This window comes from Stylophora pistillata, chromosome 14 (genome assembly GCF_964205215.1).
Source record: "Stylophora pistillata chromosome 14, jaStyPist1.2, whole genome shotgun sequence".
Lineage (NCBI taxonomy): Eukaryota > Metazoa > Cnidaria > Anthozoa > Scleractinia > Pocilloporidae > Stylophora > Stylophora pistillata.
In genome coordinates, this window is record NC_142532.1 from 7,051,707 (window position 1) to 7,172,908 (window position 121,202).

Genomic DNA, 121,202 nt, shown 5'->3' on the forward strand with positions numbered 1-121,202 from the left:
TTCTGTCGTATCGAAGCCGCCCACTTTGTAGACAAGGCAATCATTCTGCTCAACGAAAAAAATCATTTGTAAAGGGCATTAGGATATGATTTACATTTTCATTACTTAGTCAAATATGTGTTACGAAGTAGCCAGAGGGAAAGATATTTATAAACAACGACTTAATACAAAGAAAAGCCTTTTTCGGGGAAGAAAAAATTGTATTTCTAGCTGTCGTTGTTGAACTATCTTAGTGTGTTTCTCTTGACACAGAGGAAATATTTCCGCAAAACTGTCTGTTTCATTACTGAAGAAACGTTTAGACGTTGGTTTTACCACATGGTCAGGAATGAAATTTTGGTCTTCCATTAGAAACTGATGATATAAATTAATGCTTTGATCGTTATCGCAATTTTGGCCAAGAGACAGTTTCTTTCACAAATAGACAGAAACTATTATAGGTTAGGCTTAACAAAATCTACTACAATTCTAAGACAAAAAATAGAATGTAGTTGTCTAAGAGTTTATATTAATTTTTCCTCAAGAATGTTGAAAGAAAATTTTATATCAGATCGGGGGAAAATCAATAAACTCCTCTGGGCCTTTTTAAAACTGTTCGTACCTAGCACAGGAAGGTAGGAGTGAAAAAAAGAGATAGAATTGTCGGCCTCAAAACAGAACAACGGTGTTGAGATCAATGCACTTGAATCTAGGCTAAATTTTATCTTTCATTATCAAGATAACATAGTCGTTAAGCGTATGGGTCATCCTTTCAAAACCCCCTCCAGCACTTATTGGTGAACATGATTCTCCTCTTCAACTAACCACAGGGCTTGGCGATCACCCTTTAATCGCAGTTTTCGTGTCGAGATGGAATTGAAATGAAGAAACATCATGAAGAAACAGAGGCAAACTCCCAAACTGAAACCCATTTTTAATTTTTTTCGTTTTTCATTTATTTTACGAGATTATGGTGGATAGTGGATCATTATTGCAACAAAATAACAATTTAGGTTTATGTTTTCGGAAAATGTACTTTTTTCTTTCATTTCGTCGACTTCCTTTCTGTTTCTTAGCCGACCTCTCTCTTAAAAGTTATTCTCTATCCTTGGCCTTTCATTTTGATTAGAGAAATAGTACTGCTCACACAGTATTGAAACAAAAACTTCACTGAAGTACATTGTAGGGAGTTAATCATCGAGAAAATGATTGCTGCTCGGCTATTTAGAGTCTTGAAAAACCTTTTAAAGATAAGAAAAACACCTCACATTGATCATCCCTTAATTAATCACATTACTATGTTATGGCTTTGAAAACGTTTTATAAACTCTGTTCACTTTTTCAATTAATCTGACCCACGTAAAGATATACTAAAAGATTTGCGTATCAGGCTGTTTGTGTAGGAGGTAACTGTAGCCTTGCCAGTATTTCAGCACGTACTAGTCTTGATGACCCAGTAGAAAGGGTACGAAGTCCCTTTTTTTCTCTATTTGGAATATATGGTTTGCGATTTTAGAGTCCGTAATATTTTCAGCGTCATCTTCACATCAGGTATAATTTTTGTTCTTCTTGCAAGACAAGTGATTAATGTGTTGCTGTTGTGCACCTTCACTACAAAAAAAATACCCTTTACTTTGATTCTGGAACAATTAGATAAATCTAAACTTTTGGCAGACGTAGTTCTGGACAGCTTCCTCCCAAAAGTCAAGACTGCTAATGCCGTTTCATCTTAAAAACCAGACAACGATTAAGATCCATTGTTAAATTTCAGTCCCAATCTCCGTGGCCCATTCATTTTTATTTCTTTTACAGAAACATGAAGTCGAAGACGCTTCCCCTCCAAGCTATCCTTATATTAGTCTTGGTCACTAGTCATGTGTGGGCTGTAAATTTCAAAGTTAGCACACAAAGAGTCACACAAAGAGTTCATCACAAAGAGGTGTGCAAACCATGGTCGGTCAAAGTGGCTGTTAGAGTCGTCGACTGCCAAACTAGGATGGTTTCTCTGAACCAATGTGCGGGAACCTGTCTCTCTGAGCATTCATTAAATGAGGAAAGCTGTAAATGCTGCAAACCTGTAAAGAAAAGCGTTGTAAATGTTCCACTGCACTGCCAGGACAGTTCTGGAAACCCTTCCCATTATACTCATCAAATGGAACAACACGAAGAGTGCAGTTGTTTACCATGTTCAACATAAGATAAATGATAGAACATAATAACAATATACGTTTTGTCTTGAAACCCTCTTATTGAGTCGATGAAACATTATTGCTTGCTGCTTAACTTTATAATAATAATAATACTATTAATAATTATAATCATGATAATAATGATATAATAATAACAATAGCTTTATATTTACATTGCACAAATTAACATTTGGATATGATCAAATGCGCATAACAATTTTTTTTCTGTAAACAGGCCAGACCACAACACCAGGAGCTACGTTCCCTACTCTTTGCGATAAGTGTGTGGGTTCTTTAAACTTCCCCTGCTAACCAAAACAGAGAAGATGCAGGAGACGGGGCCTATGGTTTTTCGTCCTTATCCAGTTATCATAACAAAGGCAGCACATTCTCCTCAGTTATTTTACTGGGTTACCGTGCACCTTCATGGGTGTCTCGCGTGCAAGCGATGTAGCGCGTTCGGTTTAAACTGTAGATATCTCAACTCCTATATCAAATTAAAGCTTATAGGACTGGCTATCAGGCTATACCAAAAATTTTGAAAAAAAATGAATTGTCGATTTTTTCACGACTTCTAAATGCGAGTGCCCGAATCACCTTTTGAACGTTACATGTCAAAGCGAATTTAATTTTGTTTTTCGCTTATTAATGTGTTCCTCCGTTTCCAGGGCCAAAGCGCTGAAAAAACGTGTCTGCGATTTGCCATAATCAATTTCAGTGACAAGTTACAGAACATTTTTGAGATAGGATTAAAAAAATGTGGAGTGATCGTACAAAAATCGCTCTTGAAAAAAAAGTATTTCGAATTAAAAAATTCGGAGACACTTTCTTGTTGTTCATACGTAAAACTAGCTACTGTCAAAATTTGAGAGCAATCGAACAAATTCCCTTTGACTTGTAGCTCTTAAAAGGCGATTCGGGCGCTCGCATTTAGAAGTCGTGAAAAATTCGACAATTAATTTTTTTTTCAAAATTTTTGGTATAGTCTGATAGTCCGTCCTATAAGCTTTCATTTGATATAGGGGTTTAAATATCTACAGTTTAAACCGGACGCGCTACATCGCTTGCACGCGAGACACCCCAGAAAGTGCACGGTGACCTTAAGACCCGGGGTGTTGGTCCGGGACTCGAACCCTCGACCTTCCGTACGCCAATCCGGCGCTCTACTACTTGAGATAACTAGGCGGCAGTTTTTAATAATAATTATATAGTAATAATAATATTAATAATAGAGCATTTTTCGATGTGTCGTAAAACCAAACCAGAAGTTATCAAAAGGGCCAACCAGAAGAGAAGAAGTTTAAGAGCCTACGAGAACTCAAAGTAAAAACAAGCACATTGCCTAAAGCGCGGTAAAAAACGCGGGCGACCAAGTCGCGATTAGTTTTGTATCAATTGGTTGAGAGAGTGGCGTGTGTTTTTTGGACCAATCACAGAGCGAAGTAATGCAATTTCGAGTTACTTTCGACATGCACACAATTGAAAATTTCTCTGATAATAATAACAATAAGAATGGGAATACAGCAGTCGGACGACGTGGTTCCTTTTGACCACTGTTTCCAGGTTGAATTTGGATTTGGAATCTTGCTTTTTGTTTTTATTGGTTGATTTGCTTTTAGTTGTGACCAATTGGTTATTTTTCCTCACAATGTTTTCTTTCCAAGGGTAAAGATAACTATCTATTACAAACTGGGATAAACTTTGATCTGAGACCAGATTTTCAAGAAGTGTCATTAATGACTGTCCAAAGAACTTATTTTGGGATCCAGGGACTTAATGAGTTGAGCAATTCTAGGATGAAAAAAAAAACAAACAAACAAACAAACCCCATATAAACCATGTAAATGAAAAAAACACTCCAACTAACTTCTACTTTCAACACACTACCCCGAAAACTTCAAAACTAGTTTCGTCTACGACCTCGTCAGTTGACATGGTTTATATGGCGTTAAGTAATACTTTCTTGGCCTCGATCAGTATAATTTCACAAAAACAAACCCAAAGTAAACCAAAACAGTTTCAAGTAACAAAAATTGCGGTGGTAATCAGAAAATCAAGACCACAATGTTCGATTAAAATATATTAATTGGCAATCATGTGCAAGATACGACTCAAAAGTTTCAGAAAATTAGAAATTAGGCCGAGGTTTGTAAATCTTATGGAAATCATCTCAAACCTGCTGGCTGTAAAATAAATTTGAACTTATTTCTTCAACGCTGGCTGCGTTAAATGCAATATTTGGATTTCACGTTTCACTCAGAGTTAGTGTTTATCTGGAATACATTGAGTGACAAACAACCGCGGCAGGTCTGTGCACCTGGTTCGAAAAACATGTCGATATGATCCATTTTTTTGAAGTGACCATCATGCAAATTAAAACCAGTTAAAATTTGTGCAAGGTGTTGCGCGGACAAAACTCTGTGGCTGAAACAAAGCTCTTCACAAAATTTCCCATGTCACCCGGTTCGAATTGTCGCTGCAATTTAACCCCGCGAAGTGTATTTATCCAACAGCTAAGAAGGATGACTGAGATGCAGATGTCCAAGAAATGTGGCGATACGTTGTTAAAAAATATAGGATTGATTATGTTATTATTATTATCTATTGCAACGAAGCATTTGTGTTACTCGAGCACTTTCTTTTATCGATAACAGGTTTAAAAGAAATTTTGAAGTCAAGAACTATTCAGATGGTTTTCTGTTAGTCACTTTGTGCACTTTTCATGTAGAATGGCGATGAAAAGTTCACTGTGTATGATGGGAAAAGACACAAGTCGTCCTATCACTCCTTGCGCAACTCTTTTGACCAGCACCAGGCCTCCCCAGTGCGATGGTAAGGAAAAAGGAATGCGACCAAAGGTTCAAACGGTTCGACAAACAAATGTTTTCCAACACTTTCCGGAGCATTCCGATCTCTGTTAAGTTTGGTTTTCGACGGTTAACAGTATCACCACAGAAATTTGCGGAGTTAGTAATCTTTTGTTCCAAATGATTTTTTGTTTTGTTGCCTAAAATTCAAGATTGCTTGAAAAAGGAAAAATATCGGATTAAATAACCTCTTTCCCGTCGATGATTTGAACCGATATAATTGAAGAGTAAACATTTATATTCAGTAAAAGTTCAGTAAAATTTGCTAAAACTATAAACTACAATGTCTAGTTTGACTTGAATTTAATCAGTCAGTTCTCGTTGCCGTTCTCTAATGCAACCGATCATACTAAAAGCTTCCACACCAAATTAACAAGAAATGTAAATGCAATACGCTGTTCTCTTGATCATAACCTCAACCGCCGACCTCCGAAAAACAAATCTATTCTTGGCCCATTATCCAACGCGCAACCGCAAAGTACCATTTTTGCACGGACGTCTAACGAAGAGATCTCTCTTCTAGCAAACACCGCCCAAGAAATAGCAAATCCCCGAGAATAAACATGGCTGTAAAATTACGCAGGCCATTTCCTCGCATTTCCAACAGCACCCGTTGTGTAAGTTACGTTCAGTGGACAATTACATCACAGATTTGGCCTATAAATAAAATATTACCAGCAGTTTCGCTACACACCTCTGAGGTCACAGAATTTAATAAGAGTCTGAAGTCTTTTCTACGAAAAATTCAAGTTTCTTGAAGATTTTTTCTTGTGAAGTAGTCGCAGTTTTTTCTGTCGACATAAAAGAAAAAGGTGAGTAAAATCTGTTCTATTCAGCAGAATTTATGTGGGTTTGTATCCGTGCGGAATGGATAACAAGTACCTCATGATCGCAAAGGATTTTGCCGGCAGTTTAAAAATATTGTCCTTAAGTGTAATTTGAATTGAATTCCCTCAGATTATCCATATTTTGTGAAAAGATGGTGAAAATATTTTTTTTAATTCAACTTTTAACCCGGACTGCTTAGCGGTAAAGATTTCGAGGGTTTTCCTATGCTGGTGGCAGAATTGTTTACCAAATTGGCAGATCAAAACAAGGAAGGACAGGACAGGGGCAAAATCAAGGCTGGCGGATGTAGTGAAAACATAAACCTAAACCAAGTTAATCAAATGAAAGATTTTTTAGTATCAGTAATTTTTGTCATCATCTGAATACTTCACGAAAACGACAGGCTGTCTCAGCGAATGTCTTCATTCATCAGAAAAGCAATGTCAACTTCTATCTCTTAGGTGGTCAATGAGCGTTCGAACTGTCTCTCTCCATACTCTAAGCCAGGAATATTTAAGTTAGTTTTGATATTTTGATAGCAAAACTTTTACCAAGAATAGTACGAAGGCCTCCATGATCTAGCCGTACATTAACTTGAAGAAGGGATGTATACTTGGCAAAAAACAGCGCACCATTTTACCAAATTTAAATTGCCATCATCCAACTCTATGGAATTGTGAAGGAGAAAAAAATGTTCAAACTCTCACGAAAGTGGCAAGGTTACAACGTTTAAGTAAATGGTTAAGCTGCGCTCTGTATTTTTTAAGAGCAAAGATCACTGATTGCCAAAGTTGTAGCAAAATCGTTAACGAGCGAGGTTGTTGGGACGTGTCATTTATATCAATAAACAGATGTATTCGTTTTGTAAATTTCGTGCCCGAATAACTTAAAGCAGAATCCATCTCGTCTCCGGCTTATTTCAAAAAGACTTTTTGTTCTAGTAGATGGATTTCTGGCTCTTTCCCGATTACACATGGCCTTACAGCAAGACTGTCTGAAAATGGTTGCCATGCTGAAAACTCTTATACGATACTTTCACATATATAAACCAAGATCAGCATTCGTAACGAAAATTTTGAGTTTTCGTTTTTTTTTCTATATCCAGGGATGCGTTTGGGTTTCCCGTTCTTTCTGTGCGCTATTTTCGCCTCTTTGCATTACAGCACAGAGGCTGAGCGATTCTCCAACTCCAGATACCTTCTGGGTAAAGCTCTTCTTAGAAGGGCTCGGGAGATCAATGAAACTAGAAACAATAGTGACGAGTTAGAGGACGAGATGTCGGAGGAAGAAAGAGAAAGAATTCTGCAAACAGAAGCTTCGGAAGACATATTCGTTGGCTCCGGAAATCACGTGTATGAGAGTCAGGGGAAATCGGAGACTTCTGGTTCTAAGCGAGATGAAACTTCCGGAGATGAAGGCAAACGGGGCGAGGAATCGGGAAGTGATGATGATGCTCCCAATTCCGGTGACAGCGGCGAGGGTGATAGGAGTGACGATGATGAAAGTGACGACGACGATGACGAGGAGAAAAGCGAAGATGACGATGACGACGATGGTACAGAGACAAAAAAAGAACAAGAAAGTTCAAGTGATGAGGCTACCAGTGGTTCAGGGCTGATCGAAAATGAGAACGCTGCAAGGCGTAGCGAGGTCGTTTCCGGTTCCGGTTCCGGAAGTGCGCAACAAGATGATAACTCTGACCAATCAGGGTCGGCTGGTAGCAGTGTTGAGGCGTTGACACCCACATCAGCATCAGGAGATGAGGCCAGCGGAGTTGCAGGGCAGAGCAGTGCGAGCAACGAGGAGGAAACTGCCTCCAGAAAATCAGAAATTGCTACAGTTTTTGGGGAAAGCGAGGACGAAGAAGATGATAGCGGAAGTGCTGAGGTCATCAAAAAGGGGATCGAGAGCTTGAGCCGACTTTTAACGCCAGTAGCCAGCGGTTATGACTTTGAGTTGTACAGCGGCAGTGCAACAAAGCAAGACAAAGAAGAGGATAGCCAATCTGAAGGGGAAAGCGAAAAAGGAGTTAGTTCTGATGCAGAAGAAGTCCATGTCAAACAGTGTAAAAGAGTTTGTGAAGACCCCATGACATACGAGCAGTGTGCAGTTCCTCGATGCGACTACAAGATGGGAACCATCAAGGATTTGTGTATCTACTTATGCAAGCATCAGACTCCTGTGTGTAGACAAGAATGTGAGTAAGGTATCCCTAAACAAACTCATTTTGCAATGTGAATTATTCATTACGTTTTGTCTCGGTTTCATAACGAGGCTCTAAATATAAAAGCTTGTGGAATTTGGCCTTTCTAGGCTTTAGGCCCAATGGTAATTTATTAGTAAAATTCTTCATTGAGGGCCTAAGGCCTAAGATGGTATAAATCTAATGTAATGATAGTATCATATCGCTGGTGTATAGCCTGTTAATCCAGCATTTACGAAATTTATCTTATGACTGAATTAGTACCCACAGGCGTATAAAATAGACTTGTATGTAGGACCGTTTGGACAAAAGACAACAGGTACTAGTAAACAGAACCAGAAAAAGTATTAGTTCTTGAGGCTATGCGCTTAAAATTAAAGAAAAAAAATTAATCTCATCGGTATCAACCGTACCGGGCTTTGGGTCATACATGAAACCCACGATTGTTCAATTTTAAAGGTATTACATCCGACAACCACCCGTTGATTTTATACAGGTGGTCTAAAATATATTTAACCGTCGCCTATGGTGGCTGTCTGTGGTAATTGAACGATGTGGGTACAAAACTTTAAAGTGATTTGTCATTATTCGTATGCGAAATATGAAATAGCAACATAAATGAAAAACATTAAGGTTTTCACACTTAGATTTCTCGCGAATAAAGAGCTAAGGAGTTGTCGTTATAATGACTTGAGGACCCTGTGCCGATTTGGCGGGAATACAAACATGGCGGGAAAAAGGAAATGCCGACAAACGAACAAATTCTCGTCCCCATATCCCTCGTTCCTTTGATAGAATGAGTCGATCTGGGGACAAGAATGACTAAATAACGGCTAAGGTCTAGGTCCCTTCGATAAATAGCTAGACTTAATTTAAAACATAATCTTTGTTAAAGTTAATTACAAAAGAGTTTTTAGAAATGTTCTTGGAAATAACATAGTATAGTTTTAGATGCAAGCTATCATTGTGGCATTTAGGGTTCTTTAGTTCCTTTTCCAGCAAGAGAAAATAATGGTTTTCATTTGAAAAACATATTTGTATAAAATTCCCTCCCCCCCTCTCCCATCGTACATGTGTTTCGGATACAAACCAAAGGAAGTGAGTCAAGTTCATCAAATCGAAGCTTGCTGAAAGTTTTCTGCTAAAAAAAATTGTGGCTCGACTTGCATCGTTTGGCTTGTTGCAGTTTCGGAAAAGCTACCTAGTTATGCGATATGGGAAGCCAAGAAGGGCGCGAGCTTGTTGCTTTACAGTTTTTCTCGTGTGAAGTTTACCTATCAGCCTCAACCTTGAAAACTCAACCAAGTCATTTTATCCCACGTCCATAGATGAGTAATGGAAAATTGGAACATTAGTAGTAAGACCAAGGTTATCAATAGCTTTCAGGGCTGTAACTAGAGTAAGAAACTGTAATAGATCTCCATGTTCAATAAAATATATCATTCAATATTATACGGTGTGCGTGTTATGGAATGGCTCCTGATTTTTGAGACAAGCAGCCAAGAGATGGAAGAAAGAGAGGTGGGACTTTGTTTTGTCACAAGAAAGCGCTAGGTTGCCTAGCAAGTTTCAAACTGTTAGAGTCCGCAGTCGAAAAACAGTTTTTGCATTAGGTTAGGCCACACTTCGGAATCTTAAAACTTCCGTGGTCACTGTCATATGGTTTCTGCGGCATACCTCTCATTAGCCGATCTCGTTCCCAGGGTCTCTCGTCTTCCCGCCCCCCTCTCGCTCCAGTAGGAAGGGCAGATGAGAGACCCTGGGAACGAGGGTACTCATTCCCCTCTCGACCAGAAATCATAAGGTAGCTATATTAGAGGCAATCCACGGCTCATTTAAATATTTGTCCCAATAAGTTCAATATTCACGCTACAGAAATAGTTTCCCTCACAAAAAATGTGCTTAAGGTGTAAATTTATCTGATGTGAGAAAAAAAATACAATTAAAAAAAAACAACAACAACAAATTGAAATGCCACATTTTTGTGTTAAATTTATTAAATCGACATTTAATAAATTTACATTCTCCAAGTAGTTTACAGCTTAACATAGACAAGGTTTGTTCAGGATCTAGTTGTTCAATACAAGAACCTCTTAAAGTAGCGCAAAGAAAAAAAAGATCGGTTTTCATACATTACGAAAAACTTAGAATAAATTCTGCAATGAGTTAGTCTCAATTTTTTTAATCGAAAAATGTCCTTTATCTTAATTTTTCAGAAATTTCTGTCACACATGGACAAATTCTTTAGAAAATTTAGTACCGTTTGAAACTACTTTCTCATCATTTACTAGTCCTCGATTGAATAGCAAGGGATTATCATCCAAATACATTTCGCTGTTTCCTCTTGACATCATAGATTTTGAAACTGGGACAAAAGGTTTCACAGCCAATTCCTTCGGAATTGCGTTCACTGTGAAAGTTTGCCAGCACGAGCCTGTTGTCTCAGCGGGCTCCTTCATTATGGCATGCACGCTTCCTTGGGCCGAAATGGAATTAGTCACTGTAGAAGCCACAAACTTTGTATCGATATCGCGTTTGGTATGTTCTTGATCTCGAGTTAATGTAGCAGTTTCCCTACATTTAGTTATCGGTGTTTGGATGATAGTATCCGTCGTTGAAACTGGGATAGCTATAGCCATTGATTTTTTCACTGTAGGAGAAAGAGGAATATCTTGACCTAGATGGAGGGAACAAAACTCATCAATAATCGATGTTTTATTTACAGAATTGTGCAAAAGTGATGCAAACGAAATGCGCGAATTTCGCTTTTTTCTTTTCGAGAAGTTCTCTTGGAAGTTCGTGCGAAAATTCGCGCGGAGATTCGTGGGCTTATAAATGACATTTCCTAGAGCAAATTCTTCCAGTTCTCGTTACAAAATGACAAAACGAAAGTTTGCCCTTGCTCGAAAGTTCACTTAAGAATGACAACAGGATTCTTCGCGCGATATTATGATCACTTTCAGAGTCCAAACTGGACTGAACTACAAAATTGATAGAAGGGCAACTACTTACTTTTAACAGCTTCAGGTGGCAAAGTTTCTCGAAAAGATACGATCCCAGCATTGCTGGCCTCGCTTTGCATTGGTACAAAAGAAGAAACAGGTTTCAGATTTTCTTCGCGATGTCCCAGATTCTGAGCCCACGACAAAGTGGGGCTTGGAGGGCTTTGCGGAAATTGTCCCGGCAATCCGTGGCCTTGAGCATTCGATAGACCCACCACTGGTCCCTGCTGCATTTGAGCCAACTGATAAGCGTTGTAAAAGGGTGCGTACAGAGTGAAGGGCATGTGAAGTGAAGTTTGCAAAGGGACAAATGGCATTGGTGTATACAGCGTAGAGTTCCAAGAACTACTGACTGAAGTGGAAGCAGTTGGTTGATTGAGCTCCGGTTTTGTTGAGGATGGAATATGGTTATTTGCCTGACGCTTGTTGTCTGGTTTCTTGGAGGAGTACTGCTGTCTTTTGACATGAACTAACAGGTCTAAGAATTAAGGAAGATAAGGTAAAAAAAAAAACATGAGCTATACAATTTTCTATGAAGGGAAGATCCAATTTAAAAAAAGATGAGTTTTTTTTAAAATTCTCCCTTAAACCCTTTTAGCGACAACTGATCCCCCCCGCCGCCGTTCCCCCTGAAAACATGGCCAAACGATCGCCCCAAAAATCCTCCACTCCTCCTCCCCCCCCCTCCGGCGATAAACAACGATTGGTCCCTTACAAAACATTTTTCTACAGAAGAGAGATGATGTCTAAGAGAAGAAAAGTAGAACTTACCTTGTCTTCCCTTCCGAAAATAGGGATGTTTAAATTCGCATTTAGAATGCACCGAAAACGGAGGCGATATCGTCCGTTTCCCATATTCCGTGACTTTTCGAAACCCATACAAGTTCAACTGACGGACAAAACTCGCAAAATGTTTTGTCTTGAAAAGTCCGTTAGATGGATTGTTTAGAACCTCAGAAATAAACCTCTGAGTGTTCGGAATAACAATGCATGTTCCAAGGACATTCCAATGAATTTCGTCGCGTTTAGGATTATTTACGATCCACCATAACTTCTCTGGAAAGGCCAACAGGGCATAATCCGATTGCCTGTCTGGTATTAAGTACGAAGAAACTCGTGCCATTGAGAAATTTTTGTGAAGTGAAACTTAGCTGCGGGTTTTCTAAACTGTTGTTTTCGTGTTTCCATGGAATTCTCAGGATTCTAACATGACGCGTGAATGGCTCCGCGGAGCAACTTCTGATTGGATAAAACCGTGCGCGTGCGTTGTGATCAATGTTGATGTGTTCGAAAAACCTGTCTTTTGAAATGAATGAACGAGATCAAACATTGAATTAATCACTTTTTCAATTTGATTCTGGACACCTCATCTAGTTACCTTTGGATAACTTTCAATATTCGTAGAATGGCCTATTATATTATTCGTATTTGCGAGATTTTTTATTTAGATTTAACAAGTTATGCTTCGAGCATATGTGTGTTTACTTATAGATCATAGTAGATGTCAACAAGTACAGGTGTCAACTTGAACACCGATGGAACTCTGGAGCAGTGCCCTTAAGTCTCACGTATTGAGCGTGAGACGGCACGCAAACAATTTCAATCTCACGCTCTCACGCCGAAACTATTATTTCTCACGTATTTGAGATTACTTGCTCCTTTAGTGAAGCTCCTTCATAATAAACTATATTTTATGATATAATTTGGAACATTGTGTTGTGTTCTTAGGCAAGACACTTTACTCTCACAGTGCCTCTCTTCACCCAGGTGTATAAATGGGTACCGGCAATTTAATGCTGGGTGTAACCCTGCGATGGACTAGCATTCCATCCAGGGGGGAGTAGAAATACTCCTAGTCGCTTCATGCTACAGAAATCGGAGTTAAGCACCGGCCTAATGGGCCACTCGGCTCGTCTCGTAAACAGACTTTACTTTGGTTTGTACTCGCTTCGAACACTTTATTCTTGTACATGCAGAGCCAGCGTTTCTCTGGCCAGTGGGTTTAATGACTATTGCACATTTTCACTTGCTGACCCGGTAACGTGGACCGTATAAAATGGCGGATTCCAGTTCAGAGTCGGACTATGACTCTCCTGTCGTGATGAAGGCCAAATATGCGGGAGCAGCAAAATAAAAAAGCAAGTTCAAAAAAGACTGGATAGTGAAGTACCCTTTTTGTTTCTTCTGTTACTTCAGACAAATCTTTATTCCACTGTAATGTTTGCAATCGTACTTTGCCAAGTGCCGATCAAAGGAGAAGCAGATCTTAAGCGCCATATTGCTAGCGATGGGCACACTGCACTCGCCAAGGAACAGGCAAAAAACCGGCGATCACAAGCTTTCTGAGACATTCAAACTCCAACATGCAAGAGAAAGTAAGGACCTAGTCTTACCAATGAAATACACATTGTATTAATGCTATTTGTTCGACTTTGTGTTTGGCAAATTGCAAGGCTTCAAATGTTCTTGCTCAATGCTGAGGTGCAGTAAGGTTATTTATACAAGATTTTAGGCTGGAATAAGCTTCACATACGTACTTTGACATCTCTTTTCAAGTTTAATTTTGTCAACAGATATTTACAACATTAGTAAAATATGAAATAATTTGGCCTTTGGTTTTACACTTTAAGCAAGGATCTTATTGTTATTTCAGGTTACCAGAGCTGAGGTAAAAAATAGCAGTTCTGATGGCTGAGAATAATATTCCCCTGGCATTTTCTAACAACCTAAGTCAAATACTCCCAAAACTATTTCCAGACTCAAAGATAGTACAAAAGTATTCCGCTGCAGCTACAAAGACCACATGTATGATTAATGGAGCAATAACACCACATTTCTTAAGGGAGACGGTGAATATCATGAAGTGTAGTCCATTCTCCTTATTAACTGACGGCTCAAACGATACTAGCTTGGAAAAAATGAATCCTTTGACTGTGAAGATGATCACACTGACAGCATGTAGAGCAAACGTTATAACATGTTAATTTGACTTCTACATACATGTACTGTAAGTCAGAATGTTAAGAAAGAGTTGATATTGGTCCAATAAAAAGAAAATTCTGGGATCTAAATACCTTCTTTTAAAGCATGACATTTCTGCTCAGAATGAAGGAAAACACGTCTTAGCTTCTTCTATTTTTCAAAATTTCCTGGGGGAGCATGCACCCAGACCCCCCTAGTGGGGTGACGCCTTTGGGCGTCACAAACAACGGCTGTGCCGTCGCAGATCTCACTCTTTGCCAACAAATCAACTTGAGAGCTCTGCTGGAGGGTCCTAGTGGGTTGATGGATTTTACAGCTAACGGTGAAAACAGTTTTTGTCATTTTACGGCTGACAGTTAACTTCTTTTGTTGAAGTTATAGATAACGGTTGAAAGTTTTTACAAATAACAGTTGAAATTCTTCAATTTTTACGCCTAACACCTAATTTTTTTGCTGTTTGACGTCTAAGGGCTAACCCCATTGAGATCCCCACTATGCTTACAGCTTTTGTGTCACTGCCTTGTATTTGCCAAATTTTGAAAGCTAATAGCCATAACTTGAACATTGACCTGGCAAAATAGAATATTCCTGCCAATTTGACAACACCAAGTCAAACTGCAAGGTAATTCTCGTAGCCGATTACCATTTTTTACAAAATTAACATCTACTTGAATGTGGCCGATGTAGTTTGTTTTTTGCCCTACCTCAATGAGATCTGGATATATCTAGTACTTAGAACTAAGAAATTTTCGGAAGCCGCTCGTATAATGGCAGCTTATGTTCGGATCTCCTGACGGAATGTTCAGCAACAGGAATGACTCTTATTTCGATACCTCACTACCCCTGAATAAAGCGAAAAATGTGATTTTAGCTTTCAATTCTTTTGTAAATTCTAATTGAAAGCAAGAGGCGTTTCTTTGAGAGAATATGTTTTCTTCCCTTCACAACAACTTTTCATGCAACTATTTCGAAAACCGTGAAGCCCTGAGCACGAATGGAATAAATACCTTCGTTTTCCCGCCAATTTCACTATTGAGCTGTGCAAGGCTTTGTGGGTAGTATCACCGTCTGTGCGCTGCTTGCCGGGAAATCAATGTATCCGCCATCATGCCACCGAAGAAAAAAGGGGCGAACGAACCAACGAAAAAAACCGAACAGAAAAAGAAAGAAAAGATAATTGAGGTATTCGGAAATCTAATCATCTTCTTGGATAATACAGCTAGCCATCTGTCAACTTATAATTGGGATTCTCACCTTTTTTAGGATAAAACTTTTGGCTTGAAAAACAAGAAAGGCAAGAAGCAACAGACCTTCGTAAAACATGTGACTCAACAGGTTTGCGAATTTCTTTCTGAAGTTTAATGTTTCCCGTTTATTTTTTTGTATTATTATCTTAAGGTAACGCTCAATCTTTTTTTGATAAGGTGAAATACGGTGGAAATCCTAGTGCAAGGAAGGTACGTGTGAAACACTCAAAGAGAAGGCTTTTACATATATTTTTGAAATATAACACGTCTCATGTACTGTACTAAAATTTAATTTGTGTGCTCAACTGTGTCTTCACCTTAGGAAAGCTATGAATGCTTCTACAAGTAATATTACCTAGCTATGATAATATTAGTTGACATATAGGTGGAATCGACATAATAGTCGAAATATTGTTATTGTAAGTATCGAATAGGTTACTGTGTTTCATACCACACTGATCTGAAAGTATGGTCAAACGTCCTAAAGAAAAAGAAAATTTTTAAAATAAAGTTTTTTTCCAGAAAATTGTTGCTGCTTGAAACGTTTTGAGAATTTGAGAGAAAGTTTGTACACTGTTATAAAATAGCAAAATGGAGTTGTAATCTTGTAACTTCCTTGATGCTCCGGTTATAAACCCTTTCTTTCACAAGATCTCAGTAGTAATTGTCCCTACACATTTCTTCTGATGTTAGTTTAGAGAATTTGGTATTGAATCAACAAATCCCCATTGGAAAATTTTCTTATTCTGATCACTTGTTTGCTTGATATTGTACTGATATTGTGTAGAGAAATTCTGCCTCGGTCACTCATGGGAGTTTAAGGTTTTGGCATAATTAAGCTTTAATGTTGCACAGACATTTTTGTGATAAACTGCCCAAACACACTTTCATATATTGGTACACTGTCTCAAAAAAAAAAGAAGCTTTTACTCAACTCAATAACAAGTGTGGAAACACATTAGTTATTCTACGTAACCACTATTAATTTTTTGTCACACTTAATTTTGAACCCTTCAACTCCTAATATATGTTTGTTAATTCTCCCCTTCCGCTGTTAAATATTTCCTTTTAAATTATCTATAAGAATTTGGCGTTAGATCAAGATAAAAACGTCTACCTGCTAAGTTTGAGTATTCTCATTACCCGTTTGCTGGATAATGTAGGGAGATTATAAGGAGAATTTACATGTTAATCACTTTTGGGAGTTAAAGGGCTAATTTGGCTGGACAATAATATTTGTATTCATGTACAGGAAGCTAAAAGCTGAAAACACCTCAGGTTGCTAATTTGGCTGGACAATAATATTTGTATTCATGTACAGGAAGCTAAAAGCTTCCTGTACATGAATACAAAACACCTCATGTTGAAGACATTTTGTTGAAAACATTTTGTTGAAAACACCTTTTGTTGAAGACACCTTTTGTTGAAGACATTTTGTTGAAAACACCTTTCGTTGTTGAAGACATTTTGTTGAAAACACCCATTTTGTTGAAAACACCTTTTGTTGAAGACATTTTGTTGAAAACACCATGTTGCAGACATTTTGTTTATGTTATTTTATATGTTTGTCTTTAGTTGGTAATTTTTTTCTTGCTATATTTTTTTAAATGTGAAGCTTGCTCAGGAGCAGGACAGTAAGGTAAGTTTTTCTTTGAAAAATTGTGTTAAATACAGAATGTAGCACATAAATGTAGCACATAAATGTAGCACTTAACACATTTGCGCCTTTTTTAGTGAAGCAGTAAGCCTCAATATAGCATGCTATTGGCATAGAGGGAGTCATGGTAACACTTGTGAGTGTTTCATATATAAAGTATAGCATACAAATATATCAGACAATTTATGGGCAACAAGTACTGCCTTTACAAGAAAATCGTTGTTTCTCTTAATAACAATCACCTGGAGACATCCATGACCAGAAAAGGTGTCCTTACAATGAAATTCCTGGATTCAAAGGATAAACAAACTTTTTTTTAACAAAGGACTACTGTTAGGGATCTCATATGTAGAGGTTTCTCAAAAGAGAGGCTCTTCTGTCAGTGGTATCCTGCAACTATGGAAACAACTTTTTAAAAATGATTGTTGTTATTTCAGAAAAAGCTAACAGAACAGAAAAAGAAGGAACAAGAAGATTTAAATCAGCTATTCAAGCCTGTTATTGGGCAAAAGGTGTCTGCAGGTGGGTTTACCAAGATGAAGGCATTAGAAACACAGTAATGTTACAAAAAAAGTCACAGAAGATAGCGATCATTCTTTTTCAATTGGCTGCTAATCTATCAAATTGTGTGTACAGTGGAAGGCACAGGAGCCTAATGATTTGTGCTCTGGACTTCGAGTGGAGAGGTCTGGGTGCAATACCTGGCTAGGTCAATGCGTTATGCTTTTGGGACTTTATTTGGTGTAATTTTTCAGCCCCAAGGCACAAAGGAAATGTGACTTCTCACGCGAAAACATTCCTAACGGTAGCTGTTTGAACAGTGAATGGAACGGCAAGTGAACGGGTGACAAACGGCTAGGAAAGCCGTTTGAAACGGATACTGTGAACGGATGAACGGCTAATTAAAATTTTCGAACGGATTAGGTCGAACAGATGAACGGGTAATTAAAATTTTCGAACGGATTAGGTCGAATGGATGAACGGCTACTGAAAATTATCGAATGGATGAACAGCTAATTTTTTGAACAGATGAGTCTCACAGATGAGATCGAATGGATAAACGGCTAAGCAGTCAAACAAGTGATCGCCTGTAGAAATTATTTGAACAGATGGTTTCGTCAAAATGAATGCCAACCCAGGCATCCCAAGCTCTCGTCTTGAGCCAAAGCGAAGGATTATTTCATGAAAGCGTCACACATTGGGTGATGTGGTGTTAAGTTACGCGAGGTATTTGACACGATCTGTGAAAAGATCACTTGAAACAAGTCGAAACTAGCCTGCGTCGCAGACAGTCTAAACCACCGACTCTACCGGGGATTGTGACACGTCCGGCTGCAATGCAGGCTAGTCGAAACTTGATCGTTTGAATAACTTGACTTCACTTTCGGCGCATTCAAATGGACTATGATTAATATATTTATTATTGAATTCAACCGATTAAGATAAGGTACAACCAAGGAACTTGCATGCGAAAAGCATACAATTCGGTAGTTCTCAACTTCAATTCAGGATTAAATTTCCATAATCCCAGCTTCCCTGTCAATCCATCAAAAATGCATTGCCTTAGTAGCTGCTAACAACTTGTGTCAATTACCGCCATTTCACACTATCACAAAATGGAGGTAATTTGGATATATCAACAAAGTTGAAATGGTAAATTGGCCACCATAACGATTACAAAAGCTGACGGTGGCCAATTTACCATTTCAACTTTGTTGATATATCCAAATTATTTCGTTACCCCCACCGATGCAGCCCCTAACAGTTTCTTTAGAAACTATCAGCCTTTATACAAAATGGAGAATTCAACGAGAGTAGATATGGATTTTGATCAACCAAAAATGTCTCTACCATTGTTACCAAAGTGCCAAGTGAACGACTGATGAATTTTCTTGAACGGATAGCTCGAACCGTTCGAACGGATGATGAATATTCAAGAACGGATAGCTGGAGGCATTTGAATGGATTATGAATATTCAAGAACGGATAGTTAGAGGTGTTCGAACAGGTGATGAAGTTTCTTGAACTGATAGCTCAAACGGTTTGAACGGATGATGAATATTCAAGAACGGATAGCTTGAGGCGTTCAAACAGCATGCGAATCCATTCGAATAGCTGATGAACGGCTAACCGTTCGGAACGTTTTCTCGTGAGAGGTCACAAATGATTGGTTTTTATTTTGCAAAGTGAAAGATAAATTTCTTCCAGATAGATGTTAAATCAGATAAGTTTTGGTCATTCTTCTGAAAGAGGACCTGCACTGAGATTATCAGAAACCAGGAGTGATCAAAATGGAAATTATCCCTACAATTTCAGTGCCTTCTCAAGCAGAAAGGTAATGAGAAGGCAGAAAAAAACATCCCGTAGGGCAGGGTTGGACACTAACAGTAACCAACTAGCCACAGACTAGTAGAAATTTAGTTTTGGCTTGTGGTTTTTGATTTCCACATTTCCACTAGCCAGTTTGGCTAGTAAACAAACTGAAATTGTTATAACATGTAAGATGTCACCAGCCACTTGGCTAGTGAGTTGAAAAGTTAGTGTGGAGTCCTGTAGGCGGAATTTTTTTTATACTTAACACTCAATTCTCAATCAAAGCCTCTTAGGATAGCAATCATTCACCTTATTTTCTTTATCTTGATGAATGATTCAGCTGTATTAATGTAAGGAGAAATGAGATGCTGTTCACAAAACCAAGAAACTTTGAATGCACAACGCAATGATGAGGAATGACTGCAAACCAATGACAGTTGCAAGTACAGTCGAACCTCAATTATCTGGACCTTGATTATCCAGACTATTCGACCATCTGGACTTTTTTCTCTGGTCCCAATTTTTTTCGTGAATATTAATTAGTTGTGATCTTGAAAACTCAGTCGCAAAAAGCCCAATAATCCTTTCAAATGACTGTTGAAACAGCGTATTATCCTGAGCGCTTTTCAAAATTTGCAAGTGCAATGAGACAAAGAAATGTTCTGGTGCGTTAGTTGTGAATACATACAGGCTGTGTAGATGTCACAATTAAAGTGATGTTTTCTTTGCTGTATACCTTTTGTTTACATTTCTATCTCATTAATATTCATATTTTCGATTATCTGGACTCTTGATTATCCGGACTATTTACCGAGGTCCCAACGAGTCTGGATAATCGAGGTTCGACTGTAATCTGACTTCTCGTGTTTTATGTTACAACAACAGGTGCTGATCCCAAGTCAGTAGTGTGTGCATTTTACAAACAAGGCCAATGCTCCAAAGGTGACAAGTGTAAATTCTCTCATGATATCACCTTGGACAGAAAGGGGGAGAAGAGGAGTCTATATGTCGATGCCAGGGATGTTGAGGAGGAGGAGCTCAAAAATGGTAAGGAATCTCAACAGTAGGCAGTTTCAAATGTGCCAGAGCTGACAACTTTTTTTGCCTGGAGCCATTTGTCCTTTAACCTACAAGATAATGAATAATACTTCAAAGGGTTAAACTTGATATCTGTTCTCAAATGATAATTTTTTTTCAAAGTGCAGATTGAGGTATGGATTAAGTTGAGCAGGAGAGAGAGCTCTAACATTCACTCTTATTAAAGGATAATCTAACCCAAGTTTGTGTCAATTGATCCTGTACTATGGCTAACTGGTTTTGAGCAATGGCCCCATGGTATTTATGCTCTTAGAGTCTGTTGTAGTTAGATAACTCTTATGTAAGGTTTTAACCCTTAGCTGGTATAATGGTTCCTTTTTTCAGATACAATGGACAAGTGGGACCAAAGCAAATTGGAGGAAGTTATTGAGAAAAAGCACGGTGAAAAGGAAAAGTCAATGCCCAAAACAGAAATTGTGAGTTCAAATATCTAATGATTAATAAATAGTAAATTTGTTTAAAATATACTTGGGGCAGGAGAAGGAGGATGGCTTATGTAGGTTTCAAAGCATGAGTTTCAAGTCCTGCTCCGACTGGACTGGTTGAATTTGTTTTTCTTGGTAGCTCTAAGTCTAGCTCCTCACGCACAGTTGTACTTGTAAATTAACTGCTAACAGTTGTGGGTCAAGCACTCCGGAGTTTAAAGTTATGTTTTGTCTTAAGGACTTCTCAGCTGGAATAGCTTAGTTTCTTTTTATGTTTAAGAGATTAATTACTTGCTACCAGAATCTGTCTGCCTTCATGATAATTTTTCAAACCTGTATAGACTGACTTACTCTGCAAACATTTCAGTTGAGGTGCTGTCTTTGAAAAAATGCATATCTAGTATGAATATTAACGTTACTAATTTCAGTGGGTCCTTTTTTTATATTTTATTACTTATATAAATTTTTTAAACAAAATTCTCTTTGACCTGTTGCTGTTGACCTCATGGTTATTATTATTATTATTATTATTATTATTATTATTATTATTATTATCATTATTATTATTATTAAAAATTAATTTGCTAGTAGTAGGAATTCTTGTATTGAGTATTAAAATTTTCATTGATGTCTTGGATTTGTATAAGGTATTTTGATTTTAATTTTTTGTTCAGGTTTGTAAATATTTTCTGGAAGCTGTTGAGAAAGGACTCTATGGTTGGTTCTGGAGTTGTCCTAATGGACCCAAATGTATCTATAGACATGCACTGCCACCAGGTTTTGTGTTAAAAAAGAAACAGGAAAAGGAGATCAAAGAAGAGATATCATTTGAAGAATTTATAGAAACAGAGGTGAGCTGAATGACCTGATTTCAGTTTTATTTCTTTCATTTTCAGAGAACAGTCTCTGGAATGAAATTCTCAGAGAGGATAAGGTATATTTTTAGCAACAGGTATGCAGAGCATACAAAGTGGCAAAGTTTTGTATTAAAATAAATTTGATGCACATTTATTACTTGTGTCTATTCTATTAATTTCCTGCCCTGTTCCCAACCTCCTTTTGTCACATGTTTGGCATCAACAAGAGCTGTTCATTAACCCTTCTGCATTTACACCACATTGCTTTTTTACTGCGATACTCTATAACAGTAGTTACATGCAGTCATTTTAGTAATTGTTTTTGGTTTTGTTTTGGCCCAAAGAGAGCAAAACTTGGTGGAAACCTGACAAAGTTAACATTAGAAACATTTCTGGAATGGAAGAAAAGAAAGGTAAGTCTTCAATCTTGAATTTTGCCTCGAGTTGCAAATGCACATTTAGAAGGTACAGTGTGTGTATTAAGAGAGGAAAAAATCTTCCCTAAGAATGACATTTCATTCCCTTTTTTTTTTTTTCAGTTAAAAGAAAAGAAGGAAAAATTTGAAAAGGAACAAGCAAAGAAAAAGGATGACTTTAAGTCTGGTAGAATTGTTGGAAAGGTAAGAACTACAGATTATTTTTGGACATGCAGTTGACAATTGTTGTTGTTGTTGTTGTTGTTGTTGTTGTTGTTGTTGTTGTTGTTGTTGTTGTTGTGAGTGTCCACCTTTTCACTCCCAAGATCTTGTTTGTAATTTTTCTCGCTTTCTACCATACAGTTCCTGTGATGTCAGTTGGGGGACTTTGGAATTGTATCGACTAATAATCTAACTGGATTTTTTTTTTCTATTTTTTTATTCTCGTAACTTGTTTGCTTCATTTTGTACTGTTATTGTAATGGGAAACTTTATCTTGGTCACTCCTAGGAGTTCAAGGGCTGAGGAGTGATCACCTATGTTTTTGCTCCGGTAGGTTAGTGGTCGTGAAGTTTTCTTGTTCAAACCTGAGCTGGTGGAGGCTGATGCCGATGATGGTGAGACTACAGAAGATATCAGCATTTATAGACGAGCAGAAGATGAGGAGGATGGGGTGAGTACCCTCTTGCGATAAGTCATTCACATTGACGGAAGTAACGTTTGCAAAAGAAACTGAAATTGAATTAAGAGGGGTAAATTTCTAAAGAACCTGTGGTGTTGTGTCTACGAGAGGTATTAATTAACTCAGTTGTTAATATAAAATAGCCATTTGACCTTTCGAGCGTTACCTCTTCGTGAGAGCTCTGACAAAGGGGCTAACGCTCAATACGTCAACTTTAGTAACTCTTTACGGTGGCCAACTTACATTATCAACTCGGTTGATAAAACCAAAGTATCTTGGAATACCCCCCTCCACCGACGCAGCACCACCGTTTCTTCAGAAACGTACCCCCCTCCCCCCCCGTAATACTTGACCCCGCGTTGTGCTCAAGTGGGCGTTTGGTATTGACGGCACTCGTTCCTTCATAAAATCTCCATTTCTGTTTTTAGGACGAAAATGGTGAGGGTACATCAGCCAGGGAAATAACGCTAGAAGAAATGAGCAGTGCTGCAAAGGAAGTCGATGGCACTGGTACAGTAGATGTGTCAAGTAGCGCTGCTGAGAGATTAAAGACTAATCAAGCCACCAGTGCAACTCTTAACGAAAATTCTGCACAACAGGTAACTGTAGTTCTTCTTTGCTCTCTCTTAGATCCAAAGGTAATAGCTCAATTTCGTAACACCGATGTAGCCGTAATATATCTGACGCTAATTCTCAAACGTTGTCCAATATTTCGCCCTTATTCAATGTTTTCAGGGCCCCCCATGACCTCCAGTTCTTTTCACCCTTATTACAGTATTAACGCATTCAGGTCTCATCTCATAATTCGAAAAGACCTTTACTCTACTCTTATACGCAACTTTCCTTTCCTATTTTCACTCTCTTTGTATGAGTTTTTTTTTTTCTGTAGGAGCCACTCTCCCTCCCGGCACCTAGACAATCCCGTTGCTTGTTTGACAAAGTTAATTTAGATCAGTGACTTGTCTACTTTCGTGCGAGCTTCATTCACGCTTGAATTGTACGGCATGATTTGAATCGCGGCCTAAGTTAGATGGCGTTTCCCATGTATATCTGTTCTTTTTTTTTTTGTTTTTTTTGTTTTTGTTATCCGTTTTCTTTTATTTACGCGTCAGACACCCGATACAAGTAACGCCGATGAAAACGGTCTCGACGAAGCTTGCGGCGGAGTAGATATATCTGACGGAGACGTGGACGCTTCCCTCGTTAATGGAGTACCTTTTGAAGAAAGTTTGTTCGAGGAGGACGATATTGACGACTTAGAACTTGAAGACCTCGAAATTGTCGATTGACGACTACATAAAACTGTTCAAACTTCGAAATCGCTGGGAACCATCACTGTGGATCCGGAAAATGTATAGAATCTCCATGAAGGCATTATCTGGCAGCTTTCATATCATGGTCAACAGTCCCTGGCAGAAATGAATTGTTTCAATGAAACCTAGCATTTGGGGAACGGAATCTGTATCAGAATTAGCGACATGGTTTTTGAAACCAGTGCTTTTCCCTTTGGAACAAATAGGTCTGGGAACTAACAGGGCATAACTTGTGTCCAGACTTCAAGTTTCAAAGATAAAGGTTTTGGAAGACCGCTACCTTGAAAACGGGCCAGTAGAATGGCTGTAGCCAGTTACACTGAATCAGTTGATGTATATTTCATCACCCAAACCAGTCTCAAAAATGCCTTTATAGATATTCTCAAATTTAATGAATCACGTGCTAAATAAATAACTAACATACTTTTACACCAACGGCTCAAGCCTGGAACGCGTTTGAAACGCGTGCAGTTGCGAGGTGATTATGACGAATACTGTTATTTTTGTAGCCGAGAAGAGAAAAATGCAGTCGATGATGATAATTTCATGAACTGCGTTCCTCCAGTGAAACCGAAAAGAATATTAAAGGCCTCTCCCCCTTATGAAATTCTTGCATTAAACTTTCTCCAAGCAGAATTAAAGTGTTTTTTTTTTCTCTTTTTAAATAATCTGGAACAATCACTTCTTTCATTTCTCGTTTTTGTTCATTGTAATTCATCAGGATGTGGTATAATCAAGAGAAGTTTTGTTAAAAATACACTGTTTTCCTTTAAACATCGGATGCTTTCCTGTAATCAGGGGCGGCTTGTGTTAAATTTTTAATAATTTCAGCTTTTTTTCGATAAATGTTTCCCCCCCCCCCCCCCCACCCTATTTCTTTGTTACACCAGACTGGTAAATGCATGGGGAAGAGAACTGCTGCACTGAAATATTTACGAAAGATCTCGTGGACTGAATTTGACAATAATTACCTCCTTTTTCTTTAATCTATTTTGGGAGTGGAGGACAACTGACTAAAATTGTGATAAGCAAAGAAAGGTTTTCTTTTTTCCCTACCCCGGAGATTTTCCATTCACCGCTAATAGAAGTCAACTACTGCTCACCGCAATGGAGGGTTTATTTTAAATTTTTATGAATTTAAACTTTCTACTCTACAACTATTTTTTCCAAAGAATTGTTTTTCGGAGTCGTTTCAGCCGACGGTAGAGAACGCGGGATAATCTTTTCTGATGTTATAAATGTTTTCTATGCCAATGAGTGTTTGGAATATTCAGTGAAAGTGGAGAATTTGTGCCACCGGCATCTCCACGGTGTTCTCAGGGATGGCAAGAGAAGAACCTTGGAACGTGGATTACACTATCATCTACAGCCTTCAGTCCCAACTGGAAAACATAAAGAAGGTCCTATCTTTGAAGGGAACTCTATTTCTATTCTTGAGAGCGTCCCTGAATTGAACTTTAACTGTATCACTATCATAGACAATGCTAGCAGGTTGTCACCAAGACAATTGGAACCAGCAAGTTTAGGCTGTCCTTTGTGTCTTCTGTGTTTTTATTAACATCGCCTGTATCAGACTTGAGAGGCATCAGCGCTTCTGTTTCATCGCTATCTCTGCTCCTACGCGCCGCTCCATTCAAACAGGCAATCTGCCCATCCACAACAACTTCTTTGGCGGACTGTCTTCGCGCGGAAACCTTATCAAGTTCAGAATTGGAGCTTAGCGACTGGGAGGAAGTCATTTTGATTTCATTGTTCTTCATATTGATACTTGACCTGGAGTCTTCTATCTCTTTATCTCTGTCCAGGTCAAAGCTTTTTCTATGAATCAATGGGATGGTTAAAAAATTACACGTTGAACAAGATTGGCTCTCTCTCGATGAATTGGAGCAGAAATTGCTATTGTTACTCCTCGTACTCCCGTTGCGGCTTCTATAAGAGCTATGGCGGTTCTCGCTACGAAAACTGCTTTTTGGTGATACTCTAGGCGAATGGTGCGGTGACCGAGAAGAACTGAGACTAATCTTACTTCCGCTAACCCCTCGGGACGAGTTCGGTAAAGTCTCGAGTTGATCCTGTAACTTGTTACTCAATTTTTCTACAGCTGACTTACAAATACCCAGACGGTTTATTATTTCTAGTGCGTCCAACTGAAAGTGTTTCGTACCTATGGCGTACAGATAAGGATTTGTGAAGGAGTTAATTGGGTAAACAAAGATCAAGAAAAACTGCGCAGTTTTCAAATCTATTAGAGTTGTTCCGTAAACAGCTACAAGACTGACAAACGCAATCGGAAACCAGCATGCGAAGTTTGTAATCACAAGCATCGCCATTCGTCGTGCCACACGACTCTCCACTCGGTTCACGCATGCGCCAGGCACAGATCCTCCGAGACTGCAGTACATCCTACCGTAACAAAATAACACAAAGAAAAACGCCATTCCATTCGATGCCAGGACAAACGTTACGTAAGCTTTTGACAGAGTGTTTTTCACATCGAATGGAAGACATATTGCCACCTCTTGGTAACTACTCACCCCCACCAGGGGCAGGGTGGCCATTGTCAAAGAAAACGTCCACCCCACCCCTATGAGTACAATAATCTGCTTCGTATTCAAATGTTTGTTAAGCTTCAGAGGATGGACAATGGTGAAGTATCTCTCTACAGTGATGATCGTCAACACAAAGACGGAAAGCTCCGTGGAGAAAATCGATATAAATCCGACAATTTTGCATCCAGTTACGAACTGCCATCGCATGGCGAAGTTTTGGTATTCGCCCAACGAATACATATCGGCGCTCACGATCATTAACAAAAAAATACCCATGCAAAGGTTTGCAAAAGCCAGGTTACACATCAGTATCTTGGTGATGGAGATTTTGCGTTTACTCAGCAACAGGACAAATAGTTTGAACGAGTTCCCGAACAGCGCTAAGACCAACACAACCCAGGAACAAACGCGTAACGCTGTCGAGGCCAGCAAATTGCCGCACGGGTTGAATGTGTCATTTTTTTGCACTGAAGAGCAATTAAACGCTACATCGGTCTGTTCTGTGGGGGGAGTGTTATGAGGTTTGTTTGCATCGTAGCATGGTTCAGTTGGGATTTCCGTGTTGTTGCGTTTTGGTCCGACTATTTCGAAGGGATTTGTAGTTGTTGGGCGTGCTGTGGTCGTTGTTCTAGTAGCTGTCACATTACACGGTTTGGGAGTGCCGGAAGTTGACGTAAAACTTTTTCGAGTAGCGATCAGGCTACTCGAGTCATATTTAGTCTTAATGAGACAGCAGTGAAAGGCGTATTCTACACTTGCCAATGTTAGCCCTTCAAAACTGACGATCGGTATTTCCCATAGCTTCAATGCTCCTTTGATTATGAGATGCTTTAAGTATTCAAGGCCATCACCTGGCAGAAATTCGATATTAGTGTCTTGCAAATTTCTGCAAAAGATCCAAGATCAGATGTTAACTTTTCCAGTGTGGGCTTTAGTTTATTGTTGCTGCAACGGCGTCGAGAGAAACAACTTACACCGTGGTATACGAAAATTTCGTCATGCGAACTTTCTCACAACTACACTTCCAGACATAAATACTTTGGACACTTCTCTAGAAAAACGTTGCCTCTTCCCCTATCCAATAGGGACTTTAAGCAAACCACGACGGCTACGGCAACGAGAACATGGAAAAACAGTAGATCTAATTGGGAGAACAATAGCCCAGAACGTGCGTTATAAAACTTTTTACATTTCTTAGCCGTCCTTTCAAAACAACAATATGAAATCACCAAAATTTGCGTCGTCTGCGAAGCGAAACCGCGGCGGCAAATTATTTTAATTTACATTTGGAACTCGACGCTACTTTTATGCGTTATGTTGAGTTCGAGGTCTGGCGCCCTCGAGACGGTAAACACATGCAGCCATTTTCGAAATTCCAACAAAAAGTAGAAGCTCATTTTTTAATCGACGTCTTTCATGGCGTTGCCTTCCTGACTGCTTAAAGTCCCTAATGTTGCTGGGGAGGCTGTTGGTGTCCCAACAAATGTGTCTGTTAGTCTACATTATTTCCAACAAAACAACTTCGACCAATTTTAGGAAAGGAATACATACTAATTTCTCATATCATTTAGTTTTCTTGGTTGATTTGTTATGTTGTCCTTTGTATGTGCCTGTTCCAAACGGATTGTTTCGTTGTCCCAAGAGGTCCACCCGAGGGAACTTACACAACGCAAATCACATTTAGTTTCTTTCCCAGATATAATTAAATTTTATGTATCACATCTAAACTTACAACTTTGTAATCCGAGGTCCTTTGAAAGCTTCCCGACGTATTTCTTTCAGATTTCCTGCCCTAAACGATCTGTTAACATAAACAGAATAAGGATCCGTCCTTTTCCACTCACTCTCAGCAAATCTCAACCATAATACATATGAGGAAACTAATTCTGCCGAAGACAGAATTATCAATGTACTCTTAAATTAGAATCATCGAAGGAGTTCACTGAATATGCCTTGTTGGATTCCATAGCATTCCTCTTTTTTTCCAACCTTTCTTCAGTGAAATAATGGGTTTTTTTTTAATTGTACGGGCAAGATAAATTAACTTTCTTTGAATACTTTCCTCCTGTTCCTCAGGAATTCTAAAACCCATGAGTGGCGTTATTTTTATTTACGGGTTTTTAAAATTTGTTTGAAAAAAAGATAAAAATGAAGATTTATTCAGTTATATATATCATGGCTGTGAAACTGTTAGATTCTACCACAGGTTTAATTTCCAGGGCCATGACTAAACTCTTAAAGGAGCTGTTTTTTTCATTTTTATTTTTTTTTCGCATGAAACGTTGTAAACGAGTCTTACAACGATTCTTTTTTAACCGCTGATAGAACGCTTTTTGACGGGTAACGAAAAACCAAATCAAAGTTATCACGACGGCCAATCAAAAGAAAGGAGCCAATGAGCATCTGATTGGTTGGGAGAGTGGTGTGAGAGTGGTGTGAGATTTCTGAACCAATCAGAGCGAAATAAAGCGAAACTAAAGCAATCGAAACTCAATTGAAATTGCTTCAGTAAAACTGTTCAGTACTTACAAGGTATGAAGTCGGGTGTTATTGACAAACACTCTGTTCTCGAGGGTAGTAATCTCTGTATGACGCAAATGTCTGAAAGGAAAGTAAGTCAGCGGTAAGAATCCTCTTTTTAACCAGGCGGGGGGAGAAGGGGGGAGGTTTCCGAGGAATTCTGAAATTATCAACTTGGCTTCTAGTATGAATTTTCCTCTATTATACCAAGATCTTCCGCATTCACATCAAAATGGTGTTGTTTTATCACAGCAGGTATTGCTAACTAGGAGGTCTTTTTAAAAAAAATTTCACAATATGGTCAACTTACAGTTCTTCAAGGTCATGATGTTTTCCCAGCGCTTTGGCATCAAGCTTCGTTATTGGGTTTGAAGACAAATCTCTGCAAGAGAGTATTAGTGACTTAGAACTTGGTAAGAGAAAAAAGAGAATGATTAACCAAAAACGCACAAAGATGGTTTAAGATGCAACGGTGATATCGATCAGCACAAGGCGCATCATGACCTAATTCAAAACGGTCACCTTAAAATAGTTTGCCTAGCTACTAAAATATGTGACGTCGTTTTTTCCTCCAACAGACCCAATAGGGTGTGATATTCCACTGTAGCTAGGAAGTGACTATTGTTAACTTGTATGCACAAAGTTACCTTTAGATTATGATCAAATTACTAACGTACGGTCACGTACTGTAGGATTCACTCATGAAAAAAAAAAACAAAATAACACGTACAGGTAGGCAATTTTTGAGGGCTTCCTAAACACAGGCATCTCCTCAAGTTTGTTATCTTTTAGGTGCCTGTGAAATTAAATAAAGAGTTTGAGTAATGCATAAAGGCCCTTAGGGCTACCACGATCTAGAAGGGCCACATAGGCGTGCAAAGCTCCTCATATGATGGGTAGCTATCTTAGAAATGCGTGTCGTTAAACTAATACCAATGAGTCTAAACCAGTAACGAGACGAATCAACTCGAATTAAAAAAAGTACATTATTAAGGGGTCAAGTTGTCCTATAGAAAGTTTTTTTACGAGCCAAGTGGTCCATTCAGGCCGGCTCTTAACTCCGGTTTTCGCAGCAGGAAGCGACTAGGAGCATTTTTACTCCCCCCTGGATGGGATGCTAGTCAATTGCAGGGTTACCCCCCCCTAGCAGGGTAAAGAGAGGCCCTGTGAGAGTAAAGTGTCTTGCTCAAGAACACAACACAACACAATGTCCCCGACCAGGGCTCGAACCAGGACCACTCGATTCAGAGTCGATCGCACTAACAATGAGGCAAACGCGCATCCTTTAGTTTCCCTGTAGCGTGCATTTGTTTTTCACTAATAACATAAATCACAATTCAAGACTTGCTTCTACGAAACTTGCGAAAACCGCTGTAACGATAGCAACAGTGCAGCTTAGCTGGGAAGAAAACTTCAACAAAAGTTATACTCACAAAACATTTATATTAAGCTCATCCAAGGCACCAGGAGCAATGTCTTTCAAGCCATTGTTCTCCAAAGATCTATTTGAAACAACAAACATAGCTTTCATGGTCGAGGAATAAAACGTCACGGTCGTTTTCAATAAATTTGTACTCACAACTCCGTCAGTTTCTTGAGTCCGGTAAAGGAGTTCTTTTCAATTTTCGTGATGTGATTATAGTTCAAGTATCTGCGGTTATTAATAGATTACTATTAATTACTATTACAATTGATTACCAATATTAAGACAGCTGAACGTTAATGATTGAGTTTGTTTCAATATTTTGGACCTCCTAAGGTACCAGGGGAAAATCATTTAAAGCCCCATCGTTGTTCATAAATCTATTTTAAACAAGAGAACAAACACTTCTTAGTCATAAAAACTTTATGAATAGTTTTCATAAATTTGTACTCACAATCTCTTCAGCATCTTGATTCCGGATAACGAGGTCTTTTCAATCCTCTGGATTAAATTATTGCTTAAATATCTGCAATTGTTAATGGTCAGTTTTTCTAGTTGTACAAAACTTTTTTAAAAAATTCAGCCAGCTGAACGTGAATGATTAGCTTTACTTTGATATTTTGGAGCTCCCAAGATCTGACTGCTTGTGCAAGTTCTGCTCAAACTGGTCAAAAATAAAAAAGCTTTTTTTTATCGAGTTTTGAAACTAATCCGAGAAAGCATTTGTTTTTCTCTATTTCATTATGTGATTGGTCGAAAACTTAAACAATCCCCTCCCACACCTACCCTCCCCTCCCTTCACCTCCCCTCCTCTCACCTCCCCTCCCGCCACCAATTAGAAGCAAAACTGAAAGGCAATCGGGCACGGTCACGCTGGTTTTCCCGCGCTTTCAGCTTTCCCGCGCTTCAGTTTACCAACACACCTTTTACCGATGGTTACTTGGTTCTTTTAAGCTATTACAATCTCTTTGGTTTTTTTTCTACGTCATCTGATCGAAAAGTGCTAACAAAAAAGATGAATAAAAGAGACTTACAAATGTTTCAGTGAATGAAGTCCTTTGAAAGCTCCTGGAAAAATACTGCTTATTTTGTTGTGTTCAAGATTCCTGAATTACAAAATAATTTCAAGTTTATATAATAATCCATATTGGTATATACAACACAGGTGAATAGTTCCTCTCGTGCTGACTAATTGCTAGTTCGGAAGTGATCAGACTGTTCACCCCCGAAAAGCCGGAAAGACAAACTAGCTCGTCAAGAGTTAATTGCTGGATATTTTTCGGTATCCTGTCAGAAAGAAACTAATTCTTTGGTTTTCGTGTGGTATAAACTGAAACAAATATTCACCTCAGTTTCAGTGGAAATTGTGGATATAAGGTGTTTCAGTCATAAAACAAAAGAAAAAGTTATCATTTGAGAAAAAAATAAAAAACAACTTACAAATCTTCTAAAGCGGCAAGAGTGGAAAATTAACAAATGGTAAACACCACAGCGTACACTATTGAGTTATGGATGCACGCGGGAGGTTGCTAAGCACGAAAGAAGCGTAAGAGTCGCTCGAGGCGATAGCCGAGAGCGACTCTAGCTTCTTGAGTGCTTAGCAAACCTCCCAAGTGCATCCATAACTCAATAGTGTACGCTGTGGTGTTTACCATTTGTTTTATAACATAACATTGATACATTGTAGCTAAAGAGTTCCCGTTTATTTAACAAATCTTACGCGACCAGAAAAAACAAGCGCGCGCGGAAAAATAGTCTTTGCATTTGCTCACGTCAGCAGCGTACACCCATGGGCAAATGGGGAACGCTAAATTGACCAATCAGAGCGCGCGCTTTACTTTGGTTATGTTATAATGTTTCTTGGGGAATAGTTGAGATGAGATTTCTGTCGAGAACTCTGCGGTAAGAAATTGTAGAGTTTTCGAGTTGTATTTTTACTTTTTATTATATGAACCCTTTCAACTTGGGAAGATCTGGCCCCCCAAGAGCCGATTCGCACGTGAAGAAATCTCATTAACTTGAAAAGTAAATTATTGTGGAATCTCTGATGATAAATCAAATTTTAGAAAAAGACTACACATTCCTCAAATATCGAATGGATACCTCATACATGTCTCCTAAATTTTCTGTCCTGACCTCACTAAATCTATCCAAAGATCATTTTCATAGTACTGCTATGAAACTAGTTTAAATTTAAATGTTTGTTTGTTAAAGATTTTATTGTTCAAAACTCTAGAGGAAAATGAAAAACTGCTGAAATTATATTCTCTTGTAGGGTTTACCCTTAAACTCCCAAAAGTGATTAACATGTAACTTCTCCCTACAAGATCCATACATTATCCAGCAAACAGGTAATGAGAATACTCAAACTTATCAGCTAGAAGTTGTTATTCTGATCTAACACTAAATTTTCTTAATCAATTTACAAGGAAATAAATAAATAATTAAATTATTAACTTATATTGCGCTAACATTAAAATACATTTTCATCAGCGCAGAAACTACCCATCCAACCCCAGGAGAGGACATCCACCACACAGTAATGTCGTGCGTGGGAAATTAACGTCTCCTACCCCTAACCCTGCAGGAGACGGGGCCTACAGTTCTATTCGTCCTTATCCGAGAAGACTAGAATATCTATCCATTTCTTGATATTATAGAAAGGTAGCAAATTCTCCTCAGTTATTTAAGACCACGAGTATTGGTCCGGCCGGGTCTCGAACCCTCGACCTCCCGCACAACACAATCCGGCGCTCTAACCAATTGAGCTAACCGGGCATAGCAGCTAGAGGAGAGAATTGATAATCAGATCTTGGGAGATAAAGGGTTAGCTGCACTGAAAAAAAAACCTTGTGACAATAATTAACAACATCACGCCATCAATAAAGAAAATAGTAATCATAAGCACTTACAATTCCTTGAGATTCTCCAAACAAGCAAACATGCTTTCATTTAAATCTGCAATTCTGTTATTCGAAAGACGCCTGTGAAATGAAAATAATTATAAACACCTGATCTATTTATAGCATCCTGAAGAGATGATAATCTTATAGAACGAATCTGTTTTATCCCTAATGCGTCGATTGATTCGAAGCTTCAACATCCCCCAACCGGGCAAACCCCCGGGGCATTTGAACTTTTCAAGATTGCTTTGTTCACATTTCCACCCCTTCGGAGCATATTTTGTATTGAAATGCCCTACTGAAGTGCCGGATTTGAGGTTCAATTTTTTTCTGTAAAAGTCAAAATTAGCGACCGCAACTTTCTAGACATTAGAGACCTTACGCAACCACGATGGCGACGGCAACGAGAACGTGGAAAAAACAAGAGATCTAATTGGCAGAACAATAGCTCAGGACGTGCGTTTTGAAACTTTGTACATTTCTTAGCCGTCCTATGCAAAACAACAACGTGTAATCGCCAAAATTTGCGTCGTCAGCGAACCGAAACCGCGACGGCAAATTATTTTAATTTCCATTTGGAACTCAACGCTACTTTTATACGTCATGCTGAAGTTGAGCTGTAGCGCCGTATAAGACAGTAAGCTCCTGCAACCATTTTTGAAATTCTAACTAAGAGTAGAAATTCATTTTTTAATCGAAGTCTTCCTTGGCGTTGCAGTCCTGATTGCGTAAGGTCCCTATTGACAAAGCTTTAAAACCTAGACCTAGTGGACCTTTTTTTCTGAGCCAGTCGCCCGCGAAAGTGAACTCTTTACCTTTACACACCTCCAAAATCGAAAATATAACGGTTGGATTCCGCTGGAAAAACTTGACACTTCCGGGTCGAATTCCTCACCTTATCCAGGCAAAGTTCAAGTTTCCCGTCATCCGGGCACTGACGACAGTCAAATGCCCGTGGCTCGCCCGGAAGGGGATGGGGGTCATGTTGAAAGTTCGAATTGATCAGAGCCCAAACTAGAAGCTAAAATTCTTTAGCTCATAATCTTATTGTAACAAATAAGTATGCAAGAATAAAATTTACTCACAAGATAGTTATATGTTCTGTTGCATGTTCTGTTGCGTTGTCACATGAAATCGTAGTGCAACCTTGATTGCTTCTGTCGCTGAAATCAGATTAAAAGGTAAAAAAATAATAGCAACTCTATGAGTATAATAAAAGCAGTTTCCGTTATTCTGAATCTTGATTAGAATACGTCGTAGCTTGGCTTAAACGTAAGTAAATTCAGCAGAAAGAGAGCTCTGAAAAAATTTAGTTTCAACGACGCCCGTTTCCACACCTCACCTCCCAGGTAGGGACTGGGTCCTACAGGTACCTGCGTTCGAACCTTGGAAGCCACGCGTTAGAAGCGTTGTAGGATGTCGGTTTTTTTTTCTTTTTGAATCATCTTAAAAACTGTTTAAGAAGCTTCAGTGCATTCACAGTCTAATGTAAATAATTTCACTAAATTGTACAATACATTTTCGTCATTTTGTTGTTAAAAATTGCAATTCAAACAGCATTACCCTTTGATCGCATTTCCATATCTAGTTCTTCATTTTAGCGATTGCTCGTTACTGTCTCTTAAAATTCACGTTTATTTTCCGGATTTTCGATTTGATCTAGATTTTGCTCTGCAAGAAAGCTGGTACCGACTACGATGTTTTGAAGTTTCAAGTGTATACGATAATCTAGATTAAGAAAGGAACAACTGAGCTTATCACTTCTTGCACGCAATTGAGGCTTGACGTTACAATTCTTTTCAGTGCCCACATTTCTGGTAAAATTCCAGTTTATTTTCCGTCTTTTTAAATGCTGATTTACACTTTCTTGTTCAAGTGAACTGTTTTGAGCGTAAGTGTTTTTAAAGGGTTTGAAAACTTCCACGAGTGATCAAGACAGAATTTCTCCTTTCTATATCCATACTATATCAAGCTGACAAGTGATGAGCTTTGAGGCAAAAAATATCAACTACGGGTTTATGAGTTGGTCCAATACTGACCAAATTCTCCAGCTTATGTTATGAAAATCCTTTAATCTGGCCATGCACGAAATGTAAATGTGCCGTTAGTTGTATGAAAAGTGTTAAATAGGGCGAAATTTCTTTTTAATAATTCCTTATTCTCAAAGCCATAAAGGTTCCTTATCTGATAAAGGTTTTTCATTAGAAAAAAAAAAGAAAAAAGGAATAAACAGCAGCATAGAATGATAACAATGAAGTTGGAAGGAACTCGAGAATATGAAACATTTAACCAACCAACCTATTAGCTTTGCCATGCTGTTTTTTTTTCATGTCGTTTAAGTTTCCAAAATAAAATGGGTTTTCCTCTCGAATTCCCTTTATATTTGGATGTAAAATCATAAAGAAACCTAACAAACGTTCCCTTCCGCGTCAATATTGGGCCGCACAGTATTTTTCTGTTCAAAGAGTTCCTGCCTTGTAAATGGCGCTCATGGCGAATTTACCCTTCAGTTATACGACGCTGTTTGAACTTCGAAGGTGTTCCTTACCAAACACACGAAACATGCACCTTAGATAAATAATCCGTTTGCTTTTGGTTTACAGGAACGAATTTGAAATATTCTCGCTTGAGAAATTCATGACTGTTGACGCGTATTCAGTTAAGTTGTGGATACGCATATTTAACTCACACAGTTGTTGAATTCCCTTCAGGCCGAATTTCGCAGATTTTCTCTTCTTTGGTTACGGAGACGCTAAGCAAACACAGCAGCAATACGAAGTACAGTGTCATTTTCTTCTTTGTTATAACCTTGAATCCCTGCTGAGGGCGGGACACCTAAAAGTAAATAAGATTTTTCAGAAATTGTTAAGCGCTTCACAAAAACGAATTCAACATTTATGAAGTACTTGAGTGTAATACTCACCAACAAGCAATTCTCGCTTAGAGTAATAATAAGATCTAGGAACATTTCATTTTCTTTGGAAGACAACTGACTAAATGTTAAAGCAAACGAAAACAGCGCGATCTGAAGCGGGGAGAACTCGACTGAACTATTCCCCGCTAGCATTATTTGAGTGTAAGAGGGTTTTCTTGAATTTTATTATTATGACCTTAATACATGCAAGACCAGAACGACTCTTGTTAGCACAAAAGCAATTTCCTTAGCGCGTCAAATGTTGAATTAAGGTACAAAAATGGCTATGATGATAAATGGACCCGCTTTGCGTGAGATAATTTCCGTGCGAGAGTTCCTAATCAAGATTATTATCAAAAGATAAGATCGAGTTTAAGAACGTCCGTGCATTACGGGGAATATTTCCTCCAGTGCATATGCGTTGGAGTCAGTATTCTATGGTTTCTTTGTTCTTTATATTAATATGCAAATTTGGTGCGTGAATCTAAACAACAAGTACATGATTATAAGGTGTTAAATTATATGATAGATTTATTTTTCGTTTTGTTTCCCACAACTTAGTCTTTGTGGGCGCGCAATGGAATCTTCAGAAATTACCAGCATAAAGTGCATCTGCTCTCATCCAACTGGGGAAAAGAAAATCTAATTCAGAAAGCTACACGAAAAAGCAAAATTTTCGTTTTTTGATGTTACACGATTTTTCTTTTTTATTTGGTACATAATTGTAAAAAAATGTGTCAAAGATTCATCAAAGCATCTTATGTAGGATCAACATGGAAATACTGGTAATCCTTTAACTTCGAGTATAGATTAACATTTAATTTCTTCTTACGACATTGATACCTTATTATCTGCCTAGAGCGGTTCGCGCCGACCTATAAAATCAACCAATCAAATCGCGGTATTACCTGACCGCGCGGGGCCCTATATTATTTTGTTACTTTCGGACTGGAGGCCCGCTTCTCGAAAGTCCCGGTAACTTAGCGAGCCCGAAGCCATGTTTTAAAATCAAAATTTAAAGGATAGGTAAGCGCTTTATGGCTCTCAAACCAGTCCTTTTTGTTTCTTTGGCTGATAGTTTTTATTGCATCATTTTCAAAACTTTTGAAATCCCCATCTTGAATGAAAAACAGAACAGCTCTACGAGCCTGTTAAGTTACCTGGAGAAACAATCCCCGGGTAGTCTCCCGAATTATCCCGCGCGAAAAAGGTTTTTTTTTTTTCGTATCAAATCAAGATGACGGTTCAAGTGAAAGCTCTTCCTTACAGGAATACAAGAATGATCACATAGATTTGTCGCCTCCTTATCAGTTTCGAATGAGAAAAAAATCCGACCAGGAAGATCACCCTTCCGAACAAATATTCTGGTAGCAGATAAACCTTTCCAGTTATTGCCCTGACGAAGGGAAATAGCTCGAAACGTCAGTTTGAGAAATTCTTTACGATGGACTTTTTACGTTTATCAACTCCGTCAGTTGATAAACCAAATTATAAAGCAGAATCTGTTGACTTCCAAGCCAAGTTTTACGTAATTTGGAGACTGCCTAAACCGGTAAATATCATTATTTAATTTACGGTGCAATTTTTAACTATAGCTACGATAAGACTTGACAATGATTCAAATATCTTTCGTAATTTTGCAAGGAAATCTGCAAAATTATCTGTCTGGTAAATGAATTGAGGCCCGAGGCCGTTTTCTTTCCATGGGTATGGCCTTCGTTTTTTTTTTTTTTTTTTTTACACCCAAGAAAATCGATCTTGTTTCGCTTCCATCGGCTTCTTGTTTGGATAAAGCAGTGGCCTTTTACTAAAACGTTTAGAGCAGGAAGCAACTTCTGGGTAAATTTTCCAATGTTTTTAGATCAGTAAGAGAAAGGTGCAAAAAAAATTACCTATATAAATTCAATCTTGATGTCTGAAAAAGTTCTTGATAAGAAAATAACATTGTTTTCTGAAGGAGTGCTTTGGGGTATGATTGTCATTGAGTCCTTATTGTTCTAGGAAGACACAGATCTGAGTTGATTTCACTTTTTCAAATTGAGATCTCATTTTAGATGTAGTGAAAATTTGTCAGCCCTAGAAAGTAATTACATTTGCCACTTTTGCAAAGCATTACTTAGCACGCGCTGCTTGCCTGTCAAGCCTTCCCATGACAACTTCTCAAACGCTGTCCTCACTGAAGGAAAAATTCTTAAGAAAAACATTAATTACTTTCATGTATTTGACATATGACTGAATACATGAGTAGCACTGGTAAATAAAAAACTCAGTATTATTGATTGTGTTCATGAAAACAGTAATGTTTTCGCCTGTACAAAATTGCAATATCGAAAATGTGTCATTGAGACAGGTAAATGAAGTTATGCTTGACGATTAGAAAGTTTCTCTCTTTACAATACAGATTAAATTCAGGATTCTTGATCAAACTTGACTGAAGCGTGTCCGGTAAGAAATAATTAAGACGTACTCCGATTCAACCTTTGGTTAATTGCACCGTTCTAACTTGAGTAGCACTTCCCTTTGGATATGGAACGCCAAACTTGCAAAACAGAATGGACGATACGCGATATGTATTGAATGCATTTGACGAAACCAAGAGTGGACTTTACAGCCTGCTACGAATTAAATTCGATATGACACTGTAATGAATTGTGTACAAATCTACAGATAGCTTGGCTTTAAATTGCTTCTCGCAAAAAAGACCCTTCCGAATGGAGCGCACATGTAAAGACAACCGTTTTTGAAAGCGGAACCTAATACCTTTCACAAATTTAAAACTTCGTTATAATCCGGTTTTGAAATAAATTATGTTCAAATTACAGATGACCTTGTAGAAATATATATGAATAGACAGAGAAAAGCCGACATACAGAGTTGAGTATTCGTATACAGCAGCAAGGTAAATTTGTAATTGTTCCGTTTTGTATCGTGTTATGCAACATTTACAGACAATTTTCCATTAAAACAAATTGAAATTGCTCTGTGCAAAAAAAAAACTCATTATTTCCGCGAACTGAGCCGACAGTCATGCAAAAGCATCCTTGAGAAGCATGATTTAGACTCTTCTTAAGAACAGATTCGTTGTTGATGGTTTTTTGTAACGGGTCATTTCAAATCAAAGACGGCTTCCTATAAAAACATATTAATGAAACTAACTATATTGAGTAAAAAAGAAAATCCTTATGGTAAAATTAGTCCAAATTTTATACAGCAGTTTTCACGGCCGACGCTTTCCAAAAGTGTGCTTTGTTGCATATTAGTACAACCACCTATTTGGGTTGAAAATTTAAAGCTGAGAAGAAAATGAAATAGGCGTATTTTAGGGCGTAATCTTGGACAACCACTGCTATATGGAACATTAGTCAGATATTGCAATATGTGCGATTTTTGCCCTTCGTTTGGACAGGAAAATAGCACGACATTTATTGCGCGTAGAACTAAATGGCTTTTGCGTTTCGTAAATTATGCAAAATTGCGCATCTTTTGATTACAAATAATTCCTTGTATAATATCTATGCCAGAATAGGAAAGAAAATGTGAAACGATTACCTGGTATGGAAAGACGATTTAGCCAACAAAAGGATGGAATTAGGATTTTTGTCGCGGACTCAATTAATTCAAGCGAACAATTCATCCAAGTTGGTCCATGTACTCAACGCAGCTCTGCAACTAAAGTCGTCAAACTTGGTAGTTTGGTAAAAATGATCGCATTGTCGCTATAGAATTTGATTGGTGGAGCAGTTTGCGTAGATTCTAACGCATGTGTCAGCGTGTAAATTATAAATCAAATAAACTGCAGCTGGATAAACGAGTTTGGTCCAAGTAAAATAACCATGTTTCTAAGAGAAATATCATGAATTGCCTAAACGTGACAAGCGCTTCGCAAACTTCATTTTACAGCTAATCGAGACGTGACTAATTTAGGTATTCCTTAAGAGGTTCTCAAATAATACGGCAGGAATCGAAATGTTCAAATTGGACTCAAAAGTGAAGTTTTGTTGCGCAGAATTTTCACCGTTATGTGAGATCAGACAAAACATTGACACCTTTATGTTGCGGATCATTAAAGCGGACTCATTTTACAAATGGTCCAGGAAAACAAACCTTTAAAACCATTTTCAAGTGTAACACCTTGCAGTCATGATATCCCGCCTCCAAGTTTTAGTTGTCGGGTTCTCGGACGCCTTAGGAAGTTATAGCAAATAGACTTGGCCAAGGGTTTCACGGAAAATGAAAACCCGGAAATTGTGAATGGCAACTTTGTCTTCCGCAATATTGGATATTAGACGTTTGGCCTACAAGTGCGGTAGTATTTGTTCAATTTTGTTTACTCGCGACAGGTTTGGTTGAAGAAAATTTGAGATGTGAGAAGTTTAATCCGATTCGTGCTACTACAGTCGTCAGGCAAACAATTAATCAATTGTAGCAAAGAAGTTTCAAATTGAAACTTTAGACAAGCTTTTAAAAGTACGCTTATTATTTTTGGAGTGCAATTTGCTAAAAGAAGCGCAACGGCCAATCGAAAGGGTAATAATTATCTCAAGGAGGGAAATAAGAACTCCGAGTACGGTAGCAGGCATGGGGGTGATCAGACCGACCAATTATAAGGTGCGATAAGTATATATATATCACTCTGTACCTGATTGGTAGAGTGGATGACGCCAATTTACTGGACCAATCATAGAGTTTACTCCCGGCTGCTCCCTCCGGCACAATTCAGAAGAACTTTATGCTCTAGATAATTCCATATCACAATATTCTGAGGGTTAAACTTTTTCACTTTATATGAAGAAAGTTCTGTTTGTTCTAAGCTAGAAACCACAGGAATTATTTATTGCATTCAGTACAGCTTTTGAACTTAGTAGGTACCAAAAGAATCCCGAGAAGGAAAGACTGCATGTATATTCAAGGATGACTTGGTCTTATCAACTGAGTTGATAGGGAATTTAAGCAGCCATGACGGCAACGGCAACGAGAACGTGGAAAAACAATAGATCTAATTGGCAGAACAATAGCCTAGCACGTGCATTTTTAAACTTTAATTTGCACATTTCTTAGCCGTCCTTTGCAAAACAACAACGTGAAATCACCAAAATTCGCGTCGTCTGCGAACCGAAACCGCGGCGGAAAATTATTTTACTTCACATTTGGAACTCAACGCTACTTTTATGCGTTATGTTGAGTTTGAGGTCTGGCGCCCTATGAGACGGTAAACACATGCAGCCATTTTCGAAATTCTAACTAAAAGTAGAAACTCATTTTTTAATCAACGTCTTCCGTGGCGTTGCAGTCGTGACTGCTTAAGTTCCCTGATGATGTGAAGTGGCCGCCGGCAAGATGTTTTTCAAAGCTGATGTTTCGAGCGTTACCCCTTCGTCATTCACTCCAACGAAGGGCTAAAGCTCGGAACGCTAGGATCTCCTTCAGTACATTATTGATTTAGTTGATCAAACCAACTTATCTTGTAATACTCCCTTCCCCCTCGAATTCTCGCAAAAGCCACAAGCACGAAAAACAATAAGCTACTATCATTAATTAAATTGCGTTTAAATATGTATGTAAATTTACAACGTATTTCAATACATCGAATTTGCTCTCGATCAAAGAACCGTCCGCCTATGGGCACCTCTTCAAATGTAAAATTTTGTAAACTTGTAAGTTTTTATTGTTTGTTGGCGATTTCAAAAGAACCACGGTACATTTGTTATTTTAACACGAAGCCTACTCCAGCCCGGCCTCCCTAGAAGAAAAATATATGATAATTGCACCTTGATAAGTCATGATGGTGACTTTTTAGTCTCTAGGATGATCAGCAATACTGTGCTATATACGCGGCACCGTAACTGTTAAGTACCGGTGTGGACCCCTTAGAAGAGAACAATGTTTCGATTATGTTACAAAAGAACGTAACTAACCGAGAAATATTTGAACAAACAATTTTTGTACGATTTAGGCTACAGAATTGCAACCTAAGTTCGTTTACGGAACTAACTCAAAACTTCATATTTTTGTTTTGTTTTGTTTTTTTCTCGCTATTCAATTTTTGTTTCTATAGATATCAAGCAGCATTTAAGTTTAATGTCGCAAGTCTTTTATGTATGTACCCCACGCTTCTGATTTTGAAACAAAGCTAACACAAACCATAATAAGGAAAACATTTTGCATCTTCAATAATTGAAACAGTTTAGCGGGCTCATTATTAATTTATGTCAATTTTTTCAATGTTGGAAGAATCACCATGCATTTAGAATATATGTTTTCTCTTTGCAATATTAATGATAAGGTGTTTACCAAAAATTTACCAGCCACCTCTAAGTCTTACCGAGACAATTTGTTAGTTTTAACTTTAATTTTCATTTTAAGAGAACCTGGGTCCTTAAAATTCTGTTTGTTTTTTAGCAGGTAGTCATGGCAAAATTGCTAGTTGACAGGCCAAGAAGGTTGATTTTTTTCACTCAGTAACATAAAAGGAAGGTGTTCACCGTATTGTGGAAACAAAAAGTGATTAACCAAACTAATCATGCATTGATCACTGACACCTCTCTTTAACAACCCAAACTAAAAATAGTTTTAAAAGTCTTTTTAAGAAAATATGTTATTCGCATCATTTCAGGAAGCAGGTGTTTCTTCTAAGTGTTCAAAATTGTTCTCAGTCAGCTTTGGTATCATAATTTTTATCATTTCACTTCTTTGTACAAGCAGCCTAAGATTGCGAAATGAATCTGGCAAAATAAAATCATGTTATCTAACATTTTTTGAGACTTGTTTTTATGTCATTGTGCCCATTTATATATGCGCACTATCGGCGCGCATCATTTGTTCGCCATACTATTCTTCATGGCACTTCCTATATATTGCACTGACAAGAAGAAGCTATATCAAGAACTCCTTAGGTGACATCATTTCTTTTAATCTCGTGACCTTATTGTTCCATTCAACGCTGACACTGCAAGGAGAAATCATTTTAAAAAGTTAGGGTTTAAAAGGTTCAAGTTAAGTGAAGCATTCATCCGAGATATTTCATGATCAAGCTCGATATTTGCAATTCGTTTCAATCTTTTCCAGCCAACATCCTTGTTCTTTCTTAGTTCCAAAACATATTGTGGTTTTTCTTTAAGTCAGAGGTCGGTTTTCCAATCCCCCTCAGTAAAGGACAAATTCAACTTCAAATATCCCAGTACATGAAGTCATAACTGATGTTTTAAAAAAAGCGATTTGGATCATAAATGAGCGAAAAGTAGCCTCGATGACCCGTTTTGATCGTAGTCACGAAATTCACGAGCAATTCAACGCGTTTTTTTTTTTTTACGCTCGCAACGAAAAGCTTTAGATACACTTTGAGTATAAACACTCTCCAATGACTTGTAAACTGGTCGTCTATTAGATCTAAAATGTCATTGAGATCTTATTGTGAATATTGCTAGCCGCTAAGGTAGCTAAGTTTGGTGTGCCTTCGATAGCTGTTTTACACTAGAAACACTAAACAACGATTCCAAAATGTTCACCGACATTAGTCATATGTGAACCGCATTCACCAAATGGAAGCGGTATATTTCTTGCAGCATGAATGTAATTTTATAAGCAAAATCCAGTCTGGGCTGCTAGCGGCCTTTCTTTTACGATGTATTCTGTCTGTTCATACCACCTGTCGCGAGAACAAAGCCTTTTAAAACATTAAAAGATATTAATGCGAGCGCCCTTTCTGGAAAACTTATCAAAAGAGTCTTCGAATTTAACGCAAAGTGGCTTCTTCTCGAGCTATGCTGACCTGAAGTGACATCAGAAACTCCTTAAATTACATTATCTCTTACGAGAGATACATTTTCTCCTGTGGTAGATCCACGAATAAAATGCATTTTATGCAAGCATAAGTGCTCTACGGATCTATGGCGCCATTGAACATTTGCATTGAATACCTTGGATGTTACTTTGCATGCGAATTTGTCACCCCAACTAGTCATTGCGATCCTCGCAGCTTTTATCTCGTTCTTTCAATTTGTGTTTTAAATCTTGGTATATACTCACATTATCTCAAAGCTTCCTTTAATTGCAAAGTAATTTCGAGGAACGCGATATATATTCAAACTTCAAAATAAACACCAGGTTTCCTAGGCTTTTGCACACTCAATGGATCAGCTATAATTGCCATCTCCCATTAAAACTAAAGAAAATCAATATTACGTCTAAAGATCTGAAGACTTCCTTCACAAGAGGCTTACAAAGAAACTACATAACTTAAAACAGCGTTTTAAACTTCTCTACGGATGTAATGATAGCTTCTTTTTTTTTCATTTTCCTCACAAAACATCTTTGAACGTAATCGAACTTGGGGGCTAAGTAAGATATCTCACCAACGAAATGCCAAGAATCTTAAGAACATCGGTAGAAAGTTTTTTCAATTTTGGCGAATTCTTTGCACACATAACAGATACTGTCTGAAAATATATAAAATATCTACGAAATGTCGATAGATTTCTAATCTTTACCTGGATATATGTAGACAAATTGTGCCTGAGTTTTTTAGTTGAGCGTATAGAGAACTTTTCCTGTTTAATGGCTCGAGAGAGACTGTCTACGATATTATAGCCTAATGGTCATATTAATTCTGCAATTAAAAAGCCGCATTTAATTTTGAGTTTCAGAAGTTTTCCCCCGCTTTTCAAGTTCAATCACAATGTTTTTGTTCAATGTTCAATGTTTTTGAAAAATTTAATTTTTTTTTTTTTGTGTGGCCAACCGTTTTTCGAAAAATATACTTTGCTTTGATCGAGGTTGTCGAATTATCACAAAATGTGATACGTCTCGGCGATAGCGGTTTCCTTTTAACAAAACCAAAAAACAGCTGCCACCGCAACTTCAGAATGATTAGCGAAATACGGACGCAAAACAACTCTTAAGTGGTCGGAAAAATATTCTCTCACATTTTTTAGATCTTGCAAGTAAGTAAACAAGTCAAAGCTAAATCATACATTTGAGTTTGTAGTTTTCCGCTTCTTCGGCGTCAGAATTTCTTATATATCCATGGCATGATCAATGATTCTGAAAAATAATTGAAAATCGAAGAGAGGCCTATTGAATTCTGAGCAGCTTTTATTGCGATTGCTAATTCATACAGAACTTTCTGAATAGCTTGATTCAAGTATTTTAAAAATATTTTGCGAATGGTGGGTTCAGTAATTACTCCTTATTCTTGCTTAATTCTAAACCTATTCAGTGACTGCTTTTTCAATTGAAGACTAACTTGAAGACATTAAAGTCAGCTTTGTAAACGTATCACTCAAAACGAGTTGGTAATTATTTAGGTCGCGATGTTACCGATCACGCATGCGTAAAATCCTGTGTAGGTGTAAAGAGTATTGGTTTGAATCTAAAACTATCGAGGAAGAAATACAGAATGGCGCCACCATGTAGAACCCAATCAATTGACCCCAATTCTCGGAGATATACTGCAGTCAGTGATCATCGAATCAAGTTACTTACTTATATGGTTCCACAGTCGTTTCTTTCTTGCCTATCTTGGAAAGCAAAAAAGACACTGTAATGCCAAGAGGTACCCGTGAGTATCTCTTAAAGATTGCCACTGTCTCTTTATTTTTCATAAATTGAGGATCGTGACTGTTTCCAAATCATTTTGGCTTCGCTATGTTCTCTTCTAGCCAAGGTAAACAAACAGTAGAAAAACAAAGGAGAAAACGAAAAAACTTGTTAACAGATGAAAGGTAATTTACATAAGTTTTCTGCTAAGAAGTGACTTTGATATATACCTAGTTGGTTCCACATGACACTCGCATTTAGCGCAGAAAAATATCAAAGAACTAAACGCTTCAACACGATACGAGTTGAAATTTTAAGGGTAGTCTCTGAAATTACAGTAAGCAAATTCTAATTATAAAAACAGTTTCTCGAAAACGAAGTCACGCAGTGCTAATTAGTTCTGCCGCAATAGCGCCGTTTCTGGATTTTCTATAAGGCTTGGTTACAAAGGCTTTTAGTGTGCTTTTAGTGCGAAAACTGCAGTTAAGTGGTGAATTCAATCAAGAACCTTTTAGAATTTTCTTTTGGTAGGTGTAAGTGCAGTATAAGGGAGAACTTTTTAATTTTCTTTTTGAGTAGCGCTGTAAAGTTGGATCGAGTCTATATTCAGTTGAAAATCGAAGTGTTCTGCGAATGACACCAATCTTTTTCACTTCAACCGAATATTTCATAGGGTACGAAAATTCAGCTGCTTGCACTAATCGATCTCTTACGAAACGTTAAGTAACAGAACTTTTCTTAGTTTAGATTCGATAGAGCTTTTTTTCAGGCCTAACCAAACAGAAAATGTTCTTTAGGTAAACAATCCAATTTCGCATAAATTTACTTGAATTTGCAACCGAGTTTTAGGCTCATAAAACCCACGTAAATGACTCCACTCGAGGTTTAAAGGATCTGCTTTATTCCAACCGATCTATTCAAGATAGCATGTCCATCGACATCTGTAAAATATATTTCCTTCCGCTAAGAATTTTCTTGTACTTGTGTGTCTCACTCATGGTCGTCTTATCACATGAAGTATCTGATACATATTGCGCATCCCGCATAGCATTTTACGTTGTATCAAATCACGCGGAAAAGATCACGTTGTTCCTAAATTTGCGATAGTTAGGGTATTCAGGAACTTCTGGTGGCTTAACGCATCGTAACGCAAATGGACGAAAATCTCTAGCATGCACAATGATATGTGGTTTGTATGTTTCGATATCACTGATTACTCTTCAACTCGAAACATTTGTAACATAGGTACTCCGGATCAGGCGATACCCTCGAAATTTTTAACGATATTTTGTAAGATTCAGGTAACGTTAGACCGAAAACGCAAGTGTATAAAATCACGATTGAAAACGATCGAAGAAAGTTCCTGACTGGATACATGATTTTTCTCCACAAACTTCAAAGCGAATATGTAAGTAACATGATCAATATTTTTAACCACAACATTTATTTTCATGTCAGTTTTCTGATATTAATCTTAAAAATAAAATAGCTGACATCAATAACTAATGTCGCAGACTAGAAGGTGAATTGGCTTACGTCGAGAATCTAACTTGTCAGCTTATGACAACACACAAAAATAAACGGTGGTTGATTTTTAGGGAAAACTATATAATTCTGTCATTATGCCATTTCGCTTTAAGACAGAATTTACCAACCGATTGTTCAACGCAAATTCAGAACATCGTTCGGTTTCGAAAAATTTTTTCGTGATAACATGACTTACTGAACAACAGAAAACTTTTTTTCAAAGGCAAGACGAAGAAAAACTCGGTAGCAAAATGGCTGAACACTCTTAAGTCAAAAAAGTGTCATTTTGCTTACTACGACCAATAACCTGGTGTTCTGTCTTTTTGCCGCGGAAACAAGATGAGATCATCATAATATTCGTTTGGATACAACGCAAAGCTAACTTACCTTCTGTTTTGGTAGCTTAGCTTTCAGAAACGAACCATTTCAAACCCGAAGTGAAACCACGTGCAATCTGGTTTTCGTTTCGATAACACCGCTTTTAACAAGGAAATGTCTACGTGCAATCTGGTTTTCGTTTCGACAACAACGCTTTTAACAAGGAAATGTCTTCCAGTTTTGCCACAGAAGTTTGAATTAACACCGTTTATAAGACAGATTTGTACTGCGACTGGCTGTCTGCCCGAAGCACTAATAATAAGCTGAATAAATAACGCGATACATTGTTATTTCTTTCCCAACAACGCATAACGACCGCAGGATACAGGTGTTTTTTAAGGTCTGACACGCTAAATTATCTAGTGATCACAGATATGGCCATGAAATACCCTTCTTCTTTACAAATAATACAAACCTCCATTTGTGCTAAGTCCCTAGAAAAAACAATTTGACAAGAAACTGTAATGGATTTAATTTAGATGTTTTTCGGGGGCTCAATCCAAAATTAGCATATTATATAATTGATTATGGTTGTATCTGATTTCAGAAATTACCAATGTTTTACAAGAGACGCTTATTTTCTTTGCTGACATATTTAATGGAGCAAAATAAAGCGAATGTAGGTATTTCGGCAACGATTCTTCTTAAAACTGAAAAACATATTCCAGCACAATTTCGCAAAAACTTTCATTATCGACAAATCTTTGTAGGCGTTATGTTTGTTTCAGCTCTAATTAGTTTCACAAGTGTATTTCAGGAAGCATTTACACCTCTAGAGCTGGCAAGAATATTGTTTCATTCGTTTGTTTAACTGACCTCCCCGGTTCACCGACGTGGGGATCGAAAACGGCATGTTTCAAACACATTTCGATTCCATTCAAATGATTACAATTGCAAACTAGACACAAAAATGTTTGTCTACATGTCAAATTTCCTTGTTAATTACTAAGCCAGATCAAAATTATGATATGGCTTCCATGTGGATACCGTTGCCTTATCAAGGCGTGTCAGTTCATTGAATTAGGTTTGTATTTGCCCGTTGTGAGGCCTGTCACGGCGTTTCCATATATTTTTGAAATGAAAAGAAAATTTGAAGTTTGAGCTGGTCTCCTGCTGCCAAAATAAGCAAATATCTTGTAAACATAGCATCTGTTACCTATCAGCTGGTTTTGAAAAATTTCATTTGTTCCAAATCGAGCTGGGATGAAAATTAATTTTTCGATTCTATCAGGTTTTGACATGTACTTGGTTAATTGATTACTATGCCCAGCCAAATTGGGAAGTGAGTGTAACTTGTTTTCACGATAACCCTAATTACCTAAATCTCATTTGTAGGAATAAAAAGGGTGCTTTTTCTTTTCTTTTCTTTTTTTTTTTTTTTTTTTAGGTAACTCTTGCTGACAGTGGCAGATGGATAATAATGTACAAGAAGCGCATATGGGTTGAAATCCTACATACAAGAAAATAAATGAGTCTGCATTATTGAAGCTGAAAATCTAAACTGCTAGAGGATATTTACGAGCATTTTGAAATTCATATTCTAAATTTTACAATCTTTGTCTCCCCAAGAGGAGAACGAATCAAAAAAACTTAGTCTGATGAAATTGGTTGATTCATCGTATGTTGACCAAATTGCAAAAAAAAAACATTTAAATTTATAAAATTTGCTCCTTTTGAATAATTATCCGCCCTTTGTCTTACCTCTATGACACAAGAAAGCGTTGAGTTTCTGTTTCGAGTTCTACTGACACTGCAGTTAGTAAATCTTCGTTAAGAAAATCGTTACTAGCAAATTCTGAAACATATGACGACAACGATCAGAGAGATTATCGAACACTCAAAAGCCATCCGAAATAGTTTCGGAAAACAGCCGTCTCAGCGAGATGAATACGCGGTAAGTTATCTTTTTATGCGACTTTATTGACGCAACTCGCGGGCTCAAGAACTCAGTGTAATAGACAAAAGCTGAGCTGGAATCATCTTAAGTCTGGGCTTTTAGAGATCTTGTGATTTCGGGGAACCGCAAAAAGCACCTGGTCTTCTAGGGATTTGCAATTCCTTCGACCCCTAAGTGTGATTAGCATCTAATTTCTCCTTACAAGATCATCTTTGAATCTGAAACATTAAGGCCCTGTTTACAAGCAGGTAGGGTAACCCTAGTGCCAGGGTTACCTTGGCAGGAGGGTTACCCTAACGCTCCCACATTTCTTCTTTTTTCATCGACGTGTTTACAAGGCAGCTAGGGTTACCCTTGCACTAGGGTAACCCTAGCTGAGCGCTAGGGTTACCCTAGCGCCAGGGTAACCCTAGCTGCCTTGTAAACGCTCTGCTGGGGATAACTCGCCTACCCGGGACAGCTTTTTACTTGTTTCCAGACCCTTTGAACATTGATAACAATGTGTGCGGTTACCAAGCATAGGTAAGTTGTCCCGGGTGGTAGGGTACCCCTACCTGTGAAATTTTGCTTATAAACCCGGGCTATCTTTGACCCGCCTGCTAGGGTAACCCTAGCACAAGGGTTACCCTCCTTGCTCGTAAACAGGGCCTAAGGTCTCGAAAATAAAGGGAAGGATCACCAACTAAAAAAAACTCTTGATTGCTAAACAAATTCTCCTCGTCAGCACCGCTGGAAATATATAGAGATCAGTATGGAGAATATGCACACTGATGATAGGGTTTAAGGGTTAAAAAAAAAAAAAAACTTTTTACTGCAGGGACTGACCAGTTAAAGAGTTGATCTTCCAAGGTCTCGTCGAAGGTACTCCTTCGGGAATTGTCGAAGAAACTCGTTCCTCCAAGAATGGCTGGAGGTTGCTCGGGTCTAAGGGCACTTCTAACAGGGGCTAGACGGGGGTCTAGACCCTCCAGTTAGATGCTACCCCAAGGAATTGAATCTTTTTTCTTTTCAGCAAGAACTATTACGAAATAACGAAAGAAGAAGCACCAAGGTCCTCTCCGATATTTTAATGATGAATGGAACATTCCAAATACCTAATTAGTTCCGTTTTGTCGTTGGAAAATGTATACCTCGAATTTTTTTACGACAGTCACTTTTATGTAAAAAAATAAAGGGACGACAAAAATTCACGACGTAAATTAGTTATCCAAATCGTTCACACAATTCCGTGGGTTTAAGGAGAATTACGCATAATTAAAATAAAAAGAAATGAATATTCGATCCGTTGTAAATTAAACCTCATGAGTAGCCCGATTAGTATAGAACTCATTTTGGTGCGGATTCTTCCCTTCATTCATGAGGCAACTGATTAAAGCTAATTTGGTAAACCAATTTTCATGGATTAAAACATAGAACCAGTTGTCGACGAACAAGAAGCGGCTGCTCAAGAAGAGCAATTCAGAGCTCGAGAAGAAGAGAAAGAAGAATATCTGTGGAGCAGATTTTCTGGAATGGATCATCGGACAATTTATAGCATTCTTCTCCTAACAAGTCCAAAATAGTTCTCAAAAAATGGCGTATGCGCTATTGACCAAGCGTTAGGTCAAGATATATATCTTATTAACCAAGCGCGAGGGCCGCAAGGTATTATATTGAGTACCGAAGCCGTTCCGAAGAATTTCGAGATAAATTTAAATCCGATCGGATGGATCTCAAAATCAGTTTAGTATTTATCTTTTTGGTGTTTCGTCCGACCAGTCAACATCCAGCCATCTTGACCTCACCCTTGGTCAGTAACGGCTATGCCATGCAGAAGATACAGGCATGCAAGATGATGCAAGCCATGTTAAAATATAAAAAAGTTAATGTAATACCTAAAAGCACCTCCTTAAGTCATTCGAACCGTTCTAGTATGAGGAATAGGCACAATATCATTGCGGTTTCAGGGGAATAGATGTAAGTGCGAGCACTAAGCGCCATTCCCGCTCGAGGGGGGTGGGGTTTGCTATAGAATCTCATTTCTTTTTCCGCGCTTATCCCCTCCCCTCTCCGTACAAACAAGAGTCTTCACTCACCAATGTGCATTTTAGAGGATATATTCCAGGCGATCAGAAATGGAGGAACGAAAGAAACGAGGGAGGCTTTGGCCGAGTCGACCCAAACCTCTCACCGCTATTTCACTGCGCCGCTGCCATCGTACCGTTTGTCATTTCACTCCGTTTTACTGAATGAGCACATGAAACAGGCTGGCAGTGCATGGATGTGAAGTTCATCTTCGAGTGTCTATAGAATATCCCAGACTTTTCGGACTTTTTTTTAAGTTGGCTGAGGGCCCTTACGCACTAAGCAGATGTTTGTTTATTTTGCAAGGATATCAATCATCAGATCCGTTAGACAAGTAACCACAAGTGCTCTCAGTCTTCAAAGGCACCGTCGTCCTGTCTTGGACGAGGATGAATTTTTCAGTCAGATGTGAATCCGACAGATTTTTCAATTTATATGCCATGATCTGAAGGATAGCGTCAATCAAGAAAATTTGATCTCGCACTTAAAAAGCGAAATCAGATGTTAATTCTAAGTAGAGTTTAATTTGTACATCCCTGTAATTAACACTTCGTGGTTAACAAAGATGTTGATGCTTTAAGTGCGCGACTGACAAATAACGGAGCACGTATTGTCGAGATTTCTGGCAGAGCCAAACAAATTTTTTCAGCCCAGTGCGTTCGGGCCCTGATATAGCCATAATCGATTTTATTATGAAAGCTCGTATGTTACTAGAATCATAAATAAAATTACTGTAACATAAACAAACCAAACACGTAAACCTACTTACTCATCGACGAGATTACGCTGAGCACGGTAAAGAACTGAATATGGTAGAATTCCTCGTCTAAACGATCCACGAACACAGTTGTCTCAGAGCAGTCCTCCAAAAAGTGTTGTGGACTCACGAAAACGTACGCTAGGTTGAAATTCGAATCCCCTTTTCTTGATCAGACTTCAATTACCGATGGGACAGCAGTTTTGTTTGGACGATTGCTGCACTCATACGCAGACTTTCTGTCAGTTTATGGTGATAAAAGTTGAACAGCTGTACGAATGGACTCGAAAACTCTGTTATTACCTTGTTATACTTTTAGCCGTGTGAATTTTCCACGTTGGGCCTCGACGTCACTTCCTTTAAAACACACCCAGCCTTCAGATTAGCTTTCGGAGCAAGGCCAAAGAAGAGCGGCCTTGAAATATCGAATAAAACAGTGCAAAACAATTGACATGTAACGCTCGTAATAATGGATGAAATTCGGTGGGGATAGTGAAAGAGTAATACCGTACTTGGAAATGTAAAAAGTGAATTGATAAAATTTGATCTGTGGGGCACTAATGACTTTAGATGATATCACGAAAAATACTAATTTAAAATGATGTTTTCCGTCCTTCTCGACATGTGGGTAATATAGAAGCATTGTATGATATGAAACTTGAAACACGGCTAGCAGAAAAAAAACAAGTGTTTCGTATTTGACCAGCACAATCGACCTATGACCTATTTACTAAGGACATAAAACAATGTCTTGAATTTCTTTTAATCTTTAAAGGAAGCTATCAATGGGGTTAAACCTTAAGCCGTAAAATGGCAAAATTTTTAGAAGTTAGGCGCAAAAATTCACAAATTTTAACTGTAACTCGTAAAAAGGTCAACTGCTAAGATTTTTCAAATCTACGAAGTGCTTGTGTGTCAAAATATTGTTTGTTATGTGCCTTGTCCTATGGGTAATGCAGAAAAACAGGAAATTACTCTAGCACATAAGTGGTGTAATGTGTCCTCTGAAAGGATGGCTCGGGTTAATTAATTATTGAGGCACTCTTCCAAATCATGATGGGCAAGCGCCAAGTGCACTGACCTTCCAAACACGATTCTCCTTAGTTGTGTAATGTGTCGTCTGAAAGGATATTTTGGGTTAATATAACTCTTGAGACACTCTTCTAGAGTCATCGGTTGGGCAAGTGGCTGGTGACGTAAATGTGACGAAGAAAGCTATTTAGAGGCAAACGAAAGGCGGCCATACCTATAATGGTCTATAGTGATTTATTATTTTTGTTCTCATTCTCGGTCTTTTGTTTAGTATTCCTCCATAAAAATTTTGAATTTCCTTTGTACTCAATCAAGTTATAGAAGAAAGAAAAAGTATAACAAGAGACCTTTCAACCGCGTATTCTATGTGTTGTTAGTTTTGCAAACTAAATCATCGCGCATAAAGGCGTGCCGAATTTTTACCAAAGTGAAAACTTGCTGAAGCTCATAGACTACAAGCAGTTCCTGCTTTTCGGCCAATTTCGTCGAGCGGGTAAATAAATTTTAAAAAAAAGTGTAAAAAAGGTGAAACTCTGGGAGTGAGACGCATTCCCACAGCGCTAAAAAAAATTTTTTTTTTTTTACCCACGCGTCGGACTTTGCCGAAACTGTGAGGGAATGCTCGCAACCTATAAATTCCATTGAAAACTGAATAGAAAAGATACATTATTTAAAACTGAGTTCATTCACTATATCTTTAGCGAGCCGATGCATTAAGGAAAGAGTTTACTTGTGCCGTGGAATTCCTCGTAGAAATTGGGGACCATGGGTATTCAGCTGCATTTTCAGTGTCCCTGAGATTTTTCATTCCCGGCTGCACTTTTGCGCGCATTGTGACTGTCTCAATTACGCTGCCAAATTTCAATTCGTACGTTTGAGCTTAAGAGCGACTTCTGTGACAAAGGTTCTTCGATCCATAAGTCACTAGACTGGAATTAAAACCCCGCTGCTTTACAATGGCAGCGGTGCTATGGCTGTTATGTTTACCTTGATCCGCTTGTGACAAGAAGACGTTTTTCACCTCAGCCTGAATGAGGCCAAAATTTTCTTTTTACCTCTGTACACAGTGTTTTGATTATTCCATGAGGTTGGATGTTTAAAACTAGTTTGGATTTCGTCGTAACCGGGAAAAAAAACGTCAAATAATTTCTGAAGTACGGTAATTATGTCAACTCATTACAGAATATCTCTATCATTTTGTTTAGAATATAAATTATTACAGTATGAAGTGGCAAAGTACGTCACATTAGTCCTCTGCTAATGATTATCAAGCAATCAGCACTGCCGACATGACTCGTCAAGACTCCATTTCCGGCATCATAAGATAATTAATCAAGATTCGTGTCAGAAGTAGTCAGTGTACAGCCACCCTCCGAAAGAAAATTAAAATCGTAATTGATATTACGCCCCCTTCTCTTGACGGGTCATACATTATGCGACTTCAACATTTGGATCACAGACGCTAGGTGGATCTGCCAAAACATCAACGGGTGATCAGATATTAGTCCATTAGAACATTTTGATGAAATCTGCTGAGGAAAAAAAGAGTGATGATCAGTGAAGCGCACTAACGACGAATGTTAGAGTATTTAACAATTATTCCACGAGTGCGCGTTGGATATGAGATGATAGATAGCCAACGAAGCGCTACGCGCTACGCGCCTCTTTGGCTATAATAATCCATATCCAACAAGCTAGCGCGAGTGGAATAATTGTTTTATTAAGAATGTTAAGCTGACTGGAACCAGTTTTCATCTTTTTGATGGTTTGTAAATACAACAAAAAGACTGACCAAGGCCGGTTGAACACTTTTACAGGGTTGAATTATATAATCACTGGCTATCCAAAAATAGATGTCATTTCGTCATTAGCAGTTTCCATGGCAATGCTTTCAAAGGATTACTCAGACGCATTTTTTAGCTTATGGCTCAAATAATTTGAAAACTAACCCGGTGACCTCGTGATTTTTCTTAGTGATTGCTTTCGGCACTTTAAAGGAAAATGCACAAAGATTTTAAAAAACTTCTTACGGAGCGGAATTTCAGGAAATCTAGAAAAAGGCAATTTTCACGCATCGCGAATATCCCTCCGTAAATTTTTCTGTTTTGTTTTTTTCTGACGATTCCTTTCAAAGTTATTATCATATTGGAACGATAAAAAGAAGGAGTCACCGGACTTGTTTTCATGCAATAGTTTTCGTGAGTTTAGCAATTCCCACGCGCGTTCTCGCATTTAAAAATCTGGATTCTATAAGATCGACATTTGCTCATGATCTGTTATAGCTACCGCTGACTTTCGCGTGTGTTCGCGCGAACACCTACGACCTGATGTTTACAGACGTTTGCTGGTTAGAAAATCATTCAATAGCCGTCAAACACAGCCTCCCGGGCTCATCTTAAAGGACCTGCTCACAACTCCTGGCCATATTATATTATTTTCCTTGAAGCTTCACACTCTTCTTCCACTTCAGGCAGATTATCCTTCACTTGAGCTCTCCTTTTTTTGCCGTCGCAAGATTTCAGATCGGTTGATATTTCATTTAAATGTGAAACAACCTTATGTCTCCGAGAATCGTCTTTTTTATCTTCGTTTCTGTCTCCTGCATACGCAGAGGCCGTTCAGCACATCAAATACACGCTGTTAGGTAAACTTTTCACAAAAGTAGAAAAAAAAGCCTCGCGCCGCCATCTTTGTTTTGAATTTTCTTCTTTTAATCCTGCGCTTCTTTCGCATCTTTCTCTCGCGCGTGACGCAAGAGTGGCCTGTTCCCCGCGCGAGGAAACCAGTACTAACCACCTTAAATTATTAGATTTTATTAAATTGTTTAGCTCCCTTTTAATTTTAAGCTGACGCGTGCGCTTACCATATTTGTAGATTATGGTATATTGGCTCATATATCATAATGGCAAAGCCAATAATAAGTCTTGCATTTTATTATCCATATCCAATGATCCAGTTTTTAATAAAACCGAATAGCTTTATAGCTTCCACAAGACCTCTCCATCGAAATAAGACCGCGAGCCAACCAATGTGGTGTTTTTATATCACTTGCTGCACTCAAAGAGGGTTCCAGGTCCAAATCTTATTAATGTTCAAAATGACTCTCACTCCATCTGCTCGGCTTCCCGTGTAATCTCTGAGATCCAACCTCGTTCTCAGGGTCTCTCATCTTCCCGCTCCCTGGAGTGGGAGAAGGGGGCGAGAAGATGAGAGACCCTGGGAACGAGGTTGTCTGAGATCCAGTCTCGCCCGGAAGATTCTGGTGGTTTAGAAAATTTCATATCCCGCTGATTATGAACATAATTACTGTCAGAGACGTTACTGCCGCTTCAACTGTGAGCTTGGAGTAGAAATATGAACTCCACCTGGACACACAATAATTAAAAAAGTTATTTCCTTCAGCGTTTGTCGGCCTCGTCAGGACGGGCTTTTGAAAGGAAAGTTTAGAAAAGTTTGGGCTAAATGAAGCTTGTAGGCTCTTAGCACTGCAGCAAGAGCGACGATGGCTACAAGATTCGAACCAAAGAGTGGGGGGAGGTATTCGAGGTCTGGCACGGCTGGAACCCTGGCGGACCTCTCGCACGCTTGCGAGCTCGAACACGCGGGCCTCGGCGCTGGCGTCCAGCAGTGATCGCATTATCTTTGGTGCGAATTTTTCAGGAATTTTCCATCTTAACCGGTGGCATTGCGTTTTTTACGCTGCGCTGTTTGCAGATTTTACAAATTTTATGCTGCATTAATGGGATCAATGCTACAATAAGTAGTGTCGGCCGACATGGCGACCAACATGGCGACCGACATGTCGACAGTCGGTCGACAGTCGGTCAATAGTCGGTCGACAGTCGGTCGATAGTGGGTGGATAGTCGGTCGATAGTCGGAAAATAGTCGGAAAATAGTCGGTCGACATGTCGGTCGATATGTCGACTGATATATGTCGGCCGATAGTCGGTCGACATATCGGTAGACAGTCGGTCGATATTTGACCGACACTTGGCCGACACTCGGCCGATGCTTCACCGATACTTCACTGACACTTAACCACTGAAAGTTTATGCCTTCAAATCGAATTTTTCTTCAAATCAAATTTTACAATACCGACACTGCAACAATACACAACCACACGAGCGACGTTCAAACTATATTTACCGATAAAGTTCAGACACTTGACCGATAGACTACCGACACTCGGCCGATAGACCACTGACACTTGACCGATATTCCACCGACACTTGACCGGTATTCCACCGAGACGCGACACTCCATCTGTCGGTCGACAGTCGGTCGACATATCGAGCGACATGTCGACCGACTATCTTCCGACTATCGACCGACTATCGACCGAATATCGACCGACTGTCGACCGACCTGTCAGTCGCCATGTCGGCCGACACTACCTATGGTAAAATTGATCCCATTAATGGGGGAAAATGTGATAACGGTTTAGTCTTGTTTGGACCTGTTTCGCTTTCATTCGAAATTTCCAACCTTGCTTCAATGGTCTCTACTTTTCCCTTCTTACCCCACCTTCCTGGGGCAGCGGTGTTAAATGTCTTTATTATTCCAGTGTTACATCATTTCGGCATATTAAGGAATAAGGCGCGCAAAGTTTTTGACAGTACTTTACACTGTGTGAGAAGAAAAAAAAATACGGACGGAGAGCACAGCAACAAATTGGAAGAACTAAGCGATCTAAACTTTGATTTGTCTATGTTCTTTAGGCTTCAATTTTTGGTCAACAAAAAATTTCGGTAAAAAAAAGATTGAGTTTTTTCTTGGGTTATATCAAGGCAAGTCTGTGTTGTTTCGTCTTCAGCGCGTGTCTGATACGATCCATAAGAATCTTTGATGAAGCCGAAAAATTTTTAAAAAATTGCTAATATGGTAATAATAAATCCTATATTCAATGTTTTGAAATATAATACAAGCGAATATTATCCTAATTGCTCAATTTTTGCTCGCCCCGTTACCATGATGACACTATAAAATTCGCATATATATTCGCGCTTTTTTTATCATTTATTTAATCATCCAATGATAATAGGATGTATTTATAGACTTGAAGGAATACATTCTTAACAGATGGCGACTAATCACTGTAGTTAAGGATGGTTACTCTTAAAACTTAAAAAGGGTGTAGAATTTGGCGTTCAGCAAAGAGAATATCATCTTTGTCTGGAAGATTCAGCTACTAATATACAGTGGAATCCCGATTTCTCGAACCTCCAGGGGAAACGCAAATTCGTTCGAGAAATCGGGAGTTCGAGAGATCGGGGGTGAAATTACAAGTGAAGCAAATCCAAGGGAAACAAGGTTTGGTTCGAGATATCGGGAGGTTCGAGAAACCGAGGGTTCGAGAAATCGGGATTCCACTGTATCATATTTCCCAAATATTATTCTTCGTAACCACATGACTCCTTCCGGCGGAAATGGAAAATAGTTAGTGCCATATACACGTGTTGCATGTGCATATTCAAATCTTAAAAAGTCATTTTATTACTCCAACCGTTTGACTAAAACTGGCAATTTTATTTTCCTTCATACTAAGTAATTTAGACCTGTTATTCGATATTATACCCAATGATTCTGAGAGGCTGTTATTTTAATAGTGAAACTATGTTTAGGCAGGCCGTGATAAATCGTATTTATTTTCAAAACTGTTCCACTCGCATGAATTAAATGATCTTCAAAAAATAATCAAACAAAGGGAATTTTGGGTGAGTAGTCTTCCAAACTTACTTTAGAATGATGAGGTCCAAGAAATAGCTCTTTCACATCATTCAATTTAAGCCATTCATTGTCTTCATAAAGCGCCTTTTCAAAAGGGAAAGATAAATGTATCGTTGTCATAAATTATCATACAAATCTGCTTTCTTAATCTTTGCGCTTACATCATGCAGCATTAAAATTATTTAGCAGATTTTTGATCGGGGTATGAAATCAAACCTAAATGCGTGAAGGAAAAAATTCAGATAGCTATGCTCGTTATATTTCTGTCTGCCACAATTGCGAAGAAAGTTCTTCCGTCGACATCCCGCGGTCGGTTTTGAATCGAAATCCCTCATGCATTCGAAAAGCAAAAGAGCGTCACGTTCTTAACACTCACTTATGCAAATATAAGCGCTGAATCACTCAACCATAAGTAATGCGGTAGAAATTGCGCCTTTTGCATTTGTTTAACAGTATTGGAGCGTTGTTTGGAGTGGACAGCCAACATTTCTAAGTCGGTGTGAGAAAACATGAAGAGAACGGCTTGTTTGCGCTGAAATTCATTCGAAGAAAAAAGAGAGAGGAAATATTACGAGGAGAGCATTTTTTATCTCTTCCCGCCAAGAATATAGACAGAATGAAAGGGATAAAAATCATATTGTTGCTCGCGTTGGTTGAATTGTACCATGGCAGTGAGATTCCTTGGCGTAAACACAACCACAGATATGATTACGCTTTGGACGACCAAGCTTGCTCTCAAAATCAACCAAGTTGCCAGGAATGTTTGTCTAAAGAAGGAAGTTGTGAATGGTGCAGTGATGGATCACTTACAAGCCAGTGTGTGTCGCAAGGAAGCGAAACTTGTCCGCGCAAATACAGACAGACAGTATGCAATGCTCAAACAGCGGACAGCAGTAAAAGAGGGTCAGTTATGACGTACTATGATAAATCTCTGGATGAACTCAGTGTCGTAGACACTGTTCTGGCAGATGATTCGGCAGCCGGGAATAGCAGTGTGGTGACAATTAACGCCACCGCGCTCTGCGGCAGCCTTGGAGGTTGTGGGAACTGTACTGCGAAGGAGTTTTGCGTCTGGTGCCAGTCTAAACAAACCTGCCAAGTGTATTACAATTCTTCAACAGCAGAGCAGTCTTGCCCCAAGGAGAAAACAGCGTACAAAGGCCAATGTATTTATCCAAGTAAGTTTGTATATGAGGTATCGCCCTATAAGTAAGTAGATATCTATCGTGTTACATGGTTGGGTGACTTCCAAAGGAATTCCTCGCCTTTTTTCGATGGGATATTCAAGGGAGTATTTCATAACGTAAGATGGTCTTTTTGACTCAGAGTAGCTAAGTGAAGAGTTTCTTAGGAAAGATAAACATTTCTTTAAGAAGATAGCTTAAACTGTACTTTTACAGCGACATTTCTCATATTCATTTATGCATGAAAGGTAACTAGAACTACCAAAGTGACAATTATGCAAAAACAAGGAAAGCGCTTTGTGTCGTCAAACCAAAAAGAAAGATATGCCCATGGAAAAGTATCTAACGCCTGTTCCATACTACCTTGAATGCCAAGGAATGTTTTCGGGCAGTGATAAACTTAACGCGCAACTTGTGTGTTACATGTACTGAATTTTCGCAGCTAAGCAACTATGGAGATGAACAAGAGGCAATGAAACTTGCATAATTAGAAACTTCGTGTGAAATTTGCCTTTACATTCGACAACTGCTTCAATAGAAATCGAAGCGTTTTTATAGCATCTATGGCACAACACAACCTCTAGACATTTCTAGACATCGCCGCAACGTTAAAATATTGAACAAGAAGGGCAACAGGGCTTATATTTTGCTATAAAAGAAACAAAGCCCTTGTAGTTGGTATTTAAATTGATGAATATTCCATGCGCCAAAGGATTAATTACTTTTCAAGTCCTTTAAACATTTTTCATGAGGTGTTGGAAGTTTCGAGAAAACTACCAACCAAAACAGAAAACCTATCGATTATCCTCCACGAACTGAAAACTATATCATTTTATCGAAATTCGACCCGAAGACACTGTTATTCACATGCAAATATTCTGAAAGTTTTTACCATAACCTTTCAAAATAACATTCAAGCGGTGCTTGTTAAGAGCCGCCTACTGTTCGAAAAAGCTCTTCGTGGGTATAATCTACTCAATTGAGAGCTTCAGGCTCTTCAAACTTATTCCATGTATTAAAAATCAAACCATTTTATCTTTGGTCATCAAGCTCTTCGCAAGTTAAATTTGCCCTAAATGTTTTTTCAATATTCCCTTGGGAAACCTAATTGAGTAACTGGAATACTGGAATTCATTTTGTACCGTTGGTTTAGTGCACCGCTTCAAAATTAGCATGCCTTATTGAACATAAAATATTTTCATAATATGTGCGTTGGGGAAATTGCTTTACATTTCTTTTACAAGTTGATTTTTTATTTGAAAATGTTCTCTGTTGGTATTTGCGAACTGAGTACCCATTCGCTCTGACGTAATGCTAACGCTTAAGCCGTCAGCTTTAGAAGCTTTTTACGATAGGCTCTGGCGAAGATGTCAGAGCTCTGACGAAGGGCCAACGCTCGAAACCGCGTCAGCTTTTTAACTCTTTACGGTGGCCAATTTACGATTTCAACTTAGTTGATATAACCAAATCAACTATAGGGATAATTTACTTAATTTTGGAGACGGGCTCAAATAGCGCTATGAATCTTCTTCATAATTACTTACAGGAGAAGAATTCCACGCAAATAGAGCGCACAACTCATGATATCAAATAAGAGCGATGTCACTTATGATGGAATGTTCACGATGAAGGGCCCATCGTTTGTCTCGGCTTAATTATCTCGTTATCGGAAATTTGGGGCAACCCTCCCATTTCCAGAATGGTAGAATAGAACAAAAAAGAGACAAACTTCTAAGAATTCAATCTAATCTTGTTAGTATACGTGACAAAGCCAATAGGTTAATATTTTTTAATTCTTTCGAAGATTCAGTTGCACTTAAAAAAATTAACAGCTCAATGCTAGATGACCTTGCTACTGAAAAGCCTTACAGTAAATCACATCGATGGCCGTGAGAAATCAAGAAGGAACGAGAAGGGGGCGTGAGGCGTGAGTAGTCCAGTGGTCAGTGCGCTGGACTCTGGGTTAAACGGCCCGGGTTCAAGTCCTGGCTGGGGCTTAACGTTGAGTCCTTAAGCAAGACACTTCACTCACATTGTTTCGTCTTCTCGGCTAGGACGTAAAGCCGGAGGTCCCGTCTCTTAAAGGGTAAGGGGTAAGAGACGTTAATTTCCCACGCACGAGATTACTGTGTGCTGGATGTCCTCCCCTGGGGTGGGTTGGGTGGGAAAACAGCAGGTCCACATCAGCTTATACAGTTGCCAATAAATTCAACCTGCTTGAACAAATAAACATGATGATGATGATGAAGGCCTTAGAGAATTGGTTCAATAAGATGTCGCTGTTCCTTGTGCTTATTAATATTCAGTTAAGAAGAATAAGAAGGAAGAGAATAGAAAAATAGCTGGGTGCGATTTGTATATAAACAAAATCAAAAAACCCACACACCTATGAGCTCTTAACTCCTTTACTATCAGAAGTGATTAACATGTAACTTCTCCCTATAATATCCATACATTATCCCGCAAACAGGTAATGAGAATACTTAAACATATCAGGTGGAGGATATCTCGGTCTAACAAAAAATTCTCATAACTAATTTACATGGAAGTATGTAGCAATTAGAGGGGAGAGTTAACAATCAGATCTCGGCAGTTAAAGACTTAAAGGGAAGAGTAGTTACAAATATCCTATCTCTTTTCTTTTCTCTCTTTCAGTTGGTGTAATTCCCTGCCACGAACGGAGAGGATCATGTAAAAGATGTCTTAATCAAGATGCCTTGTGCTACTGGTGCTCCTCAACGGAAAAATGTGCACGGTTTCCCTCGGTTAGTTTTGAACCAGACGATTGTCCCAAAGAAGATTGGCACAACAATAAATGCCCGACAGCAAATGATCTTTTATGGGTTCTTCTTCCGATAATGGCCATAATTCTCATACCGATCATTGTTTACCTCATAATATGGTTGATATGTTGCTGTATGCGAGCGGCCGGATACGAGCCCCTGGAGCCCACGGAACCGTCCAAGAAGAAACACCCCAAAGGTATACGACTGAAGCCCGGGTCCCCTTCCAACAAAACAGACGAACTGAGAAGGAAATATGATCTCAGTAATCCATAGATCTATGTTTTAACCCTTGACACGCTAACATCAGTATCAATTTTATCCGCATTTCATTTTTGTACTGACAAGAAGAATTCGTTTAACAATCAAAGCTTCTGAGGTTGGTGATCTTTTCCTTTATTCTGATGATCCTAATGAATGATTTCGCAGTATTACTGTAAAGATAAATGAAATAATGATAACCCTTAGGGTTTGGAGGGTTGAATAAGCGCCTTTTAAAAGTTCCCGTACTTACTAACGATTCTAGAAACAGCTATGACCAGTGGGAAATGTTTCCATGGGGGGTTTATTAAGAAAAGCTCAGCGACTGAGTCGACTGCGAAAGTGGCAGGTTTATCATAGGGTTGTTTTGGTCTAGTTTCATATCAAGTCGTTCTTACGGTGAAAATTGAGTAGCACGAGGCGTGCGAGGTCCTTACCTCACACTTAACAAACAAAAAGATAAACCTCGGTAATTTGCAAGCTTCGAATTGAACTCAAATCCAGACAAATAAATTCACTTTTATGTTGACTGGTTGGTTAAACAACTTCAAAATGTCATGCAATCCACGTACTATTCCAAAAACAACTCCTGTTTAATTCACGAAAGATCAACGCACAGCTCGTTGTTAATGCAAAAAGCGAAAGTATCAAAGGCAACCATATCTTACAATTTGTAAGTAAAGCCGGGCGTTATTGCAGAGGGCTACATCTGACAGTAGTAAAAACACTGATTTTCTTGTGGCCCTGTGACTGCGTTAGAATGATAGAGTGTAGTTTTGCAATAATCATTTTTTACAGTAATTTTTATGGGAAGTTTTTTTTTTGGGGGGGGGGGTTGGGCACATCATTTGTAATAATGATTGGTTGGTTACATAGCAATTTATACTGTTTCCTCTCCACCATTAAGGCCGTTGTCGGCCGGCCTTCACCGTAAATTTACTTCGTTGACGTTCAAGTTAGAGTGTCTCGCGACCAATCGGAACTAGATAACCGTGGCGAAACATGGAAGCTTTGGACTAAATCAAGTTCTAAGAAAAACCCGTTGTAAAGCTTCGATAACTCATGTTAGGCACTCGGATATACCTGTTGTACTTTACTGTGCATTTATAATAAAAAAGTACGTCTGCAATTATATAATTATAGTAAAGAATTTAAATTTAATGAGAAAAAGAAGGAAGCAGCTATTAGTTTTTTTCGATTCGTTGAACTCATGTCTCATGCTAGCTGAATCAACTTCTTCGAGAGAAGCGCAATGCTTAACGAGGCTCTTGAGTAAAGGTTTTTACATCATTTGGTAAACGCGAAAACAAATTTAGTTACAGTAGTATTATAGTCGATACGTAGACAAGTTGAAAAACATAAGAGGGAGCAGTGGAATTTCCCTCTGCTGTAATCGAGTTTACCACAACTGCCCTGCGTTCTCTCAATTTTCTTATCATCATAGATGTTATAGTCACAAACAGTTTTGCTTCAAAATGGCTTTTCACCAAAGCCAGATTGGATTTTTTTGCGATAAAAATGGATTATTGTAATTGAAATCTCTCGGGTAACTCATTTATCAATCATTTCGGCAGCGTTATCACGCTAACGGAGCAAGAGGGTCGGTTTTCAATTTGGGAAATGATAAGTACTTGTTGACTGAATGGAAGGGCCGGACGAGAAAATATTTGGCTTGAGGTCAGGAAGCAGAGACTCAACACAGCGTCGTGTTAAACTCTTTGGAAATTATTTGAAACTAAATGACACATGGTGATGAACGTGCGGAAAAAAACAAGAAGAACAACACCCACGAGATGCCCATGATCCTTTAGAAAATGATTGGTATTGAAGCAAAAGGTATATCAGTGGAACCATGTATTTTATTCTGCGGTACACAACTTCTCAAAAGGTCGCCATTTCGTCCTAATGAATCGCCAATGCGTTAAATTATGAAGATTTTATTCTTATTAACATCTCACATTTTAGTCCACTGTTAGAAGCCATGCTCCATTTTTTGTAAACAACGAAAAAAGGAAAATATGACGTCTTGACACGATCGAACTACTCTTTATTCTACTCCTTCTTTATCGCTGTTTGGAAGAAACACTAACGAAAATAAAGAAAAGAGGGAAATTGAATTAACAAATGTAATCCACAAAACACCTAAACCTGCCTTCTCTTAACAACTAGGCGCAATCACAAGCCGCCATTCGGAAAATTATCCCGCACTTCCTCTTTGGGGAGGGGAGGGAGGGGGGATAAAAGACCGAACCCTTGAAAACAGCAAAAATCAATCCTACTTGTCCACTAGTGCAATAGAGTACGAGGGTTCCCGTTAATCTTTTAACCAATCAGATTCTAACTTAAAGCGAAGCGCGACTTGGTCCACCCGCGTTTTCCCGCGCTTTATGTACCCTGCTCTGTTTCACTGAGTTCTCACTGGATCCTTATGATTTTTCTCTGTGCTGATTGGTCGTCATAATTACTCGCGTGCCTTGCCACACTCATACTCATTCTTATCATATCACATACCTACAACACACTAAGAATGCTGTTAGCCAGACTGCAACTCAGTCCGGTTCCATCAGGCTCCACGTTCAGCGCTGTCACCATTCCATCTTCAATCACCATCACATATCTCTTTGATCGAACACTTCCAAGAAATGGCCTCGCGTCAAGTTCCATATCAACAGCCTACAGTAATTGAAGGGAAATCACGAGATGAGTAGTTTTGTAAGTATTCTTTTTTTTTTTTTTTTCATTTTAAAACTTCAAAGAGTGGAAAATGTTCCAGCCTGCTGAACTTTAAACCTAAAGCTCCAGGAATAGAACACAGGTCACAGCGGTGGGAGGTGAGGGCCCTCAGCACCACAGCATCCCCACTCCGTCTTATATGAGCAGTTGATGATTAATCAATTCTCCGAATCCTTACACGCGACCTTTGACCCTGAGCCTGTTGTTGAACTTCACGACGAAGTGAACAATAGCATAAAAAGAAGAAAGAGCCTTCAAGAACACAACCAACTGAACTTTCTCAAACGGTTTGACTGACAAAAATCAAAAAAAAAAAAAAAAAATCGCACCTTTGTGAATTCCCCTTGCGTGTCGGCCAACATTCGGATCTGAAAACAAAAAAAAAAACCACCCAGCCGTGGAAGAACTTATAAACAATGGCATACATGAAGGATTAAAGACACAAGGAATTACAAAATGGCAAAAATAAGCAATACAATACAATACAAGGAAACCAATCTGTTCCATCATTAATAAACTTTCAAAACTTCTTCATGAGAAACACCCACTGGAGGACACAGATCTTGAGGTCACACAAATCCTGAGAGGTAAGGATCCTCCACACTCACAAGTGAAAAGGATGTTGACATCAATGTCTTAGTTCTACAGTATAAGGTGGGTCCAAGAGAGGGTCCACCACTGATTTGCTCTTTGTCCATTATGGTTACAGTGTATTCACCGACACTATCTGTGCATGTACCTTGCCTTCACATTTGTGTGCTTCTCCCCAAGCTGCCATCACAAATGGATCATTTACTGAGATACAAGCAACAACTTCCACTCCCTTTTCCTACAAGAAAAAAGCCTTCTTAGACTCAGACACTTTAGTTGAAAATTCCTGTACAGGAAAGAAGAACCCTCTAAAAATTTACTTGGCTCCCAACCTGTGGCTCTGAAGCTCAGTTAGGAGGCCCACATTAGAATCCTGTTGAAGCCTTATTTTTTTCTCTGCAATTGTTAAAATTGCAGTTCTTCTGGGAGGATCATTTCTTCGTTTGACATTAACTTGACACTGTGTAGTAAAACATTATGTACAATGGCTCTATGTATGAAAATCAGGTTGTCAGTTAAATAATTTACCTCAAAAAAGGGATAACAAATAAAAAATACAAAAACAGCCAATGTTTGGCTGTGTAGTCGCGTGATGCGGTTCCAGTCAATACCCACTAATTGACCCTTGCTCACCATAGAGTCTCCTGTAGCTGAGTGGTTAGAGCATCCGACTAGATTACGGAGGGTCGTGGATTCAAATCCCATCTGGAAACTCGATTTTTCTCTTATATTAAAATTGTTTATTTCATCTTTGCAAGAACAGCCAAGGTCAAAAATATATCCAATCTATCTCTGAGAATTTATCTGTTTGTTTATTTATTTATCAAATTACTTCAAGTTCATAACCTAAAATATTAACCGACTGTTTCAGATACCAACGTTGCACAGATTGTAACTTAGAGTGAGTTGTTGCAATTTCAGACTGTAAATTTGCATTTTCATCATGACCATTTTTTCCCTGTCTGTTAATAACAATTCTTGTCTATTTCAGTTTATGGAGAAACTAATAAAAAAACAAAAACTAAAAATCTTGCTAGCACTTGCTAGGGGTTCAATCTTCATGGCAGACTCAGATGGTGTCCTTGTTCTTGGTAAAATGACTTGTTAAACTCTCTTTCCAGTGTCTTTTTTCTATCAATTTTCAAATTTCAAATGCAAAGGCCTGTCCATTGTTACTAAGATTCTTAGATTCACGATTTAAGCAAAGTTGGACAGGAGACCATATACTATTTTATTACACGACTCGGGCAGTCAGCGGGCCAATAACTAAAATCAACCAATCAAAATGCTCTATTGCCGGTCAATATTCTCTCAGTATTGGACCGGGCACTCTCCCGAATGATACTGCACTTGTGTCCCTTTGAACTTCAGTCGTATAATAAATCTCTTATTAACCAAGCTTGCTCGGGACCGTACTGGAAGAATATCGGCCCTCGGTCTTTTTTGTACGGACCTCGCTGCGCTCGGTCGGTACTGTCAAGACCTCGGGCCAATATTCTCCCAGTACGGCCCTCGTGCTTGGTTAATAAGATATATTTCTCATATTTTCCACCTTACCTTAAATTTTTCAAAATCTTCAACATATCCTGGAAGATGAGTCTGGGCATTGGAAAAAAAGTCCAACATTATGATAAATAATTTCTTACTTGAGCACAGTCTTTCAATAATTATCAATAAGATTTGTCATCTTTAACCTAGCATTTTTAAATTTCTAATCGTAATTCTGAAACTTTCACCTCTCATCTTTGTAAAATCTAAAATTTTTTTGAATCATTTCTGGGATTTTCCGAGGTTAAAATATCTTTAAAACCGACGTTTCGACCAGTTTTACTGGTCATCCTCAGGTTGTTTAAACCAGTAAAACTGGGTTTCGACCAGTTTCGACCAGTTTTACTGGTCATCCTCAGGTTGTTTAAATGTTGTCAATATGGCGAATTGTTTAGTCTCTCAGCTTGGTGACCGCACATGTTGTCAATATGGCGGATCGTTTAGTTTTTCAGCTTGGTGACCGCACATGTTGTCAATATGGCGGATTGGTTAGTCTTTCAAAATAAACAATCCGCCATATTGACAACATTTAAACAACCTGAGGATGACCAGTAAAACTGGTCGAAACGTTGGTTTTAAAGATATTTTAACCTCGGAAAATCCCAGAAATGATTAAAAAAAATTTAGTTTTTACATGTAATTTCTCCTAACAACATCACCCCTTATTGACTTGAAAAACTCTTGATTGTTAAACAAATTTTTCTTGTCAGCACCTTAGGAAATGTATAGAGAAAAGTGTGGAGAACAGGTAAAGGTAAAGAATGCGACCCTACCGACATGTCAGCTGACGCATTGGCCGACACACTAGCGATGCGTTGGTAAGATTGACCAATGCCTGGGCCAACATGTTGGCCGACACACTACTTTCATGTTGGTATGATCGACTGGATAAGAAAAGGAACTCTAAGACTAGGTTTACACTAGAGGAGAGTTTTCCGGATTCGTAAATGTTTCCCGATTCATCAATTTTGGAGTATTCGGATTCGTAGGCGTTTACACTGAAAGGATATTCGGAATCCTGACCGTTTACACACAACGACAACTCCGGGAACATTCGAAATGGAATGGTTACCAAGCCCAGTGTTGTTTCGTCGTTCGATCGACAAAGTGAAAATGCCTCCCCCAAAAAAGGCTAGAGTAGATCCAGATGCCATGAGGCAAATTTGAGTTGTACAGATGCCAAGCAGTCTACGTCGTCGGCGATTAAGTGTGGTTGACGTTAAACTTCCTTGCAATAATAATTTGCGTTTATTCGGAAATACTGTGGTACACATGATAACATTTATCGCCTGAACCTGCAACAAGATTAGGCAACCGGAGACCGCCAGCAATGTTAGCACTAGATCCATTTTGGTTTCACCGCAAACTCAAAATATTGCAGGTGGAAATAATATCCGGATTCGAGAAAGAAAGCGGTTACACGACAAAACTTTCCGGATTCAAAAGTTATCGGATTCAAAGTTCCCACTTTAAATTCCGGATTCAAAATCTCCGGAGACACGACCAAACTGGGAAGTTTTTATTTCGGATTCGTCCACTTTCGTGTAAACGGCAGAATGAATCCGGTACTAAAACGTTTCGGATTCATCACGAATCCGGAACAATTTCCTCTAGTGTAAACCTAGTCTAAATCACCACCATTTTGAGAATAAAACACTAATATGTATGCCTTCTCCTAGTTTTTTTTTTCTTTTTTTTTAAGGGTTGGATACCACATTACCAATGCGTCGGTAAGATTGTCCGCATTAGAAACAGAACTCTAAATTGCCACAATTTGAGGAAGAAACACTACTAAACAAGCCCAAACAAAGTCACCAAGACACTACCAAAAAGGCCCAAACAAAGTCACCGACACACCACCGACACATTATTCTTGTAGGTTAGGGGATAAACATTGGCTTATGCATTGGTAGGATCGGATTCTTTACCTTTACCGGAAAATATGCATACTGAAGTTACGACGTAAATCACTACATAAATCAATGTATTTTCAGCAATAGACTGTACTTTCGAAATTGAGAAAAAGATCTTACCCCAGCTGGTTAGTTAACAATCATTCAATCATAATTCTTATAAACACCACAGGATGCTGAGAAAACACCGGAAATTTTTTTTACATCGTCTGCGGACTCTGATTCATTTACAAACTTTAAAAGAATGCCGCCAACATCCCACATGACTCATAACACCAATTGAATTAATACAGGGGTTTCATTAATGTTTTCAGCGGGAGAACAAATGGTTTTTACGGGCAGGAAAAACTTTTTGAACTGAACTTCTTTATGCAGTAAACGGTTTGAACCCGGGGTAACGTGAAAGTGTAGTGTGATTGTCTGGGTGAGTGTAGTCCTGAGAAGGACTGTTGTCGGTGGTAGTGACTGACGTTTCAACAACCTGTGCGGAAGTCATCAACAGAGTCAAGACACTTGACTCTGTTGATGACTTCCGCACAGGTTGTTGAAACGTCAGTCACTACCACCGACAACAGTCCTTCTCAGGACTACACTCACCCGGATGATCACACTACACTTTCACATAATAAATAACTTATTGCCCCCATTGCTTCTCGATCTTTTTGTAAGGAATAGCCAAATTCACAACTATGGTACCAGAACAGCCAGTAATTATCGAACGCATTTGTGCCGTACAAATGTCAAGCAATTTACAATTCTCTACCAAGGTCCTAAAATGTAGAACTCTCTCCCTACTTGAGTCACTCGCTCGTCGAACTTTCTCAGCTTTAAAACGAAATTGCAAGAGTTTTTACTTAAATAATCACTGAATTGGCCAAGCCGCACATTTGCAGCACTTTTTCTTTACTTAATTTATTATTGTAAGTGAGGTGGCTCTCCCATAAGCCAGGTGGCTTCTTGGGTCTCCTCGCCTTCTAACTGTTATCGCTGTATATTGTTAAAATAAGGAAAATAAAGATGATGATGATGACATGAACTTCTTTATAAGATAAACTTTCCTCCAGATTGTCAAATCAGGTAGACAATGCTGTCCTCATAGCCAGTGCCTGACCCCGATAAGATATTTTTACTATCACTTTTCTATCATAGATTACTCCATAATAATGTTTCATAATAATGTTTCATAATAATGTTTCATAATAATGTTTCCATTGTGAGGCGTGAGTAGTCCAGTGGTCAGTTCGCTGGACTCTGGGTTGGTTGGCCCGGATTCAAGTCCTGGCTGGGGCATGACATTGTGTCCTTAAGCAAGACGCTTCACTCACATTGCTTCGTCTTCTCGAATAAGACGTTAAGCCGTAGGTCCTGTCTCCTGCAGGGTCAGGGGCAGGAGACATAAATTTCCCATGCACGAGATTACTGTGTAGTGGATGTCCTCCCCGGGGTGGGAAGGTTAGATCGCTACATGGACTGCAGCGGCTGCCAGAGGCGCCTGATAAAAATGCTGACATCCCATCTCAACCTTACGATACTGTTAAGCGCGACTGAATATATCCACATAGAAGTCTGCGCAATATAAATGTAAAAATGTAAATATAAATGTAAATACGAACCTTAGAGCAGCCTGGAGTAAAGGCTCCTGGTACAGCAAAAAGTACCCCTTTTTTTCCTGAGAACAAAGTGGCCACATTGACTTTGTCTTTGGGAGTTCCCTCCATGACTTGAACAGATGGAAGCTTGTCACCAATCTATACATACCAAATAAAAGGAAGTATATTATATCACATGACGGCACAGTAGTGTTCTGAGTTAAATCAAAACTAATACAATTTCCTCAAGTGTGATTGGCACATTAGCTTTTTCCTGAAAACAAGTAAGTCATACAGTTTCTACTACAATTTTCTAAGTCTCCCAGATAGAGGTAAATTTGGATAAATTAACTTTTTTTCTGTAGAGGGGAAATCAAGTAAATTTGAGAATAGATTGGCAAAAATGGTTACATTTTAATTATTTGGGAAGAGATTAGGGTGATCCAATCAAAGAACACCTTTCTTTTTAGGGGGGGTGGGAATAACTGTTCAGAAATATTTTCTGTGTTTAGACATCCAGAGGTTGACATTTTGGCATCTGGCTTAGATTGCCTTGATCCCCCCCCCCCCCTCCCTCATCAAAAACGTAGCCTTTGTTTTCTGGATGATATCATCATAATGTCACCTACACCCACTTCAAGGATAACCTGTCTCTGATTAAGAATATGCAATTTGAACAAACAAAGTTCTGTTTTGTTTTCTTCTTTGTGTTTTCTTCTCCGTTATTCTTTTTGTACATACAGGCCGATATATTAAACGCAGTGCTCCTGGATTTATTCATCAACCAACTGACAATCTGTATATCAACTTAGATTGACATGAATACACTCGTTATTGAGCTCTTATGTCAGAGCCTTAAAATCTATCCTTGTGATTTTTAGCTAGTTTAAAATTTCAGCAAGCATGTATGCGTACATTCATACTTTGAAGTTTCAAACTTTAAGTTTATGTCTCTTGGGAATTGCACAGCTGATAAGAAATAAAATGCAGTTGTCTGCATTGATGATATAAATGCTTAGTCATCCATATGCCACGAGTTGACATCTTGCGCTCGTCTCTTTACATAAACCTAACACTTATCCCAGGGGATCTGATGTAAGTGCAGCTAAGCTGCTAAATTTTAAGTGCAATTTCGGCTACCGAGGAGAGCCCGGGAAAAAAGACCCCTGAAGAGAAAAGAAGCAGAATTGCCTGTCATTTCCCAGCAGTATAGCTGAGGTTCACGTGCGGTCTTAATTTTAGTGGAAAAACGAAGCTTTGAAATACAAGTACATTATCTGGAACCAGGGTGGCAGATCTAGCGATAAAGATTAACTCAACTACAAACTGAAGAAAATATATCACTCCTACCTTGATTGGCATGGTTACGAACGCAGAAGAACGAAATCCACGCGAAAATACGGTTGCAATTCCACTTAGCCGACCAACGGAGCGTTGCATAGCTTGGGAAGTTTGGGGGTAACTTCGTTTCTAGCTGAAACTCTGGCGGAAGTCTTCGGTGAATCTTCGTTGTTCGAAGTTTCCTCGGAAAATAATGAGCCAGCGATTCAACCGGTAGAGTAAATGAGAAGTGAAAGATGGCGGACACTGAAGATTTTGAAGAGTTGTGCATAAAATGCGAACAAATGGAACTCGACGTAAGCATAATGGAAAATTTTTTTTAGAATTGTTAACTTTCCTCAAATCTTTTTTACATTCCCATTTTTGAGAGGGTTTTGGATCATTATTACTTTCTTCTTTGCGCTTGATTTATCTACCAAACTTGTGAAGTAGCAGATGATAATTCAAACTTTTTACCGATTTTGTATTCATTATATCTTTATCTATCCACAGGGTTCTGCTTCAGGGGAAGTTTATACACAGCTGTTAGCGGTTTATCTGTTCCAAAATGATATGTAAGTTTTGAGTTTATCCAAACCTAAACTCGTAGCTCACAATGTTTCAGGCGAAGGCGGTCCATCATGCGTCACGATCGATAAATTCAAATCTTCAACATCCCCTTCCCAAGAATCCCCCGGGCATTCGAACTTTTGAAGATTGGTTTGTTCAAATTCCTGTCTCCCCAACTCCCCCACCCCCTGGGCCAAAATTGTGTTCAAATTCCCTACTGGAGTGCTGGATTTGGTGGTCAGTTTTTGATAAAACTTAAAACCTAGACCTTGTAGACCTCTTCTTCTGAGCTATTTGCTCATGAAAGTGAACTCTTTACCCTAAATCACCTTCATGTTGGTTCTGCTGGAAAGACTTAAATATACAGTTTCTGGTTCAAATTCCCCACTTCCTACTTGTAGGCATGAATGATGGTCAAACACCTGTAGATTGCCTGAAGAGGGAGATGTTCAAGCTTCAAATCGAATGGGAAATTGCTCTGACAAGATTGCAAATGAACTAATCTTTTACAGTACCGTATAAATGTTTTAAAAATGAAATAATAAGATGTGATAACACTACACATGTACCAGTGTACACACATGTAAACAAACTCTTCTCATGGAAAAAAAAAGTGGTCTAATAAAGAAAACTGAAAATTAAAGAAAGCTTGCCATGAAAAGTAACTGGAGGGGCTGGTAGGAAAAGAAGAGGGTATCTGGATGTGCTAATAAGATATTGTATACATTTACATGACTTTATTACAGAGTTTGTATGGGTCTTGAAAAACCTGGAAAGTCCTGGATTTTATTTTGACATTTTCTAGGACTAGAAAGTCCTGGAAGAAGACCACAGGTCCTGGAAAGTCCTAGAAATCAGCTTAACTCAGCAATAAAGTTTTTATAATTTATGTGTTATAGTAAATGTGTATCGACTGTAAAGAGAATTGATTTTGAAATCTTAGAATTGAAAGGGTTACAGATGGAATTTGAAGCCCCTGAATCCTGGAAGGTGGCTAGTTTGAGCTACTTCATTGCTGCAGCTATCTTCTATTGATCAGATAGTTCTGCTTTTTTCTTTCCTTTCTCATCGTCAACTAACTGAATGCCTCTCTCCCACAAAATAGTTTTTCACTCTCCTACAATGAATTTCAAGTTTTTTTTGCTCATTTTCCATGGTACAGCCCTCTATTCTTTATACCAATGAGAGCAACTGTGCACTTAGCCTCATTTCACACCATAATTTCATTACCAGATCACTACACCACAAGAACTGGGAAGTGGCCTTTCCCATCTTTGTAATTAAGAAGCATATCACCCAATACTGGTTGATTTTATCCGTTAAACTCTTAAGGTCATGGCTGAGTTATTTTCTCCATGTTAAATAGGCTCAACAAGTTGACATGAAAGCCTCTTTCTATTATGGTGAAACTATTTTTGATATTACTGTTTTTCAGATGCAATGCCAAGTTTTTATGGAAAAGAACACCAGATGAAATTAAACTGGTAAGTACTTTATCAACTCTTGTAATTACAATAAATCTTGACACACCATCAACATGAATATAGATTTTCCTCTTGAAATATTTACTAACAATTTGTATTAACATCATTGAATAGTTTTGAGAGGTGAGCAGAAAAAGCATTTCAACTGAACGTATAACTGAAGCTTAGTGGTCCAACTGGCTGAAGCTAATTAATAAGTGTACTCCATGATGCCTTGCATCTCATTAACAAAAAGATTTCACTGCAACATTTTGAGTTCCTCTATGATCTATTACTGGACAAACCCTTTGGCAACATGGAATCTCTCTGTTTTGAATGATAAAAAGGTGACGTCCCTCTATGTGTCATTCCTCTCATAGATCATAAGCAGATCACAGATTCGATCAACATAGATCATAATATTAATGTAGATCACAGATTCAATCAAAATAGATAACATGTCAATCACAGATTGAATCAAAATATATCATTTTTAGATTACAGATTCAATCAGAATTGATCACATGTCGATCACAGATTCAATCAAAATAGATCACATGTCGATCACAGATTCAATCAAATAGATCACATGTCGATCACAGATTCAATCAAAATAGATCACGTGTCGATCACAGATTCAATCAAATAGATCATAAGTAGATCACAGATTCAATCAAAATAGATCACATGTCGATCACAGACTCAATCGAATTAGATCATATATAGATCACAGATTCAATCAAAATTTGAAAATAATTTTAATTAGCTTTCAGTTAATCAGTGATATGTGTAGATCACAAAAAATTCACTTACAAGCGGCAGCTAAGTCTGTTACTGATGTGTTACTGATGTTAATAATTATCACTACCATCTGTGCTCTCTCTGGATGGGGGCAAGGTAACATGGAATGTGTGTTTTTATAATGAAGAAAATTGTTTGTAATGGTGTTGCCATTTATACATAACTATTAGTTAGTGCCTTCCGATAACTCCTCAGTAAGAACCAATTAAAATACCTGAGGTATAATTAACAATTATTCCACGAGCGCGCATTGGATATGAGATGATAGATAGCCAACAAGGCACGTAGCGCCAAGTTGGCTATAATCATCTCATATCCAACAAACGCGAGTGGAATAATTGTTTTATTAAAAACGCTACATTAAATTATTAAATTTTATTACATTTTTAGCTCCCTTTCAATTTTAAGCTTATGCGTACACTTACCATATCGTAGTTTATGGTATATTGGCTCGTATACCATAATGGCTAAGCCAATGAAAAGTCTTGAATTGCATTATCCAGTGATCCAGTTTTTAATAATTTAGGTTCTCATATAATATATTTATCTTCACATTATTGCGATTACTGCAGAAGGGATGCCAGTCATATGCTAGGTTACCCCCACCCCCTCCTAGTAGCTTCAGAGTGTATTTTGTCTCCCTGATATTCCATGAATACTCCTGGGTGGAGAGTTGGGCTCTCTGAAACTGTTGTCCTTTAATTCCCAAGACATGATTGTTAATTTCCCCTCTAGTTGCTTTATTACAATGTGAACTAGTTATAAGATGTTGGTGTTAGATCAAGACAACGACTTCTACCTGATAAGTTTGAGTATTCTCAAGGCCGTGGTCTAGCAGTGCCTGGTGGCCCCTGGCGCCTTACTTTTACTCTTGGGTGACTCAAGAATCTTAGTTTTTTCATAAAAAGCATATCTGGGCACCCTGGATTTCACAGTTTCAGAGCACTGGGTTCCCTTCAATTTTTCTTAGAGCACAGTCATGATTCTCATTACCTGTTTGCTGAATGAAGTATTGATATTGTCGGGAGAAGTTGCATGTGGATCACTTGTGGGAGTTAAAGGGTTGACTAGTATCTTACCCAAGAACACATCACTGATGATAATCCAGCCAGGAGTTAAATTAATTACTTTGCAGTTCAACAAGCTAAATATTAGGCTACCATGTCCACTACAGAAGCAATTTGACTGTGTATATTATCTCATTTTGGTTAATAAATTTATTTATATTTTTCATATATTTATCACCTAAGTCAACTCCAGAGCTTGCAAAACTTTGGAATGTAGGATGTCATATGTGGAAAAGAGATTTTGTAGCAGTTTATAATGCTCTGAAAGAAGACTGGTCCCCTTCTATCCAGCCAATCATGACAGCATTAACAGGTGAGATTTAAATGCCTACAACTGTAAACTCAAAAATTATTATGATCTTCTCTTTGTCATAAGTCTGTGCTTACCCATGATCTGTTGTGCTCATTTTGTTTATAAACAGCAGGGTGATAAGCAAGGAAAGTAATTCCAACGGAACCCTTTCATGGCTTCATGTAACTCTGATTTCTCTTTGAAACTAAACAAAACTTCCTTTTAGCAAGGAATCATGGTCCGGTGTGGTAAATTTGCAATTGTCATGTTGAAATCAATTGTGTGAAACTCCTGTATGAAACCCAAAAATTCTCAGTTTTCACAGAGAAATGAGGAGCAACTACTGGCCATTCATTTGACTTCCACTGATTTTGATTATGTACAAGAGCTGAAAAGTCAATGTTTTTATGAGTTTGCTATGGATTCCAATGACACTTTGCTGCTTTATTAGTTTCAGCTTGTTTACTTGAGAGGAGAGACTGTCTTTTGTATTTGTAGAAGTGAGTTTTTGACTGAAAAATGAGAAGAGCTTGACATGATTAAAGCTCCTGATGACTGTTCCACCTTTTTACCTTCACTCATACACCCTACATTATCAACCAATTGCGTGGAACAGGTCCTAACCCTTTTTCTCCTCTAAGATCTGATTGTTAATTCTCCCCTCTTGCTGCTACACATTTCCTCATAATTTAGTTATGAGAATGTGGTTTTAGATCAAGTTAAAAACTTCTACCTGATAAGTTTGAGTATTCTCACTACCTGTTTGCTGGATAATGTATGAATATTTTAGGGAGTATTTGTATATTAATCACTTCTTGGATTGAAGAGTAGCGCATAAGCGCTAGTATCTCTGAGAAATAAATACAATATAATATATGGGTACAATTATAATAATGGATACATGCTAGCAAAATGATATGTTAAACACAATTGACTAATTAAATAATTAAGGCAGACATTACCCTCCTTATCTGTAATGGTCTCTAGTTTGACTTCTGATGTTTCTTTCAGAAAAACTTCAGAAAAGGATGTTTGATCTAGTATCCAATGCATACACCTCTATCAGAGGAGAAGACTTGGCTAAACTAATGGGAATAACAAGGGAAGCTGCTTTGAGTGGTTAGTGTACCAGTTTTGCTGAATATATTCAACCCTGATCACTTACAAATTTCAAAATTAATTTAATTTAGTTTTAATTTAATTTAATTTTAATTTAGTCCATTTTCACTGCATTAAGTTTTGCAGTTGGGAAGGACTAGAAAGGAACATAGGAACCATTCGTGCTAGTCCACCCTCCCACCCCAGGGGAGGACATCCATCACACAGTAATCTCGTGTGTGGGAAATTAATGTCTCCTACCCCAACCCTGCAGGAGACGGGACCTCCATTTATTTGTCCCTATCCGAGAAGACTAGAATATCTAACCATTTCTTGATGTTATAGAAAGGTAGCAAATTCTTCTCAATTATTTTAAGACCCTGGGGGCTCGAACCCTCGACCTCCCGCACAACAGTCCAGCGCTCTATCCATTGAGCTAACCGGGAGGCGGTTTAGAAAATGTTTGGCAGTGGTGATTGTTAGTAAACAGATAGTGCAAGAAGTAAGATATGCACAGTCCAAATGACACTGTATTATTTTGCATCATGATCATGCATGAAGGCAAAAGCTGGGCTTACAGTTCTGATTTGTAGTAACTCATTTTGTTTGATCAAGTGGTTGCAATTTAACCTTCATCCAAATAAAAGTGAGTCCAGATACCTGCTTAAAATCAAGGCCATTTATTTGTAACAGTCCAAGATGGCAGACATGTAGAAAAGCTGAAACTGTCTGGCTTTGGATCAATACCAGCAGGACCAAGAAAACATGAATAGGATGCGTTCTCCTTCATCAGATAAAATAATGACTTAGTACAAACAAAGCTATAAGATAAGTTTAATAGTTGATTCATATTTTTTGGTTGTGTGATGATAATTTAGCAGCTGTTGCCAGTGGATGGATTAGTGATCCAGCCACAGGAATGATCACTCCCAAGAAGACAGGTACAAATACAAACTCAGTCTTAAACTTATTAATTCATAAGTCTCCAACATTTTCTCTTAGTAATCTCTCTACATTTTTTTGAGAGAGGAATGTTAAACTTAGTTGCTAAAAGACATTACTCCAAGTTGTGACCGCAATGGTCACCTTGGCAATAAGCTCATTAGTGACATGATCCGCAGTTTGCATAATTATATGATTTTCATAAATTCAGAGTCATTTAGTCACCATATAGGCCACCTGTGTTCAGCAGTCAAGTTAGTACATTGTTTTAATCAATTCATTTTCTACGGTTACCTCCTTCTCCTCAAGTTGTTCGATGAACCTTCAACAACCCTGTCCAGTGTGTTCTGATTTCTGGTTGCCTAATAGTCACTTTGAAAAACCTTGAGTTTGGAGCACTGAATGAATCTTTGAATCCTGGGAGAGGTTCAAAAACACATGTCAAATTTCAAAACTATAATCTCAATTGTGATGTGTTGATTCCCCTTTTCAGTCAAGAAATTTAATTAAGTAAATAAAAGCAGCTTTCATGCTTTGACTCCTTTTTCTTATTTTATTTGCAGAACTTCCACAGAAAGAGATTCCTCTTACAAGTGAACAGGAACTTGCGCTGTTGACAGACTATGTGTCATTTTTAGAAAACTAACTTTATCTAAAAAAAAAAAAAAAACAGAGATACAGTTCTTCTATGAAACAGGTTACTTACCAGTTTTATCCAAGAACTACATTGCAGCATTCAAAATGTAAAAAACTTCATGGGATCAAAGTATGTTGTAAATTGTGGACTCAAAGATGGCTTTGTATCCAGTAATAAAATGTAGACAACCTGCTCACATACAAAATAATAATTATGGCCTTGGTCACTGGAGAGTCTCTGTACCTCAGTGTTGAAATGTGGGAGTGTGGGATTAAGATTAAGATTCAATTCTTTCTGGAGACTCGAATTTTTTGTCCCACCCTTTTGTCAAGAAAAATACATCCTTCTTCATATTAACAGATTCTGTTTTATATGATATTTCCGTGCAAACAACTGAACCAAGGTTTTAACCAATAATGATGATGTAAATAATCCTGCATTTTGATATTGTCTAATTGGGCAACTGCTCTTAAAGTTCACACTCCCAGAGTACACAACTCACTCAATACCAAACTTATTTATGTCTTGATGGGAAAGGCTCAGAGTTAGGTCAACGAACCAGTCTATTTTCTGGTATTTTTCCCCTCGGTGTTCCTTTGATCTATTGTGTCAGCTGAGAGAATTATGGAATCAACTTCTCCTAAGCTGATATTTTTCTTGATTCTGTACATTACCTGTTTGCTCAACAATGCATTTAAATTGCAAGGGGAAGTTCCCTGTTCATCACTTTCAGTAGTTGAATTTATGGTACAATGCTGAAAATGAATTATGTTGAAAGCTGGAACAGAGTGACTAGGGGAGGGAAGCTGGAGGAACTGCATCTCATCCATCTACCTCTTTGGCTTTTATGTCCACTTGTTATTAATTGCATATTCCTTTTCTTTTCAGTTTAACTTTTACATTAGTGTATAGCGCACTATTTCTTTTATTTACTCTGCATTTTTTTTTCTCTTCTCATTTGATTGTTACTTTTCCATCTTGCACATCATTTGTGTTCTATTCTCTGAATTGTTGAATTAAAACCTTGTGTAGTGCTATTCCTGTTATCTGTTTGATTGTTAACATGATATCTTGTTCACTATTCATTTCAATTTGTATATTTTTATAGAATGTTCAAGATAGTTACTGCTCTCTTGTTGGTTGATTAATGTGTTTAGGGCCTGGCTGGCCCAGTTGGCCAGATGCTGGCTTGGTTTTGCTGAAATCTCAATACTAAATTCAACTTTGTGATTACATGACAACCAAGCCAACTGATACCAGAATACCACCTGACTTGGCTGGCTCCTTTCTCATGTAATCACAATGTTGATTTTAGTTGTGTTGAGCCAAAGTGCTGTGATCTTAGTAAAACCAAGGCAGCCTGCCTCGTGTTATCAGGCCCAAAGATGAGAGTATGTAAACAAGGTAGTGATGTCACACTTCCCAACACAATTTGAAAACATTTCAGAGCTTTTGCAACAAAGTAACATTGAGGATAAATATTAGAAATGGAGGAAAACTTTGGCAAATTTAAATTTTCTCTCACCTCCCTCCTCTACCCCACCCCACCCCACCTGAGAGGGAGCCTAAGCAAAATCAACAAAATCTGCAACAGAATGCCTGGTAAACATACACAACTTTGGCATTTAACTACTACAATAAAATCCTCTACAGCTCATTATTTATTACAAAATGTTTGCCGCAATGCTCACCAAATGATATGCTACAAACTATAAATGTCTCAAAGCAAACAGTTGGTATTCTCTACCTTTCCAATTTCTCTTAAAATGTAAAATTTCTCGTAAATGTTCTTGGTGTAAAAAACTACTTTAACATTGGGTAATTTAAGATGGGACAACAATACTCTACTAACCAGCAAATCTCAAGGCAGGATGAGTGCATTCAACTAATTAACCATGCTCTATTGATGTCAAATCTGGGAAATTTATGTAACTTTTCAAAAGTGATCAACCATGATGACATTCATTTTCAGCTCAACTAAAAAAAACCCCTTCCTTCTGAAGTTTTTCCCACAAAGAATCATATATTCTAGACATTTTGGCATTTTTCTCAAATTTACGAGGATTCCAAAGTGCTAATTGTTTCATCCACAGGATGCTGGAGTAATGCAAATTTTGATTGGTTTTTGCATTATCAGATGCTTGCTTTGATTGGCTCCTAGGAATTACTATTGATCAGAATGTGTATTGAGAAAATCTATACCAATCAAGTAGTAAATAAAAAACTCATTCCTTCATTTGTCATTAATTAAAGCAATAGAGGTTTTTTTCTGTACTAACAACTTGTACTGTGAGTTAAAGATTAATTTTTGAGTTTTGCAACTCAGAGGAAACTGCCAAAATTCTCACATTTTTCAATGTTCAGCTAATTTCCTGTGTCCGATTTTCCTTTTATCTCAGCAATTTTTACTTAATCAGTCTAATGGCTAAACTGCAGCTTTTAGTGTCACTAGACTTTGATCCAGCCAAGTTTACAAAAGTTACTACATAACTAAAAAAGAATAAAAAATGTCTAGGTAAACTAATACCAAGTGTCCATTTTAAAACAATGTGCAGGCAAGATTATCTTTGTGTAGGATCAGCAGTCACTCTGCTTCTTCTCTGCCTCATTGCTGTCCTCCTTGTGTTCCTCTTTCCTGAAACACACATGATACATTTGTCACAATTTCAACTTAACAGCATACAGATCAGATTTTCCAAAAGATTTAAAGTAGCTTGACATACAGCTCAAAATGCAATCAACTTCAATCTCATTGAGTATCATTTTCCAAAGTATTGCCAATCAAGCCATGCTTGAAGCTTACTGGTAAGTCACTTTAAATTTAGATTCTATATCATTACTCATATCATTGTTGAGGTTGATTTTTAAACATAATTTAAGAGTAACTTGCTCATTTTAAAGTCAACTTATGTCTCTCAGATTGTCTTCATTGCCATGGCCTGTCTCTCATCCTATCCAGCTTGCCTTCTGGAATAATTTCTGGACAATTTGCACAGTCATAGAAGCAAGTCTGAATTGATTTTAAAAATGATTCATTTTTTTTTTTTTCAGGGGGCTACACAAAACAATCTTTTTTTACTTGACGTTTCAAGAATGAAAGACAACGACAAAGGGAACAACAAACAAACAAATACAAAGAAATTTGCCCCAAGTTAGTCACTCAACAAAAAAGCGACCAGTCAATATTATTCACGTGAAGGGGCGAAGGGGGAAAATGGAGGATTTTTGGTGGATCGCGTGATTTTCAGGGGAAACAGAAGGACGATCTGTTGTCGTCAAAAATAGTGTTTAGGGGCACTACACAAAATTGACTGCCAATTAATTACCGATGATGGGGGTTCAAAAGAATATTATAGAGCCTTAAAGGGGGATCAGGTGAATTTTCTTGCAACACAGCCAAAATCCTCCAACTTCCCCCAGCCTCCCTCCCGTACTGTAAATCAACAATGACCAGTCCCTATGGTAGCCAATGTCACTTACGAAAATCCCTCATCACAACCAGACTTACCCAATGTGCGTAAAATCAAATGTCACGTTGTCTCCCAGCAGCACAAATGGAGCCCACTGCTTGGGTTTGGGAAAGCCGTTGCTTCGCAACCACTTTACATCCTGGTGAAGAGATTCACTGGCACTTTCTCCACGAGCGAGATGCTTGTAGAATTGCTTCATGAGCTGCTCCGTTGCTTCGTCCTCTATGGCCCACGATGCTACCAACACTGAACGTGCACCGGATGCTAGGAATGCTGGAGCGATTCCAAGAACTCCTTCAGCTTTAACCAATCCACACGCACTGTGACAACAGCTAAGTACTACCAGTTTAGTTCGCACTTGAACACCAAAAATGTCGGACATTGTCAAAAGGTAGTCTTCTTCTTGTGGAATGCTGTCAGAAGCACCATGAGGAGATATGGCAATCTCTCCTCTCTCGGCATTTCCATGTGCGGCAAAATGAATCAGACTCACTGACGGTATTGCCTGGAGTACCGCCTCCTTAGTTACGCACTCTGCTAACAAAGGCTGAACGCCCAGCAGTCGACCAACCATCTTTGCTTCCTCTCTAGCACAGTCCAATGGCACAAAGGTCTTGTAACGCCCATCGTAATGCACCTTGCCAACCGTGGGATCACCCACTATAAGTGCATCAGTTTCACTGTGATAGTCCGCTGGACACTCTTGAATGAGCCGGAGAGTCGTCAGAGAAGGGAAGATACAGATTCTGTAATTCTCTGATAGATACTTTCCGGATGGTTCATCACGCAAGGCAGCAAATGGGACTCGGTAGGAGAAACGATCCGGCACAATGATGATTTCAGGCTCTGTAAGTAAATCTGCCACACGAGCGATCATCCATTGGTAACACAATTGATGAATTCTTTCGGTATCGTTGGTTTCGTCACCGCGCAAAATTGCTCTGCTCTCTTCTAAAAGAGATGTAGTAACTTTGTCTTCCAAAGATCGATCTTCACAATTTGCTGTGGATAGAACACCAAAGCCGCTGGCGCTTTTTTTGAAAACTCCCTCCACATTGTAAACTTTCTCAGGGATAAGAGTGTTGTCTTTCACTTTGTCGGTTTCTCGTAAGGAAATGTCTTCGTTTGCTTTCAAAACCCAGAGAGAAACTTGCCGCTCAACATACGAAATGTACAAAAAGACACAGTTACTCTCTCTTTTTACAATTTTTTCGATCCTGAACCATGACTTTGGATCAGTTGAGATGTGGCTTTCATTGGAAAACTTTTCTCCGATAGACTCTGCGAGGACTCTCGCCCGCCCCAGCTCCTCGACATAAAGAGCATCTTCAAATTTGCCACTATTGCAAAGTAACCTAGCGAACAAGCGGTAGGGAAAAAAGCCATGTGCTTCAAACAGAGATATTTCAAACTCTCTGTTTCCTTTCAGAGAACTCCTCAATTGTTCATATTTTCCAATGCATTGAAGAAGATATTCCTTTGCCTCCACAATCTTTGATTGCGAAGCCTTCAACAGTGTAATAGCGAGAAGGCTGCTAAACTCAGTACTTATGTCTCCAGTTCTACTGCTTATAGAGCGAGCTTCCTCTAAGTAATAATGTGCCTTTTTACTTTCACCAAGGGATTTGGACAGATGTCGGCCAAGCCTGTGGTAAACTTGTCCTTCAATAGCTCTCATACCACACTCCTTGCTGATAGTGAGCGCCTTCTGATATAGTTCTTTCGCATTCTGATTGTCATTGATAGAAGCAAACACATTTGCCAAACCTACGGAAGCTAATACCTCTTCTAATCTGTATCCACTTGCTGTACTGATGCTGAGTGCTTTGTCGAAATATTCTTTAGCTTGACGACGTTTTCCAAGCAGACTATAAACACCTCCAAGGTCTGCCCATGTTGAACATTCTTGTCTTCTGGCTCCTACTTCCGTTGCGATAGCAAGTGCTTTCTCGTGATATTCTTTCGCCTTCTGATATTCGCCAAGTGAAAGAAACACAGCTGCTTGGTCTCCGTATGCGCTTCCTTCTCCAAGTCTATCGCCGATTTCTATCATGATGGGAAGTGTTTCTCGAAAAATTATTTCGCCTTCTGATATTCGCCAAGGGAATAAAACACACATCCAAGGTTTTCGTAACTTATTCCTTCTCCCTCTCCCTCGCCGATTTCTATCAGGATGGCAAATGCTTTCTCGAGGTATTCTTTCGCCTTCTGATATTCGTCAAGGTAATAAAACACACATCCACGGTTTCCATATAATTTTCCTTCTTCATCTCTTTCGCCGATTTCTATCGCAATGGCAAGCGCTTTCTCAAGATATTTTTTCGCCTTCTGATATTCACCAAGGGATCTGAAGGCGTCTCCGAGGTCTCTATAACTTATTCCTTCTCCATTTCTGTCGCCAATTTCTATCGCAATGGCAAGTGCTTTTTCATGATATTCTTTCGACTTCTGATTTTTGCCAAGGGATTGAAATACACCTCCGAGGTTTCCGTAACATTTTTTCTGCTTTCCTGTCACCAATTTCTATTGCAATGGCAAGTGCTTTCTCAAGATAATCTTTTGTCTTTTGATATTTGCCAAGGGATTTGAAGACACCTCTGAGTTTGCCGTAGATTGTTCCTTCTTCATTTCTGTTGCCCATTTCTATCTTGATGGCAAGGGCTTTCTCGTAATATTCTTTCGCCTTCTGATATTCGCCAAGGGATTGAAACACACCTCCAAGGTTTCCGTATAATGTTCCCTCTCCATTTCTGTGGCCGATTTCTATTGCAGTGGCAAGTGCTTTCTCAAGATATTCTTTTGCGTTTTGATATTTTCCAAGGAATTTGAAGACACCTCTGAGGTTGCTGTAGATTGTTCCTTCTTCATTTCTGTTGCCCATTTCTATCTTGATGGCAAGGGCTTTCTCGTAATATTCCTTCGCCTTCTGATATTCGCCAAGGGATTGAGACACACCTCCAAGGTTTCCGTATAATGATCCCTCTGCATTTCTGTGGCCGATTCCTATCGCAATGGCAGGTGCTTTCTCACGATATTCTTTCGCCTTCTGATATCCGCCAAGGAATTGAAACACACCTCCAAGGTTTCCGTATAATGATCCCTCTGCATTTCTGTGGCCGATTTCTATCGCAATGGCAAGTGCTTTCTCAAGATATTCTTTCGCTTTCTGATATTCACCAAGGGATCTGAAGGCGTCTCCGAGGTCTCCATAACTTATTCCTTCTCCATTTCTGTCGCCGATTTCTATGTTGATGGCAAGAGCTTTTTGGTGATACTCTTTCGCCTTCTGATATTCACCAAGGGATCTGAAGGCGTCTCCGACGTCTCCATAACTTATTCCTTCTCCATTTCTGTCACCAATTTCTCGTGCAATGGCAAGTGCTTTTTCATGATTTTCTTTCGACTTCTGATTTTCGCCAACAGATTGAAATACACTTCCCAGGTTTCTGTAACATGTTTTTTCTACTTTCCTGTCACCAATTTCTATTGCAGTGGCAAGTGCTTTTTCATGATATTCTTTCGACTTCTGATTTTTGCCAAGGGATTGAAATACACCTCCGAGGTTTCCGTAACATTTTTTTTCTGCTTTCCTGTCACCAATTTCTATTGCAATGGCAAGTGCTTTCTCAAGATATTCTTTTGCCTTTTGATATTTGCCAAGGGATTTGAAGACACCTCCGAGTTTGCCGTACATTGTTCCTTCTTCATTTCTGTTACCCATTTCTATCTTGATGGGAAGGGCTTTCTCGTAATATTCTTTCGCCTTCTGATGTTCGCCAAGCAAATCAAACACAGCTCCGAGGCATCCATAAGTTGTTTCTTCTTCATTTCTGTCGCCGATTTCTATCATGATGGCAAGTGCTTTTTCGAGATATTCTTTCGCCTTCCGATATTCGTCAAGGGAATGAAATACACTTCCGAGGCTCCCGTATCTTTTTCCTTCTTCATTTTTGTCGCCGATTTCTATCAGGGTGACGGTGGCAAGTGCTTTCTCAAGATATTCTTTCGCCTTCTCATGATATTCGCCAAGGGAATGAAATGCATGTCCAAGGTTCTAGTAACTTGTTCCTTCTGCATTTCTGTCGCCGATTTCTATGTTGATGGCAAGTGCTTTCTGGTGATACTCTTTCGTCTTCTGGTATTCGCCAAGGGAATGAAACACACATCCGAGGTTCCCGTAACTTGTTGCTAGTTCTACATTTTTTTCGCCGATCTCCCCTGTGATGGCAAGTACTTTCTGGTAATATTCTTTCGCTTTCTGATATTTACTGAGGATGTAACATACACATCCATGTCTCTGGTAAGCCACTGCCTCTTCTCTTCTATGACCAGTCATTCTCACAATTGTCAGTGCGCTTTCAAAAAGTTGCTTAGCCTCTGAAAACTGACCCTTTGCTTCGTATTTGTCTCCCAGTTCCATGTTTAGTTTTCCGGCCAGAAAAAACTTGTGAATAAGTTTCGTGGTGTATCGTGCTGCATTTGTGTAACCAGAGGTGGCGTAAAATACAGTGAATATTACATCAGAGATATTATAATCAAAGTCAATACCAGAGTCAAGTTTGTGAAGTAGAATTAAACATTCATTACATAACTCGGTCGCTTGTAGGCCACGATCAGTGTTGAGAAGAAAGATGGCGACGTCTAACTCTATCTGGAATGATTTTAGGATTTCTGCTGTGTTATTCATTACGGCTCTGCCCTGTATGTTAAAAAGATCTCCTTTGACGTGAGGAAAATGTAGAAAAGAGAAAACTTGAATGTAACTTCACAAATGATTATAAAGATTGGTAATGTTTTGGGAGGCGTGAAATTAAACATAAAGATGCTCCCAATGATTACCAAAGTATTGTTTTCAAGGAGGGTTTTGATATTTTTACACCATCAAGTCGGGCAGAGAGCTAAGACTATTCTCAGCTTTCAAACTCCTTAGTCATTATTATGTGTTATGAACCAAGAAATATTTTTGCTCGAGTACAATCGGTCAAAATACATCACGTGACCAAATAACTTCCTACTAAGGGCGAGGAAATACCCCAATTGATACTCCCCAAAGTTCGAACCTTGCACCCAGTACAGAAAACTCAGTCTGCATTTAAAATATAATTCAAGAGGAGAAAGCATTTTGTGCTTGTCGCAAAAGAAGGAACGCGTGTTTTTTTGTTAAAAAAAATCGCATGAGCGAACACTGAAAAGTGAACATTCCACGCCATAAACGGTAAGCTGTTTGTAAACATTTTTCCCGTGCGTTAAAAAATGAAGATTAACCAACGCTACCTGTCTCATGGGTTGAGAGGTCAGTGTCTGAAAATGTAACTGGCTACCCCGCTCCTTAGAGGGCATGGAAGGTAAAACTGGGCATCCTATCAAATTTTAAAAACAAGACCTCTCTTAAGGTCTTCAGTGGACAACTCCCAGTTATTATGGGGTGAAACTGGACAGCCTGGTAGATGAACAACACATCTATCGCAAGTTCTGTGGGGGACTTCTGCCAGTCGGAGCATCATGAAATGCATGTGGTGCTGATCATGTTATGCTTGAGAACTAGATTAAGCGTTTGTAAACAAAAAAAGTACTGCATGACGAGTGGGAAGCAACTACGGTAGATAGACAGTTATGCATTGAAAGACCAAAAGAAGCACGAAAAACTAACAGAGAAAATATATGAAAAACCTGAAAGACTGGAACAGCAGAAATGCAGAAAAAGACATAGAAGAGAAATGAGCAATACTGAAAGAGATGGTGTACCAGATTGCGAGTGATGTTCTAGGCCACCCTAAAAAGAAATATCAAGACTGGTTTGATGAACATGGTAAACATCTAAAGAAACTACCGGAAACAAGGAATACAGCTAGGCGGGAAAGTCGATAATGTAACACAAGGTCTGAGAAGAAGAAATACTCAAAGGCTCAAAGTGAGCCACAGAAGTACACCAGAGAGATGAAGTGCAACTGGATCTCGTTAAGGAGGCTAAAGAGGCCCTGGTGCAGCAATCAGTGGTATCAATCCTGGATACGCCCCTAAATCTTGATGAATTAATGGCAGCTATGGAGACAATGCAGAATGGTAAAGCTCTTGGAAGGGATGGAATTCCAGCAGAAGTGTGGAAATTTGGTGGTATTCGACTACCTGCCCAAGCTCATTCAAGAGAAATGGGAAGCCCTCTTGAAAGGATGCAAGTATTGTGTCCTTGTTCAAGAAAGGTAACAGTAAAGATTGTGGAAACTACAAAGGAATATCACTGCTGGCCAATGTTGGTAAGATTCTCGCACATGTGCTCCTGAACAGGTTCAACTGATGAACACATCTCGCAGAATGTACCAACGGAAATCCCGGGAGTGTCGCTTTAGAAATAGAAGAAACACAATGGACATGATTTTCTGCTTGAGACAGGTTTCGGAAAAGTGTATCGAACAGAACATACCGCTTTATGTAGTCTTCATTGACTTCAGTAAAGCCTTCGGTACTGTATTGCGACAAAGACTTTAGCAGGTACTTAAGAAATATAAATATGGCTGCACAGAGAAGTTTGTAAACAGGCTCAAAGCACTCCATGCAGGTATGCAAGCCAACATGGCAAGGAGTGGCTCAGTGTCTAAAGACTTCTTCGTAAGCAACAGGGTAAACAAGGGGTGTGTGTTAGCGCCCACACTCTTTTCACTGTATCTGGCAGCAGTGCTTGTGGTGGCCTTCAAAGACACCTCAGAAGGAGTATACATTCAAACAAGCAATGAAACAGACCTGCTGAATGTGGAACAAAACAAAGCTTAGAGTAAAACATCGAAAAGGGTAGTAAGAGAAGTGCTCTTTGCCAATGGCAATGCCCTAGTTGCAAACAGTGCGGAGGATATAGGATCTTTAGTGGAGAAATTGGCATGAGCCGCCAGTCAATTAAGCCTCAACATTAACATCAAGAAGACAGGATGCCCTTACCAACCACCAAAGTTCCAGTTATGAACATCACTACCAGAAGAGATCAGCTTGGTACAGAACCACTCGTGAAGGGTAAAACTTTCAAGTACCTCGGGTGTACTGTTTCAGAGAATGCAAGGCTGGAGGATAAACTATCTCTCAGAATGGGAAGAGTGAGTGCTCAATACGAAAACTTGAGGGAGAGACTGTGGAATAACCGACATGTATCTGTTCTTGTAAAATGCAAAGTGTACAGAGTCACAGTACTAGTTGCTCTATTGTACGGTGCTGAGACTTGGACTGTCTACAGCGTGCAGGTACAGAAACTTCACACATACGTGATTAGTTACATACGAGCCATCATAAAGATCTCATGGAAAAATAAGATAACCAACAGAGAAATGCTGGAGTGAGCTTGTTTACCATCAATGGAAATCATACTAGTACAGATGAACCTGAGGTGGCTTGGTCATGTTGACCGGATGGATCACCAGCGTCTCCCAAGGCAGCTACTCTAAGAAACAGTAATGCAAGAGCAAACGCAATCAGGGAAGACCAAGCTGAGATTCAAAGACTCTGTAGAAAGAAACCTGGAGAAGTTTAAAAGCGACAGGATTTCCTGGCAGTGGAAAGCGAAGGCATTTGACCAGACCTAGATAAAACAGTCATTGTTGCCTCCGACATACTGCTATGACAATGATGAGAAAGTCGAATTGAGTAGATTTATAGCCGGAGAATTCTGCTAATGTTTCTGATGGTGCTCGTCCGGATGAAATGCGTCGAGAGTGATTCCATTATTTAACGCGTTTTTTCTTATACATTAAACCAAACACATAATTCGTGTCACTCATTACTAATCAATCTTTTCCAACTGCTTTTAATCATTCTATAGGCTTTTTTTTTTACCAAAATTGGCAGTAATGTCGCAATCTGATTGGCCAATTTTCCTGCTCGTGTCATGCAATGGTCATGCACTGGAAGAATCGTTTTATTTGACCTGATAAAAAGCAACCGAACTGACAGTGACTTTGCGTGGTCTGTACTCTTATCAACAACGCTATTCATCATCAGAGTGTTCAAAATTTGTCGCGGACTCACCTGGCTGCACCTCGTGAGTCCACAACAGTTTGACTTCTGTGATGATGAATATCACTGTTGATAAGAATACTGTCCACGCTAAACCACTGTCGATTTGTTAAATCAAGGGTAGACAGTGTATAACTTAATAATCCACGTTTAAAAGGCGGTTGACAATCATCCATTGACTTTGTTTGCCGGACTAAGGAAAAATTCTCCCCCCCCCCCCCCTTCCCCAATGAATTCTGATTTCATACACGCTTTAGTGCTCTTGTGCCCACTTTATCAAACGTTTTGTTTAATAAAATGATCATATGTCAGTTTCATTCATGGAAAATGAAACTAGGGAAGCATTAACAATACATAACCAAAAAAGGGGAAATAGCTCACCTTTGAAAATAAACCATGCCTTCTTTAGTTTCTGGATGGTGTAACTAATGAAAACAAAAGTAAGAAAGTGAAATGAAACTTTCGCTGCTAAAAAAATCTAAATACAGGCAGCTGGTATACTTAATGCCTGAACGTTTTATTCCGCACACGGTTGGCATGAAAGATAATCATTTTTTAAAGATTTTTAAGTCACAGAAGTGAGGAACATGTTTCTTTTCTTTACAATATCAACAGCATCATCCGTATAATAAATGAGCAACAAACTTTTCAGCCAAGAACGTTTTCTCGATACAACACCAAATTTCAAGCCCTTAAAATTTTTCGGATTGTTTGAAATTACAATTCTTCCTTTATCATGTTAAATTTCCCAAATTTTGTTCCAAAATATTTCTATTTTTGAAAGCGGGAAAAATAAGAAATGTAACCCAGCTTTTTTTTCAGCCACTAACTTTTGAAAAGTAAACCTGGGTTATTCAGAGTCCTAATTTGTATGTTATGAGATCGATAGCAAGAAACAAAGATAAAGGCAAGATGCTCGGTTGAGAACAAAGTGCTGAGTTTGATTGTTTCAAAAAATCAATGAAAAAATAATTCTTAGACGTATAAACATTTTCGCCATAAAGTGCCTTCCATATTCTTGTGACTCCTTGCTTTTGCGGTTTATTCGTAAAATTCGCCCAGGCCATCCCTTATACCCCCATATTCATGAGTGGGTACTTCACAGCACAACGCAAATGTGTCTGCGATCAGGCAAATCTTCTCACCGCACACTTGTCAGAACTGAGCGTTTTAAAAATTTCGTTACCGTTAAGTATCAACCTGTGGTACCAGTAATTCAGCCTTAGGCTGCAAGTGGTCCGAAATAAACTATATTATTATTATTATTATTATTATTATTATTATTATTATTATCATTATTATTATTATTATTATTATCCTAATCTGCGATGCTGATCTTGAATTTGATTTCTGTTGCTCATGATTTGAGGCAGCGAAAACAGTTTATGGAGACGGAAAGAAATGTAAATGTTTTGTTTTTTTTTGGCTGCTTACCCTTGAACAAGTAGGGGTATCTTTTTAGATCGTGTGACCGAGAAAGCAAGAAAAACCAGAGACTGAAAGAACATTTTCGGTGCAAAACAAAGATGAATGACAACAGTACGTGTGAAAACAAAATAAAATCGAAATCAGAAAACCTTATGACTTTGCCATACAAATAGTACAAATTCCCAGATTGACACTTAAAAGCTGGTTAACTTATGACTTCTCCTCACAAGATAAGTTCATCATTCAGCCGACAGTTTGGGAGAATAAAGAAAAATATCATCCCCACTGTGTTTTCTTAATGTAAAGCAATATTTTCCTACATCATTTATAATAAAATTGCAGCATTTAGAAAGGAGTGTTAGTAATTAGATCATGGAAGAAAAAAGGCTTAATGTTGGATAAACCACTGTTTTGTAGACTATTTCAAGTTGAAAAAAACAACTTTTCTAAAAGATTATTTTGAGGTTCTCAAAAATCCTCTGCCATCGAATGTTCAGTGCAAAACATTTCAGTTTTGTAAAGCGGGAAAAGATTATTTCTAAATTCATACCTTTTACTGCTTACCTTCTAATTAAGAAAGGTGTCGTGTTTCGTATTCTGATACTAAGGAACTGAAATAAAACTGTCTCCGCAAAAAAAATTATAAATGCAAATAGCTATTGTGAGAAAGAAGTGACGAATTGTTAGTTAAAAAAAAAGATATATTAACCAAAGAGGGAACAACGGATACCGATTGTAAAGATTAAGTTTAAGTTATATAAAGTAAAAAATGGCCGTCAAGGAAACCTAACATCGAGCTCTCTCCATCTTCCACATAAATCAAACGCACAAGATTAACATTTCGATAAAAAAAAATACAGATTTCCTGCCTTGCATTAATTAATAGGAAATTTAACAGCAGTGTGCGATTTGTATATACCCCATGCTACCACAAACCCTGAAAGACTTTTAGCTACTCAGGCGAGCGAATGCACCTACCGGCTAGACGTGACGTGGCGGCTATGGCGTTGAACTTTTTCATCGAGAAAGAAACATTTCAATTTCAAATGGTCATATTTCACCTCACGATTCCGTCTTTCTGAATCTAAACATTGGCCCGGTTTTTCCGAAGATAACTGACACAGAGTGTAAAATTTAAACGTGTTGGGTATATTTCACATTTGCAAAATTCTTAGGGCGTTTTTTCTAGGCACGGAATAAGCATGTCTGTAGGATTAACTTTACATAGGCGTTTTGATCGTTTATCCAGTCGCTCAATATTAATTTATGAAATGAATTTGACTCAACATGGCAGAACTACTGAGTTAAAAGCCCTCGATTCTCACCATGCAAGAGATTTTTTTCACCTTTCGAACTAAAATTGATCTTAATGACAAAGGTAATTCATTCAGAACTACTTTCCCCTATAGTTTTTCATTATATTTATTACATGAATCAATTCATGATTTGCCTATGTAAGGGCAGCTCTAATTACCGAGACATTGAAATATGTATTGTAAAACTGATAACAGAGCACGTTCAAATAATTAATGATATAATAATCAAACATCGTACTCACCACGACTTTAGCTTTGCACACCTTTTTGCTTTTTAACGCGAAGGAGCCTTGTTTATAATTAGAATCAGCAGTATATGTCTATTTTAGTTACATTATGAGTCACCATTACATCACCAACCGGACAGTTACCTTACAGGAAGTACGTCACGCCTTTGCGAGTCCATTTCATGGTGCAGAGAATTTTCCCGGAGTAAAGGGAAACGCTCTACAGAGCTGACAGACATTAACCATGTGAAAATAAAACATTGGGCAACATGGATGGCTAAACTTTGAGGAGATTTACACGGATTAAAAATATCGAACCAAACTGATTTGCAGGCTGATTTTTAAGACGCCATCGATTAAGGTGAAGTTGAAGGAAGCAAAGATTTTATGAAGCAGCGTGAAATATATTTATGACCTTTGAGTTTTTCTTTCAGCTCGTGAACACCTCAAGATTTCCCGGAAAATTTGTACACACGAAGAAATACTTGAAATTTTCCCTTTTATACGTTACGCGTGAATTTTTCTAAAATTTGTTCCTGAAACGGAATTGGGAACCCTCCTTTGCTACCGCTGAAGTCGTTTAAGCCTTGGACTTATACAACTGCGTTGGCGGTTTAAAGCTGGAATAGAAAGAGTGTTTTGAAACGAGCTACACTAACTCGCTTGTCACTGTTGTTAAAGCTCATTTGCATAATTTTCATAGATAGTAAAAGTATCTTTTTGACCGTTCAAAACATGAATTGCATGAAAATGTCGATGAACGAGCCGCGATAAAGACATCAGGGTACATACAGGAGAAAAGCCTTTTAAGTGTAAGGTTTGTCACAAGTCCTTTGGCCGAGCTGAAACCCTTCACCTTCATAACAAAGTACATTTGGGTGGAGAGTTTAGCTGCTGGATTTGTCAGAAGTTATTTCGCACGGAGGACTCCCTGCAAAAACACTACGATGATCACATGGAAAAAGCACTTCGTACAATAACCTAAGTTAAGCAGAGAATTCCGTTTTCAAGACAAAGTTTGGTGTTCTCCTTCTAAATAGCAGGCTCTAAACTGTTATGTTCAATTCTTTTTCGTCTCTTCTTTACAATAACATTTTCAAACATTAGGTTTACACCTTGGGGAACTTGGCTACTCGCAGTAAGCTCAATCATTTAAACATATCGCAAGTCTTAATGACGCTCACTCGAGAAAGCCTGGAAAGTGTAATAAAATGAATGCTTTGCAATTTCTGAGTTTTTTCATCTGATACTTTTTGAGATAAAACATCTACAAGTAAGAACCTTGCTTAAAAACGTTAGTTTGAAATGACTAACAAAAATAAGCGCTAAAATTGGCTGAACCAATGGAGCCTTTCATGAGTTAAACATTTTTACATCACGGATGTGTTCTTTGAGTTAGTTGGACATGTAATGAAATAAAAGTAGGGACCTCACGCAACCACGACTGCGACGGCAACGAGGACGTGGAAAAACAAGAGATCTAATTGGCAGAACAATAGCTCAGCACGTGCGTTTTGAAACTTTGTACATTTCTTAGCCGTCCTATGCAAAACAACAACGTGAAATCGCCAAAATTTGCGTCGTCTGCGAAGCGAAACCGCGACGGCAAATTATTTTAATTTCCATTTGAAACTCAACGCTACTTTTATACGTCATGCTGAAGTTGAGCTGTGGCACCGTCACAAAAACGTCACGGAAAAAAACGTCAAAAACGTCACGGAATAGAAAGGTTGGGCGATGATTCCCGTACACAAATCAGTGAAAGCCAAACCACTCAGCAGTATATGAAATGGTGTCCTCGCAAAATTCTTCCTCCATACCGCCGCCAAAATCAACGCATTTCCCGCCACTGCTACAGGTGAGAGTAAAGCGATGGTAAAAGATGTCGAGAAGGAAACGAGGCGAGGGAAAGAGTCATTCCTGTCTTTGTTAAAAATATGTGAGGTGCACGGCGTGAACAAGCTGCTTTGATGCTGGGAAATTATACTAGAGTTGCTGAACATTTTTTTGAGAGGTGAATTTTTCAATCGATCTGTATTCTTGCAAAACGTCGGGGAGATGAAAGATGTAAGTTATCTCATGATCTCAACTGACTTTCTTCAAAAAACAGAAGGTGTGTCATCACTGCTACTATCAGGAAAATGAATAAAAGTATAAATACAATTCATTCGTAGTGTTTCTTGATAGGACTTCAATTAATAGTTTTTTGTAATTTTGTAAACTTTACAAATTTTTTTGTACCATCATTGACACCAAGAGCTAAATGTAATTTAAAATGCATCTATGTTTGTTTCTCTCATGACCCGTTCTCTTAAAATAATCACAAGGTTGAATATTCTGAGTGAATGATTGTTTGCGTTTTGACTTCCGTCCAATAACTTTCTCGCTGGATTCCGCCGGAACGACTCGTGCAAACACAATTTGATTGCTCATAACAAAAGAGCGAGCTAAATTAACTTTGCATTTCTATAAAAAAAATAACTGGCCCTTGGATTAATTGCCAGTCCGGATTTTTCAAATTAATCATTACAGACCATAGGTTCACATGAACTCTGCAAATTGAAGGATTTGTCCTTTTTTGATGTACCGGGACCAGATTCTTAAAATGTATTGAATAAAAATAAGACACGAAGTAACAAACGACAAAATGATAAGCGAAAGTGAGGATTTGTTCTGAAAAAGAAAACTCTCCAAACTGATTTTTTTGTGTGAAAGGATTGTCAATCGTGACACATTACTAAGACCCATTAACTGCAAGACCTCATTATTTGTGATTAAAAGGTTGTAACCTTATAATGAAACCCGGGGAGCCCAAATGCACACTGGCTGATAACGGGCTGGTCTCTGCAGATCCAAGTAATAACCATCGTGACCTGCTTTTCAAATCTCTAGATAGTATATAAAAAACGCTGACCATGAAGTAACGTGTAGATATAGCATACACGATAAAAAGCGGTAAAAAGCTTCAGGACAGAAAATCTGTTTAAGTCTTGCAGTAGTACATTTATCGGTTTTAATCTTTTATTCTCGTGTCCTGACTCAGTAAATAAGTTGTCTTTGAAAAAATATATCAAACGTAAAGACGATTAAGTCCCGCGTTTTCGAATCTTTAAGAGTGTCACCTTTTTCCTTCTCCACTTCTCGCATTCCTTAGCGGCGTTTATTGCACGCGATCTCCACGTTGCTCCACGCGGGCTAATGGTAAGTCGAGAGGAGACTGAACACTAGCGTGATGTGCCGCCATTTTTGTTTGGCATGCCACACTTTGCCTGCGCTCGACTCCTTGAGAGATTTATTCGGTGTTTATTTCGAGCAGGTAAGACATGCTTATCTAGGCTAGGGAAGTCAATCTTAAAGTGCTATGTAGCTGAAGTCTGGAAATTAAGGTATGGTTCTGTCTGTACATTGTACAGAGCAAGATAATCAAAACACCTCTGCCGATCTTGAAATCAGGCTTCATTACAGGCGTTTGTAATTGTTATCAAAATAATGAGGTAAGGGTTGGGTGCCCATCGTGCTTTTTTATCAGGAAATCACAATTTACTTTCCTGCAAGCCTTAGATAGTACTAAAAACTACTGTTTTCCTAATGTGTGTTCTTTACTCAGGCATGGAAATTATGTATAGTAAATAACCGAATTGCAGCACAAGGAAATAACCCAGTGAAAAGTGTAACAGTTTCTGAAGAAAACTAGCGGTGACATCTATTTTCCGTAAATATATATTTTTTAACGAAAAGTTAGATATGCAGCCACTGAAGAAGACCACCTTGACCAACATCACTGCACATACGTGCAGGTATATGCAAGTCTAGCACTTATTCAAATGCCTGTGTCAGAACTAAATTTTGACGTGCATGCAAGGAAGAAAATGTGCTGTTCAAAAGGCATCTGAAGCAAATCCTATTTCACTCTGTTTAAGTATTACCCCAGACAGTAAATTTTGCTGCCTTTGAATTTTTCCTTAAAATTTGTGTCAAGCACAGACCTTACTTAGTTCTGTCTTGACCAGATATTGGTGCAAATTTCTCTTTCTCTACCACTTCATGGTGACTTTATCAATTATGTCACTTTAACCCTTATACTGTTAAGATCTTATCAGTAATTGCCTTACTTCCTGCCATAGAATTCTTGTGATGTAAGTTTGGAGAATTTGCTATTGGACCAACTATAAATCCCTTAACATATATTTTCTTTATTCTCATCAGTTGTCTGTTTGATATCATTTTGTATTTGTCACTCATGGAAGTCAAAGGTGGAATCATTTTATCTCTGTTTCCCTCTGTCCTGACATTGTTTTGTCATCTCTGTTTTCACTTTGGTGCTGATTTGCCAAGACCTCTCGCAAAAAAAAAAACATAATCTGCATTTGGTCACTTTGTTATCAACTCTCAAAGCTCAAAACACCTCGACTATGAGCAGTTCCTCTCTTTCATTCTGCAATGGCTCCTTGGCCAGCCTGCCCATCTTAATTATCTTCTTAGGAGTTTTTGTTACTGAAATATTTTACAGATTATAAGTTTATTGTGTGCCTGGAAATTTGAAAAGGTTTAATTTTGTGCAATCACCTGTATATTATGATAACATGAAGATTGACTGGTTCTTAAGATAAGGAATCTCATTGGTTACACCTAATTGAGATAACAATTTGATGGCTGAAAACCATTCAGCTGTGCAAGGTCAAAATCTTGGGCTTAGTCTGTAATCCCTACTTTTCAAGTGCCTTACTGGTGGAGTTCCTGCAATGCATCAACATCACTCCAAGAGCTCCCCATGGTGCACTAACATCAATTTTGTTTTTCACTGAGTTATTTTCACTCCCACAAGGGACTGCAGAATAAGAGGAACTGCTTATAGTGTACAAACTTCCTTATGCCTGGTGCTTATTTTAGAGACCATATGAGAAGAATAACTTCAAATCCTAGTTTGTACTTGCTTGTTTTCCATGTCTGCTTAATCCTCTCCTCTTCTCCAAGATCTCAGAAGTAATTCACACTACTATCTGTTAAAAAATTCTCATGAAATTAGTTTGAGAATTTGGTATTGGATCAATTAGTGATCCCCTAAGTTGTGTTTTTCTGTATTTTTATCACTTGTCTGCTTGATATTGTATTGATATTCAAAGGAGAAATTCTGTCTTGGTCTATCATGGGAGTTAAGTTTTTCTTTTAATTTTCATTAAATTTTCCCTACCAATGTCTGTTTGAAAAATACAATTAACAATTATCCCACTAGCCCGTGTTGGATATGAGATGATGGATAGCCAACAAGGCGCGTAGTGCTGAGTTGGCTATAATCCAACAAGCGCAAGTGGAATAATTGTTTTATGAAAAAAAAAAACGCTCCCAAGATATTAGACAAATCTTCACAACTTTATTTTGTAAGAAGAAACCAGATGTTACAATGTACAGATATTAGATTATGGTATATTGGCTCATATACATTAATGGTTAAGCCAATAAAAAGTCTTGAATTGCAATATCCAATGATTCAGTTTTTAATAATAAGACAGATACAATGCAGGTCACCATGCTTGTTGGAAAGATAAGATGGACCAAACTCACCCCATATCTGCCTGTGTTTGCACTAATCACATTCTTTGTTTTATTGGTTCAGTAAGTAATGTAATATGCTTACGCTCAATTTTTTTTTATTTTAATGAGCAGTACTGGATGCATTGTGCAATACTGAGGAATCACCTTAAAAGGGCTACAAGAAAAAGATAGACTTCAATGTTTTACACCTGCAAATGTCCATATTCATGAACATTCTCTCACCCTTCATTGCATAACCTATACATGGACAGTAGAGTTACCTGAACAGATTTACATGAACAGTAGATTTACTCAGACTGTAGGGAAGAAATTATCTTTTAATATTTTATACCGGTATGTGTTGAAATCATTTAAACATTTGGAATCCGTACAGCTGTATCTCTGAGAGTTCAGAGGGATTAGAGTTTAATTAGTGGTTTGACAACATATCAGGCCGACATTTTCACTGCTTCTCAAGTAGTGTTCATTACTGCGAAGATAGCTTTGATATTTATAGTTTGGATGTATCAACAAAGTTGAAATGGTAAATTGGCCACCGTTACGGTTGTAAAAGCAGACGTTTCGAGCGTTAGCCCTTCGTCGGAGCGACGAAGGGCTAACGCTCGAAACGTCAGCTTTTATAACCGTAACGGTGGCCAATTTACCATTTCAACTTTGTTGATACATTCAAATTATTTCGTTACCCCCACCGAAGCAGCCCCATACAGTTTCTTTAGAAACTATCAGCCTTTATTCATTTGATATTTATAGTACTAATTATCATAAACTCATTGTCTCCCTATTCCCATTTCAACCTCCTTAACAGATTCATTTTAACTTTTTCAAATAATATCATTTTTTCTCTGTCTACACGTTACTGAAGCATCATCTCTTTGCATATTGGCCTGTTGTACTCCACCTACCTCTCTGGTATCTTTTCAATGTCAGATTACATGCCTCCACCCAACCACTTGAGTCTCTGAAATAAGTTTAATTTTTCTGGGTGTATATTTTTCACATAACACAGAGAGAGCTTTCAATGCACAATAACAATAACGATGATTACAGTCGTAAAAATGACAATGATGATGGTGATAATAGTTATAACAATAGTAATAATAACTGTAACAATGGCACAAGTAATGGTAATGACAACGACAATAATAAGAATAAAAGTGATATTGTAAATAAATAGAGAAAAAAGCATGGGCATACGTGGATGTGGAATTTCTCTTTGAGTGTTCCACTCGATATCTCACAAGGGAGTGCAGCGAACGGGTGAGATATCGAGTTGAACACGAGAAGAAAAGTTTTATGTCTACACGCATTCGTGCATTATTTTTATTATATAAGAGTACTTTAATGATGAGTGAAGCGTGGTGAGCACTTTTCCATTTATTCTTCAACTTGATTGAGTGGCGCGAAAGGGAGTGAAGTGTCAGCAGCTGATTGGCGCTATCAAACACGCATAGAAAATTATGGTGATTTTACACGTGTGTAGTTTCAGCATTTCTTAGCGCTGAAAATCCTTATTCAACACCGTAGCTGTTCATGTAATAGAGGTGGTGAAATTGTAATGTCGAGCTCTCAAAGAAGTAGTGCACAAAAGAAAAAAAGAAGTTGCCTGCAATCTAAAGTTATCATACCTCAGTATTAACTGTATTAGATTGATGCGACAGGATAACTCTTAATAATCTTGCGTTACTCATTTAAATTTTATTCTGTAATTGTGTTACAGGCAAGACGCCAAATCGAGATGTCTCTTAACCGTCATGAAGACAATGGACAGTCGGTCCGTTCTACAAGAAAGACCAGAGGTGAAAGGAAGTTTGATTGCTCCCATTGCGACAAAAGTTTTACCCGAGGGGAAATCCTCCGTCAGCATGTAAGAATACACACGGGAGAAAAACCTTTTAAGTGCAGCCATTGTGGCAAGTGTTTCAGACATGCAGGAACCCTTATTCAACACAGGAGACTGCATACTGGAGAAAAACCGTACAAGTGCAAGCATTGTGAAATGAGTTTTAGACAGGGAGAACAACTATCGCGACATGTCCGAGTTCATACTGGAGAAAAGCCTTTCAAGTGCAGCCATTGTGACAAGTGTTTTAGTCAGCTATCGAACCTCCACCTTCATAACAGGACACACACAGGAGAAAAACCCTTTAAGTGCAAAGTGTGTGATAAGTGTTTCAATCATTCAGGAATCCTTCATACTCATAGTAGGACGCATACCGGAGAAAAACCCTATAAATGCAACGTTTGTGACCAGCGTTTTTCTACTCTTGGGAACCGAAACCAACATAACAGGATACACACAGGAGAAAAGCCTTTTGAATGCACGCAATGCGATAGGTGTTTCAGTGATGCTGCAACCCTTCGCCGACATAAAACCGTTCACACGGGAGAGAAGCCGTATAAGTGTAAGGTTTGTAACAGATGTTTTAACCGATCAGTAAACCTCAATCGACATGTCCAAACACACACAGGAGAAAAGCCTTTTAAATGCAGCCAGTGTGAAAAATGTTTCACTCGCGCAGCAGATCTTCGCCGCCATGGCACGGTGCATTCGGGCGAGAAACCTTTCAAGTGTGACCATTGTGACAAGTGTTTTACACAAGGAGGACAACTTCGCTTACATCTCAGACTTCACACCGGAGAGAATCTTTTCAAGTGTCGGCATTGCGACAAGTGTTTCACGAACTCGAGTCACCTCCGCCTTCATACCAGTGTACATACGGGTGAAAAACCTTACAAGTGTGACCAGTGTGAAAAATGCTTCAGTCGAGCTTGGGACCTTCGCCGTCACAGCGCAGTACATGCCAGTGAAAAGCCCCACAAGTGCACTGAGTGCGGCAAATGTTTTAAAGAATATGGAACCCTTCGCCAACATGTCAAAACACACACAAGGGAAAAGCCGTTTGAGTGCGAGGAGTCTTTTTTCCGAGAAGGTCACCTTCAGCAACATGTTAAAGAACACCGTGGAGAGAAGCCTTTTAAATGCTCGCATCGTGTCAAGTGTTTTAGCCAAGGAACAGATCTTCGCCAACATGTTGCCACAGTACACGCGGAACTAGAGGAAGGCAATGCTGCACCTCCTCGCCGAAATAAAACCGTGCATACTGGAGCAAAGCCGCCTTTTAAATGTGAGATCTGTGACAAATGTTTCACCCGATCAGTAAACCTTAATCGACATGTCCAAACACACACAGGAGAAAAGCCTTTTAAATGCAGCCAGTGTGAAAAAGGTTTCACTCGCGCAGCAGATCTTCGGCGCCATGGCACGGTGCATTCGGGCGAGAAGCCTTTCAAGTGCAAATATTGTGACAAGTCTTACACACAAGGGGGGCAGCTTCGTCAACATATCAGACTACACACGGGGGAGAACCTTTTCAAGTGCCAGCATTGTCACAAGATTTACACCAACTCAAGCCAACTTCGCCGACATTCCAGAGTACACACCGAAAATAATCCTTTAAGTTACACAGTACACACAGAAGAAGCGGACGAAAACCTGCAAAACCAAGAAACACAGGATGACACTGTGTGTGCCGTGGTGGTGGTCGCCCTGGATATGATGTAGCTTACTTGCCTTTTTTGGGAAAGACATTATTGTGATCGGTGTAAAATGTTTTACTTTTCAAACGATGATTACGACAGTCATTTAAAAGAATTGTGCCTATGTTCCATTGTTCCATACTGTTTAGTTAATACCAGGAAATATGATCCGTGAAATTTGAAGTGGAGAAATTGCTTGGACCAATTTTCAATCGAGTTGCAAATGTACATCGGAAGCGCATTGCTTCTGTTGTATTTGGTTTCGGAAATTCGCGTAAACCCTTTGGACCAATCAGATGCAAGACTGAAATCAGTGGTACCCAGGTTTAGGTTTTATTTTAACCCGTTCTGATTTTCTGAGTTGGCGAAATTTATAGTGAATCACTGAAGAAGATTTCTTCACAAATCTAAGTAGACCAAGATCTCGTTTGTTGAGCTCCATGTAATTGAATATTACGAGTGATAGTAATTTTCCAGTATCATGTTATTAAAATTGATAGTCTGAACTCTTTTGCTTCGCTTTTTCTGAGTTTTTTTGTTTTGAGGAACATTAGGATACCTGACAGTTTTTACAGTCTTGACCAGGTCGTGTCAAAATTTTACAGTTGGACCATCCTAAAACATTCCGACGGTGTTACCGTGGCAATTATCAAGACGTAATTTTCTGCATTCCTTCCCAGCATCTCTTTGCAGTCGAACAATTTTCGCATATAAGTTGACCAAATGATTGAAATTTGAAATGGTGGGCGTGCCATGGTAGTTGCAATTTATAGGCGAAAGTAATGGGTGTGGACGAATATATTTGCGTCATTGACCAAGCGTGAGGTCAAGATGGCAGGATAGTGCCCAAATTCTTTTTTCTTTTTTTTTTTTTTCGTTTTTTGTTTTGTTTTGCGTTTTGCGAACGAGGCTAATATCCAGCCATCTTGACCGAACAAGCTTGGTCAATAGAGGATTTACGAATAGCAAAAAGATTTCGCTACATTAAGAATCAAGAATGACTAGTTTATTTTGAGAGCCAGAAGAGAAAGCCAACTATTTTTGTTGTAGCACAATAAACCCATTAAAGTAGTTTATGTTTTTTGACTGTCTTCTGCTTTTTGCGAATTCATCCCCGACATTGTCCAAGAGTTACGAAATTTGTAAGTTCGCTTCTTGCACAATTTTTCTTGCGCGGAATTATAGTGTGCAATCACGAGAGGGCAAGATGAGAGCCCGCTCGGGTAGCCAATCAGAAAACAGGATTTACTCCATCTTGTCCGCGGGCGCTGCCAGCATACAATAAATGTAGTATCGCTGAATATTTTTACGAGTCGTGCCGTATTTTGACGAGCCCGTGGGGGGATCTAAAATACAAATAACGAGTCAAAATACTCAGTGATACGACATACCAAAACGTCTAATAAGTTATTTATTATCCAACACGCCAAATTGTTATTTCAGTGCGGGCGAATTTCGCGGATATTTGTTTACGGGGAATGCGTGACAGAAGTATACGCAGCGTAACGGAATTGGCGCGTTGTCGTGTTGCTGTTTCTATTTTCTTCAATAAATGATGAAATTTTATTGTCGTCTAACTGCTTTTCTACGTTTGATTTATCTAATGAACTTGGATCAATATTCGCTAGCCATTCCGACACTTCGTCGTCAGCAGAAATGAATTACTTGTAAATTGTCCGCCAATTTTTTTTGTGACTTCCATCCAATTCGTCGCTTGCGCGATGCAAGAAAACCTGTCTAACCGGTTCTCTGGAGCACAAATATCGCGTGATATTTTACTTGTCTTGGGCATTATCTGTACTCTACGGAGTGTAGTTGGATACGGGCCAGTCAAAATACAAACAACTCGTAAAAATACTCATCGATACTACACAACAAAACGTTTAACAAGAGATTTATCATCCAAAACGCCAAATTGTTATTTCAGTGCAGGCGAATTTCGCGGATATTTCTGGAGTACAAATATCGTGTGATATTTATTTGTACTCGTCTCGCGAGTTATTTGTACTCTACGAAGCACAAATGGATAATAAATATATCTTATTAGACGTTTTGTTGTGTAGTATCGCAGAGTATTTTTACGAGTTGTGCCGTATTTTGACGAGCCCGTAGGGCGAGTCAAAATACAAATAACGAGTAAAAATAATCAGCGATACTAAACAACAAAACATCTAATAAGTTATTTATTATCCAAAACGCCAAACTGTTATTTCAGTGCGGGCGAATTTCGCGGATATGTAGTTACGGGGAGTGCGTGACAGAAGTATGCGAAGCGGAACGAAATTGGCGCATTGTTGCGTTGCTGTTTCTATTTTCTTCATTAAGTGAAGAAATTTTCTGGTCGTCAAGCTGTTTTTCTTCGTTCGATTCATCTAATGAACTTGGATCTATATTTACCAGCCATTCTGACTCTTCGTCGTCGGAAATATGATTCAAATTGTCCGCCATTTGTTTTTTTTCGTAACTACAATCCAATTCTTCGCTTGCGCGATGCGAGAAAACCTGTTTAACCGGTACTCTACAATAGACGAGTACAAATACCGCGTGATATTTATACTCGTCTATGGCTTTATTTGTACTCGTCTAGGTATAGTTGGATAATAAACATATTTACCAAGCATTGTCTCGAATACTTTGATCTTCGCGAAGGCACTCATAAGTCAATAGTATGGCAGCTGTTTTTGTTCAAAAATCGAATTGGTGGCCAATCAGTGCTCTTAACCTCAGTTAGAAAATGAGAACATGGCGTGGTTGTGAAGGAAATAGAGATTACTCCATGGAAAATGCGCGCGTACGATTTTATTCACGAGTTGGAGTATCAGAAAACGAACGAGTGAGTTTTCTGATACTCCTCAACGAGTGAATAAAATCGTACAAAGCATTTTTCATTTTGTTTATTTCATAGATATTGAGATTTTTTAAATGAAAAATTGCTGGTCAATTTTATCAGTTTGGGTGCGCATGTTTAGAAAACCCATTCAATTGCTATTATAAACTAAAATATAAAGTTCTCTTTGTCTTTTGAAATATTTAATGAAGATAACAAATCCAAGTATGTGGACGTAAATGACAACTTTTAGAGAAAAAAACTTGACTTTGATTTACAAGTCATAAATGTCGTAAATCAGAATGTCACTAAATCATGAAAACACGCAGCGTCATACGCTTTTACGCTGAATAACGCAATGCAAACCTTAACCGATATCAGTCAAAAACTGTCTGCAACTTTCATGAAAATTCAAGGCAAACTTACAGTGTACATTACTTAGTCATCATCGGAGTTGCTGGATACTCTGATTCTCTTCCACTGATGCTATTTCGTAATCTTGTCCTTCTTTTGTGCGAACGCTTAAAATGAATTCACTCAAAGGTGGCATATGGTATTTCATGGACTGGATTGGACTGGATTGGACTGGACTGGACTAGTAAAACGACGACTAGTAAAGCGCGGACTAGTAAAACGCGGACTAGTAAAACGCTGACTAGTAAAACGCGGACTAGTAAAACGCGGACTAGTAAAACGCGGACTAGTAAAGCGCGGACTAGTAAAAAGAAAAACAGAGATCTTACGGAAAGTATTTTTTATTTCCAACGACGATTAATCTTCGAAGATTTACCTCTGTTCCGTTTTAAAATTTCACGGAAAGCCAAATTGTAAGTGAATGCAAATATGTGTTTTGGAGTTGTCAGTCTGCTTGTTTGTTTTCTGTAATGGCGTGTGTAAATCGGTTTTTCTTCCACCGAAAAGCTGAAGTCAATGAGACTGTTTCTACCTAGACACAAAGAGATTTAATGCGACTTTTATTCATCGAATTCCTGCGTTTCTGCCGTGAAATTTACGACGAAAGTGTATTTTAGGATTTTGAACTGGTGCTGAATAAAATTCTTTCTTAGCCTTAACTTATAAATTCGTTTGTATCTGGCGCATGTCAAACCCATTTGCAGCTTAAAAGTCAAACAGGGATTGTCACTTACTAAATTGGCTTGCCATTAAGTCTTATGATCGCCTTCGTAAGAAATTGTTTTTTTTTTGTTGTTGTCGTTTTACTAGTCCGCGTTTTACTAGTCCGCGTTTTACTAGTCCGCGTTTTACTAGTCCGCGTTTTACTAGTCCGCGTTTTACTAGTCCGCGCTTTACTAGTCCGCGTTTTACTAGTCCGCGCTTTACTAGTCCGCGTCTTACTAGTCAGCGCTTTACTAGTCCGCGTTTTACTAGTCCAGTCCAGTCCAGTCCAGTCCTCAAAATACCATATGCCCTCAAAAGTTCATTCAGCTCGGCGGGAGGAATTTCGACAGCTATTTCACTTCGTGCTTCTCCTTTTGTTTAAAGGAACTCTGAAACAAAGCAACGTCTCGTTTCGTTTTCTTCACTGTGTTCTGGTTTTCTTCTTCTTCCATAAAAGTCTCAATGGAACCTTCCAAAGAAGCAAACCTTGAACTAGCCATGTTGGAATCAAGAGTCGGAGTGAAACTCGCGGGCCCCGATTGTGCACTAGTGAATTTTCGTCGTTCGCGTTTGTGATTGGGCGAACGACGTTTTTTCACAAGTGAAAATTCATCGTTCGCGTTTCCTATTGGCTAATGGATTTAACCTACTAGTTTTACGCGGGCTTTTTGTCATGTGTAAATCTCAGTAGCTATGAAATAGACTTCATTCTACTGCAAAAAAGTGGCTATAATTGGTTCTCGTGACGTTTTTATATTTTCTTATGGGGCCATTTCACTCATGTGACCAGCTATCTTGTTTCATTATTGAAAAAAAAGAAAGAGTTTGCACTAAAAATAGATCATTGATAAGGAATACCAAAAGGGCGGCCGTGACTTCCTGTGAAAACACTCTCTATTTTGTAACTAATTCAACACTTTATTAATTAGATCACGCAGGAAACCAAAAGTAGGTTATCGCTATACTGGCAAAATCTTTCAACAGAACTTAGCTGAGAATGAGTACAAAGACAAACAAAATATGAAAAAATATCCAAACGTAAAATAACAAATTTATCCAAAAATGAAAAAAGACAAAACTTGAAAAACTGAAATACCATTAGCAAATGCTCACACTCGTTTAATATGCAGCGAGGTTTTTTTTTTTCCTTCATAGAAACTATTGTTTCCATTTGGAAGTTGTAACTTCTCATCTTAGAACTCTTATGATTGTAACTAGCATGTGTATATTGTTCATTTTTTCTCTGTAATTTGTTTCAGTAAAATTTGTATTAATCTCCGTGAAACTACTGCTCGCCTCGACTAGCTGTTGCTATCTGCGACCAGTAGATGCCAAACTGTAAATCTATTAGTATAAATAAATTGAAAATTGAAATTGAAAATTTACAAAAGCTTTGGGGAAGGGGGGGGGGGGAAGCAGGGAGTGTCGAAAATTCCTTTTCCCAAATTTGGTTTCTTTTTACAGATTTCTATGAACGTTTCAATTATCCACCGTGTATTTAGAGGCAATGGCCATTTCTTATTTTCCCAGTGAACTTTTGCGCGGGAAATTCGCGCACGGCCAGCAAGAATTGATCCCGCGCGCATGCCCGACGTTTGACCGCTGTGTTACATTAGGCTACCATTCCAGATTCATGTCAGCTTTGCTCCACGTGTATTTTCCCCCTCGTCTCAAGAACATCTCTTCATCGAATCCACTCGCATTTATGGCGTCTTCAACTCCTACATCTAACAGAGATTTGGATGGAGTTTTGGCGCCAGATCTACAATCCAGGAAACGCATCTAGATTAAGAATAGGAGCAGTAAGTTAGAAATAGGTTAGAAATTCCTCCTTCAATTGAATAGGAAAATTAATTACTAGACGAGGAAATTTCGCTTTAAATTCCACACGAAAACCGATCTCGCACAAATCGCGAAGCGTGCAATTTAACACTGAATTCACGAGTTATGTGATGGCTTTTCCTTAAATTGCATAACTGAATAAAAATAAGGAAAGGAGAAAACAGTAATAACAGTGTTTGTTTTTATCCTAGGTTCAAATTAATAGATGCGAAACAATACCACTTACGAAATAGCCTCGATTTCAATTCGGACTTTCACACTAAATACCTAGCTTCGTTAACCAATCAGAATACGCGATTTTATTCAATTATGCGATTTTACTTCGAAGACGTATCTCTCTCTTGCAACATGTTGCTAATTAATTAACTTAGATTTTTTGTCTCTATTTATTTTTTTTTTATCATTTCTAAGAATCAGAACAGTTCTTATTAATTTTCAACTTAAACAATCTTCGCTCCAAGTCGTGCGCTTCAGTGTAAACTGGTTGCCGCACTCGAACAGAAAGGGATCCAGTTTATAGGAATCATACGATTTCGAGAACATTAATCTGCTTGGTATAATAGAGGAAATTTTCATGAAAAAAGAAGCTAACACTGAAAACAATGAACTCCATTATCAAATGAAAGCGATCCACGTCCATGTTTTTTTTTTAATTCGACGGTAAAATGTTATCTGAAGGATCTTCCATTCCTTCTCTATTTAACAAATGGTAAACTCCACAGCGTACACTATTGAGTTATGGATGCACGCGGGAGGTTGCTAAGCACGAAAGAAGCGTAAGAGTCGCTCGAGGCGATAGCCGAGAGCAACTTTAGCTTCTTGAGTGCTTAGCAAACCTCCCAAGTGCATCCATAACTCAATAGTGTACGCTGTGGTGTTTACCATTTGTTTTATAACATAACATTGATACATCATAGCTAAAGAGTTCCCTTTTATTTAACAAATCTTACATGACCAGAAAAAACAAGCGCGCGCGGAAAAATAGTCTTTGCATTTGCTCAAGTCAGCAGCGTACACCCATGGGCAAATGGGGGACGCTAAATTGACCAATCAGAGCGCGCGCTTTACTTTGCTTATGTTATAATAATCCTTTGACCCCGAAGAGTAGCTAACTTCTAGTTTCTCCTCACAATTTCACCCCTGAATCACACATTAAAGTCTTTAAGGTTACCGTGCACCTTTAGGGGTGTCTCACCTGCAAGCGATGTAGGGCGTCCGGTTTAAACTGTAGATATCTAAACCCCTATATCAAATTAAAGCTTATTGGACTGACTATCAGACTATAGCAAAACTTTTGAAAATAAATGAATTGTCGAATTTTTCACGACTTCTAAATGCGAGCGCCCGAATCACCTTTTAAGAGGTACAAGTCAAAGGGAATGTGTTTAATTGCTCTCAAATTGACAGTAGCTAGTTTTACAGTCGTCTTACAGCTAGTTTGACAGTAGCTAGTCTGATAGCCAGTCCTAGAAACTTTAATTTGATATGGGGGTTTAGATATCTACAGTTTAAACCGGACGCGCTAAATCGCTTGCACGCGAGACAGTCCTGAAAGTGCACGGTAACCTTAAGAATACAAGGGATGGTCACCACCCTAAGAAGCTCTTGATTGTTAAATAAATTCTCTCAACACCTTAGAAAACGTATATATAGAGAACAGTATGGAGAATATGAAAACTGATGTTAACATGTAAAGAGTTACCATCGATTTTTGAAAATACTTACCCACTCGTCCAGAATGAGATACGAGTTCTGCATCTATGGAAAAACATATAGCGGATTAACAAGGGCTTTAGTTTAGTTCTTTTAAAGGCAGAGGATTTCTTTTGTTTACAATAAATTTATCAAGGTAAGATGTTTTTGTCAAACTCTTGGAGAAACTAGTTTCCCCTTACAAATATCACCCTTGAGTCAAATTTAAAGGTCATAAGAATAAAAGAAATGATCAGTAACGGATCTAGGGGAAGGAGCACGGGGGTGCCGCCCCCCTCACCCCTTATTTTGGGTAAAAATATAAACGGAGAGGGAAGAAAAGCCGGCGGGTGAACAGACACAAACAAAAACGCCTCCACTTCCCCCCCCCCCCCCCCTCTTAGTTCAAGGTCTGGATTTGCCACTGATGTTCACCAATTAAGAAGTTCCTGATTGTAAAACAAATTCTCCTGGTCAGTACGATAGGAAAAGTAAAAAGAAAAGTGCGGAGAAGATGAATACCAACGTTAGGGTTCAAAGGGGTACATATGTAGAGAAATATTTCTTTATTTATAAGATTTAATTAAGAAAGTCATCGTGGAGATTTCTTTATCAAAAATGTTAGAAAAAACCGGATAGAGGGATTTAATAACGGAAATAAGATTCCCCGTACAAAACATTGTTAGGGACGTTAAAAGAGAAATCATCCAACTCGTTTACCTTTTCATTTGATTCGGGAACAAGACAAGGTAACTTGGAATGTCTTTCAACAAAACGATTGAATTGGTCGTCAGAAATTACGAACTTCTGAGCTTGTCGCAACGCATCTGTGCCACAATTCTCTCCCTCGATGAGAAGACACTGGAAAACCTGAGGAGAGGAAAAAAACTCAGGTTGTTTGGCTGAACAATTTTGATTATATATCAGTACTCAGACGGCTTAGTATCTTTACTGTATGAGCATTTTTTAGGCAGATTTTAGTACAATATTTTCCGCGCCATTCATTCAATCAATCACTCAACTTTATTTAACGAGGGTAACACGGGAAAGTGCTTCAACTGAGTAACTAGTGGCACTCATTATACATTGTACATTGTCAAACAGTTGTTTCATGGTTAATTCTGAACTACAGTTGGTATCGTCATTAATATTAACGACTGTATTGTTGTATAGTGACAATTCCAAACAACCAATTTGGATCTATAAAGAAACCTTTCGTCAGTCACACTGTGTTGAATAGATCGAACAGGTGTGAAACAAATTGGAAATGCGTAAGCCTTATTTTAAGAGTTTTTACTCTCATTGCATGTCTACTTCACCTAAAAAGTACCCTGCTGGCAGAGGCGTTTATTTGTTCACTTCCCCTACGGTCCACGTAAAAATAAAGTTCTCTGCGCTCGACCTGTTAAATCTTCTTCGAGCATGCGCGGCCCGTTGCTTAGAAACAAATTAGTTCCCGGTAGTTCTCGGTCTTGCTATATAGCTAAATAGGATGCGTGCGCATAAAAACGTGTTGAAAACAGGTTCTGACCGGTTTTGCAAATCAGATTATCCACAAACTTGGATAATTTTCAGGCGCATGCTCGAAGAAGATTTAACAGGCCGAGCGCAGAGGACTTTACTTTTACGTGGACCGTAGGGGAAGTTAACAAATAAACGCCTCTGCCAGCAGGGTACCTAAAAAGATGACAACGCACATAAGTTCTGCAGTTTAAAGGCAAAGCCCGCCCTCTATCTAATGCAAAATACCCATGATCCCCATGTTTTCTGGTTCCTTGTCTTCCCTACTTCTTCGTAACTTATGACCAGCTCCTAAACTGATGTCAACTGACCCTTCAGAAACCTCTACGGAAATGTAATAAAGTGAAGGACAGTCAAAAAGTAACCTAATTCGTGCTTCGCTTTAAGGCTCGCCTAAATACAGACAAGAATTGTCTCAATATATGAATAACTTCATTAGCTTTGACCAGTTTGCACACCGCAAAGGCCACTATGGTCAATATGGCCACTATGGCCACAAGGTCAATATGTTTGGCTGAAATGGCTTGATTCGGGTTTTGATTGTGTTAGAATTTTCTCTTTTGATTTCAGCAAAGCTTTTGATTTAGCCTGTGTTGATTTGGTCCCTTATGATATCCTCTGCTCTAAGTTAAAAACACTTGACCTAAATCCGACAGAATAGAAAACAGAGTTGTTGTTGATGCCATTTCTACGGATTATTTAAATATCAAAATATCAATAGGGGTGTCCCTCAAGGGACAGTTTTAGGCCCTATACTATTTTCTATTATGGTCAACGATATTAGGGCCATTCTACCAAATCAGAATTTGCTTGTGAAATATGCTGATGATTTCACGTTCAGTATTCCCGTAAAACCGGGGGCTAACAACGGCAATTCAGCAGCTGAGGAGGTCCGAACTATCGTCGCATGGACATCTACTAACCGTCTGCAACTAAACTTCAAGAAAACGTGGGAGATGTTTCTTAGAGGCAAATCCACTAAGGCTTTACCTGCTCCTCTGGTTTCTATAGAGTGTAAACCATGTCTGAAGTTTTTGTGTGTAACTTTTCAATCTGATCCGTGTAACTGGGATTTACATTTTGATAATATTATATCGAAAGCCAGTAGTTGTCTGTACATCTTACGTGTTTGTAAATTCTATGGACTGCCGCTGGATCATCTTCATCTTGTTTTTATCAGTCTTATTCTGTCTATATTTACATATGCTATAGAAGTATGGGGCTGCGCGTATTATCATAAGTATCTGAGTCGCATAGACAGGCTGTTCAAGAGAGCTTTTAAGCTTGGTTACTGTAAAGAGCTTGTTTCGATTGAAAATATTATTTCTCTAAAAGATAAGAAGTTGTGGGCCAAGATCACCGACAGCGATTTTACAACAGCTTTAGATGACCTCTTGCCACCAGAGCGACCAATGGTTACGCTACGTAAGAGGTGCCATAATTATATTCTTCCGCTTGTCAGATCTGAACTTTTCAAGAGGACTTTTGATGATAGATTTTTGTTCTCTTATTAGCCAGTCAGTTAGCAATTTAGTTAGTTAATTAGTTTTATACTTGCTGAGCTCATATCGGGATAGAATGAATATATGAAGTTCATATATTTTGAACTGCGGTATTAGATACGTATGATGCACGATCCTCGCAGTAGATAGCGCTATTTATGCAATAGCGAAAATCAGACCTGAAAGAAATCAGGCCTGTACGGGACTCGAACCACTGCATAAATAATGCTATCTACTGCGAGGATCGTGCATCATACGTATCTAATACCGCAGTTCAAAATATATGAACTTCATATATTCATTCTATCTCATTTATCACTTTCACGGGTTTATTACGAATCAACTTAACGGCCTGCTCCCAGTTGGCTTGTTAGCTCAATTGGTAGAGCGCTGCACTAGTATCGCAGAGGTCAGTGGTTCAAGTCCCGTACAGGCCTGATTTTTTCAGGTCTGTTTTTCGCTATTGCATAAATAGCGCTATCTACTGCGAGGATCGTGCATCATACATATCTAATACCGCAGTTCAAAATATATGAACTTCATATATTCATTCTATCTCATTTATCACTTTCACGGGTTTATTACGAATCAACTTAACGGCCTGCTTCCAGTTGGCTTGTTAGCTCAATTGGTAGAGCACTGCACTAGTATCGCAGAGGTCAGTGGTTCGAGTCCCGTACAGGCCTGATTTTTTTCAGGTCTGATTTTCGTTATTGCATAAATAGCGCTATCTACTGCGAGGATCGTGCATCATACGTATCTAGTACCGCAGTTCAAAATATATGAACTTCATATATTCATTCTATCTCATTTATCACTTTCACGAGTTTATTACGAATCAACTTAACGGCCTGCTCCCAGTTGGCTTGTTAGCTCAATTGGTAGAGCGCTGCACTAGTATCGCAGAGGTCAGTGCTTCGAGTCCCGTACAGGCCTGATTTTTTTCAGGTCTGATTTTCGCTATTAAATAAATAGCGCTATCTACTGCGAGGATCGTGCATCATACGTGAGTTCATATCATTGTAACTAAACACGTTTGTTGTTTAGAGTGCTTAATAAAGACTTTATTATTATTATTAAATCTATTCATTTCATATTCAGTAAACTGGGTATAGTGCTCTAAATTAGCTATGGGGAATCATCATCCATACCTTCCAACGAACTGGGGCGAGTTCCTTGATGCGCTCGGTCATATCCTCGTCAAAATTAAAAGTGTTAACCACCGTGTTGATCTTGAAGGCCACGCGGTATTTCTTGCACCAATCACGTATATTCTGTAAACACTTCAGGTTTCCCTTCCCAGATTGATGACGTCCAATCTGACGATTTTTCTCCGCATCAAAACTGTCACAAGACACAGCCATTATATCCAGAAATTCTCCTGAAAACGTTGCATGATGACAAAGATCAAATTTAATTAAGATCAATAAATAGGAAATAATACATGGGCGCGCGTAGATATGGCATTTTTCTTCAAGTGTTCAACTGGATATCGCACGAATGAGTGCCGCGAACGAGTGCGATATCGAGTTGAACACGAACCATGTATTATTTCGTTTCTTGTATAAACACCATGGGTTAAACAGGAAATCATTGTAAAACACCGCAGTTTATAAAGTGAAAAACGACTTCATACTTCACAGGCTGTCATCATGTTTTCCTTAAATTCGTTGTCTGTAATTTAGAGCGAGCACTGCTCGATTGTGTCTTTAATTCCAGTCGCAGTTTCATTGGGCGCAAGTTGATTTCGTTGCATCGAATTTGTTGGTAAAAGCCCCAAAGCAATAAAATTTGAAATGATTTTAAATTCTTATCCTTTACATTATGCAATATCACCCCTTGTAAGACCTCGTAAGTCTACTCAAAGGAGAAGTTGCTGTCAAACACTAAAATATATGCTCGCGTATGATTAACCTTTTTTTAAGGATGATAGAAGGATAAGCCTCTGAGATGAATCAATTGAGATGAAATCAATAACGAAACAGACAGGATAAAAAGGTAAAATTTTAGTTAAGGTTGGCCAATTTTTAATTTTGACTCTTGCACTCCTCAATTTTAGTGACGCGGTGACCTGGCGCAAAATGCTGCTCCTCAACCAATCAAAGGTCAGTATTCACTTACGGCATCCTTATAATTTGCCAAATTTGTTGATAGCTTTGTTGTTGCTCTTAAACATTCTCTAGCACTTGAAAGGCAGTTGTTGAAATTTCGACTTTGTCAAGGGTCTTTCTTACCATATTTGGAAAACCATCGTTCCGTAACGAGGCTCCCATTGCACACGACTGAGACAGACTGCATCTCCAGATCTTCCTTACAGTAACGCGTCAGTTCTCCAACAAATTCGCCACGTTTGTGGATAAAAGGTTCTCCGCCAGAGAAGTTGATTTTTTCCATCCCTAAAAATGAAAAGCACAGAATCCTTGACTCGCTTGTATTTCTGTATACCTAATTGATCACACAATAAGGTCAATATCAACAAATTGGAAATTAAGCACTGTAAATAAACGAAGTATTTTCAAAAATCCCAGTTGGTGGGAGACAGACCAGTTGGCTGTATACAAAATACAACATCAAGGAATTGAGCTCGGGACAACTGGAAGCAAATTATAATTCCATCGAGTAGCAGGTTGAAAGGCTCAAGCCCTGGACCACCAGGTTAGCCTCAATCACTCGGCAACACAGCATCCTATCATCGTTCAAGCGTGAAACAAACAAGTTTGAACAATGCCTGATACTGTTCAAGCTTACAGAAAACAAACATCAACAGATCACGGAATGGCAAAGAAGCAACGTGTAGGGATCATTCTAGAAATATGGGGGTATCCAGGATGAAATTACAATAGAACATCAAATAAGGATCTGATGGGAGATGAACATAGTCACAATGCAAAATGAAGGGATAGACCTTGATTGAAACACTCGTCCTAAGTGTCACCCCAAATTTTCCCTTTTCATCTCTTGTAACCTTCAGGGAGACAAAAAGAGATTGCTACTGGCAATTTAAGAGACTCATTTGAGCTCATGCAGTCTGCTGGCCCAGTTGCAAGGACCACCCGCAAAAAGAGGGGATGGCATTACCAAGATGCAAAATGAAAATGTAGGACCCCATGTGATGGCAAATTGAATATTACTCGTTGAATTTACAGTTCCTGTCATGTAAGAACTGCAAGGATGAGCTGTCTTAAATATCTAGTATACAATCATACCAATTGACAGTTATTCGATCCCTTTAGGCGAAGTGTATATTTTTAAATAATCCCCTAAACTTTATCTCGGAGATTATTCACGTGAGAAATCTGTTATACTAAAACGAATGTTCTCCTCATGCTCTGAGAATATTCGTGAATGAAATTCAACTCGTCTTCGGCGAATAACGTTTTAGTTGATTTTCGTCAACAGGTCTAAATACTGCATATTATCGAATACTCCACCAACACTCAAAACGGTTTTGGATTTCTCGCTCTATTGATCACCTGTTCACTTCTAACCAAATAGAGCAAAAAGGTAATTATAGGAAAGCAATTCATGGACAAAGACTTTAATCAGTTAACCATGACTCGCTTCTATGCTATCTGTGCATCTTAGTATCGAGCGATACGCAGAAAGACATCGGCAGTCTTTTAACTGCGGGTGGGTGTGATTCACCTAACCCCTTCCACTATGCTCGATCCTTTTTTTTCCTTAAATATTTTTCGCAATTTTTCGTTATAAAATTGTTTGGCTGTGGCCTGAGATCGTTCATATTTCAGATTCCAGATATTGAGTCGTAGTTTATCGCATAACACGATTACTTCATTATATATGGATTTCATTAGAGCAAATATAGAGCTTCCGAAAGGTATTCTTACTACTAGCTTCTTTAAAATGTGTCCGGTTTGAAGATGAAAACGGACTACTCCGAATCATTATGGTGGAAAGCCTACGTTTTCAAATTTAGTCTATGGAGCCTACGACTCCATGAAAGACTCTACCTGCTTCTTTAAGCATCTTCAATCCTCGTTTCGCGTCTTCAATTGGTAAAACGAAGGAGTTCTTTGCGGTATGGAAGCAGAAACCACATTTGTAGTTGCATTGCCTTGTGAAGTGATAATTGACACTTCGAGGAATGATTTTATCCGTGGAAAGAACACAAGATTTCAGTTGACTTCCTCGTAAGTGAACGCGCGTTCTTCTTCGTCCCAAATGTTTAGCAGGACTTGGTATTTCTTTGGAAGCGTCACGTTTAGCTTCCTCAAGTTTTCTCCTTGTAAGAAAGTTCTTGATCAAAAGGTAAAAGATAATTATGAATACGATCACAATCAAACTGTAGAGTAGGAGAGGTAACATGCTGACTTCAGCCATCTTCGTGAAAAATAAATTCTGAGAAAGCATCCCAGATATATTCTCAGAAAATCGATGACGTCATTGATGCTTGGCTTTGTTTACATAACCCGGAAAACAGCAAATTTTTTTCTCAGAATTTCGTTGAAGTCATTGACGTTTTGGGCTTTTTCGGTTTTGTTTGTTTTACATATGGTTCGCTCTTATTAAAGTGAATGAGGGTAATAGGCGAATTTTTGCGGTTAAAATGCAAATCGCTTCTACTTCAGGATATCATTACCGTCCAACTTGCCAGACGACGCTCGTGACTGGATTTTAGATTAAACTCGCGAATTAGAAATGTGTACGTCAGGTGCGGCAGAAAAAAAACAAGACCCTACCATGCACAATCTTTAGCGGCGTATCGCTGCAGCAAACGCCAATAATGTCTAAAGAGGGAATTCCCAGAAAGTTCTTTGCTATGAGTGGTATGCACGACTGAGTGGCTTTGTTTATGCGCTTTACACTAACGCTTGATCGATATTTGCCTGTTGTGCTATTGTTGGTGGGTACTTAAGCATTTTATTCCGCCTGGTGGTGCCTGAATAATGGCACTTTTCAATATTAGCGAAGGTCCCCTTAAGTCCCCAAATCTTGTAGGAATATGTGGCCGTTGAAAATTATTTAAATTGGCGCCAAAATTTTGACTTCTTTCCTCGACTGGTGTATCACCCGGTCCGCTTTTGATCGATGAATATCCTTTGCTACCTGTAAAAATGCCCCTTTTAGTACATCTGTGTAAAGGTTTGCTCCCGAATTAAGGTTAGTATCTTGTGATGGGGTGTTTTCTTTATTTCTTTTGGTAACTCGAGTCGCTTGCCACTTCTTCAGAAGACTGGCTTTCCACGGCGATTTTTCCTTTCGTCGGGTAGCAACTGCAATATTACAATTTGAGACTTGTAAGTCTAGCCAGGGCATTTCTGGGATGTTGTTATCTCCTTCATATTCGTCATATGGTCGAATATCCGAAGCGGCAAGAGACAGACTTTCGACGCAATCGAAGTCGAAGGTTATAATAACTGAACGTCTTCGATCTTTGCTTTCATCCTCTAGCTGTTTGGGTAAATTGAAAGAATATCACATTGAGAAGCCTGGAAGTCTTGGACAACAAGCCAAATTGGAAAGTTTGATGTAAGTCTGACTATCCAAATCCAAGCAGTTGACATAAATTAGTGGCGAACGCGAGAGCACTTCGCTGATGATCTCAACTACCTCCATCTCGCCAAAGTGCTTACGTACTAGAGTGAATTGATAATATAGTTCAAACCGTGGAATTGTGGGATACCTGACTAGTCCTCCTTTGTTTACAGACTGAAAAATGATAGGCGTTTTCACGAGGAAGATTATATTTCACTTTGGTAATTTGAGAGCACTCGCGCGAAAAAATGAATTGGAATAATATGGCTGTATGGGCTAATTTGCGATTCGGTCAGCGAATCTGGTCGGGAAAATCTTACTTGTGGAAGCCACAGTTGATTTTGGAAGGCTGGAAATTACGGTGGCCTAAAACTGTCACATCAAATTAAAGTCACTCACATCAAATTAGGATCACTCACGTCAAATTAAAATTACTCACATCAAATACAAATCGCTCACATCAAATACAAATCGTTACATCAATTGGTCAGCGGCTAAGTCAATGAATGCTATCCCCAATGTATACTCGGTCTTCCACTTTAGCAAACAATCATCATCCAACAATAAATTTTACGGCTGAAATTTCCGATAAGGAAACAACATTCCCGGACACCTACATCTACAAAGGCGAACGATTCGAAAAGGAAGCAAACCTTGATGTGCGTACTAATTTTAAACAGAGACATTTCAATATACACACTATAGTTCCTGTCACCCACAAGGAGTTGAGAAAGGCTTCATAAAAGGAGAGGCCCTTACACTTCCCAGAACCAACTCCTCTCAAACAATATTCGAGGAGTAAATTGCAAATTTCAAAGCGCATTTACTAAAGGGGACCTCATCAACACAACCCTCTCAGAGATGAATTTCAAAAACAGGAAACAAGCGCGCTCTTTAACAGAAACCGAAGACGAACAAACGAATCCTGCCTTTTGTTACACAATACCAAGCATCAGTGCCAAACCTAAAGCAAATTCTCATGCGAAACTGGCATTTAATAGAAACACAACCAGTACTGAGCGAACTATACAAAAATCCGCCGCTCGTATCTTACAGAAGAGGGCGATTGCTCAGACATACTCGTGAGGGCCAAACTTTGAATAGGCTAGTGGTTCAGGCCTGTCAACCCCCTTTTTACATATTTGCTAGAATTCTGATCAGTGAACTAGTGTCGAGTCAAAGAACGATCGTACAAATCGAATCGTACAAAATATGGCGGTAAGGCGGGAGACCGAGTAAATATTGGGGATAGCATTCATTGACTTAGCCGCTGACCAACTGATGTATTTGATGTGAGCGATTTGAATTTGATGTGAGCGATTTGTAATTGATGTGAGCGATTTGTATTTGATGTGAGCGATTTTAATTTAATGTGAGTAATTTTGATTTGACGTGAGTGATCTTAATTTGATGTGAGTGATTTTTATTTGATGTGAGTGACTTTAATTTGATGTGACAGTTGTAGGCTACCGTAGGAAATATATATGGACCACGTGCGGGAACGGGATCGGCAAAGTGATCGCTCACAGGAGGAATAACGAAGCGGCCAGATGTCCTAAAGCGTATGATTTGTTGCGTTAGCTGAATGATTTGCATCTGGA

The 121,202-nt window shown here is 38.6% G+C and overlaps 11 protein-coding genes and 2 long non-coding RNA genes across 25 annotated transcripts; 8 read left to right on the forward strand and 5 right to left on the reverse strand.

The window, feature by feature from the left end:
- Nucleotides 1-5,691: 5,691 nt before the first annotated feature.
- LOC111344116 (uncharacterized) lies at nucleotides 5,692-9,518 on the forward strand. The gene is made up of 2 exons (XM_022951322.2): nucleotides 5,692-5,847; nucleotides 6,969-9,518. Exon 2 carries the CDS (start codon nucleotides 6,971-6,973, stop codon nucleotides 8,066-8,068), a length of 1,098 nt encoding a protein of 365 aa, XP_022807057.2. The 5' UTR covers nucleotides 5,692-5,847; nucleotides 6,969-6,970; the 3' UTR covers nucleotides 8,069-9,518.
- A 514-nt stretch (nucleotides 9,519-10,032) lies between these two features.
- LOC111344128 (uncharacterized) lies at nucleotides 10,033-12,260 on the reverse strand. The gene is made up of 3 exons (XM_022951338.2): nucleotides 11,840-12,260; nucleotides 11,079-11,546; nucleotides 10,033-10,743 (listed from the first exon to the last, which is right to left on the reverse strand). The coding sequence occupies exons 1-3, from the start codon at nucleotides 12,189-12,191 to the stop codon at nucleotides 10,292-10,294; spliced, it is 1,272 nt and encodes a 423-aa protein (XP_022807073.1). The 5' UTR covers nucleotides 12,192-12,260; the 3' UTR covers nucleotides 10,033-10,291.
- Nucleotides 12,261-12,983: 723 nt separating this feature from the next.
- Nucleotides 12,984-14,133, forward strand: LOC148716331 (uncharacterized). Its single transcript, XR_015995266.1, has 2 exons — nucleotides 12,984-13,443; nucleotides 13,722-14,133. It is a non-coding gene; the product is annotated as an uncharacterized LOC148716331 (long non-coding RNA).
- Nucleotides 14,134-15,075: 942 nt separating this feature from the next.
- Nucleotides 15,076-24,832, forward strand: LOC111344118 (zinc finger CCCH domain-containing protein 15). Its single transcript, XM_022951325.2, has 13 exons — nucleotides 15,076-15,232; nucleotides 15,314-15,385; nucleotides 15,475-15,507; nucleotides 16,913-16,936; nucleotides 17,392-17,476; nucleotides 20,153-20,314; nucleotides 20,690-20,781; nucleotides 21,465-21,641; nucleotides 21,992-22,060; nucleotides 22,187-22,267; nucleotides 22,620-22,736; nucleotides 23,174-23,344; nucleotides 23,858-24,832. The coding sequence occupies exons 1-13, from the start codon at nucleotides 15,158-15,160 to the stop codon at nucleotides 24,032-24,034; spliced, it is 1,335 nt and encodes a 444-aa protein (XP_022807060.1). The 5' UTR covers nucleotides 15,076-15,157; the 3' UTR covers nucleotides 24,035-24,832.
- Nucleotides 24,833-25,157: 325 nt separating this feature from the next.
- On the reverse strand, nucleotides 25,158-52,817 carry LOC111344117 (lutropin-choriogonadotropic hormone receptor). Of its 11 annotated transcripts, none has more exons than XM_088744885.1 (15): nucleotides 52,537-52,817; nucleotides 36,143-36,288; nucleotides 34,539-34,616; nucleotides 33,463-33,534; nucleotides 32,403-32,447; nucleotides 31,991-32,017; nucleotides 31,585-31,656; nucleotides 31,005-31,076; nucleotides 30,707-30,778; nucleotides 30,561-30,629; nucleotides 29,858-29,923; nucleotides 29,438-29,509; nucleotides 29,137-29,208; nucleotides 28,340-28,408; nucleotides 25,158-27,493 (listed from the first exon to the last, which is right to left on the reverse strand). In XM_088744885.1, the coding sequence occupies exons 2-15, from the start codon at nucleotides 36,241-36,243 to the stop codon at nucleotides 25,543-25,545; spliced, it is 2,838 nt and encodes a 945-aa protein (XP_088601011.1). In that variant the 5' UTR covers nucleotides 36,244-36,288; nucleotides 52,537-52,817; the 3' UTR covers nucleotides 25,158-25,542. The 11 variants fall into 11 exon arrangements, with proteins under 11 accessions (XP_088601011.1, XP_088601013.1, XP_088601010.1 ...); XM_088744887.1 differs by lacking the exon at nucleotides 52,537-52,817 and adding an exon at nucleotides 49,508-49,904; XM_088744884.1 differs by lacking the exon at nucleotides 52,537-52,817 and adding an exon at nucleotides 47,816-48,286.
- On the forward strand, nucleotides 46,472-49,293 carry LOC148716332 (uncharacterized). Its single transcript, XR_015995265.1, has 4 exons — nucleotides 46,472-47,090; nucleotides 47,197-47,309; nucleotides 48,354-48,425; nucleotides 49,194-49,293. It is a non-coding gene; the product is annotated as an uncharacterized LOC148716332 (long non-coding RNA).
- A 6,945-nt stretch (nucleotides 52,818-59,762) lies between the features above and the next one.
- Nucleotides 59,763-63,621, forward strand: LOC111344119 (uncharacterized). Its single transcript, XM_022951326.2, has 2 exons — nucleotides 59,763-60,462; nucleotides 63,124-63,621. The coding sequence occupies exons 1-2, from the start codon at nucleotides 59,901-59,903 to the stop codon at nucleotides 63,525-63,527; spliced, it is 966 nt and encodes a 321-aa protein (XP_022807061.2). The 5' UTR covers nucleotides 59,763-59,900; the 3' UTR covers nucleotides 63,528-63,621.
- A 1,732-nt stretch (nucleotides 63,622-65,353) lies between these two features.
- Nucleotides 65,354-73,397, reverse strand: LOC111344121 (peroxiredoxin-5, mitochondrial). Its single transcript, XM_088744875.1, has 7 exons — nucleotides 73,237-73,397; nucleotides 71,911-72,045; nucleotides 68,394-68,435; nucleotides 66,985-67,074; nucleotides 66,575-66,613; nucleotides 66,024-66,185; nucleotides 65,354-65,597 (listed from the first exon to the last, which is right to left on the reverse strand). Exons 1-6 carry the CDS (start codon nucleotides 73,324-73,326, stop codon nucleotides 66,024-66,026), a joined length of 558 nt encoding a protein of 185 aa, XP_088601001.1. The 5' UTR covers nucleotides 73,327-73,397; the 3' UTR covers nucleotides 65,354-65,597.
- Nucleotides 73,387-80,268, forward strand: LOC111344120 (COP9 signalosome complex subunit 8). 2 transcript variants are annotated; one of them, XM_022951327.2, is made up of 7 exons: nucleotides 73,387-73,523; nucleotides 73,720-73,781; nucleotides 75,212-75,260; nucleotides 77,291-77,420; nucleotides 78,411-78,518; nucleotides 79,376-79,438; nucleotides 80,003-80,268. In XM_022951327.2, exons 1-7 carry the CDS (start codon nucleotides 73,464-73,466, stop codon nucleotides 80,083-80,085), a joined length of 555 nt encoding a protein of 184 aa, XP_022807062.1. In that variant the 5' UTR covers nucleotides 73,387-73,463; the 3' UTR covers nucleotides 80,086-80,268. The 2 variants fall into 2 exon arrangements, with proteins under 2 accessions (XP_022807062.1, XP_088601002.1); XM_088744876.1 differs by having other exon boundaries at nucleotides 79,379-79,438.
- A 2,246-nt stretch (nucleotides 80,269-82,514) lies between these two features.
- On the reverse strand, nucleotides 82,515-85,729 carry LOC111344124 (tetratricopeptide repeat protein 28-like). Its single transcript, XM_022951330.2, has 2 exons — nucleotides 83,585-85,729; nucleotides 82,515-82,711 (listed from the first exon to the last, which is right to left on the reverse strand). The coding sequence occupies exons 1-2, from the start codon at nucleotides 85,663-85,665 to the stop codon at nucleotides 82,654-82,656; spliced, it is 2,139 nt and encodes a 712-aa protein (XP_022807065.2). The 5' UTR covers nucleotides 85,666-85,729; the 3' UTR covers nucleotides 82,515-82,653.
- A 4,737-nt stretch (nucleotides 85,730-90,466) lies between these two features.
- Nucleotides 90,467-90,868, forward strand: LOC148716333 (uncharacterized). Its single transcript, XM_088744567.1, has one exon. The coding sequence runs from the start codon at nucleotides 90,467-90,469 to the stop codon at nucleotides 90,866-90,868; it is 402 nt and encodes a 133-aa protein (XP_088600693.1).
- A 6,883-nt stretch (nucleotides 90,869-97,751) lies between these two features.
- Nucleotides 97,752-104,685, forward strand: LOC111344127 (uncharacterized). Of its 2 annotated transcripts, none has more exons than XM_022951335.2 (2): nucleotides 97,752-97,828; nucleotides 101,783-104,685. In XM_022951335.2, exon 2 carries the CDS (start codon nucleotides 101,801-101,803, stop codon nucleotides 103,625-103,627), a length of 1,827 nt encoding a protein of 608 aa, XP_022807070.2. In that variant the 5' UTR covers nucleotides 97,752-97,828; nucleotides 101,783-101,800; the 3' UTR covers nucleotides 103,628-104,685. The 2 variants fall into 2 exon arrangements, with proteins under 2 accessions (XP_022807070.2, XP_022807071.2); XM_022951336.2 differs by having other exon boundaries at nucleotides 97,754-97,898.
- A 3,760-nt stretch (nucleotides 104,686-108,445) lies between these two features.
- Nucleotides 108,446-119,161, reverse strand: LOC148716334 (S-adenosylmethionine-dependent nucleotide dehydratase RSAD2-like). The gene is made up of 6 exons (XM_088745944.1): nucleotides 118,077-119,161; nucleotides 116,340-116,501; nucleotides 115,257-115,486; nucleotides 111,803-111,952; nucleotides 111,116-111,148; nucleotides 108,446-109,330 (listed from the first exon to the last, which is right to left on the reverse strand). The coding sequence occupies exons 1-6, from the start codon at nucleotides 118,474-118,476 to the stop codon at nucleotides 109,166-109,168; spliced, it is 1,140 nt and encodes a 379-aa protein (XP_088602070.1). The 5' UTR covers nucleotides 118,477-119,161; the 3' UTR covers nucleotides 108,446-109,165.
- Between the last annotated feature and the right edge of the window lie 2,041 nt (nucleotides 119,162-121,202).

What these genes read in the sequence shown, in the direction of transcription:
- LOC148716334 (XM_088745944.1), bottom strand. Translation starts at nt 118,476, where the DNA reads ATGCTTTCTCAGAATTTATTTTTCACGAAGATGGCTGAAGTCAGCATG. An exon ending in GAAGATGCTTAAAGAAGCAG is followed by an intron (nt 116,502 to 118,076) that starts GTAGAGTCTTTC and finishes TTTCATTTTTAG; the next exon opens with GGATGGAAAAAATCAACTTC. An exon ending in TTCCCGAATCAAATGAAAAG is followed by an intron (nt 111,149 to 111,802) that starts GTAAACGAGTTG and finishes GTTTTTCCATAG; the next exon opens with ATGCAGAACTCGTATCTCAT.
- LOC111344128 (XM_022951338.2), bottom strand. Translation starts at nt 12,191, where the DNA reads ATGGCACGAGTTTCTTCGTACTTAATACCAGACAGGCAATCGGATTAT. An exon ending in TTTTCGGAAGGGAAGACAAG is followed by an intron (nt 11,547 to 11,839) that starts GTAAGTTCTACT and finishes CTTAATTCTTAG; the next exon opens with ACCTGTTAGTTCATGTCAAA. An exon ending in GCCACCTGAAGCTGTTAAAA is followed by an intron (nt 10,744 to 11,078) that starts GTAAGTAGTTGC and finishes CCCTCCATCTAG; the next exon opens with GTCAAGATATTCCTCTTTCT.
- LOC111344121 (XM_088744875.1), bottom strand. Translation starts at nt 73,326, where the DNA reads ATGCAACGCTCCGTTGGTCGGCTAAGTGGAATTGCAACCGTATTTTCG. An exon ending in TCGTAACCATGCCAATCAAG is followed by an intron (nt 72,046 to 73,236) that starts GTAGGAGTGATA and finishes TGGTATGTATAG; the next exon opens with ATTGGTGACAAGCTTCCATC. An exon ending in CGCAAGGGGAATTCACAAAG is followed by an intron (nt 66,186 to 66,574) that starts GTGCGATTTTTT and finishes CAATTACTGTAG; the next exon opens with GCTGTTGATATGGAACTTGA.
- LOC111344127 (XM_022951335.2), top strand. Translation starts at nt 101,801, where the DNA reads ATGTCTCTTAACCGTCATGAAGACAATGGACAGTCGGTCCGTTCTACA.
- LOC111344124 (XM_022951330.2), bottom strand. Translation starts at nt 85,665, where the DNA reads ATGTGTGTTTTATTCCCTTGGCGAATATCAGAAGGCGAAATAATTTTT. An exon ending in TTTGATTTTACGCACATTGG is followed by an intron (nt 82,712 to 83,584) that starts GTAAGTCTGGTT and finishes TGTGTGTTTCAG; the next exon opens with GAAAGAGGAACACAAGGAGG.
- LOC111344117 (XM_088744877.1), bottom strand. Translation starts at nt 36,421, where the DNA reads ATGTTCCTAGATCTTATTATTACTCTAAGCGAGAATTGCTTGTTG. An exon ending in GAGCTTAATATAAATGTTTT is followed by an intron (nt 29,924 to 30,560) that starts GTGAGTATAACT and finishes TTAATTTCACAG; the next exon opens with GCACCTAAAAGATAACAAAC. An exon ending in AACACCCGACTTCATACCTT is followed by an intron (nt 28,409 to 29,136) that starts GTAAGTACTGAA and finishes TTATGTTAACAG; the next exon opens with ATCGTTTAGGGCAGGAAATC.
- LOC111344119 (XM_022951326.2), top strand. Translation starts at nt 59,901, where the DNA reads ATGAAAGGGATAAAAATCATATTGTTGCTCGCGTTGGTTGAATTGTAC. An exon ending in AGGCCAATGTATTTATCCAA is followed by an intron (nt 60,463 to 63,123) that starts GTAAGTTTGTAT and finishes TCTCTCTTTCAG; the next exon opens with TTGGTGTAATTCCCTGCCAC.
- LOC111344120 (XM_022951327.2), top strand. Translation starts at nt 73,464, where the DNA reads ATGGCGGACACTGAAGATTTTGAAGAGTTGTGCATAAAATGCGAACAA. An exon ending in GCGAACAAATGGAACTCGAC is followed by an intron (nt 73,524 to 73,719) that starts GTAAGCATAATG and finishes ATCTATCCACAG; the next exon opens with GGTTCTGCTTCAGGGGAAGT. An exon ending in AAGGGAAGCTGCTTTGAGTG is followed by an intron (nt 78,519 to 79,375) that starts GTTAGTGTACCA and finishes ATGATAATTTAG; the next exon opens with CAGCTGTTGCCAGTGGATGG.
- LOC111344116 (XM_022951322.2), top strand. Translation starts at nt 6,971, where the DNA reads ATGCGTTTGGGTTTCCCGTTCTTTCTGTGCGCTATTTTCGCCTCTTTG.
- LOC148716333 (XM_088744567.1), top strand. Translation starts at nt 90,467, where the DNA reads ATGCCCTTACCAACCACCAAAGTTCCAGTTATGAACATCACTACCAGA.
- LOC111344118 (XM_022951325.2), top strand. Translation starts at nt 15,158, where the DNA reads ATGCCACCGAAGAAAAAAGGGGCGAACGAACCAACGAAAAAAACCGAA. An exon ending in AGAAAGAAAAGATAATTGAG is followed by an intron (nt 15,233 to 15,313) that starts GTATTCGGAAAT and finishes CACCTTTTTTAG; the next exon opens with GATAAAACTTTTGGCTTGAA. An exon ending in CAGAAGATGAGGAGGATGGG is followed by an intron (nt 22,737 to 23,173) that starts GTGAGTACCCTC and finishes TTCTGTTTTTAG; the next exon opens with GACGAAAATGGTGAGGGTAC.